This window comes from Lampetra planeri, chromosome 4, assembly GCF_965212315.1.
Source record: "Lampetra planeri chromosome 4, kcLamPlan1.2.h2, whole genome shotgun sequence".
Lineage (NCBI taxonomy): Eukaryota > Metazoa > Chordata > Hyperoartia > Petromyzontiformes > Petromyzontidae > Lampetra > Lampetra planeri.
In genome coordinates, this window is record NC_136110.1 from 8,115,635 (window position 1) to 8,259,813 (window position 144,179).

The 144,179-nt window shown below is 45.6% G+C and overlaps 5 protein-coding genes across 9 annotated transcripts in view; 2 read left to right on the forward strand and 3 right to left on the reverse strand.

Annotated features, from left to right (window-relative positions):
- Positions 1-13,658: 13,658 nt before the first annotated feature.
- On the forward strand, positions 13,659-88,918 carry LOXL4 (lysyl oxidase like 4). 3 transcript variants are annotated; one of them, XM_078593181.1, is made up of 15 exons: positions 13,659-13,813; positions 20,654-21,045; positions 26,692-26,867; positions 44,537-44,754; positions 60,296-60,512; positions 61,477-61,660; positions 64,984-65,138; positions 67,053-67,223; positions 68,615-68,770; positions 74,999-75,164; positions 75,930-76,173; positions 80,138-80,253; positions 82,345-82,481; positions 83,944-84,055; positions 85,066-88,918. In XM_078593181.1, the coding sequence occupies exons 2-15, from the start codon at positions 20,679-20,681 to the stop codon at positions 85,134-85,136; spliced, it is 2,490 nt and encodes an 829-aa protein (XP_078449307.1). In that variant the 5' UTR covers positions 13,659-13,813; positions 20,654-20,678; the 3' UTR covers positions 85,137-88,918. The 3 variants fall into 3 exon arrangements, with proteins under 3 accessions (XP_078449307.1, XP_078449305.1, XP_078449306.1); XM_078593179.1 differs by lacking the exon at positions 68,615-68,770; XM_078593180.1 differs by lacking the exon at positions 67,053-67,223 and having other exon boundaries at positions 13,660-13,813.
- A 7,012-nt stretch (positions 88,919-95,930) lies between these two features.
- Positions 95,931-102,740, reverse strand: TM2D2 (TM2 domain containing 2). Of its 2 annotated transcripts, none has more exons than XM_078593183.1 (5): positions 102,148-102,740; positions 100,761-100,890; positions 98,656-98,743; positions 97,630-97,745; positions 95,931-96,885 (listed from the first exon to the last, which is right to left on the reverse strand). In XM_078593183.1, exons 1-5 carry the CDS (start codon positions 102,368-102,370, stop codon positions 96,672-96,674), a joined length of 771 nt encoding a protein of 256 aa, XP_078449309.1. In that variant the 5' UTR covers positions 102,371-102,740; the 3' UTR covers positions 95,931-96,671. The 2 variants fall into 2 exon arrangements, with proteins under 2 accessions (XP_078449309.1, XP_078449308.1); XM_078593182.1 differs by having other exon boundaries at positions 100,761-100,893; positions 102,148-102,691.
- Positions 102,741-111,156: 8,416 nt separating this feature from the next.
- Positions 111,157-119,831, reverse strand: ZMAT4 (zinc finger matrin-type 4). 2 transcript variants are annotated; one of them, XM_078593187.1, is made up of 7 exons: positions 119,671-119,831; positions 116,829-116,933; positions 116,635-116,721; positions 115,992-116,175; positions 114,022-114,258; positions 113,461-113,557; positions 111,157-112,247 (listed from the first exon to the last, which is right to left on the reverse strand). In XM_078593187.1, exons 1-7 carry the CDS (start codon positions 119,731-119,733, stop codon positions 112,109-112,111), a joined length of 912 nt encoding a protein of 303 aa, XP_078449313.1. In that variant the 5' UTR covers positions 119,734-119,831; the 3' UTR covers positions 111,157-112,108. The 2 variants fall into 2 exon arrangements, with proteins under 2 accessions (XP_078449313.1, XP_078449312.1); XM_078593186.1 differs by having other exon boundaries at positions 116,632-116,721; positions 119,671-119,811.
- An 8,010-nt stretch (positions 119,832-127,841) lies between these two features.
- Positions 127,842-129,439, reverse strand: LOC144717657 (uncharacterized). The gene has a single exon (XM_078593188.1). It carries the CDS (start codon positions 129,318-129,320, stop codon positions 128,892-128,894), a length of 429 nt encoding a protein of 142 aa, XP_078449314.1. The 5' UTR covers positions 129,321-129,439; the 3' UTR covers positions 127,842-128,891.
- Positions 129,440-138,094: 8,655 nt separating this feature from the next.
- Positions 138,095-144,179, forward strand: part of MARVELD1 (MARVEL domain containing 1) — a 7,043-nt gene continuing 958 nt past the window's right edge. The window contains exon 1 of the mRNA XM_078593189.1: positions 138,095-144,179. This exon is cut by the window's right edge and continues 958 nt beyond it. Coding sequence (XP_078449315.1) covers positions 139,468-140,085 — 618 coding nt within the window. The 5' untranslated portion in view covers positions 138,095-139,467 and the 3' untranslated portion in view covers positions 140,086-144,179.

Sequence of the window (144,179 nt, forward strand, 5' to 3'; positions counted from 1 at the left end):
TGAATGCAGATGCCTTCTGCATTTTATTGTTATTTGAAGAAGTACACTAACTTTATTTTAGCCATCGGTGGAAAGCCATTTTCCCGATTGCTAACACGTCCGGTGTACCGTATTTCGTCTGCTCCATTGTGTTCGCCCGACCATAAACATTACATTTGCAGTTGCAGGAATTAACTTAAAGCAGGACGTTTGAGCTTCAGTGTCGTCTAGCAAGCGGAGTTGTGTATTTCTCGAAGGTGACATCCGTATCAGCTTAAGGGAAAAAAATATATATAAAATTTCAATTGGTATTGTATTGTAAATATCCACAGTGTACAGCGTCCCAAATATATTAACGCATTAATTTGTCATGATGCGTGCACATTTTGTATTCGTTGGGCCACCCAACAGTTTTGAAAGCAACCCGGACTCTTGAAACTGTTCATCTCCCTTTTCTTTTTTTTTTACTCGCATACGGTAAGAGGAGGGTGGAAGACACATTTGCACGGCAGGTTTAAGTGAAGCCATGTGCACAAATTCCAGTTTTGAAGTCACATTTTCCATACTGATCGGCCAGGTGCATGCGTTTGTCACGACCGACGCGTTAAGAGTGGTGCGGAGTCGAACGCGTTGTGGGAAATAAAGTGTAACAAAAATTACGATATTTAAGAGCGCAAACAAACAATGCACTTGTGTGTGGCGATGTGCGTGTGTGCTAAAAATTGGAATTACTTGAAACCCAGAGTGCCTTATGTGTGAGTGTAGCACGAGAGACCAAATTTGTAAGGTTGAAACAATCAAGGGATTTGTGTTTGTAAGTAGCATTCGTGAAATGAGCAAGTATATATAATAGGAATGTTGCAATCGTCCTAGCATTAGTTTTGTAACTTTATTTGTTATGTAACTATTTTCTTAGTGTTTCCTCGACTATTTTAAATTATAACAAAGGTATATAAAGCAAGATTTATAATATACTATACGTGTTCGACTAAACATTAACGTATTTCCTTTTGTGCTTAGAAATAAAGGGGGGGGGGACTGCTGCCTTTCTGCTCGAGATGGGTCATTCCTTAGCACACTCACTGGTAGAATAATTCTGTATCGGCATGGCCGCAGCCACATTCCGTGAGCCACCTCTCATCCCTTAAGCATTCCTCGCTTGACGGTCGGTGCAAGAAATAGTACGTCCTACACGTTCAAAACTGGACTGATCGTCGAAAATTTGGGAAGGCCGTTGATAGACCCCATTGGTTTATACCATATGCGCTGTTGTACAGAATGTTTTTTGTCTTAATTTGTTTTCTTCCTTTGTGTAATACGCAATGTATTATTTTGTTATCCACATTTGTGCTTCATAAGGAATGTTGCGTTTCAATCCGAATATCTAGTCCTTGTTTAATAGCAAGTTGTTGATACTGTATGTTGTACTGGCTAGTGCAAGCTATGAGCTGTATTAAAACCAGGTGTTGCGAACGTTTGCTTTGTTTACAAATACGCCGATGTTTTAAATCCTAAACCACTAATTGCATTTGCCGTTGTGAAATGTGCATCGCAGCGCAGTGTCCCACAACCCTGATTTAGAAACGAGTGCAGTTCTCAAACAGTTTATTTGAGTAAAAAAAAAGTTTTGTTTTAGCAAGGTATAAGAATTCGACGTTTTATAGAAAACAAAAACTATTGATTTAGTTCGGTAATACATCTTAATGCAGGTTTTGATACATTGAGAACATTGTAATTAGTATATAAAAATGTATTTTTCAGGGCTGTCAAGTGACATGCATTGCATTTATTACACGCATTTCAGCCCTTTTGCACGCTCGTATGATAACGCACTAACACCATGTGCAGTATGCCCAGCCCCTTAGGCCAGGGGTTAAGGAACCTGCTATCCATGGGCCAGATATGACCCACAACTTAATTTTAATAGGCTCACGGCCCCTTAAGCCCTTTCACTTAAAAATGACCCGAAAATATTATTTATAAATCACTGCAAGCATAGGTACTTTCTGACCCGCCCCTTACTGGACATTGTAAAAAAAAAGCTTCATATCTCATCGGATTTCTCCAGGATAAATAATCATAATCGGGTACGAGAGGGGGTTGTATTTTCGACCTGTGAACATCGGTTTCACATTTTTGCATGGTCATTCACCCCTGTCACTGCAGGACCTATTCCATTGACAACATTTACCTAGGTGTGTTCATGTGTTGTCCATCACAGGTATTTTTAAATTCCTAGTCGGCCCTCCGTAATGAAAATATTCCAAATACGTGCTTTAGGGCGACATGCAAAACGCGCCTCGCATAGAAAACCAGGCCTAAAGCGTACACCAGCAACCTCTAACCAGACCACCAGTTTAGACAAATTACATTTACCACCAACGTCGCCTCAAATAATCACGATCTTTAACTCTGCAAACTTGACAGTCCTGTAGGGTTTTCCCCAAACACTGTACTTTTAGCATTTTTTTCTTCAAAGTATTTAAATCACTAAGGCTCCTGCATGTTGCAGATATAGTTTTATTTGGTATGGTCTGTTGCAAAGATCCGTTTCATGTTGTGTGCTACGGTACAGTTTTGTTGAGAATACGCCATCGACCGTGATTTATGTCTGACAAGTGGTTTGTTTCTCCATCCACTTGAAATAAACAACATCCTATGTTTTCCCTTTCGCAATTGTCTCTTCGTTTTAGTAACGTAAGAAGGCCTCGATTATCGTACGTGCTTCTTTAAAAAAAATACAATTGGAACAATAATAGTACGCATTTTTAAATCCTTTATATTAAGTTCACTTGCTTGCTTGCTTAGGACCGTGCAAATCTTTCGGTCGTTTTTTAACCCACTTCTCGTGATCCAATCGAGCTGATATTTTGCACACAGACTCGTTGTGCGTGACAATTTATTTTCGTGAAAATTTTTTTCCAAAATTTTTCACTTTTCAGGAAACATTTTTTTTCATATTTAATTTAAAATACCAATGTGATAAAAAATGAAACTCTTACTCAAGAAAAACAGAAATTAATAATAAAATAAAACCGATGCCCCGCATATAAAGGATTTATAGTGAAAAACTTTGTTTTTACGGGTTAATTTTTTCAGGGATTGGTAAACTTTTTACACGTGAATTCACTTCGTGCCCAGTTTTATATTTACTGCATGCAGTTCCCAAAATCTGTTCGACCTAATGTCAACCCCAAAAGTGCACATTCATCTCTGCAAAACGAGCTTGGTAACGTGTTGGCAGCTGGACAATGGTGGAGTCGGTAATTATTCTTGTGCCTATTCTATACACATTCTTTAAAAAAGGTGGAGTCACAATTATTAAAGCAATCCTATTGCACAACACCATTGCAATATATCTGAGAATGGCTATTCTTAGTCTAATGCAGGCATGTGAGGAATTGTAATAGGTTAGAAAACCGGGAATGCTCAGGTCAATGAACTAACTGCAGTTTAAGCTCCGGAGGTTGCGTTGCAGAATTAACAGTGCTACCTTGGGGCACATTTGTAGATTTATCACCTGCCTCAATAGAACGGCCAAAGCCACGTCTTCCTATGTACACCGATTGCATATCGTGCACATGTATAAAGGTGAAGGTTCAGGGTAAAGTGTGCTTTTGGAATTGCTGAATACAAAAACACCTTTTGACGTGATCCGAATTGAATCTGTAAGTTCCACTTTTAAATTACAAGGGCATCATAGTCTTAGGATATACATGGTTGTGGCGATGATTTGTAATCTGTACGAATCTGTGTACGTGTAAAAGATCCCACGACGAATGTACTTCACAAGTAGGGTTTTCACGTCTTTAGGTACAAAACAATTGGACATATCAAGAGATGGAAAACAAAAATATCTCACGGTGCCAGAAGAGGGGGGAGCACTACATTTAAATGCGTCGTCTTCAGCGGTGTGTTATTCCGCAACTGACGACAACCAGGACTTTTATTCCGTCTGCAGGAAGACGTCACCGATTTCCCAGGACAACGGCTACCTCAAAAAGAGGGCGATCCTGGCAAAACCCAAGACTGTTGGCTACCCTCTTCTCGCCACGAGAGTAGCCCATTGTCAGCAGATGGCGGCAGGCAAGCGTTGAGAATTTGCTGAAATTGAGGACACCTCCGTGCGATCGCTCGCCAGGGTTTATCCACCGGTGTGCCGAGCTGGAACGGGGCGGGGGGGACCTCCAGACAGAAACATAACATCGTCTTGGTTCTTTCGGTAAAGTCACGTAGAATGGAAATAATAAAATAATAAAAAATAAAACAATAAAATTATTCTCACGACGTTTCGGCCACAACTCAGAGTCTGAGTCGGACGCTGTCTACTCGACAGACCTGCTCTCCACCTGAGGACTGACTCTGTCTACTTGACAGACCTGCTCTCCACCTGAGGACGGCTGCTTGCGTTGTGGCCGAAACGTGAGAATTATTTTATTATGTTTTATTTTTATTATTTCCATTCTACGTGACTACCGAAAGAACCAAGAAGATGAATCCCTGCAGTCACGAAAGCATTAAATCGAAAGAAACATCACTTTTGTGGAGGGCTCGCTCGGTTGTCGAGGGCAGCATGCCAATAAGTAATTCAACTTAATTGCGAAAGGTTGACCCTTGATGATGAATAGGAGCGTCCTCATGTGTCTTGAAGATTAAAATGTTCAATCGGTGCACACTGCCAGTTTCGACATACGATTAACGAACGCGAATACTGACGAAGATGATAATGGAACAACTTGAAAAATGTGCAAAAAACGCGCAGATTAGATGCATGCTTGGAATTGCGCCGAGAGACAGAAAGAGGGGCACATTGATCTGGTAAAAAACACAAAATCAGAGGCATCATATTGATTGTTAAGACAGCAAGTGGGCTTTGGCAGGACACATTGTGGCTACAAGGGATGATGGCTGGTGATTGAGACTAAAGACGGAGTGGCAGGTAAAGTATAGAACATGCCTGAGAGGATGTCCACCGTGGAGAGGGGAGGTCCTCCTAAAGTTTAAAGATTATTAATTGGGGTGTATTATTTCGATTTAAAGCTTTCGTGACTGCAGGGATTCATCTTCTTGGTTCTTTCGGTAAAGTCACGTAGAAGAGAAATAATAAAATAATAAAAATAATGAGAATTATTTTACACCATTGGAACCTCATTTGCCAGTAAAAAATATGATAATTTGTAAAAAAAAAAAGGTGTCAGTTTTGTTGCCAGATAGAAGGGTAAAAAACCAATTATCGAGAATAATTTTATTGTTTTATTTTTATTATTTCCCTTCTACGTGACTTTACCGAAAGAACCAAAAAGATGGGGTGTATTACATAAAAAAAATCATCAAATGTATTTTCAACCGTAAATAAAACACTGGACCAATGTTTGTGCTCGTTAAGGGGGCGTGGGTGGGTCAGAGACGACCACCTCTCTCGCTGGATCCAGCCACGTGGTGGGTTAAACCATCGTGAGACAAAACAGGGACGAGCTCGGATCGGGAGGGATAAGCTAAGTCTGAGGCTGGCATGTTCCTGCCTCTATAGTAGTAGTAGTGCACCTTTTGTATCGTGTATCTGATGCCACATCTACACCTGTGTTCACACGTCCCGGGACACCGCCGCTTATCGGGCAAAGCGATCGGAAGTTCAGTCACGCTGCTGGGTCAGTGCAGCCGAGTTACGAGCTGAAGTTGTGGAAACAACGCATACGTTGGCATGGGAACCAATGGGAACCAATGGGTATTTTTTTCCCCCTTTTTGAAGACAACACACCTCTTGATAATGTTAATGCCTCTGGCGAGGTTGGGATTAGTGGTTGGCCCCCACTAATCTTCAGATTGTGGCGCACGAAAGGCTGCTTAAACACTGCGACCTCACTGGGTAGGTCTTGAAGGATTACCATTATATTTTACGCTGAACCAACAATGTATTAGCTCTCAGACCTGTATCACTAAAGGGCGAATTGTGGTGCACAGAAGCTTCTGAATAGCCGATGGCTCTTCTTGATAGATGGCTGCACACGCGCACAAACACACACCACGCTGCACCCAGCAGACACTGCGTCTCTGACAACTTCTCAAAAGGACTCGGAGGTTAGGGTTGTGCTTTTTTACGTCGACATTTAATTAACCCACACTGTCACCATCAACATTACGAACTTTTCCCAACACAACCAGATGAGACAACACTCCAGACAAATGTGTTTTTGCGAGGCAGATGTTATTGATTGCCAAGGGAAATCCATGCAGACATAATGGTGAATGCTAAAGTTATCAAATAATGCTGTCTAGACGGCAAGAAGACGAAACGGGGATTTCACTTCCGCTATTTAAACACACGGTTCACTCGTCATCATCATGTCATCATCTATCCACTGCTGCTTGAAGACCTCCCCAAGTTCTTGCCATCCCTCACGGTCACGTGATGCGACAATACGTCTCGATCCTGCACATGAACCAACCATTCTGATTCAAGCCGCTCCGTTTCCACGGTGGATGTCCACCCTCGGCCGTGTTCCTTCCTTTGACTGCCACTCCAACATCAAGTCTCGGTCAGAGGGCATAGTCCCTTTTAGCGACGGGTCCTTCCCAAGCACTGACATTTCTGAACGGGTCAATATGTCTCTCTAACTTTTGTACGTTCTCTCACTTTCTTGTCTCTCATCGTCATTCCAAACATGCACCTCCCCATGTTGATTTACACATATTTTTCAGCTTTTGTTTAAACGTATTTGCCAGTGTCCAGGTTGCCAATACATACTTCCATAGCAGGTAATATGCACTGATTGAAAACTTGATTACGGAGGCAGATTGGTACGTGGCTTTTCACGACGTCCTTTGCGGTATGAAGAATGGGAAAGCTGCTGGACTGGATGGAATAAACTACGGATGTCGTCAAAGATGTGGGACGGACTTTCGGAACATTTGCAAAACTGTTTACGAAATGTCAACACAGACGGTCGACATATGGTAAATGTTTGAAACTTTTATCAAGGGGATTTATTTGTATACGCCGTAAATGTCGTTTTAAATAAGCGTGCCCTCACGAAACTTTATCAATAGTTGTGACTCAAAAAAAGTTAGGGATTACAAATTTTAACCCAAAAAAGTATTTGAAATGATAACATTCAGTGGCGTTTATACGCCTGGTGAGGCGGGCATTTTTATATATACAAAAACACATTCTGATTCAAGTTGCCAAATTCTGTTACAAAAAATGTTAACACGTGGAAAATGCTAAGAGCTGTTGGGCTGTAATGTAACTACATAAAAAAAACATGGACTTTGTGTCAGAGTGACTTATTTACTTTTACAACGTATTTGGGGGCTTTTGCTACGATCGTGGCCATTTTCCACATTACGTCAATGTTTGTTGACAGCGGAGAGAATGAAAACGCAGCTGAGCGAGATGTCCCCAACCCCGCCAGCACGGCTCGCTTTCGTTTGCCTCGGCTGTCGATGCGCCGACGAGGATTCATTTCCACGTCTCAAACATCAGCTGCGAGAACCAGCGAGCCTTCTAACCCCACATCCCACCAATGGCGTATTAACAATAACCACTCTTCTGGCTGGGGGGACCAGCTAAATGCCGTGCCAGAAGCAACTGTCCCACTCCAATCATTGCACCGACGCACACTGAAGGCAGAGAGCGAAACCCACCAAGGAGTGGCTGATACAATTACCTTGTGTTATGTCCGTACTTTGCTCAGCTACTGAAGGGATCAAAGTATTGAATTAAAGAGGCAGACGAGAGCAGGTGGAAGTGCTTTGACTGGTATGCAATTGATCGTGAAAAGTAAACAACCCAATGTGCCCTGCAGAAGGCAAGTCTCTTTTTTCCGACATCAGTGTGCACTGCTGCTATGTGACACGTGATTCAGTAGCATGGTATTTAACGAAGAATATGGAACCAACAATGTAAAGTTGCGCAGTGAATCATGGGAAGATGCCCCCTTGCAGTTACACTGATACAGAAAAAGGCACACGTGGCAAAGAGACCATACACAGTAAAGTCACGTAGAAGGGAAACAATAAAATAAAAAACAATACAATTCTCACGACGTTTCGACAGCAGAAAGAACCAAAAATATGAATCCCTGCAGTCACGAAAGCTTTAAATCAAAATTTTGACCATACACAGGTTAATGAGATGGTTGAAACGAAATGAAAGTGGCTCTGGATTAGGACGTGTCATGGCTAGACGATAACTGACGGTTACAAATAATCACACATTGGCAAGCCAAGGAATGGAATGCGTCCGAGGGTCACGTCAAACGTGGAGATGGAGCAACGAAATCAGTTCGTGCGCAGGTGCTGGGCGAGTTACTACATCGCAGGTTCGTGAGTGGGTGGCGCCTGCTTCGGGAGGCCTTCATCCAGCAGTGGATTATTCGTGGCTGATTATGATGATCTAAATGTCTAACACTAAAAGCGCCGCGCCCGGGCGTGTGTCGTCTGTTTGTGCACCTAGCCTGGCACAAGCGCCGTGGTGACGTCAACGCCACTTGGTGTCGGTTGCTGTTGGAACGTACCAAGGAGTTACTGATGAGCGCTGTGCGGGTTGAAGGGTTTGTGACTCTCTCCCATCCTCTGCTGCTTTTTCTATTCCGCGCGTAATCGGGCAATCTCTGTCCAGGAGCTAAATTCCAACGTCGCGAGGTCTTCTTACTCGCCGCGGCGAGAGGGCGCTTCAGGAGAGAGAATGGGAGAGAGAATGTGAGAGAGAGTTGGTGGAGTTTTTGACTGCTGCTCCTCCTCCTCCGTCGAAGGAGCGCAGACGACAGCGGAGTCCGCGACGAGAGGTCTTCTTTGTGGCTGCTCTCGCCCCGCTCGTCGTGTGGGCCGAAATTGAAAGTCGGATCCCAGGTAGGGCGACGATCACCGGTCCCGTGCTTGCAACCTCGCGGCGGGTGGCAGGGAGGGAGATGGGCACCCTCCGTGGGTTGGGTGCGGCACAAATTGCCAATAAATAAAACGCCACTTAAAATTCGCCACTTTTTTATTTCCCCCCCCCCCCACAAAAAGTAATGAATGGCGTGTTGACTTTTTTGTTATTTTTTTTTAAAATAATCAGGTTTAAGAAAAAAATGTATTCGGCAAATTTCGCTGACTTTCCGACAGACCTGGTCTTCACCTGAGGACGGCTGCTTGCGTTGTGGCCGAAACGTCGTGAGAATAATTTTATTATGTTTAATTTTTATTATTTTATTATTTCCCTTCTACGTGACTTTACCGCAAGAACCAAGAAGATATTCGGCAAATGTTGAGGTGTGGCGCCGTCCCAACGCCCCACACAGAGCAGCAGCCGTCACTGGATAATGATGCTGCTGTATAGTGCATCCCCTTGTGTCAATCCACTGCTGGATGAGTGCCTCTCCACACATTTTGCTGTGAGGATTGTTTTGGCCACCACGCTTCACGCTGGTCCGTGCGGGTTATTGAAGGCGGGGGGGAGCGTAGAAGTGGAGGACAACAATGAATGTTGCCTCAATGCCTCCCTCTCTTGCTATACCCCCCTCGTCAGCACGGCGGCCCAATGATGGTGGTGGTGGCGGACATCCATCCAAGCACTATCCAGGCTTATGAGATCTGACCGGATCGGGCGGATTCTTCCTGGTTGCTCATAATAAGCAAGCCGGTTTAATATCGTCGAGTGCATGGGTCGGCAAGCTAAATAACACGAGGAGCCAAGATTTCAAGAGGTCGCAATCAGTGCGGGATTAAGCTAGTGCGGGGCCTGTAATGTATGTTATATAGGGGCCCTAAATAAAAAAAAATATATATATACACAAATATTAAAATAAAAAAATTACTTGCATAGTAAAGTCATTTTATTTGATCAGTTGCTATACAGCCAGATAATACGACAAATCGCTAACCTTGAACACCCAGTCGTTCATAAAAGTTTAAGGCAGTATAGTACTACAGTAATAGAGCAAGTGTAGAATCACTGAAGCGGAATTGATAGCTTGAAAGCATTAGGCGCGGGGCCCTTGAAAATGCGGGGCCCGTAGCATTTGTAGCTACTTTTGCTCCGAGGATAATCCGGCACTGGTCGCAATGATTGTGAACACGAGACGGTGGTGGTCCTTGATCGACGACGTCACGAAGCAGTCATTCAAGAGCCGCATGCGGCTCCTGAGCTGCAGGTTGCTAGACCTTGATCTGATGAGGGCCGGATTAAGGCGTGGGGGGCTTTAGAGGCTGTAGCCCAAGGGCCTCCACCAGCTAGAGGGCCTACAGAGATTGAAGTGAAATGTTATTTCATTTGTGAATTCTGAATTTTATTTGTTGTTAGCCTTGTAAAAAAAAAATATTTAACTTTGTTTTCCTTTTGAAAATATTACTGGGGGCCTCACAGTACCTGTAGCCCAGGAGCCTACGAAATATTCATCCGGCCCTGGTTCTGATGTATAATAATAAGTAGAGCGTATTATATATTGCCCATGCATTTGACTCATGAACCACACAAGGATTGCTTATCCTTGTTCTCCTCTCCCCCGGCATGATCTCATCGTATCGTCAGCCCGACATGCCTCCCTCCCAGTAGTGCTCCCCAAACGCAAGATTTCCAATGCGTTCTCCGTGAGTCAGAGGAGCCAAATTCTCCTACCGCACGGCGCATTCCTGGGCTCCCAGCGACAGCATTCAACGACCAAAGCACATTCGTGTGCCCGGAACTTTCCTGGAGTTTTCTGAAGGACGGAACGATCACTCGCGGAGTCGCGGGCGGTTTTTAACAGATGTGTCCAATGCAAGCAAGATCGTTCCGTTTTGTTCCTGGGAAAGCGCTCGAGGCGTCGTGCCAAATGAGTTTCCACAGGGTCCTTTCCCTCACTCCGACTTCTATATGCAAAACAGCCTTATGTAATAGGAATGCAACTCACTACGGATGTATGCCAACGGCTAGAATGGCTCACTGGCTAGAGCATCTTGGCTTGGCTCATAGTGTAGTGAGGCCGTGGGTTCAAATCCCGGGCAGGGTCGGCCTCGTTAAATGGAATGAGTCCAGTCCTGGTGAATGCGAGCCAGTGAGGCGATGAGCAACAATTAGTCCGTCTGAACAGACAAGTCCCTGTCGTAGGAACGTGTAAATGCAATACATGTTAATAGCCCACAGAGATGAGCACTGCCCAACTCGTGTTACGTTCAATAATGAAGCCCTTGGTCTTATTTGTTGACAATTGCCCTTGATAGAATGGCAGTTAGACTAAGTTGTGTGTCCGCGTAGCAGCTTGGGATAGTTTAGCGTCTAGAGCACTCTGGTCCATGTCAAAAGCTGTGCAAACAAGCGTGAAGAGATGCACGCTTGGGAGTATAACTCGTTTTATTTAGCGAATGCTATTTCACGCGACTTCCCACAGTCAAAACACCAGATACATTTACTATTTTTTTTAAAATGTTCTTTGCGTGAACGTCAGAGATATTCTGCAGTCTCCCCCGCCTGCACTACGCTGAGAGAGACAGAACGCGTGCGATCAGATAACGTACCAACAAATATATTCAGAGACATCGTAGATACCTTCAATGGAAGTTCGCGGGGCTTTTGTGTAGGCAACGTCACTCGATGGCAGTGGTCGAGACGAACAACGGCATGACATCTTCTTGGTTCTTTCGGTAAAGTCACGTAGAAGGGAAATAATAATAAAATAATAAAAATAAAACATAATAAAATACAATTCTCACGACGTTTCGGCCACAACGCAAGCAGCCGTCCTCAGGTGAAGAACAGGTCTGTCGGAAAGACATTCAGACGCTGTCTGAATGTGGCCGAAACGTCGTGAGAATAATATTTTATTATGTTTTATTATTATTTTATTATTTCCCTTCTACGTGACTTTACCGAAAGGACCAAGAAGATGAATCCCTGCAGTCATGAAAGCTTTAAATCGAAATTTAACGGCATGACAGCGACATGCGGGGACGCTCCCGAGAGGACCTTCGCTGCGGAGATGGAGCGAGGGAATCGGCTCGAATACGGTACAGTGTCGCATCGCCGCGAGACTGTGAGATGATGGCGGCTTTAGGGAGGCTTCCATCCAGCAGTAGAGAGAGATCGTGGATGATGTTTGTACGTCGAACTTATTTCGCACCGCACTGAGGCAACCGCGCTAAATTGGACGGCGGTGATGATGATGATGGTAAGTTGCCGAAAAACAAATTGGAGTTAAAATTTTCAATTCCTCACGTTAGAGTTCTTTTTGTGCTGATGTTTATTGGTTTCCCGTCATGTTGATGACCGAGATCACTCGCGAATGAGACTCCATCCTCGTCTCCTGAGAGTCCCCACCTGGTTCAACAAAATAAACTTGAAGCTGCGCCGGCGTTATTTATCGATGTGGTGTAGCAATTTTGTTACGAAACTTTGAATACATATTAAAAAAATGAAAACATCACAGAACGTACAAAAAAAACACTTATTGGTGTCGCTGGCAATGGCGGGATATGAATCTTGGCTGTACACATTTAAGTTGGTCATCCTCTGCAGGAACACTTTGTGTCTCAAAACAGTGCCTTGGCAACGATCCAAAAGTTCTTTTTCTTATTTTCCATGCGTCTGATTTTGCCATCATAGCAAAATCTCAGAACCGCAAAAAAAGTTTAACTCTGCCCTTCCCCCAACCTCCTCCTCCTCCATGCCTCCCTAAGCCGTACCGCTCATCCACCCCCTTCCCCCCAGTTCCCACCCTGCTCTCTGTCATAGGGCTAGGGTCTGGGCATACAGAGAGCAACCAACACGTGTTTAAAGTGTAAAGGTTGAGAATGAGAACTGGCACCTTTATTCCCGCGTCTGCCTCCACCGCCAACACTCAAACACACTCCCCCAGCCAACCACACACCCACCCACCTAGCAATCAATCCAGCCACACACACATCCATCCAACCACACACCCACACACCCAGCAATCAATCCTGCCACCCAACCAACCACACATCCAGGCAAACACACACCCACCCATCTAGCAATCAATCCCGCCATCCACCCAACCAACCACACATCCAGGCAAACACACACCCACCCACCCAGAAATCAATCCCGCCATCCATCCACCCAACCAACCACACATCCAGGCAAACACACACCCACCCACCCAGAAATCAATCCCGCCATCCATCCACCCAACCAACCACACATCCAGGCAAACACACACCCACCCAACCAGCAATCAATCCCGCCATCCATCCATCCACCCAACCAACCACACATCCAGGCAAACACACACCCACCCACCCAGAAATCAATCCCGCCACCCACCCAACCAACCACACATCCAGCCAACCACACACCCACCTACTCAACCACACACCCACACACCCATCAATCAATCCTGCCATCCACCCAACCAACCACACATCCAGCCAACCACACACCCACCCACCCAGCAATCAATCCCACCATCCATCCAACCAACCACACATCCAGGCAAACACACACCCACTCACCCAGAAATCAATCCCGCCACCCACCCAACCAACCACACATCCAGCCAACCACACACACACCCACCCAGCAATCAATCCCGCCATCCACCCAACCAACCACACATCCAGGCAAACACACACACCCACCTACCCAACCACACATCCACCCACCCAGCAATCCGGTCACACACCCAACCATCCACACGTGCACCCAACCACAACCACCCTCACCCCTCCCACCCACGCATTCACCCAGCCAGCCAGACACGTCAGCCAGCAGCTCCCCCCTTCTCACTGACGTCAAGGTTCTGTTGTGGGCCCCGTGGCTCCTATGCCCCGGTGTCCCCCTCATCCCACACTCAGAGCTGCGACAGTTCATGTGCAGCAGCAGCAGCAAGCTCGGCTCCTGCAACTAGCATCACTGCCGGTGAGATCTCATGCCTTGTTTATCACACACACACATATACCTACATATAAGTAGAATCGTGAAGTGTATTTTGTAAGGATGAGATGTTTTTCATTTACAGATAGGGGCGCTTGAGTTTATGCTTATTTGATTTGTTACACGGATGAACCCTTGCTTAAATGCCTTGCCCCAACGATCCCATTGCCCTGCTGCGCGACACGCGTGTATGCGATGGAGCTGTCATTCATTGTCAAGGCTCGGATTGCCCAGGCAATGCGAGACGTGGTGGTGGCTCATGACCACAGATTCATAAGTTCGCATCCGCAGACAGGCTAGACTTGCCGTTTCAATTTTCAATATCTTAGTTCTGCATCAGTCGGTGGAGGAAATGGTTGATGAAAAGGTGGAAGTTGTGTTCATTGAAAACAGCTCGGCAATACTGTACTCGCCATAGCAACGGGGAATTTCTTACACTGGCCGACAAGCTTAGGGCGGGCAACAGCAACGAGCGATCGGCTGAGTTAAGGGACACTTTGACCTGACAATGCACAAGTGTGCACACCAGAGGAGTAGCGCGTATACAATCACATACCTGTGTGTGTCTATATGTGTGTGTGTGTACACGAGGTTTTTGCTTGTCAGTGCACCTATGGAGCACTTACGCAACTGTCTGGCTCCCAAGGGATTGCCGTGCCGGTCTGTAAGGCTGAGCGAGGCGTCGTCTTTGTCCCCTTCGAGCTGTCGTTGCAGTATATATATAGCGTGCCCGTGCGTGCATACGTTGTACCCTAAGACACATATATATAGCAGAACCCTTCAAGGATGGAATTGGAAACAGGCTTGTACAGCTGCCATTTGCGTCCACTCACACTCATAAAAGGGATCGTCCAAGAACATAACGGAATGTCCCAAGGCACAAACCTCATTCACCCCGTGTTTCCTACCCGACAAAGCTGCTGCGCTGTCATGGATAGAACATTGGACTTGCAATCACCAGAGATCAATCAATTTTACGACGCAGAAAGTTCGCACAATTGCCACGTGTTTCTTACATTCACCGCCGCTAGCCGCCTCTGTCCAACCGGCGGCACGGAAGGGGGTCCCCGCGGTCGATAGGCGGACTGCGAGTGGTGGGGTCAAGTGTGGGTGCTGCACCGCTTCCAGCGCGTTTTGCCGGTGCGGAAGAGTAGACCTCGTGAGGGCTGTCCGCCAGCGGTGGCGTAAGCGGGACATTGCAGGGCTGCGCCTTTAACGTGTCATCTTGCCCGTCGGTCTGAACGTACGGAGAGCGAGCAACTGGCCATTAATTCGCCGTTCCGTCTTATTACTCAGATATGTCAGAGAACTGGCAGTATAGAGGCCTTCGGAATTGTGGGTTAAACCTTTAAATTTTCTGATTTCTTACAACATCCAGTTGCAACAACCCATTGCGTTAGTGAACGGGTTATCACAGCAGCGGATATCACAGAGTTCTCTAATATCTGGAGATAGCACACTAATACCGGACTCTCTGGCAGTTTGTGTTTAAATTAATGAATTGGCAAGATAGGTTTTGTTCCGCGACAATACGACCAGCTTTGTGCTTTTTTTAAATTAGTATTCATGTTTATGCAGTAGGTTCAAAAGCTAAGAGCACTAAGCTCGTGCACAGGTACGAGATAGATCTTTCCGTCATGCATGATGAAGGTGATGATGGTGACCCCGTAGAAATTTAAATTTGCAGTCTTTGAAGTTTTAAAGTGGTCCCCTCTATGCTCAGACTGGCAGACCAGGTTGTTGTTGTTGTTGTACAACTACGATTGCAAGCTGAGTCATGACCAAGACAAACTAAGATGCAGACAGACGGTGGCTTAAACCCAGACTGAAAAGTTGTAAATGAAATGCACAAGAGGCCTGTCAATCATTTAACAACGAAACGGCGTCTGCGTAATGCCGCGAGTTCAACACGCCCTGCCGTCAAAGAACAACTACTTTCGAACCCGCATGAAGCACGTCGTGTTGTCCTCGGGATGTACTGATCCCTGCCATAGGAATGTGGAATTTCCAAAATTGGCTCGGGATGGATAATGGAGGCGAGCTAGGTGCAAAAAAACCCCACCTGAGTATGGGTCCATGGGTTGACTTTTTGAACGCGGGTGCATAGTGCTGGAGCACTGTGCACACACAAATCACTCCTTTATTTCTCTCGAGTACACAGAGAGCTCAGGGCCGTTCTCCGCATCGCGTCTGGCTCGCTACTTCGCACGGTAGCTGATGCTATACTCATGGCGCAACCGGTGGCGAAATGTGAACTACCTCGCCTGGTACACAGGTGGTCGTGGGTTTAATCCCGACCCTGACGCCTGCTGCATATTTGGAGTTTGCGTGTCTCTCCTCCCCGTGGTCGCGTGGATTTTTTTTCCGGGTTCTTCGGTATTTCCCTCCACATTTAGAATCAACGTGCGTTTAGAGTATTTGGCTGCTATATCATTTCTAAATGATAAGCTATAATTTGTGGCCAGGTCGCTTCTGAAAAAGATCTGTATAGCTCAGTGGGTCTTACCTGGTAAAATAGACATATTTCAGTTGAGTTTTAGTAACTTCGAAACGGAATCACCAAAGTTTGACGTGGCAGGGTGTATATTCAGGACCCCGCGACCTCATCTTTCACGAGCAGTCGTGCTCAATTTCTCACTACAGTGCATATTGTTTCCGGGTGGCTGATGGTCTGGAGTAGGCCCGTGACTTGTAGTCAAAGTCATGGCGAGGAGTATACTGGATGTGGTGTTCCGGCTGCGGAATTAATTCGGGGTCACTGGCCATGATGGATCGCGGTTGAAGTCGAGCCCTTGTTCACAGGAGTACACAATGATTTGCTGTGCCAATAATGAATCCATAATATAACACCAATTCCCAACTGAGTTATGAATTTATTTATACAACTATGTATCGCTCTCTGGCTTTCCGTGCCTATCTCACAACGGAGAGCATATCGATACTCTGCATTAAAATACAAGTGAGTTGTTGGTATGATGATAAATGGTTGGAGAATATCAAAAGACGAACTGGGTGAGAGGGTGTGAGTAGTAGGTTTGTAATGAAACCAAGAGCCTATATCTGGGTGTAAATTATTTGGTTATGATTGTGTGTGTGTGTGTACAGTAACATTTTCTGAACTTCGCGAAGTGGTTACACCTAATGCACTAAATTCCACGTTTCTCATTGTGAAAATCCAAGTTGAATAAAAGTGCATGCCAAAGCTGTCTCCGTTCCAGCGGGGCTGGCTAACCCGGTCCAGGTTTTACGTTGCGTCGATGCATGCTGGCGCACGTTAGGTGCAAAACCCATTTACGGCTTAAACTAATGTCTAGAATACACGGGATTCCGATGAGTGAGCTGCATTCACGCCACAGCCTTGCGTGAACACGCGGGTGAGTTGTGGCTATTCAGCCCAAACTCTGAGCCAGAGGTGGGACAAAGTCATTGTTATGCAAGTCCAAGTCGAGTCGCAAGTCATCAAATTCATGACTCGAGTCTGACTCGAGTCCAAGTCACATGACTCGAGTCCACATCTCAGAGGTGGGACAAAGTCATTGTTATGCAAGTCCAAGTCGAGTCGCAAGTCATCAAATTCATGACTCGAGTCTGACTCGAGTCCAAGTCACATGACTCGAGTCCACACCTCTGCTCTGAGCCATATCGTAAACCACTGCAGCCTGCGCTCATTCAATGGAGGAGGAATAGAAATACGACACGAAATCTCTCATAAAGCCCTCTCGCGCCTAGCAGACCTCGGCATTGGAAATTATCTCCTGAATATATTGGCATGGTGAGTGGCGGTGTAAATATTCGACCCTTTATCCCAGAGTTACTGGGATAATTCCAGGCTCCTTGGCGGGTGAATTTATATCACTCACCACTGGACATTGACATTAACACAAAGGTCGCCCGCTGAGTATCTACAAATTCTACCGTGTTCAAACGTGGTGGTCACTAAACCTTTGATGTGGGTCCGTGCCAAAAATATAACCACACAATTACGTAGCCAGTTTTCAGCGGCTTTTAGCACGACGCGCACACTCGTACGCCAGCCTTTAATGAAAAATAGCAGCGGTGCCGTTTCAATTTTGCGACTGTGTTCAAGAAACTTCAACGCGGAGGTGCGGTTAAAAAAATAAAATCCTTGTCACGAACGGGCCGCGAAATTCTCATCACAAACAGCAGCGCCGTTATAAACGTTTGCATTCACTATTGTCCAGCACTGTTCAGGGCATTCCACACTAATTTATGCACGAACCGCTGGAATGTCTTTTGCGGGAATGTTTAACTTTGAACAACCTAGCCCATTATTTCAAAGGCCCCCATTCTTAAAAGCCTCATTAATTTGTTGCATTTAAAGACGTTCAAACCTGGCACACGACTCACTTTACGTTGTGCCAAATAGCAACATCGGTGCACCGTGTAGACTTGCTGACGTTAGACCAACCAGCTCGCTCGTGAAGAGATTGTGGGACGCGTGCGTGCCACGTGTGTAGGGATATCGTGCTCGGGCGATAGACGCGCATCCGTGCCAGTTTTCTTTCCCGTCTAACCGCCGCCACTGCCATATGGACGGCAGTCCATGCTTTTTCCACGTGCCAGGTGTAAGTCGCTTCAGAATATATTAACTGCGCCGAATGTAAGTTCACTCATTCTTTTCGATTTAAAGCTTTCGTGACTGCAGGGATTCATCTTCTTGGTTCTTTCGGTAAAGTCACGTAGAAGGGAAGTAATAAAATAATAAAAATAAAACATAATAAAATAATTCTCACGACGTTTCGGCCACAACGCAAGCAGCCGTCCTCAGGTGAAGACCAGGTCTGTCGGGGAGACAGCGTTGTGGTCGAAACGTCGTGAGAATTATTTTATTATGTTTTATTTTTATTATTTTATTACTTCCCTTCTACGTGACTTTACCGAAAGAACCAAGAAGAGGGTTCACTCATTCTGTGTACACGACGCCGCAATATGCTCAGTTTGCAGTGGGCCACTGGCAATTTGCTTGAACTCACGCATTCGTAATAATTCAGAATCGCTTGGAACGAGCCTCTTTCCCGACCACCGTTGATAACCCACACGCACCGACCTGCCGAGGTGAAGTATGGTCAAACAACACCCACATGGCGTTGGCAGGCCTTTCACTCATTGGTGGATTAAGGATGTCTGGGAATTTGTTTCTTTCATTTATTTACAATTTTAATGAGAATAAATGTACAGGCCCTTTGTCGACGCACCGCCACCTGTGATCGGATGGGTTTTTAAATTCAGTCAAATCTCACAAGCAAATCCTTCTGCGCAACTTGTCAGCGTCATGCCATTCGTTATCCCACTGTCCAGAAGACACACGCGTGTGTATTCATATTCTTAGTTTTTTTTCGGTAAAGTCACGTAGGTAAAACATTAAAATTAATGAAAGTTAAATTAAATAAAAATAAAAATCACGACGTTTCGGAGGCAACACAAGCTTCCGTCTTCAGGTGGAACCGTCACAGCACGATAGCTGTATCAAGTGAATGATGCAGTAAATCTGGCTGAAATTCCAAGAAAACAGTCCTTGTATATATATACTGGTTGAGGGTGGGAGGAGCCAAGGTAGGCCCTGGATATTATTGTTGTGAGGTTCGGTGCGGCTGAAGCACGCTGTTAGGAATGAGCCTTTGTTGTGTAAACTAGGTGCAGATGATGTACACACGCCGTGTGTGTTTTGCATGCGTCCTCCACACAGCCACACGCATCGAGTGTCGATGAGAACTGTGCAAAAGTAGGACGACAGTGGTCCTCAACACCAGCTCTCTCTCTCTCGCCAGTGTTCTTGCCGTTCATTATTCCACGTCCGAAAAAAACACACAACAGTCGCATTCACGAAGCGTGGCGTTGTTACGTAACGCATATCGTTGTACCTGGCCAGCGTGTGAACGGGGAACATTTGGCGTGGTTGAAAGCTGGACCGTAGATGAGCTGCGATCAGTGGCGTGGTCGCCACTGAGTACGCCAGGCCGTGCTGCAGCATGGAGACCCGTGGGCCACAAGGAAGACGAGTGGGGGACGGGCATTTGAAAGGCGGCTGCATTGAATTACGTTGCATCTGGACCTGTGCCAATCACAGCACGCTACTGCTTGCGAGCACTGCAGTTGATAACCAGCGGGCGGTGGGAATCGCAGCACAACGTCTGCCCCATTGAAAGCATTTCCCAAACGCCGCGCTGAAGTAGCGGGCGAATATCTATGGAGGAATTGTCCAAACCTTCCACGCGTGACCCTTTTTGAGCAAATAGAACCATCGTAAACAGAACCATGGTCATCAGCCATGACATCTACTCGTAGCTGTCAACCCCTTATCAGTGCCCTACCTTATTACAGACCTTACTGGTCACCCCGTGCCCTTATAAATCTTAATGTTTATCCTACAAGGTCCCATCACAAGGGAGAAACACAAACAAATAAAAAAAATTATGCCACTAAACAATTCTATTTTTGCCCATATTGAAACGGCTGTACGCCGTATGGACCTGAAAACTCAATTTCCCTGTACAAGAATACGGGTAAACCGCATGGGTTGACAGGTATGTCCACTACTGGATGAAGGCCTCCCCAAGCCATCGCCGCCTCTCACGATTGCGCCCTGTGACAAGCCACGTAGCACGTGCACACAAGCCGCTGTCGTCGCCCCATCTCCCTTGGCGAACATCCTCTCCTCCGTCTGCCCCTTCTGTCGTCGTTCGCCTCGGTCAGCATACGATCATCCCGTCTGGCGATGTGTCCTGCCCAAGGCCCGCTCGCTTCCACCTTCAGGGTCAATACGGCGCGCGCCTAACTTGCGTGCGCGTGGCTCTCCGCGTGCAGGGACCGTGCGCCGTCTCCTACGGCGATGAAACCCCACGCGTCCCGAGCGTGCGCGCCCAAAGTCGCGACGCCGTCGCCGCCGCCGCCGCTGCTGCTGCTGTTGCTGCTGCTGCTTGGAGTCACCGGTTGCTGGGGCCAGGGAGAGGTGGACAACAGCGAGGGCGACGGGAGCACGCCGGGGGGTGACGCGGCCGAGCCCGCCGTGAAGGTCCGGCTCGCCGGACCGACCCGGCGCTACTTCGAGGGGCGCGTCGAGGTCTACTTCAACGGCGAGTGGGGCACGGTGTGCGACGACGACTTCAACCTGCAGTCGGCCAACGTGGTGTGCCGCGAGCTGGGCTTCACCGGGGCCAACACGTGGGCCCACAGCGCCAAGTTCGGCCAGGGCTCAGGTGAGGCGAGACCGTCACGTCACGCGCCGTGTCCCGCCGCTCCTCCGCAGTCGTTGATGGGATTCGGGCGGGTTAGGCCGCGTTTGTCGCCGAGGATTGTTGTGCTCTTGCCTTGGGCCTGTGCCAATCACACCACGCGACTGGTTGCGAGCACTGGAGTTGATAACCACCAGCGGTGGCAATCACAGCACAACCTCTGCCCCCTGTAAAAAGAACACACACACACACGCATCTCCAGGGCCATCGTGATGCTCATATTTCTCCCACCCATGGCTTAATTTCAGCCGAGTCTGTCTGGATCAGCAACCCAGAAAATATGTATCGACCCAGCACACCACATCTAGTATGACTGTGGCTATTAGCCACGTGCCGCCTCCGGGTCTTCCTGTGAGAAATTAGGCCTCGCTCCCATCCTTGTGCAGTGGCTCGAAGTGGACTCATATTTAGATACTTTACAAGTCAAAATGTTACTCTTTTGTAAGCAAGCCCAACCATTGAAGCGGATGATGTTATATCGATGAGGGGAGGAGCGGTGGTGTAGAGGTTCACACACTCTGCTCTGATCCTGGAAACCTGCATTTTATTCCGGGTCACGGCTAACATCCGTGGCGAGTGATGTCTGAGCCGGTCCTGGGGTCCCTCCTTCACCAGCCCACACTGACCAGCCCCCCTCTACAGGTTTTCCACTTCTGGGACATCCTCATAGTTTTTTAAATATTATTTTTCATTTGTTTTACGATTGTATCACGATCGTACGTGTACAGCCCTTTAGTCACCGCTGGATGAGGGCCTCCACACGCATCTAGAGCTGTGGGGGGTTGTTCGACCACACCTCGTCATATTGGTCACCGTGGGTTGGTGAAGGTGGGGAACATTGACGTGGGAGCATGGAATGATGGGACAACAATGCAATGCTGCACTACCCTCTCTTGAATTTCGATTTAAAGCTTTCGTGACTGCAGGGATTCAAATTCTTGGTTCTTTCGGTAAAGTCACGTAGAAGAGGTTCTTTCTATGTGACTTTACCGAAAGAACTAAGAATATTATACCCTCTCTTGCTCAACACGTCCCCCCCCCCCCCCCCTCTGAGCTTATAACAACCTCTCATGGATGCAGAGTCACCCATTCAAGCAATGTCCAGTCTCAACCCTGCTTAGTTTCCGGGATCCAATGAGATCGGGCGCATGCCGAGCCAATTAGTTCACAGGCGCAAATATAGTGACAGGGCGAATAACTTAGATGACTAAGAACCGTACGAATTACATTTCCTGTTGGGAGATAGATTACGTGGGGGCTCATACCAAAGCACCGAGATGTTCGGCAGCCCTCCACGACATCCACTGCCTGGGAAGTGTAACACTGGAGAATTTTGCGTAAAAAATGTTCAACATTTTTTTTATATATAAAACATTTCTGAGTATTTACATTTTACAACAACACCACAATAAATCTGCCTCCGGGCACTGGAGACCATCTGGAGAAGATTCCAGGCACGTGTTGACAATGATGACGAACAAGTAGAGACTCTTTCACTTTTTGAAGCTATTAACATACATTTGTTATCGTGTCACATTGTATTATCCGTTATTTTTCCATTAAAAACGATAGTCCCATATAAGTGTTAACATTTTTTGCAGCACCCTGTATAAGCACCGAAACACTCATCCGAGCGATCCCGAAACTGTGCACAATAATAACAAATAAGTTGACAATACATAATAAGCCGAGTCTGTTAACTCAACAACAACAAAAATAAGCGATATAGCAGCATTTGTTAATTCTAGATTTGAAGCTTTCGTGACTGCAAGGATTCATACTCTTAGTTCTTTCGGTAAAGTCATGTAGGTTAAAAAATGAAATTAATAAAAATTAAAACAATAAAAATCACGACGTTTCGGAGGCAACACAAGTCTCCGTCATCAGGTGGGACCGTCACAGCCAGATTTGCTGCATCAAGTGAATGATGCAGTAAATCTGGCTGTGACGGTCCCACCTGATGACGGAGACTTGTGTTGTCTCCGGAACGTCGTGATTTTTATTGTTTCATTTTTATTAATTTCATTTTTTACCTACGTGACTCTACCGAAAGAACTAAGAGTAAGCATTTGTTAAATGTGGCCTGACTGTTTCAATGAGAGACTACAGTGGTCTGGAGTAGTCCTGCTCAAACAAACGCTGCTGAAAAGCATTGTGGTTCGCAAGGCCCATCGACGCACGGAGAACAAATATACGGGGTATATATATATTTCTAGTTTTTGTGTGGAGAGACACTGCTTTAGTCTTTATTTTATTACGCGCAATTCAACACTTTGGCGCACAATGCGTGAGTGTGCGCAGTGATAGATCCGCTCGAGGAGCACACTGTAATCTGATTGGAGCGTTCAAAGAACAGAGCTCGCTCGCAAGCACGGCTCTTCACCATAAACGAATCAAGGTCACCCCCCCCCACCGACCCCCTTTTGATTTGGCTGGGTCATCGCCACCCAGACCGCCGATCGCTGCTCGGTTACTCGTGTTATGGCTTTTTTTTTAAAGAAACCTCAACTCCTTTCGTATTGGTCGGGAGTTGATCAGCACCATATACATGGACAGTTTTTCACTTTCAGTTTCATTTATTTGGTATAGCCCTGTGAGACATTCGGCTCTTGAATCGGGTGCAACCGCAACAAACAAAAAACAAAAACATGAACAAAAAAGCATATTAAAGTGACTATGTGCAAACAGAAAGTCCAAGAAAAGACAGCAAACTATTGCGGTCATGCCGAGGTTGGTGAGTGAGCCAGTGGATGGCTGCAGGAGTCACCTGATGAACATCTGACAATACGCTGCCAGCGAATGATGGCCAGCAGGCCGTGGTGTAGAACACTGATCTGGGGTCTCAGTGCACGCGAGTGTTACGCAAGCAATATTCCTGTGGCGTCCACTTGCTATTTTAGTCCTTGCTGTCAACTCTCAGAACGCATTCCAAACATCGAAAGTAATTTAGGATGTAACGCATCAATTTCTGTAATGATGATTGATTATGATGAAGCCTCTTGCTGACTCGCTCTCATTGATACACCAGCTAACGCTAATGATACACCAGCTAACGCTAACGCTGGTGTATCACTGTCCTATTAAACGCAATGCGATCATGAGGTCAGTTATGCGTACACTTCACCCCACTCGTAACGACGACCCTTGCCTGTGACATCTCGCGATTGAGAGGGCATTTCTTGCACGGGCCTGAGACCCGGCGAGTCAAAAGCGATCCAGTCTGTCCGCTTAAACAAATGTTGATGGAAAGCATGAGTTCAGATGGCCCAGAGGCTGATGGAGATCGTATTAAGGTGGGCAGGTGTTATTCGGTAACCGGGTGGTGGAGTTAGTGGAGTTATTATCGAGGTGACAGCTAGCTGCATGGCAGCAAAGTGCTTGTATTCAGGCAGTACAGCAAATAGGTTTCTGAGTTTGAGTGTGTGTGTGGGTTTTTATTTTCTTCTGGGAAATCGAGTTGACTCCCACACACAAAACGGCCTACGTTACCTGAACGTCCCAAGTTCTGTAGCAACTCCCTGAGCATGAGTCAGCCGCAGGATTACACGAGGCCTTACTGGGTTAGACGACAAATTACTGCTGTTGCTGCTGTTGTTGTTTTTTGCCATTCATAAACGAGTATGAAAACATGCGTTGAGTAAAAGAGCCCAAGAGGAAGATGGGGGGAGGGGGGAAGTCCACTGTGACTCGGAGTGAAAGTACAAACACGGCCTTGCTTCCTGACCTGGATCAGGGCAGAAGAGAGTTGGTGAACACCGCACCCCGTGCACTGCAAATATAGAACAACAGGGTGTGCATTTCACGGTCCGCGTATCCAGTGGAGGGCCCTCCCAGTCTCCCGAAGGTCCCTCCTCTCTGGGTGGATTCGTTTCAAAGCCAGAATCTGAAATAGAACTCACGAGCCGCTACTTGAAAGGCCCAATCTTGATTTGAAGCTTTCGTGACTGCAGGAATCCATACTCTTGGGTTCTTTCGGTAAAGTCACGTGGGTAGAAAATAAAATAAATCACGACGTTTAGGGCGCAACACAAGCGTCCGTCGTCAGGTGGGAAAGCGTGGTCTGCTGCTGAGGCAGACTGTTTTTAAAGGTTTGAAATGGGTGTAGCTCCAGGGTTATAAGGAAGTGGCCGGGGCTAGTGATGTTAATGAGAGAAAATAGCATGGAAGTGGCTCTGTTAATGTGAGGGATTAGCATTGAAAAAACAAAATTTAAAAACCTACTCGGGGCTGTTGTATCATTTGCAAGGGTTATGCTGTCATCGTCGAAATCCCACATGTTTAAAATCACTTTTTCATGATGTCGGTTGTAACAACCAGCGAAACGTCGTACTCGAATTGTAAATGTTGTGGGTTTACTCTCCAACACACCGGTGTGCTGAACTAGCAACTAATTGGCACGTTTTGTTTACTTGAAAAACCTTACTAATTGTCTGTGCCAGGTGGTGGCGGGTTGAATGGAACATTTATATTCACGCTTCGTGCAGATGTATTAAGTTGAACGACTGTACTGCTCTATTGTAGCTACTGATTTCAAGTCGCGTAATGAATCGCATGGATGAGTAAGTAATTATCGTGTTCATTAAATAATGCACATTTATGTAAAACCTTTTTTTATTATCAAACTACATTTATAGCTTTTGATTTAAAGCGTTCGTGACTGCAGGGATTCATATTCTTGGTTCTTTCGGTAAATTCACCTAGAAGGGAAATAATAAAATGTTTTATATTTTTATTCTTTTATCATTTCCCTTCTACGTGACTTTACCGAAAGAACCAAGAATATACATTTATACCATTTATAAAGTAATAAGATTAGTACTATAACAGCAAAATGCGAGAAATTCACGAAACTAAAGTTCAAGTATAAATGAACAGATCGGAGAAGTCTTAAAAAAACACACCAACCCCCAACCCCCACTACTCCCAGGGTAAGACTAGAAATGTAAACACAGCACGAATAAAAGCAAGTCCCGCTTGCGGGCCGAATCACCACGCATGGACTCAACGCGAGACTTTCTCGGCAAACCAAAATATCACGTGTATATTTACAACAATTTGTTTTGTGACTTGTCCGTGTAATTGCCACGAGAAGAGCAGTAATAACGCATGCCAGCGGCCACAGCAGCGTCGCCTGAGGTCCATTTCTGTGAAGAATACAGATCAACACTGAAGGTCACTCGCGCCCTGCATTTAAACGGTCTGATGCTTCAGGGCTGATCGAGCCCCTCAGATAAAGTAATGCGCTACTTCGAAGGAAGTTCCTTTATCTGATCTGGATACGGCTGCAGTCAGTTTGGCAAGCGTTCTTGTACTTGTCCCATTGTGCAATGGCAGTTGGCGGTAGCGTGCGCACGCAATGCGCCGTGTACCCTAATACCCGCCGCCACGGCTGAAGTGTTACGAGAAGATATATCGACTCACGCTCTCTGCTTCTGCTTTGGCAACAGCGTCTGAGATATGCCGCACGATCGCGGCAAAGGGAGAGAAATCCCAGGCATCGCAATCGTCACCCTGTCGGTCGGCTGTCGGTTGGTTCTCCGACACATTTTGAGCTGGATCATTTGCTACAAGGATTGCCCCCCCCCCCCCTCTGCCCCCGCCTGTTTCCAGGACCAATTCTGTTGGACAACATTTACTGCAATGGAGAAGAGAGATCACTCATCCAGTGTCAGTCCAACGGCTGGGGAGTCCACGACTGCAAGCACTCGGAGGACGTGAGCGTCATTTGTCTGGAGAAGAGGCTGCCGGGATTCGAGGGACACGAGGACATCAGCAACATCGTCGAGGTGCCGGTCGCCGCGTCGGGTGCAGAGCAGTGCCCCCCCCCCCCCAAACCTCCTCGCGGCTACTTGTGCCTTAGCCCCTTAAATTTCGATTTAAAGCTTTCGTGACTGCAGGGATTCATCTTCTTGGTTCTTTCGGTAAAGTCACGTAGAATGGAAATAATGAAATAATAAAAATAAAACATCGTAAAATAATTATCACGACGTTTCGGCCACAACGCAAGCAGCCGTCCTCAGGTGAAGAACAGGTCCTCAGGTGAAGAACAGGTCTGTCGGCTGCTTGCGTTGTGGCCGAAACGTCGTGAGAATTATTTTATTATGTTTTATTAGTATTATTTTATTACTTCCAACCTTACCCCCTTGTTGAAGTTTGTTTCAATCGAGTACCGCTCCCCCCGCCCGCCCGCCCCTGCTTACCTGACCCAATATGGTTCTAAGAATTACATCTGTGAATTAATGAACATCAATATTTTAACTCAATTGTTCGTTTTGTGAGGTATCCCTAACTAAGCTAGTAACTGCAAGCGAATAAAAATTAATACTAAAAGGACGCTCTGCGTGCATCACGTAATTTATAATAATAGGCCTTACCCTCTCTGCCAATAAAACAGTTGTGTTCAGATGTTAAATACCACACTGAAACCTTTTGCAAGGAATCATGTCTGCATTGACCACACACAGTACCTGTGGTGAACATGCAAACAAAAACAAAAACACGCTCCCGACGTGATTTATTCCTCAAGTATGAAATAATTTCACACGTTTAAAAATCACCTCGCGTACCCCCGGTTCAGAACCGCTGGACTATAGAGGAACGGTGGCACATTCAGTTGCAGACAAACCTGGCCAAAGAGGTGGCTGGGTGAGTGAGATGAGCCCGGACCGGGTTCACAAATCGAGGTTTCAGCGCCACCCTTGATAATGATATACCGGTGTTCTCAAGTACAGCCAGTTGGTGGTCCCTGCTTGGTCACAATGACTACAGGAAAGCCATAATATTAGTTTTTTTTTTACTTGATTTAACAAAAATTAGGACTCACGGATAATAATGCTGACTCCGGTTTGACTGCCACACGATAAACATTTTTATACCAGGGCAAAGGAGAATGAACATTGTTCCTGAGAAGGTACTTAAATCGAGCTCAGAAGCAGTTCTATGATCTCAACTTCCGTAAGCTCTTCTCTGGTGCAGGGTGATGCACTGCTCACTGCATTGGTCCAAAATTGGCAACCTCTTTATCTCACGATATGGCACCGACAGCCCCGTTGCAATAACAATCGAAATAGACGCAAAAAAAGAGAGAAAACCCGTCCATTACGAGGCTCGTACTATGATGACATTTCCCGCGCGCCCGCCCAGTGCGATGAGAGTGCCCGTCCCACCGTATGCCATGATAGTGATTGCCTGTGCAGTCCTTCATTGGATAGAACACGAGCAGTGATCTGTTACTCTTTGTTTCCGTACACTGTGCTTACAGATGTGACCTCGCCTGTGCATTTACATCGACAGACACGATCACGTGGATGGCCTTGCTGATTTTAAACGAATGCCCTTTCTTACATCTCGGGAAACTATAAACTATTAAACTAAATTATTTTTTATTTTACCAGGTAAGGCCCACTGAGCTATTTCGCTCTTTGTCATAAACGACCAGGCTACAAATGATAGCTCAACGAAGTGGCTTATCACGTGTAACTGTGTTTGTAAGATGAAAAGTACCTGCACGCGTGCTAGCGCGGCAGCGAGTAGGCAGCCATCTGCGGTGGACCCAGCAAAACGCAACAGGCACAACGGAGATGCCCTGTGCCGAGTGTGGCAGCTGCTAATGATGTCATGTGCTCAACTGCCACAATGGGGAGGTGGCATGCGAAGGGGTGAAAGGATGTTCCCCAAAGACCGTTTGCTTTCTCAGAAGCCGAGGTAACGCAGAGCCCCTCTGCTTTTCAATGACAAGCTTGGGCCCCGTAGCCTTTTTCCCTTTCCATCGCATTGACATGATGGGAGCTTTTTCTTTATTTGGATGACCTGCCTTAACCCCTCCGTGTCTTTTGTCCTTTGTTGTGCAAAGGCACCTGGGGTAGCCCTGAGAGCAAAGCAGCAGCATTCTTCAAACATCCTCACCAAACGTGCGCGTAGACGCGAAAACACTGCAGGCTTCGGCTCAGAAATCTGGTGTTGGCCTCGAATTGTGACCTGTGCCTAAAAATCCAATTATTGGACTCTAATTGGAATGACCTCATGGAAAAAAACGTAGGCTGCTGGCGTCTTTTGAGAGAGAGAAAAAAAAAGTTGTCCCCAGCTGGTTTTAAATCACATCCCTCCAATTTTTGTAAGAGTATAGAAGACCAGACACCGAGCCTGAATTCGTTCCCTGTTTTTGCTGACCATTACAAAGTTGGCGATTAACTAATTATTTTGTATAAAAAACTAAATGTAAAGACGTAGGTGCAGCCCTGAAATTGCTTGTTCACGACTGCTGATGGACGGGCCTCCACTCGAGGGAGCTCTTGAGAGCCCCTATGGAGGGTATTTTACCCCCTTGCCCATGCTGGTAAGGACATCTGTGAAAATGGGCTTCATAGCTATGAAAAAATAAGAATAGGTTTTACCCTTTCTGGCAATAAATCAGGTGTTAAGATGTTCAAACAGCAAATAGATATACTCTTTGGTTCTTTCGGTAAAGTCACGTAGGTAGAAATAAAATAAAATAAAACAAATCACGACGTTTCGATCGCAACACAAGCAATCTTCATCAGGTGGAACAACCACAGCAAGAAAATGCTGAAGTTGGCGAGAGCAAAAGATATACCTTTCGCAAGGAATCAAGTCTGCATTAACTACACGTACTTGTGGTGAACATGCAAACAAAAACATGCTCTGACAATATACGCATTGTATTTGAAACTGATTGTCCTACACCAGAGAGAGCAATGGTAAAACCTATTCCTTTATTCTTTGGTTTTTTCCGTAAAGTCACGTAGTATTTTTCTCTCTATGTGACTTTACCCAAAGAACCAAAGAATATGAATTCCTGCAGTCACGAAAGTTTAAAGTCAAAATTTAAGGGTAAACCCTATTCTTATTATTTCATACTTTGATACTGGCAAAAAAGCGTCCCATGATATAGCTTCATAGCTTATCGGATTCCTCATCCGGTCTAAATAAAGATGTTTGAAGAGGTGGGAGTACCCACAATTTACCCGACACCACAGCCACAACAGAGGCACAGCAGCAATTATTTTGGCCTCGCCCGAAGCCGTCGCGTGGCTTTCAAACTTGGGCGTGGATCTTCACGTCGCTATTCACGAAGCCATAACGCGAGCAAAATTCCAGACCTGCCGATCGACAACCTGTGCTGTACCAATGTACCCTGCTGGGTGGACATTGCATAGCTCCAGCAACCGGAGGCTATTGCACTTTTAAAGCCAAATTGAAAACTAATTTCTTTAGAACTACTTTTTTGTGTTTGGTTACTTGTCCTTTCCACAGCACCTCCAATACGCACGGTTGGTTGCGTATGGTTTGAATTAAGTTCAACATGCCTTGCATACATACATACATACAGAAGAAACTTTAACCGTGGTTTCCACTGATACGCTGGGAGTTGGGATCGAACCGGTGACCTCTGTGACTGCACATCGAGTGCTCACTGACCATCGCACCGCAGCGGCAGCATCCCCAATTATTGTGTAAAGTATTACATTTTAAGACCGGCTTTTTGTTGTTGTCGTCGATACTTGCCGAGTCGCAGTGGTAATAGTGGCAAGACTTAGGGTTCATCTTCTTGGTTCTTTCGGTAAAGTCACGTAGAATGAAAATAATACAATAATAAAAATAAAACATAATAAAATAATAGAAATAATATCATATATTTATTATTTTATTATAATCATTCTACGTGACTTTACCGAAAGAACCAAGAAGATGAATCCCTGCAGTCACGAAAGCTTTAAATCGAAATTTAAGACTTAGGGTTGTTCTTTTGTCTGTACTCTTCACGGGAACATTTCGTATAAACGCTGCTCTCTCGTGCACCCTGCCCCTTAGTCGTACTGTACACTGCGTCTTTGTGCCAAGCAGGGCTGGTGGTGGTGCTGTATCGACCGCCCAGGATCCCGGGTTGATTCATTTGGTTTTGTCGTCCGTTCTAAAGTTCACACGGTGCGTCAATTACGGTTCACCGTAGTCTTTGCAAAACAGAGCAATGCCGTTGCAATTTCGGGACATTCTGCTCCAATTAGCAAACAGGAGTCGAGTGAGGAATTTTAAATGCGGCGCAGACCCAGACGTGTACACCTACGTTTGTTCATACTTGCATGGATCATACGTCTGTAAAATCCGTATATTGGTACACATAGTGTACTTTAGTGTCCGTCACATAGTGCACCTACAGAGTATTGGGAAATACGGTGCGACTGTCCTTGTGTGGCGATACAACACAATTTGGATTCATACAACATTTCAATGAGACCGCATAGCAAACTGTGCGGATATTTTTTTCATACAGCGGGGGCGGTCAGTCCAAGGCAGCGGGAAAATATCTTGAGTCTGGCAGGGAGTTGATATCACCAGCGGCTGGGAGAAGCGAGATCCAGACTATGGGGGCCAGCAAAGGAGAATGAGCGACATCCCACTGACCAAAGGCTGACTGGGGGCTTCAACAGAAAAGCCTTGGTTGCTGTAGCGGAGAAAGTGCGTGGAGGCGAGTGGAGTGAGACCAGAGGGGGGAGGGTTTATGTGAGCGTTCAGAAATTCAGAACCTATTGGGGAAGCAGCATTCCGCAGTTTTGGTTCATTGCAGTGTGCAGCTGTGGCCAGGCCACTGAATTCAACAAGGCCAACCCTCTACGCATTTAGCACCAGAGACCACAATAACAAAAATAATAATTTACAGCCGTTTGCCCAGTCCGCTGATGGATGATGCCTCCCCCATACCGTATCGGCCGTGGGCGCTGTTTAACCATACTTCACCACGTTGGTCAATGCGGGTTGGTGAAGGGAGGTGCCCACGACTGCTTCAGTTATCACACGCCACTGATGTTAGCGGTGGCCGGGAATCGAGCTCAGGTTCGTGGGTCCATAGCGTGGTGCACTAACCCTCTGCATCTACCACTGCACTACCACGGAGCCATTGCTGTTAAAACAAAATCTGCCAATTTGTCTCCAATTAACAAACGAGGATGTGATTCCGCGGAGGACACAGAAGTGCGAACCTGGAGCGCGAAACCATTCAAATCTAAAGGCACCCGCCTCTACAGCCACCCTCCTAAATCTCCCACTCTGCCCATTCTCTCCATTTTTCTCGTTGAGTGGCCCTGACGCTGGCACCGAGAGCTCTGGCAATTCGCCTGGTGTCATGTGGGTGTCGGAGTTTCCCCGTCGGATTTAGACTCTGGGCTTTGATGATGTCACTTAACTCGATCCTAAATAAACAGCCTCCATGTGTTTGAGATTCCGTGCGCGCACTGCTGTGAGGCCTCCGCTACAGCCCGTGTGCGTTTTTTTTTCACCAAGAATATTCTGCAAAGGTCAAAGGTGCCACGCGCAAATTCCACGGCAGCCATCAATCGCTAATGCCCGGTGGAACGCTGACACTGTCTCCAGCCTGGGGGACGGCGGTGCGGAGGTCTTCAGCGAAGGGTAGCAGACTGTGTTTGTACAAACGCAACTTTCCCCATTGGGATTGGCAGTGAGTTCCAGAGATCTAATCTGTAATCTGAAGGGCGGGAAGGTGGGTTGCGGGGGGGGGTAGGGGGTGGAAGGTTGGGGGGAGGAAGGGAATATTTGTTTAGATTTGGGGAAGCAGCGTTCAGTCCGACGTGCACTGAGAAAGTCCACGGTGGGGGTGTTCCTGCAGCGGCAGAAGCGGAAAGGGAGAGAAGCTGAAATGTGAATGCGCGAATTGTAGGCCCGTCTGTGCCGGGGGAGTATCCGCCAGGAGATGCACTGTTCTGTCATCTGAAGTCTGCTGGAAATACCGCAAATAATCAATTCCAGTGGGATTATTGCGCTCATGCGCAATGTGTAACCCGTAGACGTTTTTCTGGTGTTGCTCTTGGGCTTTTTTAAGATGACAGTGCCTTGTTACAATTGTTTTTTGTAACGAGTCCGATGACCACACTGTACAATGTGGAGTCGGGGTAGCATGCCAGTGCAGTGGTTTGCGCTCCACTGCACCACAAACCCCCAGTGACCTGAGGTCGATTTCCGCCCTCGGCTACCGTCACTGGCCCTGGGCCGCTACCCCGTTCAGCAACCTGCACTAACCAGCGTGGAGAAGTATGGCCAAACGAATCCCACACCTGACACGGCACGGAAAAGTCTTCATCTATTCGTGGATTGGCAAATGGGCTGTACATTCTAAAAGAAAGATGGGCATGCTGTGTGGATGCATAATGCTATTTGCTGGATGCAAAAGTTCATAATTGATTTCTGCTTGTAGGCGCTTGGGTAGGTGCTCACCGCCTGTCCAGTGGTTAGAATTCCACATTCCAATGGCTGCAAATTATATATTAAAAAACGCTGGATGTACCAGTGCTCGCGTGCGTTCGATGCTGCTCAGGGACACGGAGTGGTGGGTGTCTCACCTTATAAGAGGACACTGCTATAGGCACGCCAGTATACTGGTATCCCTATCAGATCGCTCGGCAGCCCCTCATGAATGAATGGAGACCTGGCTGGGAAGTGATAAGGCAGCTGTGTGACCCATCGTGAACGGTGAAACTGAATCCCTGTGGAAGAAAAAAAAACATATTTGAAAAATATGAATAATGTAGCTGCACGGAGTGAATGTTGTGCCGGCTGAGTGACGCTATGGCGCAGTGAGCCAATCGCAGTTGGATGGCTGGGAGTTCAAATCCCAGTCAGAGGTCAACTGAAGCCCATCATACTTCTGGAGTTGACAAATTGGGTGCCCCTATGTGGAAAGAAAGATGCTAGACGCCTGCAAGGTTTAGAGATGCGGGTGCATGCGGCGTCGAATGGAGAAAGTCAGTTGCACCGAAAGACAGAGCATTGAGGAAGTTCTAAAGTGGAGTAAGGGAAAGAGAAGTCTGCCTGAAGCAACTCAGAGAAGGCAACATCTTGCAATTGGGAGCACTGTGCTCGGGGAAGGTTTGCTGAAGGAAGCTCAGGACGGAAGCATGTGGGAGAAGAGAGAAGCAGTATAAGAAGCAAGATACATGCTCGATGAGTTTAAGAAAGAGCCGCTGAGTTATAACACGACGTGAAGGATGAAGGAAACTTGAACTAAAAACGTTGCCATTAGGCACAGACCTCAAGAGGAAGATGTGGAAAAGTCAACAGTGATTGTCCAACGTACTGGCCTCTGCCAGAGGAATATGACATTGCCATTAGTTGCTCAAGCCCATCATCAGAGATGAGCTCTGCCAAACTGTTATTGGAGTTCAGGGCCATGCTGGATTTTCTCAATGAGTATGGTGCACGTTGCCAGGGCCATTAATGGATTTGTGGAGTCCCAGAGATAAAATGTCAGACGGACTCCTCAGAGGCCCTTGCAACCTTTGTTGAGGCCCCCTCCTGATCTGAGCCCCAGAGAAAACTTCCCCACCTTGTGCCCCCGTCTTTACAAACTGCCCCACCTTGTACCCCCGTCTTACAAACTGCCCCACCTTGCGCCCCCGTCTTTACAAACTGCCCCACTTTGTGCCCCCGTCTTTACAAACTGCCCCACCTTGTACCCCCGTCTCTACGGCCCTGCGTATTGTCGCATAGATGCGCAATTGGGAATGGCAACAGATGTCGGCTGTTTATAGTCGGTGTCCTTTTCGCAAATAATACGTCAGGCCTCCGGAAGTCAGGCTTCCATTGCTTTGGCTCAGCCAAACGCGCCATGGAACAGCTTTAAATGTTACCATTTAGTTACTTGTTTTCAATTGCGCTACTGGCATCCTATTACGGGCCACAGAATCAATTCAGAGATCTCATGGAACTCTGTTATCTGTGTATCCGTGAACGGCTGTGGAAGAGGCTTTTTTTCTCGCAGACTTATCCCGAAAATCCCTTCCAGTTCCCCTTTTTGTCCTGAACACAGCCGGCACTGACTACGAGTTTGTTTGTCACGTGACAGTCAAATCAATATTTGAAAATGACACATCTTGTAATTTTGCTAAATTAAGTGCAAGACTGCATTTGATATGATGGAGCGGGTAATCTTGTTCAGACTTTGGTGACTGGGGATAAGACCGTCAATTCACTATGCCGGAGAACCAGATCTAACCACGGATGCCTGACACCTGTATTCCCATTCAGGATCTCAACGCAGCCAGTTCAAGGCTCTGAACCTAGAGCCACGTGGCCACCTGTAATGTGTAACTTTAAAGCCCAGTGACCTTTTGTGTTCCCATTCGCCATTCATCGTACAGGCACCGTACATTTATTGTATAAGCACCGAGATAGTTATCTCCCCCCCCCTGCCTCATTGGCTCCTCCCTGCCTAGCACCCTATATAAAAAAACACGTGTCTCTGAATAGCTCTCTTCACACGCTACAGCAATTTTACTGGAGCGGTTACACCTGATGACGGAGGCTTGTGTTGCTTCCGAAACGTCGTGATTTAATTTATTTGAATTTTCTACCTACGTGACTTTACCGAAAAAAACAAAGAGTATGAATCCTTGCAGTCACGAAAACTTCTAATCTAGAATTAACTGTGACCTTTTCTACGTGCTCAGATTATTTGCATATCTTGATGCATTGTGCCTCTACCCTATTATGTATTATCCTGACTGCCGCAGTGGTGGAAGATCAGTGCAAAACAACTCTAACAGTGCCACATGACAGGAAACAGCTTCACCCATCGTGACCAATATTGGCAAGATTTATATTACGCAGATGCCATGCGGTGCCGTCTAAAATAACTTTTTTAAAGACACAAACAACTCTGCCTCTTATTATTCATTCCCACAAATGAAGGATAATGGGAGAATAATTGTCAAGACATTTGTAGCATAGTGTTGTGGGTCCAATATACTATGTGTGGTATTTCCGGCTGGAAACAATAAACGGTTTGGTTTATTATTTGCTAAAAACCCCAAAACTCTTGATTTTTTGAAATATCCATAATTTATAGTATCCACGATTGTTAAAACCTGCAGCAGAAAGAAAAAAGATAAAAAGCACAGATCATATTTGATGCATTCTGTGGTGCAACGCTTTGCAATGGCAAAGCACATGTTGCTAAAGAAACATGGCAGGGAAAGCAGAGGCCCAGGTTTGCCAAAAGTTAGCCACGTGGAAGCAAACTGGGCCAAGTGGACTTCAAAACCATCGGAGTCTGTCCTGCATTAACGACAACCAGTGGCATCCATTCAGCCACGTTCAGAGCACATGATGTGAGATTTATTTTTTGTATACAACATGTGGCGCAGTATTTATCGTAGCTATGAAGCAGAGCAAATAAAAAAAAATATTGTTAGGCCGTTGTATACAAAATGTCCAAAACGTATCATTAGACATGTATATATATTTTTTAAAGACTGATAACATTGAAGAATAATAGTTTCATAAGGTGACCAGGTGGCTAATTAGTCAGAGCGATGAGCTGACAGCACTACGATCATCAGGTTGAATATGGGTTTCGACCGCCTGCGATTAAATCGGATTCTTAAGTGTAGGAAGTAGATTGTGTCAGCTTGGTCATCAATGACTGCACACACACATATGCCCGTCGTATTAAATGTTACACAGAAGGTGGCTCTAAGTTTCAGCTCTGAGAGTAAAAAATATCAGTTTCACTGTCGTGCGACAAATATCACTTTGTAGAAGGATAGGCGAGAAAGCTGGCCCCGAGTGTGGCTATGATGTCACTTGAAGATATTTCAGAAGGAGTTCTGTAACATCTGCTTCCGTAGAATATTCTGCTCTGTGAGAATTCACAATAGTTTTTTTCATATCATTAGATAATTCCACTCTAACAATGGAGATAGATCATGGGACCTCCTTTGCCTGTACTAAAATTTGAGAATAGGTTTTCTCCTTTTTTTTGGCAACAAAACAGGTGTTAAGATGTTAAAATACCAAACTGAAACCTTTTACAAGGAATCATGTTCGCATTAACCACAATACTTGTGGTCAGAATGCAAACAAAAAACATACTCTGATAATATATGTCTTTGAAACTGATTGGTCCACACCAGAGACAGCTTTCTTTCGAGCCTAGTCTCAAACGGTGTTAGATCAGAGGACCAGAGGACGCCAAAAGGCAAAAAGGCCTTTTGTCGGTTTTGCTGCCTTGCCCAATCTCGATCAATCAGACATATAATGAATGAAGCAGTTACTTATTTGTATTTCAATCTTGATTGGAAGCTTTCGTGACTGCAGGAATCCATACTCCTTGGTTCGTTCGGTAAAGTCACGTAGGTAGAAATAAAATAAAATAAAACAAATCACGACGTTTCGATCGCAACACAAGCGGTGACTTTACCGAAAGAACCAAAGAGTATTTATAGTTCGTGACTTGCTTAGCATTTTCTCTATTTTGCACTCCGATAATTTTTTGTTTGGTGTTGTAACTCGCTGACCCGCCCATATTGGACATCTGTGAAAAAGATCTTCATAGCTCATCGGATTCATGTAGCTTAGATAAAGATTGTGATTGCTTCCCGATGTTCCTTTTGCAAAGCGCTCTTGAGCCTGTTTGTTGCGTCAAGCCAGGTAGGAAGACCGTGCCAGTGACCAACACCGATCTAAACAAGCCACGTTTCTAACACAAATTCAAACCAATTAATTAAAAATTTAATTCTTAAATAAGGCGCTTTCCTGTGAAACACAAAGCATGGTACATTAGCTTACTTTTGTCTAAGTCATAAAATAAATTGCTTATTTGCTCAAGTAAAATGGTTTTGGACTTTATTCCAAAGACAGGGATTTTTTTAATAATTAGGAGGTAATGTAGGCTTAAACGACACACAGCTGCGCACTTAATTTGTTCAAATATTTACGATTATGAAAACCCTTTTGTTTTCATAATGAAAACCCTTCTATTTCAAAATCGGGGCTGGCACTGTCTCTTAAAACGTTTTTTTCTGAAAAAATGTTTCTTGACATTAAGAGTCCTGCTGAAATCTGCTTGTGGATAAGAACAAAAGCCCATCAATAACGTCTCACGATTCCACGCGACTATTCGCAAGACCAGACCATGGTGGAGCCCAATATATATTTTATTTTCCCCACTGCAAATTCCAAGCGCCTTCCACGCAGTAGCCTCTCCACGCCAGCTTTAAACTCCAAAGGCGCAGAGGAATTAAATAAATAGTGCAACATTCCCCGACTGGCTGACGGCGAGCTGCCTAGCGTCACGGGCCGTCGTTTCTCCTTCCCGAGCTTGCTGTTTTGGCTTCCGTCTGCAGCGCTATGCAGGTCGTCACAAGGCAGGTGCAGGACACCATGCAGGTGCCCTTTTCACCTCGTCACGTGCCATTGTAGGACACTTTACACGACTTGTACGTCCGCTCAGGTTTAGCATTTTACCGTAAGCTATATATTTTTGAATGGCCATTTAACAATGCGTAGATTCATCTTCTTGGTTCTTTCGGTAAAGTCACGTAGAAGGGAAATAAAAAAATAATAAAAATAAAACGTAATAAAATAATTGTTTTATTTTCATTTTATAATAATAAAAATAAAACATAATTTAATAATTATGTTTTATTTTTATTATTTTATTACTTCCCTTCTACGTGACTTTACCGAAAGAACCAAGAAGATGAATCCCTGCAGACACGAAAGCTTTAAATCGAAAATAATGCATAGATTAATCAATTAAAATAAATTCTTATATGCAAGATACATGCATTGAGTTGCGTGTCTGTGTGAGATACCATTTCTGTTTTTTTTACTTATCCAAGCAATATAGGATGATATGCAAAAGTTATATAGCAGGATATGGAGTGAACAAAATAATACAAATGAAACAAAAATGATGCAAATAAGAATAGATCCTTGAATCGTATTGTGATCCCAAATTGTTCCATTTGCATGTTCGTGGCTTATTTACTTATGCAAGGTTGCTTTGAGATGTCGTGGCATTTAAGCACTCAAACATACTAAACCTTATTCATCTTTTCATCCGGATATAGAATAATACATAATGTGCTGCCCTTTATAAATCCACCGCTGGATAAAGGATTCCCCATGCTGTGTTGGTCACCGGGGTTGTTTGACCATACTTCACCACGCTGGTCAGTGCTGGTTAGTGAAGGGGGCATCAAGGGACCCGTTGAGATGTCACGTGAGCCATGGCTGGGACTCAAACTCAGGTTGCCAGGTCCATGGTGCAATGCACCACTGTGCCACCATTGAGAGTGTTCAACTGCTGCTACTGTATGCCGTTACACATACTACACTTTGTTGAGTCAATTCACATTTTTGAAACTGAGACCTTAAAAGTATGCACACGCTCACAAACAACACTTTCTTTTTCATTATAGCCTCCCCCATTAATGCAGTTACTACAGCGGTGATCCGAATGAGTAACTCACACCCACCATGGGAATGTGGAATTTCCGACAATGCCTTTTAACAGCAGATGAACGCTGCCGTGTACTCATTTGAGATATGAAGCACTTTACTTTTTTTTACTGTATTTTTATTACTATCCTAATCTTGGGCAGTTGCATCGTGTGGCTTGCATCGTGTGGCCCTGGTGTCAATAATTAAATAGGGGCCCCTGTCCAATTTTCCCCGCTCTTCATAGTTCAGGGTTTGAGCCCCTTTGGCTAGTGTGCCCTGGTGCAGTTGCACTGCCTGCACACTTGCTAGCTACCCCACTGACCATGGCGAAGGAGCAGAGGTGTCGTGGTTTGCGTCCTGCGCTATAAACCCAACGGAATAAGTCTGATTCCCGGTCATGGCCAACATCGGTGGCGAGTGATATTTGAGCTTCCCCTTTCACTAACTACTGGACATCTACGAAAATGAGCTTCATAGCTCATCGGATTCCTCCAGTATAAATATTCTGGTTGTGAACCCGCACTGACCGGCATGATGAAGTATGGTCAAACAACCGCCGTGACCAACACGGCATGTGGAAACCTTCACCCAGGAGTGAATTGACAACGGACTGTTAATTATTGTGGCTATTTTGACCCATGTTTCTTTCGATTAACACGTTCCTTCTGAGTGGGCAGGTAGGAACTTGGTTGGACAGCGCATTCGTGCACGACAGACAAATATGCACGACAGACAGACAAATAATCCCTGGTGGGCAGTGTGGAACCTGTTGTTCCTACCTGTAAAAAGAAGCCTTAAATGTTTAGTTGGAAAAAAAATTATTCAGTGGCTTGGTCTGAAATCTTTGTTGAACTTATGAACACATATTTAACATTAGAAAGTCATATGAATATAAATAGTGCAATATATATTGTGACATCCGGTAATGAAACCCAGAGGCTCCCAGTTACCGGATGAATGTGTTCCATAAATAGGAATAAAATCAGGGCTTGCATTTCACTCTCTTGGTGGTCTATACAACTACTCTGTCTTATTCCTAGAAATGTTAATCACGTGATTTTTGTAAAATATATACAGTCTATTTATATGTGTGTGTGTGTATAGGGCTGGTCTGTGACGATACTTTGACATGTGGATTGAAGTTTGCTTATCTTGACACGCGGCCAGTTTGCCAGTCTTGGCCTTTGAGCGAATGCAATTACCACTTAAGCCAGCTGCGTGAGAGTTATGCAAGCAGAATTATGAAATAAAATAAATTCCGACCCCGTTTCCACAAAGGCGACCCGCTGGTGCGCGTCAAATAAATTTTCAAACGCCGCCCCGGACTGTGGTTTGCTTGATTCAGAAGTAAACGCCACTGGTTGTGTGGAGTCGGCGTTCGGCATAACCACACAGCCGCGGGAAATGAGACGCCTCGCCCGATTCGCGTTTCAGACCCCTTAACAGCAGACGCTCTGCCGTGCGAGACTTTTCCATCTTAAATTGGGGCCCCCCTTTATTTTCCGAATTGTACAAAAATATATAAACACGCGGAAACGAGGTCACACGTCCCTTCACTGTCGTTGCTCGTTTCTATCAAAGCAGTGTCGGTCAATCAAATCTCGCGAGCCTATGTGATTTTTTTATTATTTTATTTGTATTAATTTTAATTTTCTACCTACGTGACTTTACCGAAAAAACTAAGAGTATGAATCCTTGCAGTCACGAAAACTTCAAATCTTGAATTAGTCCCCGTGTCTGTACGCGTCGCGATTGACAGTCGGGAGAAAGCAGCCGTGCAGTTCCCTCTGCAGCCTGAAACAAGTGGAAAAGTGTTTTTACTGCGCAGTTGCTCTGTTTCAGGATACCGTGTTCAAATTCAACGACAATTTTGACTCAGCTCATGGCGTTTTATGTTATGTCTTTGGAAGGCTACAATGTATGTATTTATCACTACAATTTTTGCATTGTTTTGCATGGCTATTTGCTCCATTCGTTCTATGTACATCATTCGCCCCGTAATTTTTCTGTCCTAAAATGTTCCCCTTCAGCTCACCTAAACCTTTGTCAAAATCACCCAGAACACAACCCGATATTGTCAGATCTCAGAAGCTAAGCAGGTGGGAGCCTGGAAATTGCTTGGAACAGGCGACTAGCAATCAGAACATAGGTGTTATAGGCTGTTGCGGTGCTATCTTTTCAGAGGAGACCAGTCCAGCAAAAGCCATGAGTGTACAATACTATTGTCCAAATATTCCACGCTGCCCACCTTCACCAACCCGCGCTGACCAGCGTGGTGAAGTATGGTTAAATAACCCCCACGAGCCGCATAGTGTGGGGGAGCCTCTCATCCAGCAGTGGATTGACAAAGGGGCTGTTCATGTACATGCCACCTATTATACCCTCGCGGTAAATTACACCGGTTAGAGTTCATGAATGCTGGAGTTTCATTGCACTCCTGAGTCGTAAAACAAAATTGTGAACATTTATGGGAAGGCCAGAGATACAATCTTCCAATGTCTCACTCATGCAGTGACTGCAGAGAACATTCCCTGGCGGCTGGCGGGGGTTTGGAGGATGGATATATCAGCTGTGAACCACGCAGACAACCAAAGAAAAAGCCCGCTTACCCCTGGGATATGTCTGGCAAAGTCTCCCATTAATCACTCCGGGACTGTCACGGGGCTTTGCTGCTGACACTGATGCTGAGCGGCGACACGTTGTCAGTTGAAATTGTGCACGGCATGTTCCATATATCCTTGAGGTTATTGTCGTGGCGGTGAAGAGTTGGCGTACTGGTTAGCAGAGGTGTGGACTCGAGTGATGTGACTTGGACTCGAGTCAGACTCGAGTCATGAATTTGATGACTTGCGACTCGACTTGGACTTGCATAACAATGACTTTGTCCCACCTATGAGATGTGGACTCGAGTCATGTGACTTGGACTCGAGTCAGACTCGAGTCATGAATTTGATGACTTGCGACTCGACTTGGACTTGCATAACAATGACTTTGTCCCACCTCTGCTGGTTAGCGCACTCGGCCATCAAAGCGGTGACCTCAATGTGATTCCCGGCCAGAGCGAGTGATATCCGAATCATTCTAGATTTTAAGTTTTCGTGACTGCAAGGATCCACACTCTTTGGTTCTTTCGGTAAAGTCACGTAGGTAGAAAAAGAAAAATAAGAATAAATAAATAAGTCATATATATTTTTTTCTTATTATTTTTTTTTATCTACGTGACTTTACCGAAAGAACCAAAGAGTAAGATATCCGAATCAGTTCTCGACAACACCATCACTAACCCACGCTGACCAGCATGGCGAAGTGTGGTCAAACAACCCCAATGACTGACACGGTTGGCTACGTACAGTGCGAAAGAAGTTCAACATACATACATAGGGCATGACAAGTTCTTCATCCAGCAGTGGATTGATGAGCTGTGCGCGACGTTGCATTCGGTAAAGGAGCAGCAGGCCTGCAAATCCTTGCTCACTCCTCTCATGGCAGAAGGGCCTCCGCTCGAGGGAGCTCCCGAGACAGCTCTCTCTGGAGGGTATTTTTGGCCTACTCATCCACACTGACCAGATATCTTGGGAGCGATGGGAGTACCCACACTTTACCCCACCACCCCAACCTGCCAACCGACTCCCAGCAGCGTGCACATGTAGATTAACTTCCCCATTGCTTCAACCGCCACGCAGGGGGATCGAACGAGCGACCTCTGGAGTTCAAGTCCAGTTGGTAACCATCACACCAGAGGTCGCAACCGGGTACCCGATACCCGTACCCTACCCGATACCCGGCTACCCGTACCCAGTCGGGTACGGGTACCCGTTTGCGACCCTGGTGCGGCCGGGTACGGGTACGGGTAGGCCGTGAGTCATTGGTGAGTAACTGTTTGTCACTCATTTCCCAACGTCTTGTCTCTTCTCACAATTCAAGTTCTTAGAATCAACCCACCCGCGCCTGCAACATGGCTTCATCCCAGAGGTCGCAATCGGGTACCCGTACCCGTACCCTACTCGATACCCGGCCGGGTACGGGTAGCTGGGTATCGGGCCGGGTACGGGTAAGGAATCAAAACCCGTTTGCGACCTCTGCATCACACCGAGGTGCAACCCGCATGCCATTCCGTGTTCCTATCCACGAAGTTATCGTCACCCGGGAGGTGTGCACACGATCGGTTTTTATTCTTCGCCCGTTTGCGGTTCTGTGGCGTCTTGGGCAGGAAGCTTCTGTGGGTCCACGGGGTTTCCTCCCGGGACATCTGAGTTGTGGTGAAATCGAAGGCTGTGAAATCTTATCGTGAAATTGGAGACGGACTTTTTTTGCTCCTTGATTTATACTTCATGGCCAAAATGTGTTCATATTTACCAGACCGTCAAACAGTGACCTCTTCACAGTCGCTTGCTTTTGTATCTGTTTACAAATGTAGGTTGCTTGTTAAAATAGCTGCTTAAAACAAACACATAGAGAACCTCAAATTATCTAGCAATTTTTTTGCAATTTAAAAAGTGTCCATTCGTTTGTCCAAAGTGGCTACAGTTTTATTCCATCCAGCCTACAGCTATGCGCAGAGAGAAGTAGTTTTCAAACTTTCCATTTGTCAAGCGCGTTCGGGCGTGGAACGATCAAATTACTCATTCGATTAAACGTATCTCCCCCGGCTCGCGATGCACGCATCGAGCCAAACGCACACATCGTGAACAGGAGCCGCAACGTGCCGGGAGCTTCTTCATGAACAACAGAGTCGACAACGACGCCGGGCACCACGTGGCACAACTGAAAAAAAACCGCATCAGGGAGTCGCGCAGCACGACTGCCAAACCCAACGCAAATTGAATTGCCCATGTGGCGAGATGTTAACTACCTCATCTAGTATATAGGAGGTCGTGGGTTCGATCACGACCCTGACGCCTGCTGCATGTTTGGAGCTTACATGTTCTCCCCGTGGTCGTGTGGATTTTGTTCCAGGTCCTCCGGTTTTTCCCTCCACATTTAGAGTAACCGGATGCTCAAATGTCCACAAGATAAGCCACTTTGGTGAGCCATCATTTGTGATAGCCGGGCTGCTTCTAGAAGAGAGCTACATAGCTCAGTGGGCCTTACCTGGGAAAAAACAAAAAAATAGTTTAATCGCTCATCGCCGTGTGACCTGCCCCTCTTTCCCAAACCCTCTTTCCTCCTCCTCCTCGCCGTCGCCGTCGTCCCGTGGCAGATGCTGCCGGGCGAGCGGCTCTTCACGGAGGTGCGCCTCAAGCCCGTGCTGAGGAACGGAGCGAAGCGCGTGCCGGTCACCGAGGGCGTGGTGGAGGTGAAGCACGGCGGGCGCTGGAGCCGCGTGTGCGACGCCGGCTGGGCCGAGGAGGAGGCGCGCGTCGTGTGCGGCATGCTGGGCTTCCCGAGCCACCGCGGATTCGACGCGCAACCCTACCGGTGAGGCAATGCTGGCGACGCGGGCGGTGCGGCAGGTGTGGGTGGCGCGGGTGCCGTGGGTATCGCGGGTGGGGTGGGTGGGGTGGGTGGCGTGGGTGGTACGGGTGGCATGGATGGCGTGAGTGGCATGGGTGGGGTGGGTGGGATGGGTGGTGTGGGTGGTGTGGGTGGTGTGGGTGGTGTGAGCGGTGTGGGTGATACGGGTGGCATAGATGGCGTGAATGGCATGGGTGGGGTGGGTGGGGTGGGTGGGGTGGGTGGGGTGGGTGGTGTGGGTGGTACGGGTGGGGTGGGTGGCGTGATTGGCATGGGTGGGGTGGGTGGGATGGGTGGGGTGGGTGGTGTGAGCGGTGTGGGTGATACGGGTGGCATAGATGGCGTGAATGGCATGGGTTGGGTGGGTGGGATGGGTGGGGTGGGCGGTGCGGGCTACGACAGCGCAGGGGGAGAGCGGTGATGCAACCGATCGGTGTCCACCCGTGCCAGCGGCCGCCCTGGTTAATCCCGCGAGTGGAATGACCATAGATTTACGCGGTCAGCTTCACAGTGGACGCCGCAACGTTATTCGCGGATGCTATGTGTGTTGCGGCGTCACGGTCCAAATGTACAAAATTTTATAAACTGTTGTTTACTGCTTTGAGGAAAAACCAAAGAGCAACATCACCTTCTGCTCGCAGACTAACGCTCAGTTGCAGTCCGGTACTGCATACACCTTGTGTTGCACAGGGACAGCTGCCACTGGCGGTCCCCTTGGCTAAACCGTAGCAGGGCACTGAAATGGTGAAGATGTGAGACACGTAAACGCTCGAGTCGATACCGGCATCCAGATCGTATGTACGGAATTAGCGCAAAGCACGCGTCAGTGTTGCATTGTAGGCCACGTCAAAAAAAAAAATGCGAAAATTGAAGATATGCAATTCCTCACGCGGACGGCCCTTTGTCGACCCAATCGGCAAACTCGGCGAGGCGTACGGTTCGCGCTGTGGAGTCACGTGCCGCTCGGTCGTTAGGCGTTTACGACGCCGTTGACCCGAGCCCACGCCGGCCACCGCTCCTGGGACAAAGAGCGGTCCTCACGAGGGCCGTGTGGGTGGTCGAGGTCACGGTCAATTGAACGTCGAGGTCGCGTAGCTCCGCAGTGGTACGGGACGCTGCAGCTTTGCCTTGCGTTTTGCGCAAGTGCAGGCATGGCCCGTGTTTGTTCAACAACTGAAATGGTCGACACTTATCCCAGAGTTTGGCTGCTTGATCACACGCTGTTATGATTTGAGGGACTAAAAAATGTTTATTCAAATTCTAACGGACTTCCGTCTGCTTATTTTATGCTGGAGATTCATGAGTAGAGTGCTGCTGTTAGGGCGCTTGACTCAGACTCGAAAGGGCACGAGGAAGACATGAGTCAGTGGGTCAGGAGTAAACTCAGCCTGTCGTCTTTCCCGGAGTCGATAAACAGCAGCTTTCATGCGGAAGGACTGAATACCTGCATAGGAATGTAGAGTTTCTATCACTGGCCGAGGGATGTCACTCGAGGTGAGCACGAAGCCCGGTGCTCGTTCGAGCACAGAAGTAGTCTGACGCGACAGCACAGCTGGGATCGTTCTGGTAATACAACTGAAAAACTAAATAAGTCTGACATATTTGCGTCACAATCCCTATCCACCATTCTCAAAACTTACGCCCACCCCTTATAACACATACACCCACACACAGAACATAAAGGTCCCCCGAATAAACATTAACGAGCACCTACTAAGGCCGGAACAGTAGCGGTGTGGCCACAACCAAGCCTGCCTTTACCTGATGTTCACACTCTGCACCAGTTAATCACTTAGGGCTGAGTCTAACTAAGGGAGTAATTCACCACTGATGATCAACCTGACTGGGAATTAAACCCAGCTCACCAGAGGTTTGTAGCGTGGTGACCATGCTCATGTGTAAATCTTAGCGGGTTACCAACTGTCCTGGTTTTTCTGGGATTGGCCTCTTTTTGAGGCAGCTGTCCTGGGAAATCTATAAGTCTTCCCTGGTACAGTTTTTGTCAGTTGTATAATTATCCACCAAACATCTTAACGGATTGTCCTGCGACAAAAACAACCCTCACATCAGTGGTTCTCCCCTCTTCTGGCATAGTGAGGTATCCTTCACCTTGATACGTACGAGGTGGCAACCCCAGAGAAATCTCAACTCAACGAAACTTTACGCCGCCGGGAATCCCATCGCGTCTCGTCAGAACGTGGACGGAGAACGCCCGTGAAGGACGCCACGTGCGTGACCTTGCAGCGAGACAAAGCGGCCTTGTGCACGATCCCACGTGTGCCGTGTCTGGTGAAGCGTGCGCTCAGGACGTGGCGCCCGTCTGTGTCACATCTGCGTCTGACCAGGGTTATCATTATCATTATTATTGGTACAGTCTGTTCTCCTATAACGGGGTAGTTGGGTTCCTGATGAACACCGGGTGATGTAGAAATCGCGTTATAATGATGCAGGGTAAAGGACAGTCCGCGATAACACGTGAGATGCGTATGCAGGCTGAACAAAGACTGATGCGCATGGGTAGCATCTAAAAGCATCCAGCAGCATCCCGCTTTTGGTGATGATACTACGCCAAGGCAGCGGTACGACCGCTTATTCCGACTCGTGTGACATAGTCCTGTTCATTTAATCGCATTATATCCAATTCAAATCCACGTTATAAAAAATGTGTTCCCCAATACATTCATTGCTTTATATCCATTCTAGATTTGAAGCTTTCGTGACTGCAATGATTCATACTCTTAGTTTTTTCGGTAAAGTCACGTAGGTACTTGATGCAGCAAATCTGGCTGTGACGGTCCCACCTGATGACGGAGACTTGTGTTGCCTCCGAAACATCGTGATTTTATTGTTTTAGCTTTTTATCCAATTCGTGTTATAACAACACGCGTTATGTGAGAACAGACCATATTGCTCTCCGCTTCGCTCCTAGGCGCCGCTCAGCGCGGGGGGTTCCACGTACAGACCTCGGTCGTCATCTTCAATGCCCCCTGCCGTTGTTGGCCAGACCCAGTTTGGATTTATTTTGGCATTGGCTGTGCTGGGATTATGATTTTGGGGTGGGGTCCTCATGAAGGCGTGCAGTGGCTAGGGCACTTCGCCTGTGAACGGCGTCCGTTCTAAAATAATGCGATAGCGTTTCAAGTGACGCAGTCATGGAAAGACACGTGTTGGCAATTACGGAAAGATCTCAGAGGCGCCGTTAAGTAATGATAGGAGTCATCGCTTCAAAAAATTCCGATGGTGATTTTAAATTATTTTGAAACCGATGTAATAAAAACATATTAATTAGTTTTATGCGCAGATGTCTGCAGACTACGGCCAGAAGATTATAGTTAGTGTTCATTCATTACCCACCAAAAACGCATCACCTTAGTGATGACTTTATTTAGTTGTAGATTAAAAATCGATGATGATCATAATAATGATGATGGTGGAATACAACCTCAATGTGGCGTCCTACAGCCTCCAGCTTTTGGAATGCAGTGGCAAAGCCAGTAGCCCGGTCATATAACCCGAGATGAAAATCAGACGTTTGAAGAATGTGCTCTTACAAGCATCCAAACAACTCACACAGGGCAGAATTCAATGGGGGCCCTATTCGTGTGTAGCTTTTGAATGAGCTCCCAACACGCATATTTTTGCGCGTGCGCACGTGTTGCCCAGAGCGCCTTAAACAGCGAGGAATCGCGGGGCGAGACGGGGGACAGGGCGACGAGGCCGTTGTTTGCGGCGTGCCGGCTGTCGTAGCCCGACCGCTTACCGAGCCACTCGGGAACGCGCGACAACGGAGCGTAGCGGCAGCAGCGGCAGCAGCAGCGGCGGCCAGCTACGTAAACAGGGCCACGGCATGATCCTGGAAGGGTTGGCTGGCGGTCGGCCTGTCTGTTTGGGTCTTGGCAGGTTGTGGTGTGAGAGGCACTGACATATAGAATGTATTTGCCCCTGTTTTACATGACATAATGAGGGCACGGCATCATTACATACGATGAATGGACACTCATCAATGTTTTCATTCCATCGTGGGTTTGTGGTTAGTGTACTCCGCTGCTTGTATGTCATTAAGGAGATCGTTTCCGAGGTCGTTTTGAAAATAAATGGGTGGAGTGGCGGCGCTCTGGTTAGTGCATTGCACGATGAACCCAGCGATCGGAGCTTAATTACCAGCCTTGGGTAACATCAGTGGCGAGTGATATCTGAACAAACCCTGGGTCACCCCCCCCCCTTCACCAATGTGCATTGACTAACATGGTGAAGTATGATCAAAACAACCCCCGTGACTTAGACGGCATGGGGAGACCTTCATCCAGCAGTGGATTGACCAAGGTTTATAAAACTATTGATAATGATTCTATACCACATAGCATGTACAGCATTCGCTATTGCATATACGTACATGTTCTTAGCATATAACATAAATGAAGACCTCAAGCAAAAGTCAAACATTTGTTTTTGGTGAGGGAGAAACGCGTGAGTCAAAAGCGCTGTTTGCAGATTTTCCCATTCTGTTTGTGCCAGTGACTCGTCCGTGCGGGAATGACTGCCACTCTCCAGGGTGACCCGTGACGCCCTTCCTCGCCGCAGCCATCCATTCACTGTGCCCTGCATGAGCCTCCCACACAATGCAGGGCTTTCCCAGCAAACAGCCACATGGGAACAACCTAAAAAACAATTATCTCCCAGCTCGGTCAGAGTGGTCTCCTAAAGGTCATTTTTCTCCATCTCAAGTGAGACATTTGTGGACCCACGCAGCTCCCCGTTGTGAGCAATGGCTTCCCATTTTTTCGGCTCATGGCACTGGAACTCGTAAAAGCCACACACCCCAGACAGGAATGTGACTCCAGACTTTTACAAAAGGGAAAAAAAAAACTTGCTAGGATTTAAAAAAACGGCGTGAAACGGGATTTGAAATTCCAATGGTATGAAATATTGTCTCCAACAGGCCTTTAGTCAAACGACTGCTGAATGAAGGCCTCCCCACGTCGTGGGGTATCGTTTGACCATACTTCTCCACGCTAGTCAATGCGAGTTTGTGAAAGGGAGCTCAGTACTCGTTTCGATATCACTCGACCGTGTGGTTATTCATGGCCGGGAATCGATTTCGGGTCATCATGTTCATAGCACGTTGTGCTAACCAAAGCGACACCGCTCCCCGAAATGTTGTCTTATTTGTACATTAATCATCAGTTGTCGTAAAGGGTGGTTCGAAGTAGGCCTCGGCAAGGTAAGGTAAAAGTGTAAAAACAACGAGCCTACCTTTACCCTACTTTTTACCTTTCCACAATACAATCACTCTACCCTACCTTTTACCCTTTATCAGGTAAGGTAAAAGGTAAAAAGCAACGAGCCTACCTTTTACCCTACCCTTTACTCTTACCCCTTGGCATGTCGACACCTTTACGCTTTACCTTTACCCTTTTACCCGGTAAAAGGGTACAATTACCTTACCTTGCCGGGGCCTAGTTCGAAGTCAGTTGCTTCAGGGACTGTTTTTAAAACAACGCCTGAGCAGTTATTATTTATAACGTTTTTGATAGTTTTAATACCCACTGGCACCGGTGCATCAATATAACCCGAAGCCTTTAAAAATATATAATATTTAAAGTTTGAGTTTTTTTTATCCTACGTTGAAAGTAGATTAATGTTAAGTGGATTTCAGAAAATGATTAAGTGTTGTCCGGAAATCAATGTGACAGTGAATGGTTGGTTTGTGTTTGGTTTGACGGAACAAATCTGGTTGTCATTACTTGAGCTTCTTTATTTAGTGTCTCTTACGGTGGCTTGGTGGCCCAGAGGTCAAATCGCTGAGTCGGCACTGCTAAGATTCTCGATTCTGGGTTTGAATCTGTGTCCTAGTCGCTTTTGATTAAACCGAGCTCTCGATTGTATTGAGGTCATGGTCTCAGCCGATCCCATGGGTGATTGCACAAACAAACCCACCCATTTTCAATTGCGTTTAGCACTTCATTTGGTGAAATTTCAGCTCTGGGAGTCCAAAAAATTGGTTTGATTGTCATGCAACAAACAAAGGCATTGCAAAGTGCATGGCAAAGTGCATGGGAAAGTGCATGGGAAAGTGCCGCTCCCTATTGTGCAAAAGTATAAGGATTTTCAGGGGAAAGGCCTGTGAATAATGAATTATACAGCCATTCTCTGACACCCTGGACGCGTGCTCTCTTGCGAGATTTCAGTATTCTTCTTCTGATGACATGACACCGAGAGCACATTTGGAATAAACCGTGGCGGGAAGAGGACAAAATAAATAATCTTAGACATCCCACCGTGTAGTAATGGTGGGGACACTAGCCCAGCAGTCCAAAGGTCGCCGGTTTATTTTGCCGGCGGCCCCGCAGTGGAGACAATGGGAACGTTTCTTAAATCCTCCCGCCCCTGTCCAGCCAGCAGTATAAATGGGTACACCCAGTTAGCCAGCAATTCGGCAGGGTCACGTGTTTGGTGGGGTGAAGTGTGGGTACTCCCAGCTCTTCCAATACATCTGGCCAGCGTGGAAGAGTAGGCCAAATACCCTTTAGATAAGCAATCTAAAACTCCCCCGCGGTGGCAAGATGTTACTACCTCGCCTGGTATACAGGAAGTTGTGGGTTCGATTTAGAACCTGGAGTTTGCGTGACTGTGGTCACGTGGATTTTTCTCCGGGTCCTCCGGGTTTTCCCTCCACATTCAGAATCACGCGTTTAGAGTGTTTGCTACAATACATTTCCACGCGATAAGTTACTTCGTTGAGCTATCATTTGTGGCCAGGTCACTTCTTAAAAATAGCTATATATTTCGATTTAAAGCTTTCGTGACTGCAGGGATTCATCTTCTTGGTTCTTTCGGTAAAGTCACGTAGAAGGAAAATAATAAAATAAGAAAACATAATAAAATAATTCTCACGACGTTGTGGCCGAAACGTCGTGAGAATTATTTTATTATGTTTTATTTTTATCATTTTATTATTTTCCTTCTACGTGACTTTACCGAAAGAACCAAGAAGATGAAAAGCTATATAGCTCAGTGGGCCTTACCTGGTAAAAAATAAATATATATATAGTTTTTATATTCTTAGGTTTTTTCGGTAAAGTCACGTAGGTAAAACATTAAAATTAATAAAAGTAAAATAAAAAATTTTTACCTACGTGACTTTACCGAAAAAACCTAAGAATATGAATCCTTGCAGTCACGAAAGCTTCAAATCTAGAATATAGTTTTTAGTTTTACAGAGGGCCCTTCAGCCAGTAGTAGCATGAGCGAGCAATTGCAGGGCTGCACGTTAACCTCTTCAGACACTCTGCTATAGCTGCAGGCTACCTGAGTAAATCATCGTGGCCTCTGCACTCCGTGGTCAACACCGGTAGCTCCGTGCGGAGAGCTGGGTGGCTGCATCTCACATCGAGTTCCCTTCCCAGGTTCCTGCCAAGCACATCGCGATCCTGTCTCCAACCTCCACCCTGCGAGTGTTTTATCAAAAAAATATGGTGTGTGCACACGTGCACATGTGATTCATCGCTAGCAGCTCAGCGCAAGCGCACGGATCCTGTCGTAGTACTGGCACAGCCGACTGTGGATCTCGGATCGTAGAGTACCGAGGGTCATTAGCGTCATGGATACACGTGGCGTGTTTATGTTCTCAAAGTTAATCCAAACTTCGCGAGAGAAGGGCCCCTTTATCGATTGAGTTTTTCTTCCTCAAACTCCCTTGAATGATCTTTGTTTCCGGATATATTATTTATTTACTTGATTTCAAATTGTTCTCACGATTTATTAACGGTTAGACAGCGTTGAGTTTATGTCTTTGATATTTAGCAGTATTTGGACAATGTTGAGGGCAACCCGTGAACACACCCAACTGCATTGGCAACGTTCCCACTGAATGTTACGTGCATTGCAGACACAAACATTGGGGTCATTTCCCTTTATGTGATTTCGCAATGAGAAAAAAATATAAACTTGTTCTCAACACGCCCTTAAGTAAACACACTTGGCGTTCCAATGGCCAGTACAACAGCGGCACCATTTACACGCCCAAGATCGCGTTGAACGTCAGGCTTTTTTAAAAAAAATATTACGTAAAAAAAAAGTCATTAGCAGAATTTCTATGAGCGAGGCAGGTTTTTTCGCAACGTTTCGGAGCAAAGCAACCGTGAAGTTCCGTTGTTGGGGGAAGGGAAAAAAAGCCAAAGTTGGGTTGTTAGCTGGGCGTATGGGTGGCACACGCGCTGGTGACCCTGCAGAGAACACCGAGTGTGCTCCCCTCGTTTGGGTGGGGGGGTTTCTCCGGGCACTCCGCCCACGCGAAGCCAAAAGCTCATTGATGCAATTGCCCAATCGTTCCGTACATAGCAAGGAGCCTCCCAATATATGAATTAGAATGATCAAATTGAGACCTTGTGAGGCTTTCCTGAATAAATAAATTACGTCGAACGTAGAGTTGTATGAAAGGTAGTTGCCACTGAGATTTTGGCCAGGACTGCATAATTGGACTATGTGTCAAGATATTCTTGTATGGCCTATGTCACATCCACTTGTAGAAAAGTCATAATTAATCAATACAAAATAGCATAAGTGGAGGCTATAAATAAATGCAATTTAATGGTAAGATATTCTTTTCTTTCTAGGAAAAACTACAGTGTCCCTACGGTGGCTTATGGCATAATGTATTTGTCTTATGAGAGAATACCGACTCTTACTCGAGACCAGACAGCAGTGAAACCCTAGGAAGGACACGACTTAAATGTGGAAGCCTGACTGCCGAGTGCACGTGTTAGTGATTAGTCTGAAGCACTGCCGCCCCCTCTCCATGCAGTAATGTCTGGGTAGAGGACTTGCACCCGCACGTTTCCCTTTGTGGATTTTTGTGACCAATGTCAGATCCATTTAAAACCTAAATGTCGTGGAATGGTAGCGCGTACTGATGTGAATGCTTTCCGTATGGATGTTTTCCACATTATATTGGCTGAAATGTGAATGTCTCAGTGACAAATAAATATTATAGATATAAAACGGTTTCCTTTTCAGATTTTGGAAAAGAGATGTCATGATGACACTATAATTAATTGGCATCAACGTTCAGTTTACTCCGAAACTTGCACTGGAATTTGTTTGTTCATTCGCAGTAGCGAAATTACAATTTGCATAAATGATAGAACTTATGACTGCATTTGATATGATATAAATATATACGCCCACTTATTATGTATTTACAAAGACAAATGGTTGTTAAATGCATCATTGTTGTCAATGTTCTATTTCATACCTACATGTAAGAAACACTGAATGTAGAATTTGCCTTTAAAGGATAATTTAATTAAACAACTTTAAAATGCCACCCTTCATCATCACTGACTGCAACCATTTACTGATCTGTTTCGTATTTGTAGATTGCTTTAATTATCCTTAAATTATCAATAAAATACCTTGCTCTGTAATCATTGTGGTTTAATGGTCCATTTAGCTGAGGTCCATACTTTCGTAAATTCAAGACAGGTGGGAATTTTTTTGGAGCCAGCTATTGTGTGGCAGGGTGCATTTTCAGAACTCGACAAAATCCTTCCTGTCTGCAGCATTACCCGATTCACTCCGCTGATGCCCGCGGTGATATCGGAATATCAACGTCAATGATGTACCCAGAAAAGTGTTACAAAAATCTCACTACGCGGTTAAAAGGGGGATCCGGCTGCACTGGGACGTTTGGCCAATTCCACGAATGAGCGTTTGGTTCTGCTCGGGAAGAAAACCGGTGCACTCGGAGAAACCCCACCTCATTGGAACCTCATTTGCCAGTAAAAAAATATGATAATAATTTTTTTTACCCTTCTATCTGGCAACAAAACTGACAACTTTTTTTTACAAGGAGTCATATTTGCATAGACCACAATACCTGCAGTCATAATGCAAACAAAAAACATAACTCTGATAATGTGCACTGTCCTTATGTTTTCTGCTTGTATTATGACTGCAGGTATTGTGGTCTATGCAAACATGACCCCTTGTAAAAAAAGGTGTCAGTTTTGTTGCCAGGTAGAAGGGTAAAAAAAAACAATTATCATATTTTTTACTGGCAAATGAGGTTCCAATGGTGTAAATTCTTACCCCGAGCTCTCATACTCTGATGGTGCATTGTCTCTGAGTTGTGCGCCTTTTGGCGTCATCTGGTCCAACCCATGTGAGACTAGGCTCTACGGAAAGCTGTCTCGGGTGTGGACCAATCAACTTCAAGGACAGTGCATACATTATCAGAGTTATGTTTTTTGTTTGCATTATGACTGCAGGTATTGTGGTCTATGCAAACATGACTCCTTGTAAAAAAGGTGTCAGTTTTGTTGCCCGATAGAAGGGTAAACAACCAATTATCAAACCCCACCTCGTCTATGAGAGGGCAACGCTCGGCTATACCATCCCCTGGCCACACTGCACAGCTCCTGGCATGCGAGGCGCCGCAAGCCTCCTCCGGTCACGGCACTCCCTAGCGCCGACCAGGCTCGCACCTGCTTAGCTCTCCGAGATGCAACGAGGTCGGGAGCATTCAGGGTGGCTGCGTAGAAGGTCCCAGAAAGAATCCCGAGACCCCACTGGCGCTTTTTCCTGTATAAATAAATCTGGACGAGACAAAAGACTTTCTGTGTCTTCCATATCATCATATCATTGCCCAGTAGGACGTACTTTTTATGCTCAAATTAGTTAAAGAAGAATTGTAATTAACTCGAACGAACATTTAAACATTTGTATTGATATATCATCTCTGAACCATCTTAACGAGACACAAGTAGAACACGTTTAAAAACGAATTGCAGTGCCTCTCATGTCTTACTGCCCATAACAAATTGAAAAAATATTCAGGCCCCACGCGCTGTCAGCTGTTTTCATCTCTTTTTACATAAAGTTCTGGTCGAAGGCCATCCCACACTGTTTTGGTGGCTTAGGTTGTTGGACCATACTTCACCACGTTCAGGCACCCTATGGGGTGGGCGGTGGGGGTGGCCCAGGTCCAGTTCAGATATAGATTGCTCGCCACTGGTGTTAGCCACGACAGGGAATCGCATTCAGCTCGGGGGGAGGGGCTCATAGCCCATGGCACAAACCACTGTGTCACCGCTGCTAAAATAATCGTGTACTGACCATTCTTGGCATTGCCAAACACGAAGATATGACTCCAGTGGCGCGACTCTACTTTACAAAAGGGAAATCCTTTGTAAAATTCCTTCTGGTTTCCGTTTTGGGGCACGCTAAAAAGCAACCTCGCTCGCAATGAATGAATGAATGAATATGTCGAAATCCGCGTCGCAAGCTTTTAGCAACAGCAGACAATGAGACAGTGACGAGGGATATGGAAAGAATTGTGGGCAGTCGTGAATGCTGTGTTCAACTATTTTCCATTCTCCAATGTTCCTTTTGAATGAATCATGCAAAACATGTCCAATTCTGTGGGCGAAATGCCATAAAATCTGTGGCTGTTACTACCAACAAACCCAACAACCGAAATTGAAAAAAACCATGTCAATGTCCACACGCCACAACTCAAAATGTGACACATTTATTGTGTCCTTTTAATTTTCGGTGTCCATAACCTGAGACTATTTCCAATCTCTTCACAATTTTCCGGTTTAACATTTCCCTCCAATATAAATAGTGCAACTGTGTCGGCATGAATACCCTACAGAGGGGGCAGGAAACATTCCTGAGGCTGATTTCGTGACCTTGTCTGCACCGGATCGCCTACGATCATGGCGGGGTTTTGTTGAAATTTTACGAGCGAATTCTGCCCTCTACCGTACCAGAGGTCACTTAAAGGGATGTTGAAGAAGTTACTCTGCGACATCCGCTTCTGTGGATCGTTCTCCAACACAAAGGGCCACACGGGCTCTGCGAGAGACCTGAATGGATGCTGTGTCTTGTGGTGTGATGCTGACAGCACAATCGGGATAAAAAAAATTTAGGGGTTTTTTTTTGTTTCAAGTGTTCTTGAATCCGCAGCGTTACAAACGTTCCCTCAGTCTGGTGCCATCGTGGCGCCTGTCGCAAGGTTTACTCTTCACACACACATGCCAGAGTATTTACATTTTAGTCGAATGTTTATCAACTTTATATAGCCACACAGTAAAAATTGTATTCAATCAGAGCGTCGTTTAGTTAGTCTGGTATTCAACATATTTGGTTAACGGAAGATTGCGGTTATAAGAATTGGGTCTGATAATATAAATACAATCGACACTGGGCATCAACACAACCCTTGGGAACGAGAGACCATCTGGTGATTATATGGAGAAGTGTGCTTGAATCAGAATGTGCTCTTTGTCCTCCTCCCACCATTGTAGCATAAGCATGTGTTGCTTATATCAGAACTAGACTTATATTAGGTGTGCTTATATCCAGCTTCTGCTATAATTAGCAAAACATTTTACCCAGTGAATATTTTTCAGGAGGATCTTGCATTGGGATATTTGGTTATTTCTACGAATGAGTCTTTGGCTTGTGGGAGTACCCAGAGAAAACGTACACTTACAAGGGGACACCATTCAAAGCTCAGCACAGAGAGATTTAATACTGCACTGCTAACTTCGGGACACCTTGCAGCCCAAGCCGACAACACCCCGGGATTCCCAGACAGTCTCCCATCCAAGAACAAACCAGGCCCAACTTTGCTTAGCTTCCAATATCCGGTGAGATCAGGTTGCATTTGGGGCAGGGGTCAGGAACCAAAATAACAAAAAGGGCCATTTTGGTCCAAATTTGGTAAAAAAATAAAACTCAATATTTCAAGAGCCGCAATGCACGTGAATACGAGGCGGCAGTCCTGAATAAATAATGTCACAAAGCAGTCCTTAAATAGCCGCAGGTTGCCTACCCCTGATTTAAAGTAATTCGTCCAACTATGTGGGGTGAGAGCTGCCAACAGAAACTTTGTCAGACAGGGTTAAACGGGCTTTTCCCAATGGAAGCCCTCCAACATCCAACGTTACACATCGGCCGCCTTCAGTCACTGCACTGCAACCTTAGCTGTTAACCAAATGACCCTATTGTACACGAGGCATGGCTCCAGTTATCAAGGCGGTACAAATTAGGAGGGTGAAAAAAGTCGGCGCACGAATTACGACGCCCTCGTGCGTAACCGGCTCGCACGTTTCCACGGACGCAAACAAAGCCCCACATTGCAGGCGAGCAGAGCTCGCGAGACATTTGGGATGTGGCACATGACGGTGAGTGCGCCGACTGTGCACTGCCCTTCGAGTTCGGTTTTTTCCACGAGTTTGAATGAACCGTGTGAGCAAGCACTCCACGGCCGGTGTACTTTACACACTAGAGACTCGTGTCGTTTAGGTCGCATTCATACCAGCGCCAACGTTTCGAGGCCCACCTTAAAAATTAAAGAGAGCCCCCTTTTTTAAACTCAGCCTAGGTGTGACCGGTACGTACTGAAGGATCAATTCAAACTCGTGAGCGTGATTTTCATGAGTGGCATTCGCCGCACCCACCGCTTAAAATTATTGCGCCATAAATGAAAAGTTTCCTTTCATTTTTTCTTAATTGCGTATTCAAAAGTAACATTGCGTACCCCTGCAAATGGACGGAGAATACCACGTGGTTAGTGGGTGTCCTGGTGCACAGAGGGTTTAGTAATCAAACTATTAAACAGTACGTAGCATCTCCGAGCGTCACATATCCTCCCTCATCAATTAACTGCTCACACCCTGTGCAGTATTTGTGCAATGTGTAACTGTCATTTTCTAGATATCTGACCTTTGATCTGACCTTTGATCTGACCTTTTCACATATGGTTTATCGAGCATATTTCTGTTGCGCGTCGTCACTTTAAGATGTTCTCTGTTCATATTTAGTTTGTTGCGGTTGCACCCGACTCAAGAGCCGCATGGCTCACAGGGCGATACCTAATACATGAAACTTGAAACTTGAAACCCCAGATCCCAGACAGTTGGATATGCAATGCTGTACTGCACTATAAATAATACAATAACATTATACATCTCGCCAATTAATCTATGCAGGCCTCCCTAACATCAGATTAGCCATCGGAGTTATTTGACCATACTTCACCAGACTGGTCAGCGTGGGTTGCTGTAGGGGACTTCCAGAAGCGGTTGAGATGTCACTCGTCACTGACGTTATCCTTGGCCTGGAATCAAACTAATTTAAGCAGGTTTATAATGCAGTGCATAACCACCACTCAACCCCATAGGGCCACATTACGTATTACTTTAATAATTCACAGCATTGGCGGCGTATGACCGTGATCCGATACCGTGGAGGCGAGGGTCGGTGGATCACACGAATGTTGTGAAACTTCCTTTCCGTGGGCATCGGGCTGCCATACCCCTGGCTTTCCACGAGAACACGGGTTGACAAAGTGCGGAATAATATCATCTGTCCCATCTTAATGGGATAGAGTGTTGCTCCCTCACACACGTGGGTTTTCTCTGGGCGCTGCGGTTTCCTCCCATACGTATAAACACTCATTAATTGGTTGAAAACATTTCTAAATATAAAGGACTGCAGAGCTTGGGCAATTGTTGGCGGCGGCGGCGGCTCATTGCTTGGCTGTTGCCTTCCTGCCTGTTTGCAGTTCCTCGGCGATTTGCGAGATTTAATTTGCAACTAACGATGCAACATAACACGAAAGCATTATTGATATCATTATTTACTTATTATACCGAACCACTGCAAATGTAAAACCAAAAAAAGATACTCAGGCTGCAGAATGAGGATACAAGTTCCTGTTTTTCAAGCCAAGTGCCCCCTGGGTCAACGGCACATCGTGTCTTAAGTGGAAACGGGTTCGCTCACTCTGCATTCACTGTCAACTTTTATTCATTCAGGAAAGCAGTTGTGGGTCCCTTGTGGATCTCGTACCATTCGCCAACGGGGTTTTTTTTCAGCACGAGAAATAAAACAGATGGCACGTGAGCGATGGCTGTAATAATCCAAGCGAGGCAGACAGGTGTGGAACCTCTATAAGGGGCTTCCCAACCTCCCCGTGTCAAAAATCACTTTTGGTCCATTGGTGAAGGAGCAAACCCAGTTGCTTGTCTCACCGTATCTGTCCAGCCGTAGAGGCCGTTACTCAATACTGTAGATATGTTGAAGGTAGCACTTCTTAGAATTTAACCTTAATTAAGATTCTATGAATTTCTAGAAAAATGTATGTGTGGAGCGGTGACGCAGAGGTTGGTGCATTGTGCTATCAACCAGGCTGAGTGTTTAACATCAGTGGCCAACAACATGTCCTGTGTTGAACTTATTTCGCACCATACATAGCCAACGGTGCTAACTGGACATCTGAACCGACTCTGTGCTCCGAAATTCACCACAATCATTCGAGCATAGAGACACTTCGTCTCGACTTGAACGAAAGAAAAATACCTAAAAAAAAAACAATCTCCTAGAACGCTCCACTCTCATCATCTTTTGACGCACCGTACGGGTACGTAACCGTGTCCCAGCCGTTTGCGTACATGTCAATGAACCTCCTCGTGCTGGGAATCGATGCTGGCAGATCGCACCTGAAGAAGAGGACGCACGGCTACTGGATGCGGGACGTGAACTGCACGGGGAACGAGGTGCACCTGGCCACGTGCCGCTTCCGCACGGTGCCGGTGCGGAACAACGTGACGGGCTGCCGGGACGGAGGCCCCGCCGTCGTCAGCTGCGTCCCGGGGCCCGGATACGCGCACAGCCACAACTCGGGCTTCAGGAAGGCCTACCGCAGCGAGGTGGGGCCCTCACTGCCACCGCCGCCACCCAGGTCACTCTCTCGCTCTCTCTCTCGCGAACGAGACTCATCCCTTTTGTCTCTCAAGTTCCCACCTCTGGTTGAAACTAAATTAACATGACTTCACCTGACCACCAAACTGCTCGGAGCACAGGTGTCAGAGTTATTCAATATTAATGCTTCTCAGCTAAGGTTGAAAGTGCTTATGCTTTAGCTCTCTCCGTCTGTCTACTATTGCTCTTGTAAAGATGGTCTAATATGAGCACAACTCTACTATTGTGTTGTTCTTGGGAAATTAGCCTCGCCCAAACTTGAAGCCGCAATCCAGAACAAACAGGATTATTTTTAACTATGCAGAAGCGTTTTGCCGTGACAGCTACCCGTCAGCTTCCATACTGATCATTCTTCGGTAGATACACACATGCGGAAAAGCTTTTTGTCATCCATCCGTGTGTACTGGATTGCGAAGAGATACTCTGATTTGGCCTTTCGGCATAGCCCCATCTGCCTCAACACATCCTCAATACAATCAGTTGCACAGCTATGAAAAGGGGGGGGGGGAGGGGGGGGAACTAGACAGGGGCCCATTTAATTATTTGCACCAGGGCCTATACCAAGCACGTTTTGGCCACCGTATGCAAAAACCTGCTGTTCCATCGCGCAAACTCCGGTCATCCTCGCAGTGGATTTTGGCTGGCCATCGAACAAAGACGGCTACCACATCGCGCGCTTTCAGATGCGCTTCTGCGGCCGTCTGGAACGCTCTTCCTTCCGATGTTAGGAAGCCACTGGAGCTATGCACTTTTAAATATAGATTGAAAACTCATTCCTTGAGAACTGCGTTTTGTGCTTAGTTTGTTGTCCTTCCCGCTGCACCTCCGACGAGCACGATTGGCTACGTACGGTGCGAAAGAGGCTCCACATACACACACACGAACGTCCCAAGCAACCGCGCTCTCCCGCAGCAACCGCTCGTGAGGCTGAAGGGCGGCGCGCAGATGGGCGAGGGCCGCGTGGAGGTGCTCAAGAACGGCGAGTGGGGCACGGTGTGCGACGAGCGCTGGAACCTGGTGGCGTCGAGCGTCGTGTGCCGCGAGCTGGGATTCGGAGCCGCACAGGAGGCAGTGCCCGGCGCGCGCTTCGGACAAGGTGATGATGCCGGGGCTGGGGGGAGTGGGGGGCGCGGAAGGAGGTGGTGGGGGGTGTTGGCGGCGGGGTATTTAGAATCGTGCGTGCAGAGCATTCGGCCGCTATACATTTCCACGCGATAAGCCACTTCGTTGAGCTCTCATTTAGGGCCAGGTCGCTTCTGAAAAAGAGCTGTATAGCTCAGTGGGTCGTACCTTTTAAAATATAATCTAAGTTTTTATTTAGGGACAGGGCAGACTCACATCGCGGATGGCAGGTTGTGATTATTCCCGCGTGATCATCGGCATCGTCAGGATATTGTCGAGGTTGAGCGATGAAAACGTTAACGTCGTATAAAAAACTCATGACGCCATGTTGTGATTGACAGGCTTGTAATTCAGTGCGAGATCTAGGACGCCACCGATACCTCCGGCATTATTGAATAAGTCAAGTAAAATTACGTACAGACCTTTGTCAATCTACTGCTGGATGAAGGCCTCCGCAGGCCGTGTTGATCACGGTGGTTGTTTAACCAACCGTACTTCACCACGCTGGTCAATGCGGGTTGGTAAAGCGGGCCTAAGATCAGTTCAGAGAGCACTCGCCATTAACGTGAATCTGGGAATCGAACTCAGGCATCATGTTCAGTGCCCCTACCACTGTGCCACTTCTGCACTCCAATCAATCCCAATCCTCTGGTAGTCGGTCATCGCACGCACCGTAAACTCCGAGTTTCAATCAAATATGAGCAAAGTATAAAAACCGAGTATGCACCGTCGTGAAATATTATGCCCAATAAAATGTGTTAATTGAGTTATATTGATCTCTATCGGTCCGTGGACCTTCCAGACCAACATTATCCAGGAGCATACAGTATGCTTAAACAAGAAAACTCTGGAGCGGATTTGACGTCTGATCTCATCAGTAGCGTGGAAGATTTTCCCAATAGCATCTGATAACCCAACGCAATAAATAAACACAAGGTTTCTCTGACTTAAATGTGAAACTCAATGCATTATTCTGCTGCTACTGAAGCAGTCACTCTCGTATAGAGGGAACAAAACCGGCCTTTAAATGGAATTGTGCACATTGTGGAATGCCTGGACTGATTTTTGCAGAGAACCAATTTCAAACGCTCTCCCATCGAGGGTCAACATTCTTAACATTTATCAAATTCACTTTTCATTAAGGATGAAGGCAGGGATGAGAAAGTACCTTTGCGAGTTAAGTGTAAATTTAAGAGTACATTCACATATTCATGAACCATCTGTGTCTCATTCCTGGACCACCTGCTACATCAGAAGCTGCAATTCTTCACACTGGACAGGGAGAGTGCCTTTGTCAGCTGCCATACTGGTGGTGAGGCAACTGCCTGAAGCATGCAACACGTAGGTGGCAAAAAGGCACAATTTTACAATTCGGTCATTTATCTTAAGCGCAGCTCACCCGGTAGAATGCTCGGCTCGTGATCACGAGGTCGTCAGTTCAAATCCCGGCCACAGTTAACTTTTAACCTCACGTCCCTCCGGTGTTGTAAAAATGATCAATGCCTGCTGAGCATCCACCCGCTGGGAAGTCATTCGAGGTTATGGTACAACACACAACGTGCAGCTCTTCTGGCAATCCACTGCTAAATGCGGGGATTCCTTCCCATTCCATGTGGATTGTGGCGGTTATTTTACCATAATTTACCAGGCTGGTGAGGGTGAAAAGCGTACATGTGGTAGCACAGGCTCAACCCCGCTCGGCTTCCGAGATCAGCTGAATTTCGGGCGATTTGGTCAACCGAGGTTACCTTACGGATAAACTGACCTTTAACCGTAGGAATGTCGAATTTCCACCGGCTCAAAAAAAACCGAGAGAGCCCGTTAGTGCACGCGCGCCATTGGTCGGTCTGCATTCGTTTGCCGATCGCGCTCCACGCTGCAGCCACCTCCGCACTTCCGCCGACCGTCACTCAGGCCCGGCCGGACGGGGGTCTGCGGCGTCCCTTAGGGGGGCGAGGGAGCGGGCGAGCGGTGCGTGAGAGCAGCTGCTTATCACGCCCCAGCGACAGCCTTGAAAGAACCCAGGAATTTGGCAGTGGCAGACTCTGAGCCCCCGGGGGGGCAATAACGGCATCGGCAGGGGGCGCAGACGAACTCAATTAACCTGAACTGCTACAACAACTACTTAAATATCGCGGTGCCCTACCGAGAAAAGTCCTTTCTTGGCGAAGGCATCCACCACTGTTTCAATGACAGAAGCCTGTTTTATTGGCCTCTATCTTCACATTGCACCTATGCAGTGATGATTGTGGGGAAGGGCAGAGGTGGCGCAGTAGAAAGCACACTGTGCTATACACCTGGCAACCAGAGTTAGATTCCCGGCCATGGCTAATATTAGTGGTGAGTGTTATCATCTGAACCAGTACTGGGCACCTGGTTCACCAACCCGCACTGACCAAGATAGTGAAGTATGGTTAAATTTCCCCCATGACCGCACAGCATGGGAAGGCCTTCATCCATCATCTGATTGACAAAAGGGCTGTTCATGTACACATAATTTCAAAAGCATGGGTTATTGGCCAATGTAAAATCACATGGCGCGTACACGCAGTGCTGGTTGTTATGACACGGATTCCTGTGAGGTTTGTAATGCAATACGGATGGAGCATTGCGAATGAACTCGGAGTTAAGGACTAGAAACTCAGTGACCTCCAAAAATGCATGAGAAAGTCCACGTTCGCCCAGAATGCACGGCGTCTTAAAAGGCCGCGGTGTCTCCTACAACGCAGGTCGATAGGTACCCGGAGAGGTCGCGGGCTGAACGAGATGGCATTCGCTTTGCTGCAAATGTGGCGCAAGAAACTTCAACGAAGGAATGCGCTGCCAAAAAAATTACAAACACAGGAGAACCCAACACAACTTTCGGTAACCTCCGAGTTAAGAGGACATTGCAGACAATTAGTGTAAAGGCATTGTGGAGAGGACACGCTCATGAAGTTAACTTTCTTTTCGCACGACATGCTGCCTTATTCTCAGTTGATTCGTTACAAGATTCGGCTTTCCAGCAGCACTACAACAGAGAGCGATTTTGTGAAACCTTCCTACCCTGCTACTGGAAGCAGGCACGGGCTTTCTAGTCAGTATCCTCTTGCCAAGCATAAGTCACATCGGGGGCTGCAAAGAGGTCAGACTCTTTTGCTTGTAATCTTCCGTCACATTACCTGTGACTAACAAAATACGAGCGAACCAAGCACACGCGCTGGAACACCACGCGGCGATTCCGTGTGCCCTCCATCGCCCGCTCACCACCGCACCCCGTCTCCCTGCCGCACCCCACCGCCACCTGCTGCCCACCAGGCACGGGCCCTGTGCACATGACGCAGGTGGTGTGCAAGGGCGCGGAGAAGTCCCTCACCGACTGCAAGTTCAGCGAGGTCGGGGGCAACTCGTGCAGCCACCGAGAGGACGCGGCCGTGCGCTGCCACGTGCCGGCCATGGGCTTCGAGACACGGGTGGGTGGCAAATGCAGACGAGGGTGGCAGCTCGGGGCGAGGGTGGGTGGCAGCTAGATGCGAGGGTGAGTGGCAGCTAGATGAGAGGGTGGGTGGCAGATAGAAGCTAAACAGAAAGGATGGGTGACGGCTGTTATGGACAGGACCGGACAGAGAGTCGAAAAGGATTTTCAAATGCCTTTGGCGAGGTACATCCGTCAGTCACTTCTGTCCCTGAAGAGGGCCTTGCTAGGTTGCACTCTGCATGACACTCGTGTGTGCATATAAATAAATAAATAGACCACAAATATGAACGATAAACGAAAGTCATTAAGGTTGAATATGAAAATGTATTACAGTGTAAGGGACAAGAAACCTCCAAATGTTTTATTCCCAACAAAGGCAAAAAAACAACCATGTGATCAAGATTCCTACAAAAAACACATACTGCATTACATTGCACCCTTTGAATGTCCCAAAATGGAGCTCCACATTCATGCACCGGGCATGCGAAGAAACTGATATTCATTGTTTTTTAACTGGAAAGTTGTAAAAAAAAAAAATGTGGCTCAGCACATTTAAATTGTGTCCGCTAAGTAGCGCCAACCCGGTCCAAGCACAGTCTAACTTTATACCCCCCCCCCCATATATATTTCCCTTTAATCTCAGGGGCGCAGAGTTCAAGATAAAAGTTTAAAGGCTTACGACGCATGACTTTTATCGCCGCCCCGAACCCGTTGCCCGACAATCTGAATGCTGCCACACTGGGGCACGACCAGAGACATTCACATGCCTCTCTTGGTGACACCGCGGGGGGAGGGTTTGCAAGCAACATTTACACTGCAGAGCAGTGGCAAGCCAGTCCAGAGTGTAGAGAGCGTCAGCGGCTAATATTGCAAGTATTAACGTGTGCACCGACCGACTGCTGGGATGATTGTTTCTTGCCGACTGTTGTCAAAATGCTCACGCTCAATTGATCAATTGCAAATGTGTCGTTTCTCTCCTGCCTCGCGCTGAAATTGAAAGTGAGAAGGTAAGGTTTTGCGTTTTACCGTTGAACGCTTTAATAATTTTAAACGTTTAGAAATAACGATTGCTTCTATGTTTTTTATGCGTTTGCTTTTCCGAGTGAGTTACCTATGCGCCGAGTTTAGCCCTGTTCAAATTTGAATGCTTTATTATTTTGCTGGATTTTTTGTAAAAAAAATAACATTTTTTTTATTGTTTAAATAACACTGCTTCCTTTACAGTTCAATATGTGTTTGACGCAAGAATGTTGTAAATGCATTAACGGTGATTTTTTTTGCCATTTGCATCTGTTCCTGAAATTGATGAATGCACGTGTGTTTTGTGTTGTATGTGCACCATGTATCAAAACGTTATGCACATTTGTACACATGTAATTTGTTACGTGTGTTTTTGTGTGTGTTTGTATACATTTAAGGACTATATTTGCATATTTTTGGACACCCTATATTCGTAATTTATGTGTCGAGGCTTGCGTGCCTGTGTGGATAAATTTAAGTACTGCGCTCTTCGTATGATCTTCGTATTCCCGCACTTTGTGTGTATCAGTATCCGTATTGTTAATCTGCACCATGTGTGTGTGTTCATATAAAGTAGCGCACCGTGTGCGTGTTTGTGCATTCACAGAAGCATTCGTAAACACGCAGGTGTCAAGCTGCCACGCCGCGTGACCCCGTGGGTGACCGGACACGACCCCATCCCTGCGATATTCACTCACTCGCCCATCCGTCCATTTGTTCCGTTCGAGAGAGTGAGCGAGCGAGCGGGCGGGCGGGCGAGCAAGCGGACGAACGTTCACCCCTGTGGCTGTTGTTCCATTCGAGAGAGCGAGCAAGCGGGCGAGCAAGCGGGCGAACGCTCACCCCTGTGCCTGTCCCCCTGTTCCCGTATTCACTGCTAATGGCACAGATCCGCCTGACGGGTGGGCGCAACGAGCGCGAGGGCAGGGTGGAGGTGCTAGTGGATAAGGGCAATGGGAAGCACAAGTGGGGATACATCTGCAGCGAGGACTGGAGGACCCTGGAGGCCACGGTGGTGTGTCGGCAACTCGGCCTGGGTTTCGCAGCCCAGGCTATGGAAGTATGTACCCGCGGGGGTTCCTCCGATCGTTGAAAAAAAAAACAAAAAGAGTGGATGTGCAAGGGAAGTTGTCGCGATGGTCGTGCCGATGGGATCGACGGCGACCGCGAGATCAAAGCGCCGCCCGTAACACCGCCGGTCTGCCGCCGCCGCCTTTTTGCCTTCACTCCGCAGGTTCCACGGCTGCGCTTTGAGATGGGGGCCTTCTTTTGCAGGAGCGAGCTCGGCTTTGTGGCTTCGTCGCGTTAAGCGAGGGGACGGCATCAGCCCGTCGCTTTGGCTGAAGCGGCCGCAGCATCTCCATGAAAGTGGAATTCGTGCCATCCATTGTTTCAGCTCTCACTCCGCTCTCTTGTCCAGGGTTCGGCTTGGGATTTCAAATCATTCAGGCGGGTGCCGGGCGCTTGAGCTCGGTGGTTTCTGTCTTTTGCCTGCAGCATAATGCAGAGATTTCAGCAGCATGGAGCTATCTCAGTCATTCCCTTTTTTGCTTCTCCGCATAGTCCAGAGGGCTCTGCCTGAAAGGTAAATGGACACCGCCACTTTGGGTGTGAAAGACTTTTTTTCCCATTGACTTGTTAATTTCGGCCAACAACGGCATTCGCTTTTGTCATCTTTGCAACGACGATCACAGTGACACGCGCTGAGAGGTAGTCGGATAATAACTATAAAATAATAACGGCTGTCATATACTCATGGCATTATTAAAATATATACCCTTGTCTAAATAAAATAAATTATACTTCATTGCATATACAAGCATAACAAAATAATGTGTATAGAGTACATACTAAAAATACTCAAGAAGGAATTGGCCAAACATCCCAAGCTTGTGTTATGGATTCGGTTACGAAAAATATACTTTTTATTTCTCATATATGTGTACCCATACACATCTAAATTTGTCTCAAGAGAGCGTAAGAAAATAAAACAGCAGTGTGAATAGCGATAATTGGCAATTTCCAATGTTTTTTCGGCTTGAACTGCGTATTGTTCGGCATGATGTCCGACGTTTTGCTCCACGTGCTGGGAGCTTCAGGAACCGAATTCAGTTCCCTAGAATTCCTGAGGAAGCTCCCAGCACGCGGAGCGAAACGTCGGACAGCGCCGCCATCCAACCCAAAAACACTTTGTGAGAGCTCTACAGCCCAACCGCAAAAAAAAAACCCAACGAGTAAATGGAAAAGTCTTTCAAGATGTCTATGTACCTTTCTGGCGGAGACGACTACGCCTCTCTGGTGAGCGGGAGGCCACTTCTCAAGTGCTGCCCTGTCGCATGAACGCCGTTGGATGAACGCACGTGGCTGCCCCCCCCCATTCCTCCGCTGCCCCCCGCTGCCCCCCCTTCCACGCTCCCTCTCTCTGCCGCCGCTGTCGCTCGCTCCTCGCAGATCCGCTTAACGGGCGGACGCAACGAGTGGGAGGGCCGGCTCGAGGTGAGGCGATCCAAAAGGTGGGGCACGGTTTGCGGCGACGGGTGGACGACGCTGGAGGCCATGGTGGCCTGTCGTCAGCTGGGCCTGGGCTTTGCTGTGCATGCGCTCACGGTATGTGGCCGGTGCTGACCCCCACCGAGAACTCTCTGTGCTGCCGTTGTACACGCCCTGGTCTCCGCGGTGTTGACCTGGCCACAAGGATGTGCTGTCGTCGTCGTCGTACTTGCCCACTGGGCTAGCAGTCGACCTCCCCCTCCCCCGTGTTACGCACTGCTGCCCTGGCAGCGATGAGCCACCGCAGAGCTAAACGTGTCTTGGTGCGTGCCCAGTGGCCAATGTTGACCCACCTAAGTGCTGCGGTGACCTCAGGATGGGTGCGTACACATTGTCGACGGGCGCTGTGATGATCCATCAGAACGTTGTGCTGAAAGCAGAGGTCGCAAACGGGTTTTGATTCCTTACCCGTACCCGTACCCGGCCGCACCAGGGTCGCAAATGGGTACCCGTACCCGTACCCGGCCGGTACCCGTACCCGTACCCGGCCGGGTACGGGTACCCGTTCCCTACCCGTACCCGTACCCTACCCGAAAGGAGTGACAAACGGCTACTCACCAGTGACTCACGGACTACCCGTACCCGGCCGGGTACGGGTAGCCGGGTATCGGGTAGGGTACGGGTATCGGGTACCCGGTTGCGACCTCTGGCTGAAAGTAACACACGGCCGAAGATCATTGCTGACCCACCACAACACAGTATTCCCAGTGGCTATTGTTAACTCACGACAACACAATAATCCCACGGTAAATGTGCAGTGCTAATTGTTGACCCGCCACAACACTGAACTTCACATTTATATTTCACGATTGTGTAGCGTGTGTTTCGCGATACGGTCACGCCTTGGCTCAATTCAGAAGAAGTGTGGTCACTAAGGGGAACGGAATGTACTCTGTGGCCGGGTAGGTCGAATCTGTGATTAATTTTGTGATTCTTGTTTTACTTGAGTTACTTAAGGTAACGTTAGGTTACGCAGCTGCTGCCCTCTCTCACTAAACCCGCTATTGTTCTGTTCAGAGTTTCTACCAATCATGCTGATTGCGCGTGGGTGTGGGTGTGCGCGCGCTTATGTGTGAGCGCGTGTGCGTGTGTGTGAGCGCGTGTGCGTGTGTGTGCGCGCGCTTATGTGTGAGCGCGTGAGCGCGCGTGTGCGTGCGTGTGGGTGCACTACTGCTTTTCACGCACTGCGCCATGAACCCAGTGACCTGTGCTCGATTCTCAGCCAAGGATAATATTTGTATGAACTTGTTATGTGCCTCCTCGAGATGGACGAAGCATAAAATGGGTACATGGTACCATGTGTACCACTGGAGAGACAAAGGCAGCAGGTCTGGTGGTGGTGGCCACACCATGCCTTTGTGTGCCATGCCAGCCCTTCATAGATGCTCACAAAGAGCACTTGCCCCAACAACAGTATGTTAAAGGCTGCATGGAGGACCTGTGTATTTTTGCACGTGGAGGACAGTTGCTCACACGATGCGCTATCTTTGTCTGTCGCTCGATTCTCAGCCACGGATAAAGATAACATCGTTGGCTGGTGGTGTCTCAATCTATCCTGGGCCTCCCTTAGGTCACCTCGGCCTTAAATGAGTATACAGAGGAGTGCATAAACATCAGCACTGGGGAGACAGATGCAGCCAGGCGATTCGCTGAACGCAGCATCCCTTTGTGCACCATGCTGGCAACAATTGATTCTCGCTAAGACCATTTGCCCCTGCAGTCTGTAAGGTTAAAAGGGAGAATGTCCGTATGTGTGTGTGTGGGTGTAGTCGTCTGATCAGCAACCTGCAGCACAGCGATCTGGGTAAAATTCGTTGTCAAAACGCACGCACACTACCAGTGGAACATTATATTTGGACCTCGTCGAGGTTGGCTCAGCCTAAAATTTATAAATATCTGATTCATTGTGTCCATGTCAGGAATTAGGGACAAAGGTGGCAGAGCAAAGGTGTTTACCATGGCCCGCCTTGCATTGCCTTTTGAAATGCGCAACGAAAACATTTCAATTGGCAGTTTCACAAGGCTAAAATGGGGCATCTTTGTCTATGCGTGTCATCTGGTGTTTGTGTAAATGCCTGTGGAGATTTATTGTTCGGAAAACTGAGTCAGTGTTCTGTAAAAAAAATGTAATCGGGAGCTGCCCCCAAGTCACGTCTAAATAGACGGAAGATTTAGTGAGTAGCACGGAACTCAGAGTAGATCCAGAAAATTGAGACCCATCCTCGCCCCGGCCAACGGAATGAGAGGTATCAGCGAAACTGTGATATTACTGATATTGAGGTCACGTGCAGTAGGGAAAGGTGCGGGTCCCCCCCCCCCCCCCCACTTCTTCTAAGATGTTTTACCAGTGTAGAGGAGAGTATGCCAAAATATTTTCTAGAGGCCCTTCCGCCAGCAGTGGCTCAGCAGGACATTGCGGGGCTGCGCCTTCACCACTTTTCCGTTGAAATTGCTGTCGTGACTTTAGAATTCTTTCAGGTAACTGCGTTTCCTAAAGTTGCCATTTTGGGTCCGGTCCTGGTTATTGTAATGCCGGTAGCCCATTGTGTTTGTTTGGTCAGCAAAACCTCGACCACTTAACTGCAATTTTCTTAAAAGCTGTATTTTCTTTCGAATCGAGTTTCTTTCATTCTTCACATTATGAGTGGCACAGGGCAGCGGAAAGTAATTCATCTCCGCACATTTTTCTGCATCATGTGACCCATAACTGGAGGAATTTTTCAGTTACATTTATGCAGCTGCCATGAGATTTCATGATCAGTCTAAAAGATTTTGATATGACAATACAAAGATTTCCCGTATAGCCTCAACAGGCTGTTGGGGCACGTGCTGTTAGCGAGCACCTATAAACAATGGCGGAGCCAAGATTTTTAGGTAGGGGGGGGCAACCCCTCCAGCAATGAAAAATTATAGAGGACTTGTTAGTAAGTAAGGACTTGTCCCTTGCTTTTTATTCGACACGTGTGCGGCGATGGCGCAGCCATCGATCGAGGGTCAAATTCGAACCGCGTTGTGTGATCGGCATCGTGCTCGCTGAATGTGAATGCCTTCAGGGAAGTCGTGTGCTGTATACGCAACTGCGCACAATTCTGAGTCACTTATAACTGCTTTGCCGTTATTTATTGCCAATTATGGACTCAGACTGTTGTCCTATCATCTCATAGAGTCCCTGGCACGTAATAATATGCTACACAGTGTCAGTGGGGGTCGCAAAATGCCGATTTATTACTAATAAACCCAAATGATCCGATCGAAATTAGGGATTTCGATCGGATGGGGGGGCAAGTGCCACCCCACCCCCACTGGCTCCGCCAGTGCCTATAAAGGGCGGTATGGCACGCAATGAGGTGGGTGGCCAGCACCACGCCTAGCCGCCTTTGTCTCCCTAGTAGCGATGTTTATACATCGCTCTGGGTACTCGTTAGAGGCTGAGTTAACCTAGGGGAGGCCCAGGACCGGTTCACACACATGCGCACGCACACTGTGAGCTCATGCAACTCTTGGATAGCTTCTTTGTGCACACTCAGGGTATTTTATCTGCTCCTTTCAGCAAGTAACATTCGCTTTATTTAAAACGCAGTGTAACACTGCAGATGTAGCATGTATTGCAATCTCATTTCTTTTTGAATTGTGCAATTGCACAAGTATGCAAGCTCATAGAATTGCTTTCCAGATTCAAAAACTAAAAATGTACAAATGATTAGGCTTTCTTTCCATTGATATGAAGTATAACTCGAACATTTTTTTTTCTTACTTAGTTCATTTTCAACATATGTAGATTATGCTTTTTCTTTGGCACTGATTAGTCCATAAAATTCACATTCTGACATTTGAACGTATAATTTTATTAAGCACTGCCGTTAAATAATTTGACATTTTTTGCACAGTATTTGTTTTATACCTCATTGGGAATTTTGATCTTACATCCATTACACTGTATATATGTATATGTCATCTTAAGGTCATTGCAGTTAACACATAAAATGTCACCGCCAAATGGCTACAATGTTGTATTGGTAACGTTATGGGAATTAACCTTTTAGGCACCTCATTTATATTTCAGTTTGGCCAGCGATTCCGGGTCTGACAAAATAAAAAATACTTTTTTCGTCTTCAACTTCACCTTTAAAAAAAAAAATCCCCACTCTAATCTATTTCACATCTGGGTTACGTGTTACTGTATGGCCAGCAGACCATCTTTTTTTCTTTTTACACCGGTAGCCTTGACTGCTGCAAGACAGACTCCCAGTCCAAATGGGTGCAGAGTCAGCGGAAATTCGGAGCTGGTCAGGGGACAGACATATTTCTCCCGTCACCAACAGCAGAAATAAACAGCCATGCGGAGCGCGGCAAGGAGGGGGCCTCACTGCAATCATAACTCACTGAGGTTTTGTACGCACTGCCAATTTGGTGATGTTATTTGAATGAGGATCCCATTGGCCCGGTCGTGTTAACAGTGCACCTTTAGGAAATGTACGGTCCACGTGTCAAACCAATGCCGGATGAGGGCCTTCCCATGCCGTGCTGGTCGTGGGGGTTATTGGACCACACTTAACCTCCTTGCTCAGTAGGGGGTTGGTAAAGTTGGGGAGCACAGAGGTGGGTGCATATAAGTACAGTACAACAATGGATTCTGCTGCACTGCCCTCTGCTGTCCACCAGCCGATAAAACATCTCATGCATGGTGGTCGCCCATCCACACTCTCAGGCCTCCTCTCTGCAATAAATTAAAATAGCGACAGTAACTATTTACGCGTAACAGCTCAAGTCTCTTTTCCAAGAGAATCCTGCATGGCACTTTTGGCTAATCGAGTCCAGTTGTACCTAGAGAACACCCACACACGAGGGAAGAACACTCAAATCATCCACACAGATAGGTCAGCAACTTATTTTATATGCAGTACTGCCTTGTAGAGACTACCGCCACAAGCCCTGAGATCTGTGCACAATCCACCAACCCTGCCTCCAAAGCGTTGAATTGCATCCACGTGTATGGCCACCAAATTTCTGGGAAGCTCAACACGAGGGGATGGGTGGCCAGCACCAAGCCCGGCAGCCTTTTGTCTTCCTAGTGGCGATATTTACACAGGTACTAATTTTAAGCTGAGATGACCTAGGGGAGGCCCAGGCCTAGCTCAGATAATCGTCGCTGGTGTTGGCTGCGAGCCGGAATCGAAGCTCGGATCCCGCCGGGTTTGTCGCGCAGCGTGCTAACTGCTGCGCCACCGCTCCCCTAGCCATGCACCAACTACCTTGGCGACCTCAAAGTCAGCAGCGCAGGGCAGCGCGTGAGGCTGCCCTCCCCTCAGGGGCGAGCCCCGCTCTCTTGCAGTCCGGTTGATTCATTTCATCTTTCTGTCCTTAACGCAATTACGCACTGCGCCGTTTGGCCATCCTCTTTTAATGGCAGTTTCCGTACTTTCCGAGACATAACTCATTCACCATCTCCTGCCCAGCTGGCAATCCCGCAAATAGGAAACCCAACAATAATATGGCATCACATGCCTTCTGCAGACGGCAGCGGCCTGTTCTTCGCGACTTTGCCAAGGCATGATCTCAAGTCCCCATTTTAAAATACCCTGCTTTTGTTTATACAGTACACAAATTGCAAATACTTTTCGCTGCCATGAGCAACATATGACACATTTTTTTAATGGAACAGTGTGTAATAGGCTTCCCTCATGGGGCTTTCTTCTGTATCTTCTGAAGTTGTTTTAATTGTCCTTACTCGTGCTTCTACTCCACTGCCAATGCAATCCCTGACATCTCACAAAGGATAGATATTACAACAGTCTTACACACACATTGTATAATACAATAGTTGCTATTTCAGCAAGTAATCGACCATGACAAAAATCTGAGAAGAGGATGGGCCCAGGCAGTGGAGTTTGTTTTGTGTGAAGAAATTAGCACTTGGCTCCCAGGCATGGGTGCCACGGTGATGAGATGTTAACTACCTCGCCTGGTATACAGGAGGTCGTGGGTTCGATCCCGACTCTAACGCCTGTATTTTGCAGTTCCCACGTTATCCCCATGGTCGCGTGTTTGATCCCTTCACGTTTAGAAACATGCGTTTCTAAACGTGCTCTTAAGTGTCCACATCATAAGCCACTTCTTTGAGCTATAATTTGCGCCCAGGTCGCTTTTGAAAAAAAAAAGCTATATACCTCAGTGGGCTTTACCTGGAAAAAAAAAGTTGTTTCGTTTAGTTCAGTCTTGAGGTCTCGCACTGCTCCGCTCAACTTAACCATCTTGCCCTGAACCCCCGGCCGCCCTCCACCCCAGGAGACGTGGTACTTCCAGGGCGACAGCGGCGTGGAGGAGGTGCTCATGAGCGGCGTGCAGTGCTCGGGAACCGAGATGTCGTTGGCTCACTGCCGCCACCACGGCAGCCGCGTCAAATGCAAGAGAGGGGGCGGCCGCTACGCCGCCGGCGTCGTCTGCACCGAGAGTACGCCGCACAACCGCTACCGCCCCGTACCGTCGACTCTTTAAATCGCGAGCACCGTTCGTTCAGTCGGCAACTCTAACCGAGGTGGAAAGCGTTCATGCACAAGGCAGGGCCCGATGAGCAGGCCACTCACCCCTAGCGGGTGTGGTGTGGATAGTGGCTGAGTTGGGCATGGCTATGTCAAAAGCTACAAATAAATTCCTTAAAACATATATTTTTTAAACGAAGGTTTTATTTTAAAGTGCACTCAAAAATGCAAAATAAAACACCAGCTGATCAGAATATTTTTGGACATTTGTAACAAAAACATAAAACCGTGGGGGCCACTGCCCAAAACGTTGCCTATGCAGTGTTATTGACGATTGTGTTGAGTTTTGATGTTGTGTTTTTGCTTGTGCACCGCTGCCAACGCAGCATCACCATATTTGTTAAATATGTAAAGGTAGGGAGGATTGAGGGAGGGAGGAGTTGCAACATCACCTTGCATCCCGGGCGGTTGAGCCTCCCAGTATTAACATTTCGTTTTACTGTTCACCCAGAAACACCTCGCTGAGTCTTACGACTCCATTCATTCGGTAGCTTTACGCAAACAGAAAGAGGACTCGAAAAAAAAGACACAACTGAACGTCTGCCGCTCACTCCAGCCACCCCCAATTGGACACACACACACACAGACACGCCGGGGTCGAGGGGGACGTGGTCCAACTTTTGGCCAACAGCGCAGAGCTCCCCGTGACCACGAGCGCCGCGCGGCTTTCCCGGCAGGTGCCCCGGACCTGGTGCTGAACGCGCGCATCGTGCAGGAGTCGGCCTACCTGGAGGACCGCCCGCTGCACCTGCTGTACTGCGCCGCCGAGGAGAACTGCCTGTCGGCGAGTGCCTCTGCCATGAACTGGCCGTACGGCTCGCGGCGCCTCCTGCGCTTCTCCTCGCAGATCCACAACGTCGGACGCACCGACTTCAGGCCCAAGGCCGGCAGCCACGCGTGGGTCTGGCATCAGTGTCACAGGTACGAGATGGGACGGCCCCGGTCGAGAGGGGGGGCAGGGGCATTTCAAGATGCGGTCTTCTCCCACTCGTTTTACGTCATTTCGCTAATACGTCGCACCTCCGATTCGCACAGTTGGCTACGTAGAGGGCAAGAGAAGTTCGGCATTGCTACGTGTATACTTTATTTAATACCACGACCTGATTTGCGTCACCTCAAGCCCACACTTACGTCACTGACAGCATCATCTGTCCTTTCTCGTATCCATCGCCTCTCAGCCTTCACCTCCACCTAGCCTGGAAATTGCTTTGATTGATGTCGTTTCGATATTCGTCGTCACACCGTTTTGGAACGCATCCCCGACGTAAACTGAGGTATTACTGTAAAAAAGCTCTCACACGAGATCCGAGCTCTTGCAATACAACCTAGCAGCTTGTTGGGCCTTTTCTGCTGAAATAAATCAAATAGAATCTAGCTATCTTGATGATGCTGGATGTAATCCCAAGTGAAACGGCATGTATAAAAGTGTAAAAATGATGCTTGCCTTTCAACATTCCGGTTTTGATAATAAACCAAAATCTATTTGCATATCTGCCCACGTTACAAATTGATTTCATAGGTTGTGTCGGGGTGGTGGAGAGTTATCGTTAAAAAATGGCATTATACCTCTACGATTTAACCCAAGAGAAAACAATTACACTGTGTAACATTTTTTTATTTTTTTGTTCCTGGGTAGTAAGTGTTATTTCCTAATTGCTTATGCCTCAAAAGTATAGAAAATGGCTATTATTCCCCACAAACTTTGCTTTTGTGACCAGGACAGTGATATTTTGAAATTCACTTATTTTCCAGAACATTCCAGATAGATTCAGTGCTGAGTAAACTTGGAGTAACTTCTAGAACATTCTAGAACTTTCCAAGTATCCGGCAGATGCATTTTGCTATGTCTGCGGCCAATGTATCAAGACAAGAGCGAAAAAGTACTCCGTGGAAGCATCTACTAAGATGTGTGATCATTATCAATCATATAAGTCACGAAAGCCTTACGTATAAAATTCACAGTCTCATTTACCTATGAGCTGATTGCCTATTTCAATAATGCTAAATACATAATATAGTTTTGATTTAAAGCTTTCGTGACTGCAGGGATTCATATTCTTGGTTCTTTCGGTAAAGTCACGTAGAAGGGAAATAATAAAATAATAAAAATATAAAACAAAAGATCCAAGAATACATAATATAGGTTTGTTTTTGATTGACATGTTCTGTTTACGTGACAAACCTTACTAATTGGCTGTGTCGGATGGTGGCAGGTTTAACCTCCGTGTTATATAATGCTAAAGTCAAATAGTTCAAATGTTTTAAAACTTTGTTGGCAGTGGTGCAGAAAATAATCACGCCTCACTACATTTCACAACTGATGACAAAAGGCCGCCTCTCTGTATTGTTATAGCTAATGCCGATATATGCAGTACAGTAAATTAAGAATATACATTGCAGCGATATATGATGGGAAGCGATGAGGCAAATGCAGTCCTGAAAAATAACCCCCCTGAAATGTAATGGAGATTCTGCAGCTGGTTTTGTGCGTGACTTCTTTTTAGTCTCCTAAATGGAAGTCGCATCGTGATTTGTGTCCCACAGAATGTGCGTGGCTAGTCCGTTTTAAAAAAGCAGCACCTTCGACAGGCACGCAACACGGCAGATTGATGACGGGAATTGCCCAGAGTGCGCGTATGAGCAAACCGATGAGTCACAATTCCCCGAAGCAACTCCGTCTACTAACTCACAGAGGCACATGTCTGAGGTTCTCAAACAGAGACCGTGGAAAGGTCACCGTTGGACATTTTCATGGCACCATCGTGGGGTGGCTAGTTGCTTCGGACCCTCGTGATCAACCCGTGACTTCTCTCTCCACAGTTTATTGATGCTACAAGCAAGCCCCGATGCGGGAATCCTCATTAATTTGCATGACCTAGCAAGCAGTGGAAGTCTACCGATCTGTTTCGATGTGCGTATGGTATTGGTTAATGTTTCAAACATAAAAAATATGCTTTATAGTGTGCCTCCATATACACGATACACAGTTGTATAGCCCGTAACTACCGCGCTCATGAGCAGTTGTTTTGCATATTAAGTTGAAATACGTACATGTCTACATCCGATTAGCACGGTTGGCTACGTACGGTGCGAAAGAAGTTCAACACGCAGTAAGTACATTAATAGTAAAGGTATTCACATGAGTACAACTCATTGTAATGATGGTGATGTCACCACAGTGCCTTCGCCAGGACGAGTTTGCTCCGAAGGCTCTTGGCAGTTGCAAAAGCTCTCCGCTAAGGCCACCGGTCAAATCCACACATTGTTGATTTTCACAGACTTGCTTTACCGTCACACCAATCCACTGGATACTTTCCCTGCCACCACGTGTAAAGGATTTTAATATGACTGAATATCATTCCTGTGTTCCATTTTCACCTTGTAGGACGTATCAGCAGAGTCAGGCTTATTAAAGAAAGTCCTGTTTGGTGCCAGATGTTATTGGCATGAGCACTCCACGTAAGAGATATGTAGAGGGCCCCTTTTCAGCACAAAACAGCTGTACTGTATAAGATCGGACTATGCAATTCAGTAAATGATCATGGGGAAATTAATATTTAAGCAAGTCAATGTTAGTCTGGAAGGCCTATCAGCTGATGGACTAAAGAGTATTTTATTTTCATGTACAAAGTTGGATATCTATTTTAGTACCCATAATCCTCCACTGCAGCACACGATGAGTGTTTATACATTACGTTGTTGTTTATCAATTTAGTGATAACAGCTTTACAATTTAGCAAGCAATGAAAATGCTACTCCCAGATTTGATAAACACTGCATTCTGTTGTCTTGAAAAACTCAAAGGCCTAGCCAAAGTCAACTTGAAAATCATTAATACACTGTTAGAACCAGTATTAAGTTATCATCATTTTTTTGTCACTCTCTTAGTCTGGTCCACTATCGCAGTAAAACATTTGTTAACGATTAGTTATTAAATGTTTGTGTGAGAGGTGCCAATTTTTCTTCAGAAAATATCTGGTCAGCCAATCAGCGAACACTGTAAAAATAATTTATTTACATATACATACATATCCAATTACCATTTTTGGCCTTCCTCAGTGCACTGCATTGTCTGATAACATTACTCAATTAAATTTCGATTTAAAGCTTCCGTGACTGCAGGGATTCATCTTCTTGGTTCTTGAAGTAAAGTCACGTAGAAGAGAAATAATAAAATAATGAAAATTAAACATTATTAAATACTCAATTACCTTAGTCTGCATCTTCATTTAGGATAGTTAATTTGATTTCATCATAGTCATGCTCAGGTACGTGTTGGGTAGTTGCAGTCATTGTCACGCTTGAAGATTTTAGTCCACTCATTTTTATTGTTGACTAATATTTTTAAAAATCTTACTTGATGAATATGACAAACCACTGGAAGGGGAGTAGAGTCAAGGATATAATGTACGTAGAAAGAAAAATGAATGGGAAAGGGAACATATGACGGGATAGAAGTTCCCAAGCCAGACAAAGAGGAGAGCACATCTCAAGATGAGCAGCAGGAATAAATAAATACATCGTAATTTTAAAAATAGAAGGAACGCCGGACAGGAAAGGGGGGAAGAGGAGAAGGAATGACCGGGAGGTGTTGGGGATGAGGGAAATTGAGAGGGAAGGAAAGATCAGGAGCAACAAGAGTGAGCTGCACGGAGGAGTGGCAGCGTGTGTTTTCATAGGGGGCTGGGAAAGGGGAGGGATTCAGAGTGACCACACAGAAGTCACGTGGTGGTTTACGGGAAGTTTGAGCTGATTTCGACGTGTCGATGTTTGTCACTGCAGTCATCTCGTGAGCACATTGAACGGCGGTTACAACTGGCGAGAGCCCATTTTGTTCACCGATGCAGGAGATGGGACTTTGCTCTGCTCACTTGTACCACCGCAGGCATTACCACAGCATGGAGGTGTTCACCCACTACGACTTGCTCACGCTCAACGGCACGAAGGTGGCGGAGGGACACAAAGCCAGCTTCTGCCTGGAGGACACGTCGTGCGAGCCAGGTTCGTGACGGCAACTCGCTGCGCCGACGCAAACTCATCGCCAACATTTGCGTTGCTGTGAATTAATTCAAGAGCGCACACTAAGAAGCAACGTGGGAGAGAAGCTTGAGTCATTAATGTTAGAACACATTCCTGCGGAGGGAGCTGGTAGGAACGTTGGGTTGCTCGGTCCATGGCCAGGGTCAACGGCGGCGTGGTGTATTCCGCAAATATACCCGACTGTGAGGGCGGGCACAAGCCGACGTGAGTAGGTTAAATAGTTTTATAAGGGCACCACGGGGTGACCAGCCCCTCTCCACCCAGCCACACCTGTCCCACCCCCCACCCAGCCCCTCCCCACCCTCCCCACCCAGCCCCTCCCCACCCTCCCCACCCAGCCCCTCCCTCCCCACCCAGCCCCTCCCCACCCTCCCCTCTCCACCCAGCCCCACCCCTCCCATTTTTGGATGCACGACGGACGGACACAATAATCCCCTGTGGGCTGGTGGAACCACTGGGTTCCTACCAGTATAATGTTTTTTTAAACTTTCTATGAACGTGGGTTCATATGCTAACCATCATAATATATTTTAAAAAATACGACAAACGGTTTCGAGTTTAATTCGTGTCAGTTTCCATTGGCATCTATTAGTTTGTACTCATCAATGCTACAGTCTGAAGTTTTGTTTTCATTTGATAAAAATTCATGTCATTCTGATTTTCACCCTCAAGTATATATAAATATATTCAACTCTTTTATTTTCATGGGGAAGCTGAATAAGGATGTTTGGCCTTATTTTTTTTTCTTTAGAACTTGTCTGTGTCAAAGAATGTTAATATTTGCATATTTATAAAAAAAAAACTACAAAACTTGTGTACGTTCATATATAACTTTTTATATTTTGCCTGAAAAAATAAGGGCAACAGTTTTAAATTTTCCTTCACTGTTTAATATTTTTGACACGCATACATTATTTTTTTGTGTGCTGAAACTAATGAAATAATCGTTGTATATTTGCCCAAAATTTGTAGATAAATAATTCCCAGTCCAAACTCAACTCGCTAATCTGTTTATCTGCTGTGCCCTCTGCTGGCTAAACTCTGTACGTGAGGCAGGGCCTGCGGAATGTTGGATACCCAGTGCGGCTTATACATTCCAAAACAAAATCCCACTTAAAATGTGTATTCCGCAAACTAGCATAACAAAAATAAATCTGGACACAATCTGTTAGTTTTAGTGAACTAATTAAACACAAAACCCGAGGTTAGTGTCGGTGCAGTGGTTATCACCCTGCGTAGGGGGGGGGGGTGTCAGACATTTGTGACGATGTGTGACGAGGGAGGGGGGTTGAGAAATGTGACGTCACATAAAAATGCGCAACTTTAAATAAATATAGACAACACGTTCTACTGAATTAAATATACTTTTTAATAAATGTTTTCTCCTACAACATTAGAGTGCAGCGCCACATTAAATACGCACTACAATGACAATAGTTTAAAGCGATTTGAAGCATGTTTTATTTTCGAAATAGAAATATGGTTTTGGGGGGGGGGGGGCAGAGCTTTGTGACGTCATATTTGAGGGGGGGGTCTGACTTTTTGTGACGCCGTGTGACGAGGGGGGGGGGGGTCAAAAATCGTCCAACATTCAACAAACAAATGGGATGATGCTTGTTCTCTGGTTAAGTGGCCCCAAGAGGACTTTCTTGTAAGAGAGTGTAATCTACGTTTCATGGAGGTAAGAAAGTGTTAAGGGCTTTACTCGAACGGTTAACTACCAGTGGCCTTGGAGGCGAGATGTTAACTGTCTCGCCTGGTATGCAGGAGGTCCTGGGTTCGATCCTGACCGTGACGGCTGTATCTTTGGAGTTTGCATGTTCTCCTCGTTGCCGTGTGGATTTTTCTCTGGGTCCTCTGGTGTTCACATTTTAAAACATGCGTTTAGAATATCATTTTTCCGCTATAAATTTCCACGTGATAAGCCACTTATGTAAGCTCTAATTTGTGGCCAAGTCGCTTCTGAAAAAAAGCTATATAGCTCAGTGGGCCTTAGCTGCTAAAATAAAAAAAAAAGTTTCGTTTATAATTTTTAATTGTGGCTCCGTGCAGGTGTGCAGAAGCGCTACGAGTGTGCGAACTTTGGAGACCAGGGAATTGCAGTCGGCTGCCAAGACATCTACCGCCATGACATCGACTGCCAGTGGGTCGACGTGACGGATGTGGCACCGGGAGACTACATCTTCCAGGTCAGTGTCGTTGCCACGTGATGACCCAACAACACAAACTGAACATTTATCACAATAATAATAATAATAATATGTACAGTAAAACCTTGGATTGCGAGTAACTTGGTCTGCGAGTGTTTTGCAAGACGAGCAAATTTTTAAAATAAATATTAATTTAATAAACTAGCGAGGTCTTGCAATACGAGTAGTACGTGCATACGCTTTGTCTGCCGAGCGTCACGTGATCACAACTGATATACGAGTGCTTTGGATTACAAACACGTTTCCGGAACGAATTATGCTCGCAATCCAAGGTTTTACCGTATTTGTATGAGACTCACCCAGAATACTGCCCCACCAAACTTTTGAGCCACCGGCAGACGTCTCTCGCTTTGTTTTCAACAATTCACGAACCTGCAGTTTGGAGTCCCACGTAATAAAATAAACATGATGCACTAATTCCATCTCCAAAGCACCTGAATCTTTGTTAATATTATTGTTAGTCTCATTCAAAGAACTGGCCATATTTGTCCAGATTTAATTTTATGACAATACCAAGCAAAGTATCAGCTGTATAATGTATTAAATACAGTCTAGCATGCGTCTCATAAAATAATGAATTGTTTTGTTAGATTCTGGGAGAAAAAAACATATTGTGTGATAATGATATTGAATTGGTAAATTATAACCAAATTATATTTGACATGAAATATATCTTCTTGGTTCTTTCGGTAAAGTCACGTAGAAGGGAAGTAATAAAATAATAAAAATAAAACATAATAAAACAATTCTCACGACGTTTCGGCCACAACGCAAGCAGCCGAAAGAACCAAGAAGATGAATCCCTGCAGTCACGAAAGCTTTAAATCGAAATTTAATGAAATATATATTAATTTATTCCATTACATTAATTGTGGGGAAGTACTGTACGGTCAATTATCCACATGATTCATACTGCATGGGGAGCGCTCATCCAGTAGTGGATTGGCAAAAGAGCTGTACGTGTAGATTCCACTATAATACAAATCACAGTAACTATGTAGCAAGGTTGATATTTCACACTCCATGCGCTATGTAAGTGTTTTATTATAAACGTATGAAATTGTCCAAAAAGCTTTTTAACGGAAACATGGAGGCAAAGATGCTCATGAAATAATGTAAACATTGCATTTCAATAAGCATCTGGTTCCTTTGTCGGTGTACCTGTGCATGACTCAAACCTGAACTATGTTGAATAGAAATTTAAGGAGTATGAGTCAATGGAATTAACATTCAAACTGAGCTCACACAACATCCTGTTCCCCTTTCTTATGATCAAAATATAGCCCTTCGATAATTATAATTGGTTAAAAGTAGCATTAATAATTGAGTGCGATCAAAAATGTGTTTTGTTCACAAACGAAAAATATAGCTCCTTTGGGGATGACAAGTGGCATTAATAATTCGGTGAAGTAAAGGCGCTCTGCTTTGTACACAATTCCAGGTTGTCATAAACCCAAACTACGAGGTCTCGGAAACTGACTTCACCAACAACGCCATGAAGTGCAACTGCAAATACGACGGACACCGCGTGTGGATGTACAACTGTCACAACGGTACGACTTAAATTTCGATTTAAAGCTTTCGTGACTGCAGGGATTCATCTTCTTGGTTCTTTCGGTAAAGTCACGTAGAAGGGAAATAATAAAATAATAAAAATAAAACATAATAAATAATTCTCACGACGTTTCGGCCACAACGCAAGCAGCCGTCCTCAGGTGAAGAACAAGTCCTCAGGTGAAGAACAAGTCTGTTGTTCTTCACCTGAGGACGGCTGCTTGCGTTGTGGCCGAAACGTCGTGAGAATTATTTGATCATGTTTCATTTGAATTATTTTATTATTTCCCTTCTACGTGACTTTACCGAAAGAACCAAGAAAATGATACGACTTCTTCCAGAGTGAAACTGGAAAGCGTTGCTGTTCATCACCTCTCTCGTTCTTCGTCTTCTTGCGTGTAGCGACTCATAAGTCCAGGTCTGACAGCTAAGTGACAGCCTCAGGGGAAGCTGAATGGAAGTCTTCAATGCCTCTGCTGAATTTTCTAGGTTCCCATGTCATTGAAAGAAACTGACTGACCTCTCACTCAGTTAAAGGTTGGCCAAAAACAGGCTTTAGTTGACCCTGCGTACACTTCACGAGTATTGTCATCAGACTTGGTGAGAATTGTGTATGGAAATCTATCAATCATGCAATTAGCCGTTGGCCAATGTGTGCAAAAACATATCAGTGTAGGTAAAAAAAACGTCAGATAATGTGCATAAACATGCGTTTAGAGTATTTTGCTGCTATACATGTGCACGTGATAAGCCACTTCGTTGAGCTATCATTTATGGCCAAGTCGCTTCTGGAAAAAAAGCTGTATAGCTCAGTGGGCCTAACTTACTAACATAAAAATAGTTACAATTAATTTGAAAAAATTCCTAGAGACACTATTAAGAATCGGTCAAAGTTTATAATCTAGTTATAATTTTCAGGAAATATACTGTACCCATAAACGATTCCACAAGAACAACATTTTTGCGGAATCTTACCATTTTTTTCCGGACTGCTTTTGTGTGCCTCCAGGCGATGCCTTCAGTGCGGAAGTGGAGAAGCTGTTTGACCTGTATCCCGGAGAAAACAACCTCATCTCATAACGCCACTCCACCACCGTCAACAGATCCGTGGTCTTTAAGCCACGTAACAATCCCCCCCCCCCTCCTAACTCAGAGCCTTCACATCATTGTCCCATGTACGGACGTACTTTTCAAATGAAGGCTCTTCTTTACCCTCTGGTGACATGTCTTAACACTACGGTGCCCGCACTTCAGTTCAAGTTTATCCAGAGTTTATGCCACCAGCTTCGAGCTGGCACTTTCCATTAGGACTGCATATGGAGGTGGCAGGAAGGTGAGAGAGGAGACAAATTTGAATGTTGTTTCCTTACAACATGGTGTCACCAAGGTTACTGCAATAACGGCAGAGCTTTTTTTTTATTTCATTACGTTATTATAAAACGTACTTTGGCATATGCTGCTCGAAAATAAAGTAAATTAAATATAATGCTGCATTCCATTGAATCAAAGACATGCAGCTGGGATACCTCTGCTGATAGACTCGGAGAGCACGGGGAAGGACAAAGGGGCCTTGGTTTACTTTCGATCACCAGTTTGGATTGTTGTTTCCTATTTAGACATCATATGACGACCGCTCTATTTTAAATCGGGACAGCGATCATGGTAACTGCTGTGTATAGTTTAATGTATGCAGGTAGTACTTGAGCAAATCTCGCCACGGTGGTGAGATGTCAACGACCTCGCCTGGTATACAGCAGGTCGCGGGTTCGATCCCGACCCTGACGCCTGTCGTATATTTGGAGTTTGCATGTTCTCTCCCCGTGTTTGCGTGGATTTTTCTCCGTCTCCGCTGGTTTTCCCCTCCACATTTAGAAACGTGTTTATAGTATTTGGCTGCTATACATTTCCACGTGATAAGCCACTTGGTTGAGCTACGATTTGTAGCCAGGTCGCTTTTGAAAAAAATAACTATATAGCTAAGTGAGCCTTACCTGGTAAAATAAAAATAGTGTTTAATTAATATATACAGTATTCAAAGTTATCTTCGCTGTGCAACATCTAAAAAAGGTGAATACAATCAAATCACAGCATCAGAACCAATAAAAATACACAGAAGCACTTAATAAAAAAGCTCCATAAACTCTCACTTTTCATAACTTAGAGATTAGATTTAAAAGCAATCTCTACAGACAAATCATCTCGGATAGTATTTTTCATCTGGGGTATTCAACACCCACTGACCAGCGTGGTGAAGTATGGTCAAACAATACCCAACAGTATGGGGAGGCCTTCATCCAGCAGGCAAAAGGCTGTCAATTATTCTGGGAAGAAAGGAAACCAAATTTGACATTCGTCTTGGCTGCACAAAGATTCACAGGGCACTTTATAATATTGATTTTGATTGGTTGCACTCCAGTCTCATTGAAGGTGCTCTTCGGGGCTGCTTTTGTGCTTCTCTGCATTTGTATTGGCCCTGATCGTCCTGCCTCCACATGCCCGAACTACATACTGTACTTAGCGTGCCTCCATACAGTAGGCTGCGGTTATTCCATCACTTCCTTAGCCTTCTCTTTTGACTCTTAGATGCATACAGCAAACAAACAAAAAACCTTCCAAACCTCTTATTCTCGCACATTGTACGCATTTATATCTGTCTTTTCTTACAAGTTTAGCAATCTGGTGCTATGAGCTCCTCAGTTTTACGAGGAATGCTTTGCCATAAGTAACGTTACTGTATTGATATTATTTACAGTTTACTTGAAGATAAGGTTAACAATGGTATGATTGTGGGCACGTTATTTTGGTGCGTTTAAATAAAAAATAAATCTTTATTTTGCTGTGGTGATTGAATATGCCACTTAAATGCCTCACAACTTCATGAAAACAAATGTCATGAATTAAAATGTCATTGTTTTCATAATTGTTTCCTGGATTTTATGCAATCTGTCGTTTCATTTATAAATCAGGAAATATATTAAACCTTTGCTCATAAGGAAGTCATGAAATACTTAAACCATTATCATTGTTGTTGAGGAACTTCAGTGTCCAATATAAGTATTTAATACATGTGTAACTAAATTAAGAATAAAATGTATACACTATATGCGTATACAAGTCTTGAGAGCAGTAAAGCTTTACCCAACTCTGTTCTATTTACAGGTTACAGCTACGAAGTAAAACAAAATTACAAGTTGGGGTATACCAGCATTTCATTAATAAAAACTAGATATTTCAGCTATAATTGGGAGATTGTAAAAGATAAAGGCACAGTCCTGCAATATCTCGCTCACGCCACTGCTGGCGGAAGGGCCTCCACTAGAGGGAGCTCAAGAGATCCTCTCCCGAGGGAATTTGGCCTACTCTTCCACACGAGCCAGATGTCTTGCAAGAGGTGGGAGGACCCACTCTTTCCCTCGTCATCCGCAACATTCCAATCGACGCACTGTGGCTTGCCCTAGTATAGACTGCTGGGTTGACAGAGGCGTGGGATTTTAAGAAACGTGCCAATTGTTGCAACTGCCGCACCGGGAGATAGCATCGAACAGGCGATGTCTTAATTTCAAGTCGAGAACGTAGCATCCTGGAATGTGCGGAATTTGCCTATGACCAAATCACGCAGAATACCGCCAATCCCATCAGATCTCAGCAGGGCCCAGTCTGCATAGTGCTTTGTTGGGTGATCACAACGCACAAACAGGTTGGCATTGGGCTGTGGGCCTACATTGTGGATCACAGAAACCAATGCAACAAAAGCCAGTTGTACTACAGTACATCTACACTCCCACCTCTCTGTTCCCCACATTGACCGACTCGCACCGACTGACCAGCTCGGTGAAGCGTGGGAGGCCCTCATCCAGCAGTGGATTGACACGTACAAGGATATTGTCATCATCAGCATTATATTTCTCCATGGTCGCTACAGCTTGGCACAGGACCAAGACACAATAAGGGACGAGAAGGACAGTTACGTATAGAGCTCCATTTCCTATTGGGCCCAAAGGATAGCTCTCTGATGTGTTTTTGGCTTGTACCTAGGGTTGCCGTTGTCACTATTTCCACAGAGCAAACCTGGACATATTTCTCCATCAAAATTGTGCAGTAAACCGTAATAACGTTGAACACAATACCACCAGATCTCAGCACAAATCAATTCTTGCCACCCAAGCACAGATGCCAATTCTTGAACTGTCCGGGTCAAACCCGTTCAAACCCAGACAGGTGGCCACCCTAGTTGTACCACGTGTTGCTTGGCATGATGTCCGACGTTATGCTCCACCTTGCTTCATTCGGAACTCAATGGCTCCCAGCACATGGAGCGAAACTTCAGACATAATGCCTCAGTCGCGGTCCAACCCTAAAACACATCGGAGTGCAATGTCGCATAAACGCGAAAACCTACGCACGTCATAGGACCCAAAGGATCAACCACATTCTGGAGAAATAGACGCGCATGAAAATTTGCATTTTCGAAGCTTGGGTGCGGGAGGATGACACTGAGGTTCGGATTGAGCCATGTGAATCAGAGTTGTAGATCAATGATCGTGGAGCTGTGCGCGATATGAAATACAGTGCTGTATATTGAACATGTGAAATGTACACAATGTATGTGTCTTTGTGTATCGAGACCAAAAGTGGGCAAGTATACAATGTGGGAGTTGTCTGCATGTGTTCGTTTGTATATTGTGTGCGTATGTATATTATGTACTTGTTTATATATCTGACGCCCCCATAGTGAGAGACTCTCTTCCCCCAGCCATGCGTACCGTCGACTCGCTATCCCTGAAGTCCAGGCTCAAGACCTTGATCATTTCCTCTGCTTATGACGGACTTGCTTTACTATACATAATAAATGACTCCTTTCCCTTGGTTGTCCATGTCCGATTGTTCTGTGCATCATCATGAAATGCAATGGCATTTTGACGCTATGCAAGTCAAAATTGTATTGTAAGTACGTTAATTTATTGGCTGAACGTTGACACCTAACTACCCTCCATGTGGGAGTGAGCCTGTCGGCAGTAGGACACCGGCACTACCATCAGCAGGCTAAAGGGAGGGATTATGGTGGCTATACAAAGTGAGTGGAGCTTTCGCATCGACAAAGTCTTTAAATGAGAGTAAATCCTGCATATTCCAAGCCCCGCCACAACTGACAAAAGTGGACAGCGCCTCATTTGTCAGTGCAAAGCCGGCGACTGTCAATCATCCATCCTGCCCCGACAGAAAACTGGCAGAGTAAACTTCAGAGCAGACTGGACCGGAGCAAACATCAAACGCACGATCCCGCAGTACAGCTACAATACCACAAGCTGCCGCTACGCTTCTCACACGATTTTGTGGTTGTCCAGGACCATTCCAGCACTACCCCATAGTATGGGGTTGGTGAATCTCGCTGAGAACACATTCCTGCGGAGGGAGCTGGTAGGAACGTTGGGTTGCTCGGTCAATGGCCAGGGTCAACGGCGGCGTGGTGTATTCCGCAAATATGCCCGACTGTGAGGGCAGGCACAAGCCGGCGTGAGTAGGTTAAACGTTGAGTTTTATAAGGGCACCACGGGATGACCAGCCCCTCCCCACCCAGCCCCTCCTCACCCAGCCCTTCTCCACCCAGCCCCCCCCACCCAGCCCCACCCTCCCCACCCAGCCCCTCCCTCCCCACCCAGCCCCTCCCTGCACGACGGACACAGTAATCCCCTGTGGGCTGGTGTAACCAGGAGGTTCCTACCAGTAAAATGTGCTGTACTGCCTGTGTAGGTACATAACAGCCTCACATTTGCAGTGTTGTGAGCAGGGGCGGTTTCTTCACTAGGGCGATTGGGCGACGCACCACCAATGTCATTCAACCACAGAGTCACGCTAGCCGTCACTGTGCCTCTGGATATAGTCCAATCAGCGTCATGCTACGTTCTGTGGAGTACCGCCTCTTTTTGGGCGATTTCCCTCCAGCTGAGAATCGCCCCGAGTGGTCCCATAGACTTACATTCAAAGATGTTTTTTTTCGAACGGGGGCGCTGCAATGCATTCTCTATGGCTTCCGGGAGGGCTCGCCCTAACGTGCTTACGTCATCATACGTGCTTACGTCATCATACGTAAGCACGTTTCATCCAACAATATAATTTGTCGCCACCTAGTGGAATCTTTAATAAAAGAAACTTGAGTGGTTTGCTTTAATAGTGAGTATAGAAACAAACAAGATGTATTGTAAGTCACTTTATTTTTCATTAATATTAAAGAAGTGAAGTTGCCTTTACATGCTTAAGCTGTTAATGTATCCATTGCATGGGTGGACCTTATCCTTATCAATCATCCAGACATTTGCCCCCCCTGAGAGATTTTGCAGGAGCCGCCACTGGTTGTGAGTGATATGTGCAGGCCTCCCTACGCTCGGGGTTTGACCATACTTCACCACACCGACTTTTAGAAATTGGCCAATATGAAAACGTAGTTGGCATCATTTTCCATTTCACTGGGGGCGGGTGCACATATGATGGTCTCAGAGCTTTTATCTATTAAAAAAACAACAGATAATAGGAAGATTAGCATTTACATTTTCATACTCACAAATTCACAATTGATGATGAAAATGCATGCTGCCAATGCAGTGACGACTCCTCCCCCCCCCCCCCCCCCCTAGGGTGATCATATTTGATTTTAAAAATGTTTTTAAAAGGATGATCGTGATAATGATGCAAAGTATGAGGGCTGCAAGACAAAACGCGGGGATGGGGGAGGGGTCATTAGACATTCTGTAGTGCATTCAGGGGCTACATTTGTGCCGCACATGCTCTGCGGAATGCAGGTGGCAGGTTTACGTTTTCACTGGCACAACTGCCAGCTTGCAGTCGCCCATGCCGTGCGGGTGCCCATTGTGCGCATTGGCCTGCTGTGCGAGGTTTCCCCTGACTGGACGTGGTCACCTGCCGTGCGCGGTCGTTTGCTCTGCTCGTGGATGAGACTGGTCGTTGAAGCACAGCCAAAGAAGGGAACGCGCCGATAAATGAATAAACAGCGATGACTAAGAGGGAAAATGTTCATCTTCTTGGTTCGTTCGGTAAAGTCACGTAGAAGGGAAGTAATAAAATAATAAATAATAAAACAATTCTCACGACGTTTCGGCCACAACGCAAGCAGCCGTCCTCAGGTGAAGACCAGGTCTGTCAGGGAGACAGCGTCTGAATGAAACACCACCACGCTTGGAGCGTATATTTAAGCTGGGTTTGAAGGGGGGAAGGGCGCCTTGACAAAATAATTTGCATATCAAGAGGAATTTAGCATATTTATGGGAAATGCAGGTATGTGATTAGTACTACTTGTGAAATGCGTAGGTGGGCGGGGGATTTTCAAAGTCATATTATGCCTGTGCATTATGCAGGATTACTACAAGGGAAAATGTTCCTTAATGTTTCATGAATGAGGATTGTGGCACCGCAGACCTTTGAGATGTCAATGGCGAAGGGAAAGTATCCAGCAGTGTATAGGCAATGGCTGCTGGTAAGGATGTTTTTTTCTTCTGCCACCATTAACATTCTGCCAATACTGACACAAGATTAGCACATTACACTACACCACTTCACTCTTCCACATCATCCCAAACGTACTCACTGCAGGAGCTAAATTCTGCCTGTTAGCCATGTATCCATCGTGAAGTAGTGACATAATGGTTATATCACCGTTTTATAAACCAGGCACCCGAGTCGGATTCCACCCCATGGCTAGCATCAATGTCGGCTGATATCTTAACCAGTTAATTACCACCCCTTCACCAGCCCACACTGATCATCCTGGTGAAACAGTGTCCAAATAACCCACAAGACTGAAATGGTGTCAGAAGGTCTTCAAGCAAAAGTACAATAATAAATGGCCTACAAGTTTTACATGTGAAGTATTGGAAAATGACGGCAGGAAACTCCTTGACGGGAACACACTTCTTTTATTAAATCTTGACTTGTAACAATACAACGCGTGGCCTCTCTTCTTCACAATGCGCTTCTCTTGACTCTGGATTCTGTGCTGCCGGCTCTCTGTGCCTCGTGTAGACTCCGCGCCTCGGCTACACTCCTCTCTCGCCTCGTGTAGACTCTGCGCCTCTGCTACACTCTCCACTCGCCTCGTGTAGACTTTGCATCTCTCTCTCTGGCTACACCGTATGCATACTCGGCTCGTGTAGACCTTCCTCTCTCGCTGGCTACACCGTATGCATACTCGGCTCGTGTAGACCGTTCTCTCTCGCTGGCTACACACTATACATTACTCAGCTCGTGTAGACCGTTCTCTCTCGCTGGCTACACACTATACATTACTCAGCTCGTGTAGACCGTTCTCTCTCGCTGGCTACACACTATACATTACTCAGCTCGTGTAGACCGTTCTCTCTCGCTGGCTACACACTATACATTACTCAGCTCGTGTAGACCGTTCTCTCTCGCTGGCTACACACTTATACCTTACTCTCCTCTACTCTCCATTACTCTCCATTACTCTCCTCTCCGGGCTCTATCTCTGCACCTTCGTCTTCCTTTCTTAGATGGTTCCACTTCTGCCCCCTGCTCCTCTGTGCATCACCTTATATACCCCTTCTTCCCGGGAGACGGAGCGGATGCGGACCTCAACGTCGGCACCGCTCCTCAGTTACCCAATCCCCACGCGCTATCCCTACGATCCGGTTCCGCTCAGCGCGTGTTTCCACTCCCCGACCAATCACACCGCGCTGCTACCCGATCACTCCCTCTGGGCGCGTCACCGGCACACAGCCAATCAGCAGCACTACCCCCCACCCGCGCACTGACGCCTGCTCCTCCCCGTCAGCGCGCGTCACCACACACACACCCGTACATACGCGCTGGCACACGACATATACACCCAGCGCGTATCACCACTACATCACCCCCTCCCACATAGCTCGCAGCCGGCCCGGCTGCTAACAACAACCAACCGCGATGATAAAACGACAACCAACAAAAAAAAACCCCGTAACCCCCCGAGTGTGCCCCGTAACATAACACAACAACAACAACAACAAGAATAACTATGTACAGATTGACAATGAACACGAAAAGTCAACAATAACACGATACGAGCAAATTCGAAACGAACGCGCCCCACGTCCCTGCGACTACACGCAGTGACGAGGCGCTCCAACTGCCCCGACTCCTCACGAGGCAGGTCATGCAAAGTAGCACGACCTGGCGCGAGTCCGTCTGGCTGGTCCATCATATGGGGCGGGACACTGACGACCGTCCGGCGGTTCCGGTTGCTCCAGACGGCGCGGAACGGGCCTGAAGGGGCCGGCCCCGCCGCGGAGATCCGGCCGCCGGTGATCGGCAGCTGTCAGTTCCGAGACACCGGGGATTGTAGAGATGACTTGGGATCTCGGTCGTCGTCCAGCCGAGCACCCATGGCGCGCTGACGCGGAGCGCGGCACCCGGACGCCACGTGGCCCCGGAGGCCGCAGTTATAGCACGTGACGAGGGTCGGAGTAGATCTTGGATGCTCCGACTTTCGGCCCGATCGCAGAGGCGACCGAGCCCCCGGCCTCCAGTCCCCTGGTCGTCCCGTGGCGAACGCCTCCTCTCGTGGGCTGACGACTTGGGGTTCGGTGACCACCGAACCCGGAGCTGCGACGACAGCAGCGTTGCAACCAACTCCTTGTTTCCGTTGTAGGGCCTCGTGCGCTTGAATACTCGTGGCGACTCTCAAAGAAGAAATATCAATCTCGTCAGCTGTGTTGATAGGGACCCCCAGGTCCTGCGCCAACTTAAGCAGCTGCTCCAAAACCATCGCGTCTTGGCCCTCCTCGTCCATCCGAGGGAACGCAGCATCAGCAAGAGCCAGCAACGCCGTGCGATAGGCCAGCGCGGTCTCCGTGGCCGCTTTCCGTCTTGCGTAGAAATGATGGCGGCACGCCGAGGGAGGTCCGTAGACCCTGGCCAACAAACCCAGCGCATCCTTCAGCGTGGAGCGGTCCGACTTCCGTGCAGACCTGAAGGCCGCGAGCGCGTCGTCGTCCAGCAGGGCAGGCAACGCCCGCAGCGCCGTAGCATCGGACCACGCTGACATCTCTTGATGCGCCAAAAACCTTCGCTGAAATTTGCCCCAGTCTCCGCCTTCCGCCTTGAAGGCTGACAACGTGGGCAGACGCTGCTGAAAAATGAAGTCATCCGCCTCATGGTTCCTCTCCGCCTCTCCGTCGGTGTGTAAGATGGCGGCTCCAGCGGCAGACGTAAAATGGCGGACCCCCTCGCGCGCTGATGACGTCGATGCGCGCGCTTGGGAACCCACCACCACGTGGCGCTCGCCGTTCCCGCCAAAAGTAGGCCCAGGCGCAATGGCGGGAATCCCCCATTCGTTTTGGCGGGAATCTGCGGGGCGACCTTGTAAAATGTCCCCCACCGTCCCCGCTCCTCCCGACGAGCTGATCTCCGCCAAGATGGACGCGGCGGCGAGCAGCAGCTCCGCCAGTCGGGAGTGCGCCTCCCGAAGCACGGCCTCGGTCCCCGGTCGCTCGGCCGGCGCCGTCGACGGATCCTGTAGCGTGGGCAAGTCTTCCTCCTCGCCCCCCGCCACCAGCGGCCCCGAGTCGTCCAGGTTTTCCTCGCGGTCAATCCCGTGGGTCCTACGGGTCTTCCTTGTCTCCATGCTTGGAAGCCCGTTTCACTTCTGACGCCAGATGAAGTATTGGAAAATGACGGCAGGAAACTCCTTGACGGGAACACACTTCTTTTATTAAATCTTGACTTGTAACAATACAACGCGTGGCCTCTCTTCTTCACAATGCGCTTCTCTTGACTCTGGATTCTGTGCTGCCGGCTCTCTGTGCCTCGTGTAGACTCCGCGCCTCGGCTACACTCCTCTCTCGCCTCGTGTAGACTCTGCGCCTCTGCTACACTCTCCACTCGCCTCGTGTAGACTTTGCATCTCTCTCTCTGGCTACACCGTATGCATACTCGGCTCGTGTAGACCTTCCTCTCTCGCTGGCTACACCGTATGCATACTCGGCTCGTGTAGACCGTTCTCTCTCGCTGGCTACACACTATACATTACTCAGCTCGTGTAGACCGTTCTCTCTCGCTGGCTACACACTATACATTACTCAGCTCGTGTAGACCGTTCTCTCTCGCTGGCTACACACTATACATTACTCAGCTCGTGTAGACCGTTCTCTCTCGCTGGCTACACACTATACATTACTCAGCTCGTGTAGACCGTTCTCTCTCGCTGGCTACACACTTATACCTTACTCTCCTCTACTCTCCATTACTCTCCATTACTCTCCTCTCCGGGCTCTATCTCTGCACCTTCGTCTTCCTTTCTTAGATGGTTCCACTTCTGCCCCCTGCTCCTCTGTGCATCACCTTATATACCCCTTCTTCCCGGGAGACGGAGCGGATGCGGACCTCAACGTCGGCACCGCTCCTCAGTTACCCAATCCCCACGCGCTATCCCTACGATCCGGTTCCGCTCAGCGCGTGTTTCCACTCCCCGACCAATCACACCGCGCTGCTACCCGATCACTCCCTCTGGGCGCGTCACCGGCACACAGCCAATCAGCAGCACTACCCCCCACCCGCGCACTGACGCCTGCTCCTCCCCGTCAGCGCGCGTCACCACACACACACCCGTACATACGCGCTGGCACACGACATATACACCCAGCGCGTATCACCACTACACATGTATCAAATAAAAAGTGTTATATTTACAAATAGAATGAAAGCTCTTATCCACACATTTTCTTAAAAGCCACAGGTATAAAAGTTACACTGTGGAAATTGTTCTGTATACATAACTGTGCATCCCATAGCCTTATCCTCCCCTCGATTGCCTAAGCGCTTACTTAAGAAAAGATTGGAAAGCCATAAAAATTGCTGTAATTCGTATTTCCAGAAACTTAAACATTTATTCACTCAACTTAAAAAAGAACACAACCTGTAACATGACACAAACAAAAATGTTAAATTACTTAACCGTCACAAATTTGAGCGTGTAAAAATTAGAACCATGTGTGCACTTCTTCGGAAATTATCATATACATTAACCCATTGGACCAAAGGCCCAATAATTGTTTTATTTAAACAGTTCCCACTTTGGGACTGCATTGTGTGAAAAGCAAAAGGCATGCAAAAGTAAAAAAAAAACTTTTAACGAACATGATGCCATGCATTTAAAAGAGCATGTTTACTGTATATATCAAGATTTGAAAACTATGACTTGGCCACACGGCAGCAAGGCATTTATAATGGTCATTTCCTTTTGACAATTCAATGACTTCTTTTCCTAGAAAATAAGAAATTTTTACAAAAAAAAATAACAGCATTGCTTAAGCAGGCTAATTTACAGTTTACTATACAAACCTGTGCATGTGCAAACCCGGTGCCAAATAAATGCAAACAAAAGAACAAACATCTCTGCTGATTGCACAAAGTTAAGTCATTTTGTTGAAGTCAGGCCAGCTACAAGTGTTCGTCTTTCTAGAAGTTTATATGTATGCATGTAGAACTTCTTTCGCACCACACGTAGCCAACGGAGGTGCGGGAAAGTTTGTCGTTCCAGATGCAGCAGAATTTGCAAGTTAGCAGAATCTGGGTCTGCTGCCACAAGTTGCTTTCAGCCTACACGGCTCAATAGAAGGTGCACCAGTTGCTGCCATCGCTAGGCATGAGACCTCCTGTGATGAGCAGGATCAGGTCCACAAACCACCAAATGCCAAGCCCGCCAAGCGTCAGCAGCTTGCCAACCGCCGTGCCCGTGTGGCCCAGGCAGAAGCGGTCCACCCCAAAGCAGCCCAGGAAAAACGAGTAAAGCAGCGTGGTGACAAAGTAGTGTCCATTGTACCTGCAGCAGACAAAGCAAAAACATGTTTACACACGCCAAAACGAGCAGAAATTTAAATGTTAGATTTGAACAACAATCCACATCTACTGCTCGTTTATTTTTTGTTTGTGTATCTTCAACATCAGTGTTGATGACCGCAAGGGAATGTTGCAGCTGCTCCAACATTCCCTGTCAAAGTTTGTTATATTCACAAATAGAATGAAAGCTCTTATCCACACATTTTCCCAATGGGCATTGAATGTACACTGAATTCTATTTTTTTTAGATTCAAAACCATTGTGAAACTGTTCTACATCACCATGTTGCAAATTATATATCACAATTGTATTCTTTGCCTATATCTTAAAACTTACATATTTTCCTTAATAGTAAGATAAATATTCTCGCTCTTGCCTCTGATATTATCGGTCAACCCAGCAGCAGTTTAACGTAACTGACTCTGCTGCCAAGACTAGTTTTCCTGCTTAACAAAAATGCTGCTGAAAAATATTATCCTGGAAGGCCCATAAACTGATGATCAAAAACTAGTTTAAAAAACTGTACAATAGATGTATAGAATTTTCTCTGAAACTCATTGATACTGTCAATTGCTATCAATGGGACTTATTGGCAGTTCAAAAATATCGGAATTTGTTTATGATACAAGTAAAAAACACTTTAGCACACTTCCTGCATGCGGATGACATAAAAGCAATACACTGCACATTTGAAGTTGATATTATTGATGTGATACTTATCACTTACTTGATGCAGGGCACGTGTCCCCGAAGAAAAGTCCTTTTGCCAACGCACTCAATCTTAGGGAGAGCCGTGCAGACTACTTTAGTGTGATTCACATCCTTGTAAGCATGGCCCCCAAACTAGGATGGGAGTGAAGAGGGATGTGAGAAGTGGCACAAAGACGCATTATTCAACCCATCAAAACTGCCAATGGCTATCTTTACAACCAATAACTTTATAATAAAACCATGTGCAAGAAAAGGTGACATATGTAAGTTGAGGTTAATGTCCATGCATTGTACAACACAATGCACATAGAACAGCATACCTGTCAACCCCTAATCAGTGCCTACCTTATTACAGACCAATTAAGACTTTATTGGTCACCCCGTTCCCTTATAAATCTCAACATTCATCCTACAAAGTCCCATCACAAGGGATGAACACAAAGACAATATATATATATTTTCCCGTATTGAAACGGCTGTATGCCATATGGACCAAAATACTAAATTTATCTGTACAAGAATACGGGTAAAACTTAAGGGTTGACAGGTATGGGACAGTCACCAATACAAAAACAATAATTTACAATACTTTGTCAATCTACTGCTGGACAAAGGCCTTTCCATAGTCAATAGTTTTTATCATATATTTGAAAGCCACAAGAGTTTGGCAATATGCATGCAGAAAATTAATTTCAGATTTTTTGAAATTCCTGTTAATAGCTGTAGAAAGTTCCTTAACGAAATAAAACTACGAAAATATGTTCTCAGTTCAAAGTAAGAAGCAACATGAATGGTTCAGAAATTCACAAAAGCAAATTTTTTGCAGCATTTTCCACTTTCAATATATTGCTGCTTTTGTTCATGTCCTAGGTTTGTTTATAACAGTGCCAACTGCTTTCAACAAGGTCTGAACCAATATTCATGGGAATGTAACTCAGGATGTTCAAGAATCGTGCACGTTTGAGGTTTATGCTTGTGAGATTTCCATTACAGCAGCGAAATCAAGTATCAGGAATTGCATTTCAATAGGCTTCATGAGCACCTTTAAACATCCGTATCCAAGTTCGTGCAAGGCTGTTTCATTGCTGTTATGGTCCACTGGCTCTTCGCATTCCACAAACTCATCAGGCCTGCAATAATAGGGACAAAGTTTGCACAAATAAAGTTACACAATATATAATAACAGATCTAAAGTTCAGTAACTTACAGAAGAATGGTTCATGCCATGCTGTCATTGAATAAAAAAAACATGTCTGGGTATACAACAATGCCAGCGCTGGCCTGAAAGCCTTAGTATTCCTGAATGTTACAGGAGCAATATCAAACGATATTATTTTAAAAACTTTTGCTAGCTGGCTTCCTGACTGGGGTGGCTAGCATGCAGGCAAGTATGATGAAGACACGTCCCCCCCACCCATCTTGGCTATCATACAATCATACAATAGCATTTAAAACGTTTTGCTGGCTAGCTGGCATAAGGGGGAGAGAGAAAACATGAAGAACCTGAGAAATGGGTGATGCATAACATGGATAGCTGGGCACAATAGTGCAAAACAAGTTCCATATACATGCATGATGTACAATCCTTTTGTCATTCTCCTGCTGGACGAGGGCCCCCTACAGGCCGCCCTAAGGGGGGTTATTTAATAAAACGTTGCCACGCTGGTCGGTGCAGTTTGGTGAAGGCTCCAAGAGAATGTCTAATCAAGTATTCTTAGGTTTTTTCGGTAAAGTCACGTAGGTAAAAACATTAAAAAGTAAAATAAAAAAATAAAAATCACGACGTTTCGGAGGCAACACAAGCTTCCGTCTTCAGGTGGTACCGTCACAGCCACGACAGCTGTATCAAGTAAATGAGAGATTGCAGGAGTTACCACTGCGTTTATATAATGGTTGGAGAAGGTGGTGGGGCAAGGGCCGCATACTTATTATTAATATGGTAAGGTGAGGCTTGAGACTAAGAATAGACTGCATAACAAAGGCTGAGCCTTTGTTATGGAGAGGTGCGGTTTTTGACTCAACCTGTAACAAGAAGACCACCACTAAACATGGTAAAACAGTAATGGTTGTCTGTCAAATAAGATTGGCAAATAAGTGTAGTTAAATCTTTTTTGCATGGTTAATCACATCTTTCCAATGATTACTCAGTTTGTAACCGTCATCACGGTTTAAATTATGTCTGTGTTTGTATATTTGTATGGCTTCGTGTACAAACCTTTGATGGTAGCCAGGAGGTTTGCAGATAACCTTGGTCTCGGAAAATACAATTTCATGACAGCCCACCGAGTTGTAGCAATGATCGGCAACGGCCGAAGAATCAGTTCTGCTTGTGTTGCCTCCGAAACGTCGTGATTTAATTTTTTATTTTAATGTTTTTACCTACGTGACTTTACCGAAAAAACCTAAGAATATGAATCATTGCAGTCACGAAAGCTTCAAATCTAGATCTAATCAAGTATGTAACGATTCATCAGTTACCGATGCGTATGTTTTCATGGTTATGCTGTGTAGCTTTCTGATGTGTTTTAGGGTTGTACCCAGTGTTGTTCCGTATAACGTCCGACGTTATTCTCAATGTGCTGGGAGCTTCTTCAAAATCTGAGCTTCTTCAAGAACTGAATCATGAAGCTCCAAATACATTTAGCAAAATGGAGGACATTATGCTGAATAACACATTGTACAAACGGAAAATAAATCAGGGAGAGATATATCAATTAAGCAACTAAAATGTATTCTTCCGCTCAAATACTTAAAACTACATTACATAGTTTAATGTGACCCTGCAGCAGCCACTAGATGAGCTACATTCATAACAGAGAATGTATCTACTGCAGTTGTGAGGAGGGAATATATTATACGCCAAATGTTTGTGTTGACTGGTGAACGTTAGAGGCCATGGGTGGGTGGCTGTGGAGAGAAGCTATGTTCCACTGTATGGAGAGCACTGATTCTCACACTTGTGAAATGCCTGAGAATCTGTACTGCTACCCCGTGAGAGAGCCCAAAACACATCAAACATGCAGCATTTTCCCTCCTCACGGATAGCTGAATTCTCATTGTCTGGGGGTACCAAAGACGCGTCAACAAGAGGCCATACTTGAGAACAACAATAAACCACAGCCAGGAGGAACCGAGGGAGTTGCTCACAAGAAGCTGCACAGAACATTTGGCGAAGTGGGGTCGTATTGGACGCCGCTCGTCTCTCCACCCTCGTAGATGTCGTAGTCTTTGACTTCGGCTCCCATCGTGTCCTCCAGGACTTCAGCCGACTCCTCCGCTACTGAGCAGGATGATAAAGATCAGGCATCTGAGAAGTGTTCATCAATTAAGGTCAATCCTCATGCTTATGATACACGATTAGAATTTGGGGGGGGCAAGCAAATTGAGCATTTGCATCCATGCAATTTTTCACTTTAAACAAACGGCTGAAACAAACAAGAGACGAGTACAAACCAAATGGGCAGTATATGCGAGACACAGTAGAAACGAGATAGAGAAGTACAAATGACATAGAGCAAGACTGTGCAGAACGAGGCAGGCAAGGCGGTATGAAGACAGACAGTACTTACAGTACACACAAGTACTAAGAAATAGGCGTACAAATGATACAGAATTCGACTGACTACACACGAGATAGAACAGGAGAGAATACAGGCAAGACAAACAGTAAAATCGAGGACAGTAGAAGACACTAAAGATAACACGATAGAGACAAAGGAGATCAACAGTACGGACAGTTCAAATCAAACTATAATAGTTTATACAAATGAGACACCAACAGGATGTGTCGGAGCAAAACAAAGTGTCAAATCACCGGGTGGAGCGGAAGGATGTGTGTGGTCAGTCTTTCCAGACCTTCCCTTCTTCCCAATTGCGCCATCCGCGTCATGTTATGATGTAAAAAAATTAACCCGTAAAAACAAAGTTTTTCACTATAAATCCTTTATATGCGTGGCGGCTAGAGTCCTCTCGTCCTCTGGCTTGAGATGGCTGCCACCTATGGGTCAGATGATTGCCTGCCACCATTAAGCAATTGGTAATTAAATATAAAAAAAAATCCTAAAAAGTGTAAAGTTATGGGAAAAAAATTTCACGAAAAAAAATTGTCACGCACAACGAGTCTGTGTGCAAAATGTCAGCTCGATTGGATCAAGGGAAGTGGGTTAAGCGCGCAAGCAAGCAAGTGAACTTAATATAAAGGATTTAAAAAGTATCCATCCGGATATCAAGCACAGCAGCAAAACCCTTCCTGCTAGAGAACAGCCCACGGAAGCGGATACCACAGAGCTACCCCCGAGAAAGCTTCAATTGACGTGGAACCACGTCGAGATATTCAATCCCCACACTTGCGATTTGGCTACATTTTGTGCGGAACCGCATTTAATTATGTGCCTGGTCAATGGTGACCAAGGCTAAGACCATCAACTCACTACACAACCCGGTTTAATCAAGGGCGGCTGAAAGCCTGCATTCGACCACGGGGTTCTCAGCGAGTGCTAGCTCAGCACTCTGACCTCTTGAAATCGCTTCACACCTAACAACGACGATGGTGATGATGATGAAGCCGACGACGGCGGTGGTGGGTCGGTGCTGTTCTCGGCCGCGTCCTCAGTCCCGATCTCGGCTCCTGCGTCCGCCCCGGGCTCCAGGCTCGGTGGCTTCACTGTCTCCACAGCAAAGCCCTGCGTGAGCAGCATCGTCGCCAACAGCAGTAGCTGGACGCCCACGAGAACGTAGCTCAAGGCCGCCGCTTTCATCGTTGCCAGCGCCACAAACAGCAGCAAACCCCGTAACCCACCCAACCGGGCTCGCTTGGTCGCCTCGGCCGGGCCTCGAGCGCTTAAGACCCCGCGGAAATCCAGGCGAGGACGGAGGTCTCGAGGTCTGACGAGGGGGACCTCGAGAACGAGATGTGAATGTGGCTCCGACTTGTAAACTGTGCTGCTTAAAGACGAACTCGCTCACTGTTATGCATTCTGTGTGCTAATTACCGCTGTCGCGCGTCTTGTGTGCGCATTCGTTAATTAATTTTTATTGAGCACGCCTCGAGAATACGCGGAAAGTGGCGAAGATGTTTTGAGCAGGACTTCCAGGTCTGGGTTGGAGAGGAAACCTGAACTGGAGTTCATGGAACGGAGTGATCTTTAACAGTGGAATCCACTGGAATGGATTCACTCACTCCAGTCCCGTATTAAAAATAACCCTTACCGGAATTTTACGTTTACCACACTGCAACGCAATATGCTGTTCCACCACGTTCGAGGAAAATGCCAATGAATTAATGTGAAAAAATAAGAGGTTTGACCCTTTCTGGCAATAAAACAGGTGCCAAGACGTTCAACAAACACCAAACACAAACCCTCTTGCAAGGAATCATGTCTACATTAACCACACGTAATTGTGGCGAACATGCAAACAAAAAACATGCTCTGATAATATACGCCACTGATCTTAACCGTGGCCGCTTTTCGAAGTCTGCCGGGTTCAAGGCGCAGTGTGTTACACCACTGTGTCACCGCTCAATAATAATCAATAATAATGCACGTACAAATTAGTGTTCGAGGTAATTAAGACTTCTATTCATTCTTACTTGAGTTGTGTATTCGCATAACCGGTAACCACATTGAAAACGGATTTTTTTTTTAAACGATTACCGGTTTTTGCCTGCATATCCACCACAAACTTTACATTTCAAGTGAAAAACGTATGGAGTTTCCGTGGTGTATTGGTTATATTCAAGGCGTCAACATTGGGGGGGGGGACCAAATCTTCCAGGGGGTCTGGGGTCCCCCCCCAGAAAAAAAAGCTAAATTTGAAAACTAATTTCCTGCCTAAAATATAAAAAAATTCATTAACACATGGGATGGACTTTTCATTTATTTTGTACAATAATGTATAATCGTTCTTAATTTTAGAACTTTCGTGACTGCAGGAATTATTATTTGGTTCTTTCGGTTAAGTCACGTCTAAAGATAAAATAATAAATTAAATTAAATAATAGAATACGACGTTGTGTTGCAATCGAAACTTCGTATTCTATTATTTAATTTAATTTATTATTTTATCTTTAGACGTGACTTAACCGAAAGAACCAAATAATAATGTATAATCGTGTATTGTATTACATTGCTGTTTTTTTACCTTTTCTTGTCTCCTTGTGTGTAATGCCAGAGATATAAAGTACAGCCATAACCACAATCATATCAACAGAAATCTATAGCTTCGCAATTATTTTTTATAGCAATATATTGGGGGGGACATTTTGAGCATATTTGATGATTGGGGGGGATGTGTGTGTCCCCCAATATATATTATAATTACGGCCTTGGTTATATTATCACAGTGGACCTTGCAGTCCAGAGGGTCTCCGATTCGACTCCATCACCCGGCGCGGTATTTAAAACATTGGTGTGAGTTTCTTCCATCCCCAGCCACCTGGCCTGTCCACCCAGCAGTCTGCAGCCACAGGCGATTTGGCAACTCGCATGCGATGGGGTAAAGTGTGGTGGGCACACTGACCTCTTCCAAGACGTCTGTTGAGCGTGGAAGATTAGACCAAAACACCCTCTAGGTTCCTTCTAATCGAGGCCCTTTCACCATCAGTGGGGTCAGCAATACATTGCAGGGGCTGCATTTTTAAATCATTTATATTAAGTTCACTTGCTTGCTTGCTTGCGCGCTTACGACCGTGCAAATCTTTCGGTCGTTTTTTAACCCACTTCCCGTGATCCAATCGAGCTGACATTTTGCACACAGACTCGTTGTGCGTGACAATTTATTTTCCAAAATTTTACACTTTTTAGGAAAATATATATATATTTAATTACCAATTGCTTAATGGTGGCAGGTAATCATCTGACCCATAGGTGGCAGCCATCTCAAGCCAGAGGACGAGAGGACTCTAGCCGCCACGCATATAAAGGATTTATACTGGTAGGAACGAAGTGGACCAGACCACCAATAGATTAATGTGTCCGTCCGTCCGTCCGACTGTCCGTCTGTCCGACAAGATGGCCGCCCGTTCCCCCTGCGATCTGTGAACTAAACAAGATGGCTGTCGCTTCCGGAGCCTCACGGCGAAACTTTAAACTTTGCTTCAAATTAACTTTACTGAAACGCAGCACGTTTTTTTAACACAGAGACAAGATACATTTATATTAACACAGACACGAGATACATTTAATCGCCTTATTTGCGAGGCCTACTGCAGAAAAGGCATCGCAAGGCCTACTGCAGAGAAGGCTTCGCGAGGCCTACTGCAGGGAAGGCTTCGCGAGGCCTACTGCAGAGAAGGCTTCGCGAGGCCTACTGCAGGGAAGGCTTCGCGAGGCCTACTGCAGAGAAGGCTTCGCGAGGCCTAGTGCAGAAGGCTTCGCTAGGTCTACTGCAGAGAAAGCTTCGCGAGGCCTACTGCAGAGAAGGCTTCGCGAGGCCTACTGCAGGGAAGGCTTCGCGAGGCCTACTGCAGAGAAGGCTTCGCGAGGCCTACTGCAGGGAAGGCTTCGCGAGGCCTACTGCAGAGAAGGCTTCGCGAGGCCTAGTGCAGAGAAGGCTTCGCGAGGCCTACTGCAGAGAAGGCTTTGCGAGGCCTACTGCAGAAAAGGCATCGCGAGGCCTACTGCAGAGAAGGCTTCGCGAGGCCTACTGCAGGGAAGGCTTCGCGAGGCCTACTGCAGAGGCTTCGCGAGGACTAGTGCAGAAGGCTCGCTAAGTCTACTGCAGAGAAGGCTTCGCAAGGCCTAGTGCAGCAGGCTTCGCTAAGTCTACTGCAGAGAAGGCTTCGCGAGGCCTAGTGCAGCAGGCTTCGCCAGGCCTAGTGCGGCAGGCTTCGCGAGGCCTAGTGCGGGAGGCTTCGCGAGGCCTCGTGCAGAAGGTGGTGGTGGGGGGTGGTGGGGTGGTGGTGGTGGGGTTGGGTGGTGGTGGGGGGTGGTGAGGGCTGGTGGGAGGGGTGGTGTTGAGGGTGGTGTTGGGGTTGTCTTTAAATCTCACAGCGTTTCTTGTCAAAACAAACACTTTTAATTAACGTTACACTAGAATACAGTAATTTTTTCTTTAACTCCTCTATACCCGGTCGATATCCCTGTACCGGTACTAAGTATTATTCCTACCAGGCGACCCCGCAGGGTCCTGTTAGTGAAAAACTTTGTTTTTACGGGTTAATTCTTTTTTTTACCACGCTATCATTGCTAAAAATTACTAATACGAGTAGTTGATTATAAAACGGTTACCGGTTTACCAGTTGTTTCAGAACCCTAAATCTTCCTCGTATTTGCAATAATGCTGGGAATGTTTTAAAATAACTCGGTAAATAAATGTATGGCAACGTAGGTGTGACATGTAACCTGCCTGACGTGTTGATTGGAAAACTTGAATATATTAATGGAAAAATATAAAATTGGCGTGTTTTTGGCCTAAATGATACGTGCCACACAAATGATATCTGTTCAGACACGTTAGCTGTGGCTGTGAATAGAACTAAGGTTCACCAAGATTGCCTTTCTAGCAATTTCATGAATATTTAGAGACTAGTGTAATTGCCCCTCGTATGATAGGTTCATAAAAAAATATGAAAAGGTTAAAATGTAAATATTGTATTGAATTAATGTAATCAAAAATGTCTCTGTAAATCACCTTTATCGTTACAGGAATAAGTATAGACTTGCTAGATTTTATATTGATGTAAATACAAAATAAATAACTATAAACCGAAAGGACAGGTCGGTGTTCACTAATTTTTACTATAAGTGCGAGCAAAAGTCAAAGTGAAATTGCATCGAGTTCAAAATAAGTGATGCTGCTTTTTTATTTCAATTTCTATTCTATGTATAAGAATTTAAAAAAAACTATTGTCACACAAATATTAACCGGATATTATTTATTATTATTCTGTAAAGGTGTGCAAAACGCAAAGATAAAATACAAAAAACAGGGGATCATTTGGTTTTTATTATTCTTGTAACAAACTAACAATTAGTTACCATTTTAATAAGCCTTTCATGATTTTTTTGCATAATCCACGGAGCATATCAAGCGTTACACACAGCATACAGTGAGGCATTACAGATCACCAAAATTATATGCATAATGGGACAATGTACATGAATGGATTACGTGTAAAGAGGCAGGCCAACACAAAACTAGCCTGTGGTAAAATGAGTATTCTTACGTTTCTATTCACCACGGTTGAAATTCTAAATAAACACAAGCTGTACACATTAAGTTTGTTGCCCTTAAATTATTTAATGTTGACTTTAAGCAGTTTGTACATTACTACAGTACTCCACTTGCAAGGTGTTTATACGGCCACGGCTCAAGACTGCACCATATGTTGAGTTGACCGAAGTTCTGTAAGAAAACATCTGCACTTAACTGACGTAAAGCTGACAATGTTTGCAACAACCTCCATTACGGAACAGCGAGAGGAGGCCTTCATCCAGCAGTGGTATGACAAAGGGCTATTAACAAATTAGTCAGGTGACAGGATGGTAACTGATCCAGACACTTTTCCTAAGTGTAATTCCAAACTTGCATAAGCTCTACCTGGTACGTGACATATTTTTTCCATACTTGTGATAGATAAAATACGAACACAAAATATTTTTCAACATTTTATTTGTCTTGAAGTTTAAGCACAACTTTGCATTACTTTCAAGAGTGTTGCTATTCACTCTTCTCCCCCAAATCCTCACGGCAGAAAAAAGGCCAAGGATTATTTTTTTCAGGTTGTCTTTAGCTGCACACTCAACTTTACAAGATGAGCTAAAATAAAGGCCTTTATCAGGCCCCATAGAGTTATAAACAGACTTGCGACCAATGTTCAAATTGTAAAAAAGGGGTTATTTGTTGTGAAATTGCTCGTTTGTTTCTCAATCTGCTTGTCCCGGTGAGGGTCGCGGCGGTAGCATGTTGAGTAGGGCGGTCCAGACCTCTTTCCCTGGTGACAAACCCTAGCTTTTCCTGGGGAATTCCCAGGTGTTCCCAGGCCAGCCGAGTGACATCGTCCCGCCAGCATGTCCTGAGCCAGCCCCAGGTTCTTCGCCCAGTGGGACGTGCCCAGTAGAGTTCTAGCGGGAGTCTACCGGGGGAGCAGCGGCTCGACTCCAAGGCTCTCCGGGATTACAGCGCTCCTTACCCGATGATGGAAATTGAGCCCGGCAACCTTGTGGCAAAACCTCATTTCAGCCTCTTGTAATCACGATCTCATTCTTTCGGTAAACCGAGAGCTGTTCGAGAACTCAGCTCCTGCTTCACTACCACAGAACAGTAAAGCTCCCACAACATGATCTAAGATTAGGAAGTGCTGATCCTCATCCCAGCAGCTTCACACTCGGCATCAAACCGTTCAAGTGCACGCTGGAGATCACAGACCGACGAGGGAAAGAGAATGTCATCTGCAAAATGCAACGACGCCACCTCCATGCTCCCGTACTGGATACTCTCCATACCTGGGCTGCGCCTTGATATCCTGTCCATGAAAATCACAAAAATGAGGAGAGACAAGTTGCACTTTTGGCAGAGTCCAACACCCACAGTGAACGACTTCGATTTAACACCAAGAATACACACACAGCTCTCACTGCGGGAAGAGGGACCGGATAGCATGCAAAAGCAGCACCGGTACATCATTCTCCCGCAGCACCTCCCACAAGACATTGCGGGGAACATGGTCATATGCCTTCTCTAATTCTAATAAGCAGAGGTAGACTGGAGAAGCATACTCCCATGACCCCTCAAACATCTGAGAGGCAAAGAGCTGGTCCATTGTTCCACGACCCTGACGGAATCCGCATTGTTCCTGCTGAATCTGAGGCTAGACCACCGGACGGGTAGCCTTCTCTCCAGCACTCTGACATAGGCTTTACCTGGGACGCTGAGCAGTGGCGTAGCTAGGATATTTTGCGCCCGGGGACGAACTATAAAATTGGCGCCCCTCCCCCCCGTTTAATCACATACCAAAATGTAATTACATGACATGTAGGCTGTGTGTGGCGGGACATATAAACTTTTAGGTTGAGGTGTAGATTTGTGCAGTAGTTTCAGGCTGCCGCGCCCGCCGCAATAAGTTATAATGTAACGTTGTAAGCCTCATTTTGGCGCCCCTTTACCTTGGCGCCCGGGGACATATGTACCCCCTTGCCCCCCCCTAGCTACGCCTCTGACGCTGAGCCCTCTGTAGTTGGACCACACCCTCTAGTCCCCTTTCTTAAAAATGTGGACCACAACCCGTTTGCCAATCCAGAGGTACTGTACCCACCTCCCATGCAACATTGAAGAGGCGTGTTAACCATGACACTCCTACACTTTCCAGCACTTTTAACAACCCTGGGGGAATCTCGTCCAGCCCAGCAGCTTTGCCGCTACGAAGGCCCTCGACCGCTGCAGCGACTTCAGCAGGTGGATGGATCCCCCCGCCCCCCCGCAGCGGTTTCCAGGGCTGCCTCCTGAGACAAGGGCATTTCCACGGCGTTGAGGCGCCCCTGAAAGTGTTTGTTCCACTTCTCGACCATCTCCTTGAGTTCAATGTTACGCCACCCTTACTGAGAACAGCCTTGGCCACGTCCCGTCGACCCCTCCTAAGGCATCGAATGGTTTGCCAGAACATCTTTCAGGCTGCCCGATAGTCCCTCTCCAAACTCCTCCCACATCCGGGCTTTTGCGACTGCTACCGCTTCCGCCCTCTTGGCAAGCCGGTACCTCTCAATCGAGTGGAGACCTTTTTCCTGAGCATAGCTCAGAAAGCCTCATTCTTCAACTTGACAGCTTTCCTCACCACTGGTGTCCACTAGCAGGTCCTAGGGTTGCCACCATGACAGGCACCAACTGCCTTCAGGCCACAGCTTTTTGTAGCTGCATCGACAACCATGGTCCTGAACATCATCCACTCGGACTCAATATCCATGACCTCGAGTGTAGAATAAGTTTTCTCGGAGGTGGCAGTTGACATCTTTCTGCACTGGGTCTTCCGGCAACCGTTCCCAGAAAACCCGCACTATTCATTTGGGCCTTCCATGTCTATCTGGTCAGTGCCCCAAGCGTTGGATCCAACTTCCCACCAGGTGGTGATCAGTTAACAGCTCTGCCCCACTCTTCACCCAAGTGTCCAGAACATACAGCCTTAGGTCCGATGATCCAACTATCAAGTCAATCATTGACCTTCGGCCCAAGGTACTCTCGTACCAAGTACACTTATGAGCATCCTTGTGTTCGAACAAGGTGTTTATTGACATTCCATGACAATTGCAGAATTCCAATAACATCTCACCATTTGGGTTCAGATCAGGGGGGCCCCCATTCCTCCCAATAACACCTATCCAGGTATCTCCATCATTTCCCACGTGAGCATTGAAGTCGCCCAGTACGAATATGGAGTCGGTAGGCAGCACTATCGAGCACTACACCCACCGTCTCCAAGAAGGCTGAATACTCTGAATGGCTGTTTGGTGTATAAGCACAGAATTTTCCTTTCCGAGACGCAAAGTCTCATTGAGGTAGCCCTCTCATCCACTGGGACACTCTCCAACTGAACAGCACCCAGCCGGGGTCCTTGTGAGTATCCCCACAACCATCCAGAGCCTCTCATCAGGGGATACTCTGGAATAGGAGAGAAACCACCCCCAATCGAGAAATTTGGTTCTCGTGCCAATTCTGTGTGTGGAGGTGAGACTGACCTCCTCCAACAGCTCTGGCTCATTCCCCCCAGCGGCCTGACATTGGACGTCCCAATAACTAGTATACATTGCCAAAGTCCAGTCCATCCGAGACCATCCCTCTCCCTGCTATACTGGCATCCCAACCGCCCTCACCCTTCGTCCTGCAGATGGTGGGCCCACAGGACGGCACCAAATAGCCATTTTGGGCTGGGTCCAACTGGGTTATGTGGGTCACCCAGTCACCAGGCGCTTGCCAGCGAACACCACCCCCAGGCCTGGCTCCGGGGGGGGGGGGGGGTCCCCAGTAAACCTTGTCTGGGCAAGGTTCTCAGGATTTTAATATTTCAGAACCATTCATAAGGGGCTTGTTTTGGACCGTTATTTGTCTGGAACCTCCCCCCCAGACCTGTTCACAAAGGGAGACCCAACTCGGAGTACAAGACTCCAGGCGACATAGCTCTGAAGGTTATTGGAACACACAAACCCCACCACCACAATAAGTTTACGATCTTTCGATTTAAAGCTTTCGTGACTGCAGGGATTCATCTTCTTGGTTCTTTCGGTAAAGTCACGTAGAAGAGAAAAAATAAAATAAAACATAATTTTATTATAATAAAATAATAAAAATAAAACATGATAAAAGTATGTTTTATTTTTTATTATTAAAATAAAATAATAGAAAACATAATACAATTTTGTTTTATTTTTATTATTTTAATAAAAAGAATTAAAAAAAAATTCTTTTTTATTATTTTATGATATCCCTTCTACGTGAATTCACCGAAAGAACCAAGAAGAAGGTTACAATCCTTCGGTGTATGTAATGCAATAAAAACCCTCAAGTTGACATCACCATTCCCACGTGCTGAAACTCATGCTCTGGCAAATCAAACTAGACCCTTCATACCAATTTTAATATTTAGTGGACTACAGTACAGTATTCATAATCAACGTTTTTGGGTTTAGATCGCGTTATTTATAAATGTGTCGTAAACCCCCACCACCCGACACGGCCAATCAGGAAAAACGTGTCACATTGACAAAAGACAAATAGTTCACTGCTTTAGCCCACCGGTGTGTTGAAGCGTGAAACCACAACATTTACAATTTGAGTACGACGTTTCACTGGTAATTGCATCCAACATCATCGGGCAATTCGAAAGAATGGTGAGGCTCTGCTCTGTCCCCCGTTGTTTTATATAGAGCAGCAGCAGGGTGACGTCATCATTAACTCATTAACTCGTCAGGTGCAACGATTTGAGGGGGGGGGGTTATTGTAATTTTAACTGCATTTGGTATTACCTTCGAATCTCTGCACCTTTTGAGGAACGCCAATGAAGATATCAATTTCATCCACTTAATGCGGAGCTTCTCCAATTTTCTGGTTTTAAGAAAAGTATCCTCCCCATAGAGGTTAGTCAGTTTAATATTTAGTGGACTATAGTACAGTATAGCGATTCTTACACCCCAACTTTATTGTTTGTTGAATTAACTACCTAATGTAATGAAAAAAACACTCATTTGAATATCTGAAACGCATTATGTAAAAAAAAGCTAAACCAAACATTTTATCCTTACATACTGTAACTATGGACGTTTAACTTTTTCCACACCGTACTATAATAGGTGCCTTTTGAAAAGCTTTATGCAAGTTTAAAACAAATCGAGCATGACTTATTTTACTACATTAAAACACAATATATGGTAAATACACTAAAGACTAGTCAATCTATTTCAGCAGTGAAGCTTTTAGATTTGTATATCGTAAGCAAAGACAGACTTGTACTGTAGCAGAAACCACATCAAAAGTGGGAGGGTGGCAAGAGATGGTGTGACTGGAGGTGTTCAGAGCCACTTTGGGTCCATGCCAGGAGTGGGTTCTTCGGCGAATGCCTCTTCTGATGTCTCAGGCTTCCATTCCTCATCTTTCCCCTCAGCGGTGGTGTCACTGCTCACTGGTCGTATTGCCGATGTTTGCTTCAGCCTGCAAAACAACCACAAAATAATAATCAAAAGTCTCGACTCGGTTTTGTACAGGCTTCTCTATAACTAAAACTGTAAACAATCTTTTTCCCTAGAGTGTCCAGTGGGAGGCGTGTTTGGTCGCTTGGGATTAGATGAGCTCAGAGGGACGTAAAGGGCAGAATAAAAGGGTAGGGGACAATTATGTTGAGCTGCAAGCCATGATCACTGGTGGAGGATGCAAAGGAAGCGAGGAAGTGGTAATCGTGCTATATATGCATACATTTGTGTGGGAGCCATGAGAACATATGCATGTTGTGGGAGGGGCATTAATATAATTAATTAATTCGCACGTCAATATAATAAAGTACTAACTTCCGGCTCCCGTACAGTCGGTCTATATTTATTTTATTCTTTGTGACCAGCAGATGGCAGCAAATAACCATTAAATGAACGAACGATTCTTCAATTATAACTTATGGTAACGCTCACACAAGACGACATAATGAATCATGCATATCTGAATGAGGTATTTATTAATTCATACAAATTATACACAACGAATAATCAAGACAAAGGCAACAGATGGTCAAAAAATTATTAAATATAATCCGCTCAAATCTAATCATTTCACGATGTGTCAAAGGGAGAGGAATTATTTCATGCACATACTAGCAAGTTTCTCACATATGCCGAGATGTTTTACTATATCCCCAGGTATATAGAGGAGTTTTCTCCAGATAATCAGATTGTCAAATACACAAAATAAGAAATTGTCCAAACATCTCAAGACTTGTAAATGAAAGCCACGTAGAACTGAAGTATTTTAGTGGAAAAACTACATTATATGAAGTTGATCAACCTTTCCAACGTGTCAGGATGAACATGCTTGGCCTGTTTAAATGTGACTATTACGACAGTATATTGGAGTCGAGGAATATTTATAATGCTAAAAGGTAGTATTTTATATTTAGCTTTTTATAGATTAAAACATGTAATTAAAAATGCTAAATAATTTATTTATGCACAAACAATATATGGACAGAGTTTTCATGTTGAAATGCATCAAGGACAAATTATAAATTGTGCCTCGTACAAAAGCCTTAAAATCAAAATAATTATGGTCGATTGCATTTCAATACCACTGTTAATTACATGAAACTAATGGTAAGAAATTAATCTTACATATATAAAAACATTATTTGTATCAAGTGCTGCTAAAGACCGCTACTTACTTGTTTTGATGTTTGTTGCCTTTGAGATGATTCTGGTATTGATCCATTGAGTTTAGGTTCACATTACACAAATCACAGACATAGGTGGTCTTGGCGGCTAAAAGAAAACAAATTACACTGTTAATCACCACAAGATGAAGATATGGCCATTCCTTAAAATACATGTGCTTTCAACACTATACATACAAATATTTTATTTAAGAAAGTACTGCATTGAAGAAAAACTAGTATTATAAAGCAATGTTGACATGAAATATCTTATCCAGTACAGTGTTAGCTTCACATTATGCTGTATATTAATTTTCGATTTAAAGCTTTCGAGACTGCAGGGATTCATCTTCTTGGTTCTTTCGGTAAAGTCACATAGAAGGGAAGTAATAAAATAATACAAATAAAACATAAAATAATTCTCACGACGGCTGCTTGCGTTGTGGCCGAAACGTCGTGAGAATTATTTTATTATGTTTTATTTTTATTATTTTATTACTTCCCTTGTACGTGACTTTACCGAAAGAACCAAGAAGCTGTATATTAATGTAAAACTACAAAATGATTTCTTACGTGCAGGGGTAGGAGTTGTGACCGCACTTGCAGGCTCCCTTAATGTTTGAGCGCGTGCAGCATTCTTTCGGTGCTTCTTTCCTTCATAATGTTGAGCTGCCATTCCAGGATTATTAAAAAATGCATTACAAAGCCTGCACAGCTTTTGTGGGTCAGATCCTGCCAGAGGAGAAGCATTGACCAATGCAGCGTCTTCGACTGGGCCCGGGTTTGCAGCACCACTTGGAGGGATCACCACTGTAGATATAAACAGGCAACACATGTGAATTACTCTATACTTTAACACCAGTCTCCTCACTAGGCCTCGGCAAGGTAAGGTAAAAGTGTAAAAACAACGAGCCTACCTTTACCCTACCTTTTACCTCACCACAATACAATCACTCTACCCTATCTTTTACCTTTTAGCAGGTAAGGTAAAAGGTAAAAAGCAACGAGTCTACCTTTTACCCTACCCTTTACCCTTAACCCTTGGCATGTCGACACCTTTACCCTTTTACACAGTAAAAAGGGTACAATAACCTTGCCGAGGCCTACTCCTCACTCAACAAAATATACTGTATTAAATATATTACCATATTCTGCAGATTATAAGACACTCTGGAGGGTTAAGACACCCCCCCCCCCAACTTTTGCTTTAAAATACAGAGAGAAAAGTGTCTTATATGAGAATAGGTTTTCCCATTTTTTCTGGCAAAAAAAACAGGTGTTAAGATGTTAAAACACTAAATTGAATCCTTCATGTCTGCATTAACCACAATACTTGTGGTCAGAATTCAAACAAAAAACACTGATAATATATGCATTGTCTTTGAAACTGGCGTCCTCTGGTCTAACACCGTTTTGAGACTAGGCTCAAAAGAAAGCTGTCTCTGGTGTGGATCAGTTTCAAAGACAATGCATATATTATCAAAGTATGTTTTTGGTTTGCATTCTGACTGCAAGTATTGTGGTTAATGCAGACATGATTCCTTGTAAAAGGTTTCAGTTTGGCGTTTTAACATCTTAACACCTGTTTTGTTGCTAGAAAAAAGGGGAAAACCTATTCTCATATTTTGGTACTGGCAAAGAAGGTCCCATGATGTAGTGTCTTACAACTCAGAGAATACAATAGCAATGTTACAAATTACATACACCCGATCTCATCAGATCTCATAAGCTATGCTCGCTTGATCCTGGATATCACTTGGATGGGTGACTACCGTGCATAAACATAGGTATGATGGGCGGTTGTGAAACTACGTTGACAGCAGAGGGCAGTGAAGCACGATACATTGTTGTATTGTACTGTGTTCCAATGCCTAAGGTCCCTGGCTTCACAAACCCTGACCAGCGTGAAGGATGGTCAAATAGCCCTCGTATCACGTGTGGCATGGAAAGGCCATCATCCAGCAATAGATTGACATTTACAAATTCCAATTAAGACAATCAAGTACATACCGATTAAGTTATTTTTCCCAATTTAAGTTCGATTCCGTTTTGGGCATTCTGGTGAAGAAACTTGAGTGTTTGCAGGGTTTTCATGATTCAATCATGTACATACATATTAACAAATTATTATACACAATACATTTAATGTATTTTGCAAGAAAATGTATCAATTTTACTCTACAGTTCGATACACAGTTACATCATATTTTAGATAACAGCTGATGCATAATGATTACACAGCCTCAAAAATACTTTGAATAGATATTGAATAAGCCACATAGTATATCATTTTCAAGCTAGTTTGTTGGTAAATTATTGCCTATTCATGTGTATCTATTGGTGAACACAACCTTACAGTAACTTTCAAAATATGATTGCTCAATCAATGTCTTTTGCAATTATCCTCCAAATATTGAGAGAAACATTCAATGTGCCTTCAAATGGCTATAGCATGTTAATACAAGTTGTTGTGCATAAAATGTCCCAATTGTTTGCGAATGCCATTGTGTTAAAATCCTTCTATTCACTGCAAATGCACTTACCCCTTTTGGACGCAGGGCTCACAGTAGCAGTGGCATCTTCAGTGCCTAACATCAGCTTCAGCTTCTTGGCATGGGTCTTGCCTTGGTAATGTGCCTGAGCCACTACAGCTGAATTGAAGACCATGCTACAAAGGGTGCATGCCTTCATACGTTCCACTTCTGTGGAATCCTCAGTGCCGCCAGGCTGCCAGTGACACAGTAAATGCAAAAAGTAACATCTCTGTACGTGACAAATCCCAATTACAGAATAATGGAAATCTTTATTAAAGAACTAGATAAAAGTGATATTTTGTGTATATAATAAGAGTTGTTATTTAGTGGCAAGGCCTCATTTCCATTTGTTAAAATATGCATGACTTGTGGGACAATAAAAACATTTCACAAAGCAGTCACCAAATTATTTAAACCATACAGCAGTTAGATACAGTATTTGACATGTTTTTAATGCACGTGAATAAAAAACACTTATCATTGATTCCTTAATACATTCGTGTAATTTTACTTAGTATTTCAAAATTTGTAGATAAGATTGCAAAAAAATGAAGCAGACAGTGCATGTATTGTCATCTGTTTGGCCAAAACAGCAACAGAACTTCTTGCAAAAAAATTAAGTCCAAATAATTTTATGAATCAGACTTACCACCTCTGTTCGGAGCATCTTTGGCACAGGACCTCCATCTTCTGAGTTCAGCATTGAATGCATGCGCACTTTATTGGCATGCTTACGGCTCTGGATAAAAAAATATAGGACGGGGACATGAATATATATTAGCGTCCATTTTGCGCATATGAATGTTGAAACATACCACAAATTAAATTAGATGAAGAAAACTGCACCTGATAATGAGCCAGGCGCTGTGACTCGGAGATGAGCTTTGCAGAGCAAACTTTACAGAAGGTTTCAGTGAACAGGACGCCATCCAACTCGAGCTCTGGTTTCATCTGTAAACAAAAAGTGTCATTTGAATGTATTCAAACAAAATAACTACGTATTAGCTTTTAACATCTGACAATTTTTATGACAATATTTACACATTTTCTTCATTTGTGGTTTAAAATGTTGGTGTTTTTGTACTTTCGACCACAATGCTTGGAGGGCATGTGATATATAGCAATACCCTTAACTTTTATTTCTGTGATTGGTTTCTTACAGTACTGCATTTCCGTCAGCTTTCGTTGGAACAAAATATCCTTCTAACCATTATACAGCCCCAACTGCTTTAGTTACATTGCAAGCCACTGTCCCTCAATTTGCATTCATCCATGAGATGAAGTGGCTATATCAGATGTCATCTTAAGTCCCTGGCAAGTCAGCTGGAAGTCTCGTGGGCCTGCTGCTTTTCATTTCAAGATATTTTTTTTTTAACTCAACTTTCAAAATTAACCACGAACTACAGCTTGTAGTTAATAATGTTGAATTAAATTGAGCAATTGGACATGGCTAATCGTGCTTGTCTGAAATCTTTTGCTTTAAAATGTTTAAAATTATGGTAGGAAGTGCTCACTCCAGTAGCTCAGCTCCATGCTGGCCCCAGATTTTACCTGCCTTCGACTCCACGGTTATAAAAAACAAAATCAATCTGTGTTCTTGATAGTAACATCATCATCCTCTTCAGGTCTTAAAATTTGCATTAATATGAATAGTCCAATGTGAATGTGTGTTATATTAAAGAGGATAAGAATGTGACATTTGGTTTTAAGATTAAAATACAAAATCGTTTCAGCCAGGTGATATGCAGCCAACGAAGGTTCTTGGAGTGGGCCTGCTGCGATTTAACCCAGACAGATTGAGATTTAGCGTACAAACTAAGGTTACAATTATGCAATTATTTATTACTCGCAAAAAAAATACGATTCGTGCATCAAATCTCAAATTAGGCGTGTAACAGTAAATACTGTATATGCATTATCAATCAGTAGTACTCACAACACATGTACTCAATCGCATGTTTAAAAAATAATGGTCTTACACATGCAAATGGTATGTAACTGTAGCTAATGATAAAATACACAAAACGGATAATATAGAAAGTAAAAACAAGACACAAAATTGTTGATACTTGAATCAAGCTATTTAGTTTCTGTACAGTCATAACCCTAAAAAAAGTTGTTTTTTCAAATCATATTTAATGTGTTAGCCAAGCATCTCCTGCAGCTGCGAAAGACCATCACGACTGTGTTGAATGAGAACATCTCTGCATTGATTCTGGAAGGCGTTTCTGACATTGGTTTGCTCACAAGTGTTCAATTAGCGATAATAACAAGCCACATAGCGAGACATCACACGGCAGATGACCTACGAAGTAGCTCAAGCAAACTTGTTTATCCGTATTCTTGTACAGGAAAATTTAGTTTTTAGGTCCATACTGCGTACAGCCGTTTCAATACGGTAAAAAAAATTCTATTTGTTTGTGTTTCTCCCTTGTGATGGGACTTTGTAGGATGAACGTTGAGATTTATAAGGGCACGGGGTGACCAGTAAGGTTTGAATTGGTCTGTAGTAAGTTAGGGCACTCATAAGGCATGCTCACGTGTTGGGGAGGAGAGGCTTAAGTACATAGCATTTTACATCATTTCCTTGTCGAATAATATACTTATTTAGCACTGGTTTTCATGATTGAAACGTTTTTAGGCAACTCTTTGATGAACTGATCCAGTTTGCTCTAAGTAATAATTAATGTACAGCATAGCTATAGTCGGCTGTCCCCTTGCAAATTAAATCACACATTGAAACCTTCTCGCGTGATCGGAAACACGTGGAGCTTAAAATACCAGAACTTCATCAAAAGCTGGTGTCAAGCCAACATTACATGAGAAAGCATAACTTACTATTAAAAACCATATCGCACCCCACTCTATATTTAAATGTGCCAATATCAGTAACATTACTAAACGTATTAATCCATCCACTTTGGAACTCAATAAGGGTGACTGACCATCAATAACAGTTTAACAAAAGCCCTTGCTTTCTCTGCACTGTGCCTGTGATAATTACAAGATAGCTTACTGTCCACTATTGATACATAATTTCGTCATTCCAGTGGTTTGCACTCTGCAACTTAAGATGTATAACGTAACTGGGCAGCAACGCACATTTATGTGATAACCTTGCAAAATCGTGACTATCGCAAACACAGTTTAAGCGCAATCTCCCCTCCTCCGACTTAAAATACCAGATACCCGAAATAATAACCTATCAATCACAGATAAATGTCCCCTCTAAGGGTGCACACAAAGGTAGTTAAATAGTAAAGTCGTCTTCTCTACGGTGCCACTTGGGACACCTTCAATGCCCGCTGTGTTGCATCTCCCCATCATCAGGACAATGAACAGCAGCAGCAGCAGTGATACACAACACAAACACCGCACCGCACATCAACATTCACATACACGCCGGCAAACATCACTAATCAGCAAATTAAACATCGGTATTTCAACGCGCGTTGCGACACCAATAACAGAGTTTATTTTATTTTATTTCTACATTTAGAAAATACCGAAGCCGTGAGCCAAGGCCTTAGGCCCGAGGCTTCGGCGTCAATCGCCATTACAAAACCCGCCGCGCTCCAAGCCGCAGCAGCAGCAGCGTCCAGACGACGCTCAGAGGAGCGGCTTCGTCTCTCGCTCGGCGTAGAAACATGAAGACAAAGCCTCCCCCTCCCGTGGCTCGCAAACAAACCTTGTTGTTGTTGTTGTCGCCTCCGCCGCCGTCGCCAGACGTGTTGGCAGGCGAGAGAGGCATCGTGATGTGCGCCGCTCTGAGGTCGCCCGCGGCTGCTGAGACCTTCGCCTGAATCGTTTCGGAGCCGCGGTGGAGAGACCCCCACCCCTCATCCCCCCTCCCCCCATCCCCCCTCCCCCCATCCCCCCTCCCCCCATCCCCCCTCCCCCCATCCCCCCTCCCCCCATCCCCCCATCCCCCCTCCCCCCATCCCCCATCCCGCCCCCCCATCCCCCATCCCGCCCCCCCATCCCCCATCCCGCCCCCCCATCCCCCATCCCGCCCCCCCACCCCCCATCACCCACCCCCATCACCCACCCCCATCTCCCACCCCCATCTCCCACCCCCATCTCCCATCCCCACCCCCCATCCCCCACCCCACATCCCCCATCCCCCTCCCCCCACCCCCCCTCCCCCCACCCCTCCCCCCACCCCCCACCCCCCCATCACCCACCCATCACCCACCCATCACCCACCCCACCCCCCATCTCCCACCCCCACCCCCCATCCCCACCCCCCATCCCCCACCCCCCATCACCCCCCCCATCACCCCCCATCCCCCCCTCCGTCCTTGTCAGGTTTTCGAGGATTTCCCTCCAGATTTTTTTAAGTTTAAAAACATTTATCGAGATTTTTTTTATTTAAAATCTCGATAAATATATACAGGGTGTCATATTCTTGATTCTTTCGGTAAAATTTTCAAATTTTCTTGCTGTGGATTTCACACCTGATGATGATTGCTTGTGTTGCAGTCGAAACGTCGTGATAATTTTTGTTTTATATTTATATTATTTTTTTAATTTCCCTTCTACGTGACTTTACCGAAAGAACCAAGAATATAAGTTATCCAGGGTTTCCCTCCAGATTTCTTTTTATTTAAAAACATTTATCGAGATTTTTTTTTAATTTAAATCTCGATAAATATATACAGGGTGTCATAATATTATTGGTTCTTTCGGTAAAGTCACGTAGATAGATCAAATAAAGAAATAACAATAACAATTTTATTATTTTTAAAAAAAAAATAACAATAACAATTTTATATTCTTGGTTCTTTCGGTAGTCACGTAGAAGCGAAATAATAAAATAATAAAAATAAAACAATACAATTCTCACGACGTTTCAATTGCAACACAAGCAATCATCATAAGGTGTGAAAATCACAGCACTCCCATAACCAAAAAAAAATTATTGCCGTGGTTTTCACACCTGATGATGATTGCTTGTGTTGCAATCGAAACGTCGTAATAATTTAATTGTTTAATTTTTATTATTTTATTATTTCCCTTCTACGTAACTTTACCGAAAGAACCAAGAATATTGTGGTATTGTTGCAAATTCTCAGATGTGTTTCACATTTTTTTAAAGCCCCCTGTGAATATTTAAACGACTAAAATAGATACGCCGGCGACCTGTCTCCGTCGCGTTATACGTCGTGTCCGCGTTCAAATAAATGAACGATATTCTTGGGTCTTTCGGTAAAGTCACGTAGATAGGTTCAAAGAAAATAACAAGAAAACTACGACGTTTCGATAGCAACACAAGCAATTGTCATCAGGAGAGAAAAAATAGCGTGAAAGCTGCCGAGGCAGGATGTTTTAAAGGTTTGAAATGGGTGTAGCCCAAGGGTCATAAGCGAAGTGGGCGGGGCTAGTGATGTTAATGTAATACATTTGCATGTCAATGTAAGATCGGAGAGCCACCGCCACATCGAGGAAAACGAGCAACGGTGGCTGTGTTAGTGAGACATTGAACCTGTTAATGTAAAGACATTTAACCTGTTAATGTAAAAATAGAGAGTCGAAAATAACTACTAACATCGGAAGGAAGGATGGAAACATCACAGCCAGTTATGACTTAAACTGGTTAATAACGTCTTTCCAATGATTGAGTGGGAGGTGCTAGTGATGTTAAAGTGAGAAATTTGCATGTCAATGTAAGATCGGAGAGCAAGATAAATTAACGAATTATAAGTTTTATTTCGTAAGCGACCCATCGGCCACTCTCACATCATTTCAGCACCATTCGCATACCCTGTTAACCCATACGGTTTACCCCGTATTATTGTACAGGGAAATTTAGTTTTTAGGTCCATACGGCGGACATCCGTTACAATACGGGCAACATTTTTTTTGTCTATTTATTTGTGTTTCTCCCTTGTGATGAGACTTTATAGAATGAACGTTGAAATTTATAAAGGGCAGGGGATGACCAATAAGGTCTGAATTGGTCTGTAATAAGCTAGGCACTGATAAGGGGTTCACAGGTATGCAAATTGGTTCTAACGAAGTATAATATCTTTGATAATATTCATAGGTGGCGTTTGACTTCTATATTTGGGGGAGCAGGGGTTCGCTTTATTCCTCACATTAGGAATCGAGGGTGCATATTACGTATTTATTTTTAAGCAATTGGAGGTTAAACATAACTCACATCAAAGTTTATATTTCTGAGCTTCAGAACTCCGGCGTATAAAAGTTACATTGTCGTTGCGGTCAATGTTACTTGGAAGAGACAGAGACATCGCTAACTGGATTAAACAACATCCCAGTGATGCATGCTAAAAAAGACCACTGCTCCAGGAGCAGATCACTGCCTGAACTATATACGTAGACGTAGAAAGTATTATTATCAGCGACACATATATAGACATCAGAATCGAAACTTCAAGAGATGATGGCTAAAAGTGTCGTTAGACATTTTGATGAGTTACCAAGTAAATTATAATTGTAACTGTAATACCTTATTTGTTAGGATGCATGACTACCCAATATACAGGAACACGCGTTTTCTTTTAATATATTTAATTGATTAAGTATAGGTAGCTGTGACGATACAAATATTGCATAGGTTATTTCAGGTTGTCATTGTTCCTCCCCTTGTTCAGGAATTTAATATAAATCTGCGATAATATAGTTTATGTACGCAGATTCAGTCATGTTTAATTGGTTAATACATTGTCAATGGTGCCATCTGATGGTTTACACTTTAGTGGACATACACACCAACAAGGCAATTAGGATACTTCTATGCACATGCTCAAATCAATAGCATGTCTATATTAATGTATTGATAGATGCGTCGTTTGAAGGATTACACGTAACCTGATTAAATGGCACACACCTGAGCAGATACATACACACTCCTACACATTAACAAGGCAATTAGGACATCCCATATCAACATTAAATAATCTATTTGGAGACGTCCATTGTAAAATGGTGAAGTCTGTATTCCTTAAATAATTATGTAGCTACAGCCTACAGCTCCGCGAACAGTCAGTCCCGCGATGTCTTCCACGTTGTAGTTTCTGGTCCCATGCCCTGGGCTGCTCCTTTATATTGTACCTTCTCTGCCCGTCTTTAATTGGACAGCGCCCTCCGCCCCTGACTGCCACGTGCCTTCAATTATCTCCATATGTACATTTCGCTGTCCCCATACAGTCCCCTACGGGCACCTGTTCCCAATCATCTCAAAGTGTGCACTTTATAATTTCTCCAAACAGTCCCATACACATGCACACGTAGATCGCTTAAACACATCAATTGATTGTTGCATCCTTTATCGTGGAATCACAGCACTCGAGAGGATGTGAAGTCATCCTTCCAACAACCCTTTGAATTCAGACCACAGCAGAACAAGCCGCAAGGTTGTTTGCGGGCATAGACAGTGCTAGGCTTGTCCATTTTACCACGTCCGAGTATGAGAGCGGGATTGATTCTCGAAACGTAACAGAATTGAGGTTAATTTAAAGATTGATCGACAAAGCCCTCCATTCCTGTTGATCTGTAGCGTCAGCGCATAACGTGGCAACTTATAGTGGGGATTCATTATGTATATTCAAATTGTCATTTGCAGGTTATTCCGTATGTATTTGTACAAATGCCATACTTTTGAACCCCTTATCAGTGCCTACCTTATTACAGACCAATTCAGACCGTATTGGTTACCACGTGCCCATATAAATTTCAACGTTCATCCTACAAAGTCCCATCACAAGGGAGAAAAACAAAAATAAAAAAAATGTTGCCCGTTTTGAAACGGCTGTATGTCGTATAGACCTGAAAACTAAATTTCCCTGCACAAGAATACGGGAAAACCGTATGGGTTGACAGGTATGAAATGTGTATGCATTACTTTTAAGCCCGGAGTAAAATATATGACTAATGAGATATGAGACATTAATCGGTGTGGTTATAAGTCAAATTATGCATGTTTTGATCATTCATGTTTATGTGTTGGTCTTTTTCAACAATTGAATTGGTCGTGGATAGCACAGAGCTACCTCTGAGATCCTTTCAAGCTTCCACACAGTAGGGGACATTAACTGCTCACCCACCTAGACATATATAGTGAGTGACTTCCTTATCTTTTTCTCTATTTTGCACGACTATCGTCTTTTTTTTGTTTCTTGTAACTTGACCCGCCCATAGCTCGTTGCATTCCTCCCGTCCAAATAAAGATTTGTATGCTGATAAGCCAGCAGATGGCGCTACAACCACAGGCACACGGCATGAATATTACAGTGCTTAGTAACGCAGCCCAACTTGGCTTGCAAGAATAAAGGGATGTTGCCAGTGACGACGGGGTTAGGGACGATAGGCACTCCCCACAATCTCCTTGAGGCCCCAAACATTTGCGATTGTATTTCCATTTACCAAAGAAAATATATTGAATGTATATTTTTATGTAGGCCCCTGTTTAAAAAAATACATTTGGGACCAACACCGTTGTTAGACTTGGGACAATGTAATTTGATTCTAATCGTTAATTATTGTCCACATGCATAGCTACGAGATTTGTGTTTTCCGAATTAATTCGCTCAATGAATGCACTCGATTTTTCAAATCACATTTTCCACTAAAGCCACTAAGAAATCTGGATTAACAACGCCAATGTACAATTTCAGATTGAGCAGTCCTCGGCGGCATAATGTGGTTGGCATGGGTCATCGTGGTTAGAAATGGAACGGGCCCCTGCTGAACAATTCCACCCTCTTCGTAGCTCGGAGCCTGAGCCCTTCCGGCGAATGGGCGTCTGTGCAGTTGCACGGCCTGCACACTCGATAACCTTTACAAATTACAATTATAGTTCGATATGCGGAATGTGTCGTTTATACTTAAAAATGTGGTTCAAAGTTATTACCTGAACAATACTGAAAATACAGTACTGCACAGTATACTAATTTTACATTTAATCACTTCCATTCAATGAATTACTACAATGGATATCGTCAACCAAGCTGCAACCCATTTCCAATTGCACCATCATCTTCAAGTACTCAGGACCAGCACTCGACTTGTGAAATTGGGTCAATGTATTTGATATTTTTGGTGCAATTTAAAAAATATTTCTGGATTTCTGAATGCAGGCACTGTTGCTGGGTCAATCACATGAAACGTGGCTCTTGAACAACACCACAAACAGGGCTCTGTATAGGCGGTGCTTACGCAGTGCGGCAAAACATTTAACTTTAATGATAATTAGTAAGCCTGTGACCAAATCACACAAATGTGTGCACGTCCAGCTTCTTTCTTTCGGACCGTACGTAGTCAATCATCGAATCATGTACCAAATATCAGATCTCCGAAGCTAAGCAGCGTTGAGCCTCGATAGTGGTTGGACGTGTGAACACCGTTTGAACCGGGTTGTCATGGGCAGTTTAGGGGCTGTGCTTTGTGGTGGGAAATAGTAGGCAGTGCAGGAAAATCAAATGTCGTAGTGAATGTTATTGCTCTCATGTATATACTCCCCACCTTGACCAATGGAGTGAAGTATGATCAACCAACATGTATATACGTGTACAGTTAATGTGCATGACAATCACCGATTAAAAGTGGTAGAAGGATGATTGCATCGCCAGGATTGCGAGAAATGGTGACAACTTGAGGTGGCCTTCATCCAGCAGTGGATTGACCACGGCTCATGATGGTGATATAACACAATAGTTCAAATGGCAAGGTTGTTTCACCAAAGCCAATCGATCACAATTTTATCATTTTATTTATCTATGTCCAATTAATGTAATTCCTGCATTTATAAATCTTACTTAATAAACGGTCCTGTTTAATCAATAAAGAAGAAACAATTGCATTTTATCTAAATGTGCAGGAGAAAAGGTGCACGGGATTGATACAATTTGAAATTTCTGTTTAGAGCCAATTGGTCCGTGATATAAAGGGCATATTGGCAATGCTTTTCGTACGAGGGCTTCATTTAAATTCCCTGGTGCCACCATGGCATGAAAGTGTGGTCTGATTTGTTCATAGTGCGAGTACTGTTTCATCATATTTGCTCATGCTGGCGTGTCAACCTAAGCTTCCCTTCCAGCCATAACCACATGCGCCTCTTCCGTTATGAGTATACTGTATTTTCGATGCCGAATGTTATAACTGAGTGGAGTAAAGATGAATTTCGAAAGAAATGTTCAATTCTAACGAAACACTCATGACGACCTACATTTCTCAAGTCGTTGGTTACTTCACACGACCCAACATGAACCTCTATTTTTATGGAGCTGTTTCCAAAGAGCTCCCTTTTCAGCCAGACAGTTGTGGGTCCAAGTGCTGATAGGCTCGTGCGTCGAAGAGCTGTAAGGTACCTATTAAGTGTGGGACCAGTGGTTTAGTGTCATTGCCATGGACCCTGGTGCAAGTAATGACGTAGGGCCCCCTGTCCAATCAAATTCCCTCTATTTTCGTAGACTGGTGCCTGGGTCACTCTAGCCCGTGGGTCCTGGTGCAGTTGCACGACATGTACTCCCAAGAGCTATGCCACTGCATTTGGGCATGGTTCTGTCAGTGCGCACTTGGGACTGCAAAATAAGGTGGCGTTACCAATACAACAACCAACTTGCCTTTATCTCCTCGGTAGTAATTGCACACCACACCAGGTGTTCATTTGTCAACCTAGGGGTGGCAGAGGACCGGTTGAGAGCCCACTTGCCACTGATGTTAACCATGGGTGGGATTTAACCTTAAGTCTGCAGGTTATCAGGTCAGTGCGTTAATGGGCCACTATACACACATGCACTTTTCTAAAATGATAAGGCTAAAGTAATTCTCATAGGAATTTTAAATTATTCAGTTGTCTTTATATGCCGACTCTTATTAACCTTCGTGGACTCTCCACGTTCGCTCTCGCATATCGGGTTTCATGGCAGAGAAGCTGTGTAGTTAGCTTACATACACTATTTTACATTTAAAACGAGCCCTCTGAAATTAAAGCCTGCAGTCATTTTTTAAACGATCCATATCATGACGCTCCATTTACTAGTCTTCCATATGTGGTGCTTCATAAGTACTGCCTAGTCTTCAACACTGAAAATTAGTTGCACACTTCAAGTGCATATATACAATACTCAGTGCTAAATATGGCATTTCAAGTATAACTAAGGTGTAATATCCTCACTGGCTAAAATATACCTGATCTTGTTTTGGGAGAGCGGTATTGTACTTGTTTATACACAACTGACATTACATATTACTAAAAATAAGAAAATCTTATAGTCTGCGTAACTGTACCATACGGGAGACAAAAGTACTGCAAATTCTGTTTCACAATGTGTTGTGGAACATTTGCCTACGACCAAATCGCCCCGACTATAACGATGTCATCTCGTTGTGCCTTGCAAGCTAAGCAGGTACGAGCCTGGTTAGTATTGGGATGGGTGCCTGCCAATACATACGAAGCGTTGTCGTCGTGGGGGCTGTATGGGGCAGCGAAATGGCAGTGCGGCAATGTGTGGGGTTTTACGGAGTGATTTAGTCCAGTCACTGGATTGAGGCGATAGATTGAAGCTGCCTGTGTGAACACTAAAGCTGTATATCCCCCGATATGGATGTTCTGCTGGTATTGCAGTTGCCTTCCACACTCCAAATAACGGAGTAATGTAATTGGCTAGAAATCAAATTCTCACTCCTAAAAAAAAAACTGAGACCCGTGGATTTGCTTTGTAAATAATTAAATCAATTATCATAATTAAGCAATATTTGGGGTGTTTTGCTGAACGCCTCATTAACTGTCAAGCGGTAATTGTATAATAAAGTGTATACAGTACTTTCCCTTTTTAATGGGTGTATGAGTGAGGCGTTTGTGAGTTTAACATATCACACGGAGTCTTGGTGAGGTATAGTTTGTAAAAATGTATTTTTTTTTAGAAAAATCACAGACCTGCTGTTTTCACACATCACAAGTCTGACTTTGGCACGTGTGGACAACTGCACAACGGAACACAAAAGGAACTCGACATTACAGTAACATTACTCGCTTACAAAATCGACAAGGTTTCGCATTGTCAAATCGTTACACCATCATTTTGAACTATATAATAGTTCAGAGATAATCGCGTAAAAAAAAATCTGCGAACATGGTCTCGTCAAATAAATATTTATGGGTAACGGTTTTAACATGTCATTTTTTTTGCACATGCGCTTACATTGCATAACAATGAGGTGCAGCACATACTATCGATAGTAAAATGGCATCATCATGTTATGCCTCAATAGCAACAGTTGCGATACATTGTGTTAATTAATCCAAGCGGACACCAATACGCGCGCCGTTGCAAAGAGCGCAATGTTTTCTTGTGCAACGTGGTCCATTGATTTTCCACCACTTTCGGCCGGATATCTTTTTTTTTCGGCGCTCCGTAATCTTGTATAGGGTAAGGTTCACAGTCTGAAATGAACGCTCTTTCTTTCCTCCATTTTCCTCTTCCATCTTCACATTTGCGCACCGATGCGTCAAATTACGCCGCCATGGGACCTCTTCTTCTTCCACCCGGCCACGATTTCGTCTCAGCTTGCGGACCACCTCGGGCGTGGAAAACGCCGGCCATCGATTCACGAGTCAGTTGCGTTTTCATTTCACCTTCATCTCCTCCATATATGTCCTCCCCAACAGAGGAGAGAGAGAGCCTCCTTCGCGCTCCAGATTTCTCGTGCAAACTCCGTGCTCTTCCACCCGAGCGAACGAAGGATGGCGACACCGGGGAAGCAACGATGAAGACGACGACGCAAAATAATTCGAGACCGGCACCTAGGGGGCTTGGTGCAATGCGTCGCGCGTCTCTCGTTTGTTCGCACGTTTCACCCCCATCACCAGCCACCACCCCCCAGCGCGTCAACGTGGCATCGACCCAAGGAGGGATCCCACAGCCACTCGAAGCGGGCTTTTCTTCAGATGATTCTCAGCGAGCGTTTGGTGAAGCGCAGCAGCTTCCTGAACCCCGAGCTCTTCTTCTGCTCCAGTGCGGCCAGCGCCTTCACGGTGACCGCCAGCTGCTCCTCCGTCTCCTCCGCGGCGGCGCCACCGTACGCGGAGGCGGCGATGCACGCCAGCCGTGCCCTCTCCACCGCTTGCTGGTCCCCGGCGCGCGACAGCAGACCCCGCACGGCGCGCTCGTTCACGCCCGAGAAGATGTGGCCGCTCGCGCCGCGCCTGCCGGCCACGGTGCTGGCGCGTCCCGCCGGGGTCACGGCCGGGCTCACGGGGCTCACGGGGCGGCTGCTGCTGCACCCGCCGGTGAAGGTGGCGGCGGCGGTGCCGAGGGTGGCCGGGTGGCAGGGAGCCAGCGCGTGGAGGACGACGCACGTTTCGCCCTGCATTGTTCAGCCAGCCGAAAGTCGCTCAGCGATGCCGGTGCTGTGAGCGGTTGACACGCTGTCGTTGTTGGCAGGATCTCTCTCATCGCTCGGACGGAGTGGTTATGGGCTGGACAAAGCGCCGGGCTCGTTGATTTTATAGCCGCGAGAGCGCGAGTTAGTACCGCCCACCTCGGCGAACTTGAGCCTCCCAGGCGGAGGAGGGGAGGTCACAGCCACCCACCCACCCACATTGGCCGTCACCCCACAATCCTCCTCCCACCACCCACAAAATCCCCCAATCCCCGGGCGCGTCATCCCTTCTCTGCTCGTGGCCGCACCCTTGCGCCATTGGTTCCATGCGACAGGATGTGTGGAGCCAGCAGCAGCAGCAGACATGAAAGAGACGACGAGGGTGGTGGGGGGAGGGAGGAGAGCAAGGACGTGGGGTGGGTGGCAAGACGGGGCTGACCAAATCGGCGGAAACGTCAACTCCGAGGGGAGGGGGGTCCTAGCCCAGCCAATGGATAAGCCCGCAGAGAGGGGTCCTGAGTTCGCGAAAAATAGCCCTGGCTATAAAGGCGAGCGAGACGACCACATTCAGCTCTTTGGTTGGTGTGGTAGCGTTATGGGGCTGTGTGGGTCAACGTGCTCTGGGTTGGTGCATGCCGACAATCTGCCACCTTTACCATCGGCTGGATGGATGTGTTTGTACCGTACGTGTGAGTGTGGAGTTAATACATACAGTATACCGTACTGTGTTTAAGTGGCCAAGGGAAAGAACCCAGTTATTTAAAGTTGTTGTAGTGGTGGTAGTGTGCGTACATCCCTTGGCGTTGTCATATTTAAATACATCACTCACCCTGTGACCCGTGTCAGAATTCTCGTGTGTCTGTACACCAAAAATATGCCTTTAATCCATCGGCCTATTTTCCTTTCAAAATGTTTGTTCATCATCAGCGTTTGTTTAAACGCGTATATTTTGGGGGCAGTTTCACCCTTCTGGAGCTCATCAGCAGTCATCAGGTGTGCTGAGCAAATATTGCCGGTTTACCAAAGCAAATCCTCTCGTGGTTGAGTGTCCTCTATCCCATGGAGCGCCGGTGCCAAAAAAAATCTAAACAATAAGACGGATGTTTTTTTGTTTTCACCGGTGTCTCTGTTCTTTGGAGGCACACCATGTCCTGCGTGTGTTCTATGCACGCGTCCTCTTGTAAGTGCGCACGCGGTAATTCTAGAAGGATATCTCAGGATAATTATTCACGGTAAAATTGGCATCTTGAACAATACGCTGTTCTCTGCTGCGAAAATATCACATGTCTGGGTACACTCAAAATGTGTTTTATTCATTAATCAGGTCCTGTATTCGTATTTATATTCCCTCCTTATGTACGATTATTATACGGATACGTTCATGTTAAAGAATTACGACTGCGTAATGAAACTATAATCAGTCGACAAATAAGCGTTTTACTAAAGTAATAATTCTAATCCACAGCTCCTTTGTCAATCCACTGCTAGATAAAGGGCTCCCCACGTATCGATCATAGGGGTTGTTTCACCGAACTTAACCACGCTCGCTCGTCAGTTGCGGGTTTGTGCCGAGGGGTGATTCAGGTAATCCTTACCGCGAATTTTAGCCATGGCCTTTATTTGAACTCAGGTGCTCGGTATCATAATGCGTTAACCTCTGTGCCGCATCTCTCCTGCAAACTAAAAGGCCCATGGTTGGACTGGAACCCAGACGTACATCAGTGTGGGGTGATCAACATTCTACTGCATCACACAACTCTTTGGTTCACAATTTTAAAACGGATCCCTCTCCGTCTGTCTCCGTATGTAACTACAATACGATACATATCAAACATAGACATTGTACTATATTGACATGAACCATTTCTTTATTTAACCGGATGATCGTCATTTGAGACAACATATCTGTTACAAAAGGGAGACGTGAGTTAAGATAAATGAGAAGTTATTGTAGGTCGCGCTTTCCACAGACACACCAACCCCAAACACTGGCTTCCTCCCATCGAATGCATATATACAATAGTGGCCGATTGAAATTAATGACTTACAGCCCTTTTGCCAATCCACTGCTGGATAAACGCCTCCACTATCGGTCGCAGGAATTGACCCAGGACCGGTTCTGATATCATTCGCCATTGATGGTAGTCGTGGTCGAGTATCACCCTGAGGTAGGTAGCCTGGTTCGTCGGCCAGTGTGTTCATCGCTCCCATCCACTCGCACGACCGCAGTACAGACATAGATAGAACGCAGTTGCTCATGCGATGTTTGGGAGAGGCACATCTCTTTCTGGGCCAGTCGTGGACGTTCCATCGCTACACCGTGAGATAGCGACGGCGTGGTGGGTGGCCGAAAATCTAGCTGTAAATTATCCAGAGATGATGATGATGATGTGACAAATAGTAGGGGGGATGGGGGCGATCATAATTTGTTTAACTTACAGAGCAAGCCATGTGCCAGGGAGTGCCTTTGCAAACAGTGACCAAGTGTGAGAATTTACAGGACACTAAATCATTCGGTCTTATCTCACGTCAAAGCGCGCTATCGTGACATGGCAGGGCTTTTCCAAATAGCCGTGCTGAGAATTTTGCTTACGTTTTACGAGCACGCGGTGAGTCGCGCCTCTCTGCCGGCAAATGACGCAGGCTGTGGTTGAACTCTGTCCATCCGTGTGTCAAAAAGACAAAGATCCCCCCCCCCCGTATAGCCGTATACGTTGACTCAAGTGCCGTTATTGAGCGCCTATTAAGACCAGCGCCACGCAGGAGTGCGTGGTGTGGGCAACGCCAAGCCCTTGATAGTGTGGAGCCGGTGGTGCAGTGGTTAACGGATGAACCCGGTGACCTGAATTAAATTATACTTCGATGTAAAGCTTTCGTGACTGCAGGGATTCATCTTCTTGGTTCTTTCGGTAAAGTCACGTAGAAGGGAAATAATAAAATAATAAAAATAAAACATAATAAAATAATTCTCACGACGTTTCGGCCGCAACACAAGCAGCCGTCCTCAGGTGAAGAACAGGTCTGTCGGAAAGACAGTGTCTGAATGAACACCACCAGGCTTGGCAGCGTATATTTAAGCTGGGTTGGAGGGGGAAGAGCGCCTTTTTTCGGTAAAGTCACGTAGGTAAAAAAATAAATAAAAAAATAGAAATAATAATAGAAATAAAATAATATATCACGACGTTTTGTTGCCTCCGAAACGTCGTGATTTATTATTTTATTTCTATTATTATTTCTATAATTTTTATTGTTATTTTTTTTTACCTACGTGACTTTACCGGAAAAAAAACCTAAGAGTATGAATCCTTGCAGTCACGAAAGCGTCAAATCTAGAACTGAATTAAATTCCCAACCACACTTAATATCATTGACAAGTGATATTCCTACCGATCCTGGACTCACCCCTCGCCATTTACCGATCCACGTTGACCAGCGTGGTAAAGTATGGTCGAACATTTCGATGTAAAGCTTCTTTCGTGACTGCAGGGATTCATCTTCTTGGTTCTTTCGGTAAAGCCACGTAAAAGGGAAATCATAAAATAATAAAAATAAAACATGATAAAATAATTCTCATCTTCTTGGTTCTTTCGGTAAAGTCGCGTAGAAGGGAAATAATAAAATAATAAAATAAAACATAATAAAATAATTCTCATCTTCTTGGTTCTTTCGGTAAAGTCGTGTAGAAGGGAAATAATAAAATAATAAAATAAAACATTATAAAATAATTCTCATCTTCTTGGTTCTTTCTGTAAAAGTCGCGTAGAAGAGAAATAATAAAATAATAAAAATAAAACAATCAAATTATATAATAGAATAAAATAAAATAATATTTTAAAAATACTGATATAATAAAATAAAATAATATTAAAAAAATACTGATATAATAAAATAATGTCATAATATTATACAATTAAATAATATAATATTATATTATTATATTTCGAGTTAAAGCTTTCGGGACTGCAGGGATTCATCTTCTTGGTTCTTTCGGTAAAGCCACGTAAAAGGGAAATCATAAAATAATAAAATTTCACGTAATAAAATATTAAACATCAAACATTACATTATGTTTAATATTTATTATTTTATTACTTCCCTTCTACGTGACTTTACCGAAAGAACCAAGAAGATATGGTCGAACAATTTCCATGACCGAAAAAGTTTAGAGGCCTCCGTCTAGCAGTAGATTGACACATGGTTGTACTGTATATAGATGTGTCCTGTATATATATATACACAAACTACCAGGCTGAGTCGACCTAAGGGGAGGCCCGGAACAGGGTGATTTTATCACACTACTGATGTGACTCGTCGTCCACTGACGTAAAGTGGGGTCAGGGATCGAACTGTGGTCGGTGTTGTCGTATAGCGGCAGTGGGTTAAAACGTTATGCCGACGCTCTCCAGTGACGCACACGGGCATTGCTCAGCTGGGGAGATACTTGCTGGCACTGCGAATTCACGAAGACTTAGATGGGTTTTTTTTAAATCCCACGACCGCAGTTGCCGACCCACCACCACCTTCTACGGCAGGCAGGCCGTTACTCACCCTGGAATCCGTCTCTAGGAGCGGCGGTCAACACCGCGCGCCAAACAAACACTTCATGTTGTCGCTAGGGTCAAGTGTCACTTCCTATCGGTGGGTGTGAGCGGAGAATATAATTGTTTCACTACGCAAGTCCTGATTGTTAAGGAAATGACAAAATCACCCGGTTAGGTGCCAGATTTCGCGGCATCTCGAAAGTTTGGCGTGTTCAGGCATGGGCAAGTGAGTGCTTAGATGCGCGACCACAATTGTATTTTCCCGAAGGGAACTTTCAGTTTGAAGACACCTACAATCTAGATAGGCGCTGCGTGACCACTGTGCACCGTATGTTGTTATTTAGAGGTCGCAGGGCTGCGTGGTGAGTCGTGCAGCAACGCTAATTATTGTACTGCACTTCTAAACTCCCACACCAAGCCGCATTAACTAACCAGTGCAGTGAAGTCCGGTCAAATAACCATCCACGACCCGCACGGTTTGAAGTCCCTCTTTCGATGAGCACGATTGACACCTCCGATTAGCACGATTGGCAACGTACGGTGCGAAAGAAGTTCAACATACTGTACATACATTCAGCAGTGGATGGATAAAGGCCTGTGAGATAAAACGTATTCAGGAAGCTGACAGGCTCTTTATGCTGTGTGACATTCTGGGAACATCTGTGTTATCCGCAAACAAGCCACACGGTTTCACAGGAAACTACAACACCCCAAAACCAATTCTGCGAAATTCTCACCACACAGTTTAACACGTAGGCTTTCACGACCAATATCTTTAATACAGGTTTTTGGGTAAGATCGCGTAAATATATCGTTCAACCCACCACCGCCCGACAAAGTCAATTAATAAGGTTTGTCACGTAAACAGAACATGCCAATTCGTTACTGGGAGAGAAAAGCCACAACATTTACAATCTGAGTACGGCGTTTAGTCCGTAAATTTGAGTACGTAACATCGTCCTCATTGTAAATGGTGTGGCTTTGCTCTCCAACACACCAGTGTGCTGTACTAGTAACGAATTGTCATGCTTTGTTAACGTGACAGACCTTACTAATTGGTGGTGGCGAGTTTAACTAGACATTTATATATTTACGTGATCTAACCCAAAACACATGTATTTTGGATCACACCACACAGCTCACCCACGCCAATGACGAGGTCTATGTCATTTTTGCATAACATTGGAAGTGAAAAACTATTGTCATTTTCGAGTTTCGCCACGTTTCTGTGCATCTCTCAGTTACTCTCGAAGCGTGTCTCTGCTGCTCAGTGTCTCATGTCTCGTTTCTGTGTTTCGTTGTGTCCCCGTGTCTATCTCTCTTCATGTTTTTTCGTCTCATTGTCTCTCTGTGCCACTCAGTGTCACTGTCTTTTATATCTCTTCACGTCTGTCTTCAGGTCTATCTCATTATCTCCTTCCCTGTCCCTCTCTCTCCATATCTCTTCCTGGGTTTAAAAATAATTATTTGGCTGATTCGTAAACATTCAAATAATTTGAGTGGCTTAGGTATCCTATGCGGAATAGTATCTCTTTAACGGCTGCTATTGGTGTCATATGATGGTGTATGCATAGTTTTTTTTTAAGAGTACTGTATTTCCCAATTATAGCTACTGTCTGTCATTCGCCAAAATGTCACGTGGCTTATTTTTAAATAAAGCATATTCACTGAGTGCAAAAATAATTTTTCGACAATATGTAAAGGCGGTACACAATTATATGCTGTTGGTGAACAGGATACGTTCTTTGGAAGGATGTAGACATTTTCTTCTATCCTATTAATTTGCCAATAAAGGATATGCATTAATTTGTAAAAGCGGTGTCTGGACTGATATTGTTCAGGCTCCGGCTCTGAATCGCTGGTGACGTCGCTAAGCACAGAGCACGTTGTGACGTAAAAGTGTGTCGAGCACAGAGCAAGCTGGTGTGACGTCAGAGCACATACAGCAAAACGTGGCGTCACACAGGACACGGCATGGGTTCAATTCCTAGCCACGGTTAGCATCAGCAGCGAGTCATATCTGAACCACCCATTTACCAACCAGCACTGACCAGCAGAGGTGGGACAAAGTCATTGTTATGCAAGTCCAAGTCGAGTCGCAAGTCATCAAATTCATGACTCGAGTCTGACTCGAGTCCAAGTCACATGACTCGAGTCCACATCTCATAGGTGGGACAAAGTCATTGTTATGCAAGTCCAAGTCGAGTCGCAAGTCATCAAATTAATGACTCGAGTCTGACTCGAGTCCAAGTCACATGACTCGAGTCCACACCTCTGCTGACCAGCATGGTGAAGTATAGTCAAACCTCACGACTGATACGGTGTGGCAAGGCCTTCATACAGCAGTAGATTGACAAATTTCAATACATTGTTATTCATCTATTTTTTGTAACAGGAACGTTATAATACTGCGGGGGTTGGTTTACACTTTACATGGTTGTGCAGTGGAGCTCTCCAATGTGTTTTCGGGTTGTACCGCGTGATGTTCGGCACAATGTCCGACGTTTTGCTCTATATGCTGAGAACCCACTAACTTCAGGAACTGAAGAAGCTCCCATCCCAGCACGTGGAGCAAAACGTCGGACGTTATTCCGAACAACACACGGCATAACAGGAAACCACATTGGAGAGCTAATAACGTTAATTTGCAATCCGGGAAGTGTGATGCAACATTTGGCGTTCTGCCTTTAACCCAGCAGCCAGGTCGGTAGCGGTTGCAGTGTGGACCTAAATCAGCTGATTGCTTTCAACCACGTTTCCTGCATATCCATGTTTAGAGCAGAGCGCCTATGACTCAGGGAGGCTTGTGAAACTGGAAACAATTTCTCCAGCAGGCTTTAACATTCTGTTACAAGAAGTCAGTTTCGCGTAAGCGATCACTTTCATTCTAAAACGTAATGTGTCACATCTTGGCTATTTGTTTTCCATCATCGCACTCATTACTGCGTTAGTCACTGGATTTCCACTGCTGGATGAAGGCCTCCCCCAAGCCATCGCCATCTCTCACGGTCTTGTCATGTAAAGATCGAGAGCACCTGCGCACGATATGATTTAGTCGTTCCATCTCCACGGTGGAGGTCCCTTTGGGTGTTTTCTCTCCACTGGCTGTCGCTCCATTTTCAGCCTCGACCTTCATCCCATCTAGCGATGTGGCCTAATTAATATAAAAGTACGAGTCATAATATATAAATAGTATCCCTTCTTGCGACGTGGCCTGCTCAAGAACACTTTTCTTAACAATCAATGTTATGATTAGATTTTAATAATGCAATTTGTAACGCGCGCAAGTTTGCGGACGGAACGGCCGCAACTCAGAGGTGCGGAGCCAAGCTGAGTCACTCGAAAGTCAGGTTGTAGAGGTGAGTTTTTAAGTGTCTCTTGAAGGAGATGATGGAGGTGATGCTGCGAATGTGCAGAGGGGATGACGTTCCAGACTGTGGGGGCAGCCACCGAGAAGTGGCGCATAGCCGTGACCTTCCTGGATCTTGGTATCGAGAGGAGGTCGTGAGCCGCACTGCGCAGGCATCTGTCAGATGTAAAGGCACGGTGATCTTGTGTGTGACCCTGCTGGCAATGGGGAGCCAGTGGAGGGTGCGGAGAGATGCAAGTGAGTCGAGCCGAGGATGAGTGTGGCCAATGATGACGCGTACTAGGTTGTTTTGAAGTCTTTCAAGTTTTTTGAGGTTGCCAGAGGAGGACCGGACTAAGACAGAGTTGCAATAAATTTCGAATTAAAGCTTTCGTGACTGCAGGGATTCATCTTCTTGGTTCTTTCCGTAAAGTCACGTAGAAGGGAAGTAATAAAATAATAAAAGTAAAACATAATAAAATAATTCACACGACGTTTCGGCCACACGCTGTCTCCCCGACAGACCTGGTCTTCACCTGAGGACGGCTGCTTGCGTTGTGGCCGAAACGTCGTGTGAATTATTTTATTATGTTTTATTTGTATTATGTTATTACTTCCCTTCTACGTGACTTTACCGAAAGAACCAAGAAGAAGAGTTGCAATAGTCGAGGCGAGACCCAACTATGCAACATGCTATAGCCTTAACAGACTGTAGGGGCAAGTGCTGTTAGCGAGCACTTATGAAGGCCCGGAACGGTACACGAGGGAATGGGTGGCCAGCACCACAACCGACCGCCTTTGTCTTCCCAGTGGCGATGTTTACACACCGCACCAGGTACTCATTTGAGGCTGAGTCGACCTAGGGGAGACCTAGGACCGGTTCAAATAATCGTCACTGGTGTTAGCCGTGAACAGGAATCGAACCCGTGTTGCTGGGTTCGTAGCGCAGCGCGTTAAACGCTGCACTACCCACAACATAGACCCATAGTCTATAACACCTGCTTATGCGAGATAATTGCCCATCCATGCACTATCCGGGCTCCAGCATGATTAACATTCCGAGTACGAACTTACATTTTTTTCCCAGGTAAGGCTCACTGACCCATAAAGCTCTTTATCAGAAGCGACCACAATTGGTAGCTCAACTAAAGTGACTTATCACGTGTAAATGTAGAGCAGCCAAATACCCTAAATGCACGATTCTAAATGTTGTGGAGGGAAACAAACTCCAAATATAGAGGCATCAGGGTCGGGGTCGAACCCACAACCTCCTGCATACCAGGCGAGGTAGTTAACATTTGACGAGATGTGGCGCATTTCGGGAGATTTGGTCATATGCCGTGATGTGTTATGGGAACTGAAATAGGTCAAATGTTTAACTAACCACACTACCAGACATAACTTTGGCTCATCAGCCTACGAACTTTCTGTCGCCAATATTTTCCAGCCGCATGTATTCACGCTGGCAAAGTCCGAACCGGTTTCAGCTTTCAAAATTCTGAGCCTCATCGCAATTGACTCGGCAAAAACGCTGCTTAAATCCCTCCTAAAAGGAGCACCGAAATGTATAATTTTAATTTCACGTGATGAAACAGAACCCCCCCCCCACCCCTTACATTAATAGCGAGAATATAAATAATAAAAATACGGCGTGGCAGCAACAGCAGCAGCAGCCAGGAAACGGAACCCGAAGCCTGCACACGCACCAACAACAAAAAAAAACCGCAGCCTCACGGAAACCCTCGGAGACAGCCAAGCGCCGTGATTCTGCAACACGGAACCTGGGCAATCCGTTCGTCCACATGATCGACGCGACAGGAGTCGTGGTATCGGTCAGTCCACAGTATACTTGGCTGGTTCCACGCGTGGTAGTGGCCGAATAAAGCAAACCCAAGACGCTTCGGGGACTGCGGCAGTGCGTGAAGGAGAGTAGCGGGGAGGGACGCGCAGAGAGACATTCCAGCGAGCCGCGCCCGGCTGCAACCCGCAGCGCAACGGACAAAGGTGGGAACCAACAAAACCATCACCACCACCACCACAAATCTACCAGCACAAGTACTGTGAAACAACTAACAACCACCACCATATATCTACCAGCACGAGTGCTGTGCACTAAATAACAACCACTATCCACCACCACAAGTACTGTACGAGAAGACTAACCACCGCCACCAACAACAACCATCCACTCAATCTGAAATCGACCATCCACACAACAACAACAGCCGACAACGACGCATCGCCGGCAATGGCTCAGTCACCGAGCGGCCCCACGAGCGGCCAACAACAACAACAGCAACAACAGCAGCAAGCGGCCACTACCAGCAGCACCAGCAAGGCGAGCCGCCTCTCCGTGGACCGAGCCTACGCCCGAAGCGTCCCGGGCGCGCTGCGCGCCGCTCAGCTCGTGGCCAGCACCGCGGCGTGGCTCTGCGTGGCGTGCACGCGCTACCGCGGCGCGCTGCATTTCGTCGTGTTCGCCGCCGTCACCTCGTGGCTGCTCACGCTCGCCGCCTACGCGACAGCCCTGCTGGGGCTGGGATTAGCGCGCAAGCGACAGGACCGAGGAGGTGGAGGTGGCCACCGGCTCGGTTGGCTGGCGTGCAACGCGTGCGGGGACTGCGGGTGCGCTCTGCTCTGCGTCGCCGCGTGCGCCGTCGCTGCGCACGCGGCGCGCGCGCACTCCTTTTGTGACGTCACGGGCTACCGATCCAGCTGCCCGCATCGCGCGTACGTGGCAGCCTCGGTCCTCTGCGGTGTCTGCGCGCTCCTCTACGCCACCTCGGCGCTCCTGCACGGACTCAAGTGGCGGCGGCTGCGGCAGGAGGAGCGGCAGGGCAGCGAGCGGCCGGCTGCCCTCGCTTGAATCACGTGGCAGATGTTTGATGTCGTCTTTCAGTCTGCCACACCCTATTCTCTGTTTATGCCCACCGTCCTAGTGTTCGTCCCACTATCGTTGTTGACCCTTGTTTGGTTTTCTCACCCTGCCCACGTCCGCCCAACCGTCTCTGTGTTTCTTTTGTTCTTCCCGACATTCCTCTGTCCATCATGCAAACTCTGTCCGTCCCACAATCCTCTACGTTCCTCTGGACTCTCTTTCGTCTTCCCACAATCCCTTTGTCGGTTCATCTCTCGCCGCGTCAATCCCTCCTGCTGATGCCAGCTACCCTGTACTGTTACAAACTGATTGGCTGGCTGGCATGGAATGGGTCTTGATTGGCGGCCTCTGATGTTACATTTCAAAGTTCATAGTGCCTGTATCAGTATTATTTGTTTAACTGCTCAATCCTTTATTCAAAATGTCAACTGCCTCTTTCTGGCAACTTGATGTATTTGTTTAGGTGGAGCCATATGTGGCTTTTCCAGAAATGTACATATATACCACCTATGTGATGTCCATGGCGGGGTCATGTAGCATGGATGCCTAACCACAGGATGCCCAAGCAGGTTCTGTTTTTTCCGGATAGAGTAGGATAAACGGGCATGACACGGGCTGGAGAAGAGATGTACTGATGCGGTACGGGAGGATGTGGAGCTGAGTGGACTTGCCGAAGACTGGTACCAGCGGTGTCAAGATCGGCCTCTATGCAGGAGGCTCGTGAAGGACGCTACTGGTCAGTTGGAGACAGTCACCCTCCAGCAACAACGGAGGGCAGAGGAGTGACGCTCACAACAACGAGCGGAGCGCCGGGCGGATAAAATTAAGCAAGTTGGCAAAGTAGGGGGCACAGTTGGTGCATCTGCCAATCGTCTCAGTCAGCCCATGTCACCTGGGTCTGACTCGTGACCTGTCAGCGAGCCTTCGACACTTCACGTGGCCTCAAAGTGCACCTGACCTGGCACAGGTGCCGTGGTGGCGGGTATTGGTATATATTGGTATTGGTTCATAAGAGCAGGGAGTGACTACAGATTTGGTGGCGACTGCCTTTTAATCATGTATTACATATTGGGCTATAGGAAGTCACAAGAGATTAAGAATTCCATGTCCTAGAGAAGGGAAAGATGGCACCCTCATCAACAGTCTCATAGCAAGAAAGGAAAGTGAGTGACCACAGACGTAGTGGCAATGACTATTTCAACCATACGTGGAACTTGTAAAAGAGCCATATGAGGATTACAGCCATATGAGGCCTACCACTTCCAAATAGCCCGTAATGACACCTATCACTACAAGCATCTTAGCTGCACTAATCGGGTGCAAGAGGGAAGTTTCTTTCAACCATTTCTGATTTCAGCATGCTCAGTCACTTCTGTTATCTCAAGGGCCTTTTTCAATAACAACATTTGGGTGTGGATTAATGTTTGGCCTACCAGATGTGTCTGGAAGTCTGAGATTTGACCCTCAGTATTTATAAATAACTATAATAGTCTGAAAACAATATAGGCAACTGGCAGAATATTTTGTTCTGACTGGAGCAGTAAATAACTGTTACATTAACAATGATGCCAAATAAAATACCACAATAAAATTCTAGCAATTCACTTAGCAACACACCAAGTGAACCAAATCAGAATAGACCACGGTCAGGTTAGGGTATTTCCAAACGACTCACGTAATGACAGTGATTGCCTCTGCATTTTGGTTAAAGACTACCTTTTTACGTGTAACAAACTTTGTTACAAATGTTATCCATAAACTGGCATGCTTTGACCCCACACCTATTTGGCAGTTGTCTGGCCAAACCGAAAGTTATGCAGTAATCTGAACCACAAGTCCTGTACGCGATGTGCAGACAGAATACTACGAATCTGCAGATCAGATAGTGATTTCTGACATTTGCTCACGAGACAACTTTATTTGATTGGCTATGTCGGGTAGTGGAGGCTTATAGTGAAAAAATGGTATTATACATTCACGATCTAACCATAAAAATGTTTTATTAATCATTGGTCGAGAAAGGCTACGTATAAAAATAAGCTGTTTTGTTGAACGTATTTATATCATTTCGTAGTGAGAAATATAGCATGCTAAGGTTGCTCATGTAGTGTAAAGTATTCAAATAGCCACGCTTGCGTCGTCATAGCTTGTGAAATGAACACGGTATCGCAGAATACAGGAGCCTTCCATGAGGAGTGAATGTACCATTCCAATCGGTATGTTTACTGAGTATACTGCTGTGAACTCTTGTCAAATGCAATGCACTGTTTATACGTATAACGATGGTACAGCATAATTTACATTTGAGTTATGCATCATTATTCCATGTGCATAAGCCAACTCTAGTCAAAGTGTTGGATACATTTACAGTTTTTTTATTACATTGATTACATTGATAATTATTACATTGATGCCTTCTAAAGCACTACCATCAATAACTGGCTTATGATATTGCGCTGCCTCCCAACAACATGAATGTTAGTGGTATATATATAAATAGCCATTGTTAATCCACTGCTGGATGACGGCTTGCCCACACTTTGTCAATCATAGGGATTGTTGACTATACTTCTTCACCACGCTGGTCGGTGAAGTGTTAGAGGAGGACAGGAGTAACTTGGATATCGCTCGCCACTGATGTTAACCGTGGCAGGGAAATAAACTGTGGTTGCTGGGTTCATAGCACATTGCACTAACCACCGAACCCCTAGTGGTGTACACATTTTAGGAATGTGCTCATGAGCATATTCAATTAATAATGAACCAAGTACATGTTTTTATATTTGTTAATTTTTTTTTTCATTTATCTCCCTCATCGGAATTCCAGCCTTATCTGAAACTGACCAAAAGTGACCAATTCCTAAGCAGCCTCAGAATGAACAGTACTGTTTTGTATATTTATTACGTTTTCTACCAGCATAGCTTTTTTTAAATATTAACATGAGGTTTTATAAATGTGTTAGCGGTGTGTGCATGTAAAATTACGCGGGAACAAAATGTACCAAATGTATCCGTGGGCAAAGAACACAAGCTGAGACTCGTAACATTGAGGATATGTGGCTCCATGGTTTTTAGCCAAACCAATGCAATGAAAAAAAATTTCACCAGGTAAGGCCCAATGAGCTGAATAGCTCTTTCTCAGAAGCGACTTGACTATCACAAATGATACCTAAAAGAAGTGGCTTATCATGTGGACACTTAGAGCAGCCAAATCCTCTAAACGCGTGTTTATAAACGTGAAGGGAAAAACCGGAGGGCCCGGATAAAAAAAATCCACGCGACCACAGGGAGAACATGCAAACTCCAAATATATAGGCGTCAGGGTCGGGATCGAACCCACGACCTCCTGCATACCGGGCGAGGTAGTTAACATCTCGCCACCGTCTAACAAAGAACGTGGCGGTGGATATTCCGTTGGAAGAGGTGCACAAGCACAATTAACAAAGACACGCAACACACTTGTCAACAACACTCCCTTAAAAACATTAAATCTATAGGGTGGCCCAAAAGGCAGGACACAGGGTTATTTCATTTATTTTAACACTGGCAATCAAACATTGCAATTGTTTCTTCTTTCAGTTATTGTATTTTGTCTATTATTATCAACATCATCATCTATTTTTCTTCTGCCTGTGGGGTCACTTCAAATCCGTCGCTTACAAAATTTACCCAAAAACCCCAGAATTAATTGAAACAAAAAATAATTGATCAATGTTCGAAGATAATCTTTTTTTTAAAGTCCGAAATACATTTCAAATGATAATTCATTCACGCAGTAATGTTAACGGAAGTCAGTTTGAACATTCGTTTAAAAAAATAAGCCGATAAGATTTATATTCTTGGTTCTTTCGGTAAAGTCACGTAGAACGAAAATAATAAAATAATAAAAATAAAGAAACAATAAAAATTATCACGACGTTTCGACTGCAACACAAGCATTTATCATCAGGTGTGAAATCCACAGCCAGAAAATTAATGGAAGTCAGTTTGAAAATGTTTTTCTTGCTGTGGATTTCACACCTGATGATGATTGCTTGTGTTGCAATCGAAACGTCGTGATAATTTTTATTGTTTTTCTATTT

What these genes read in the sequence shown, in the direction of transcription:
- LOXL4 (XM_078593181.1), top strand. Translation starts at nt 20,679, where the DNA reads ATGAAACCCCACGCGTCCCGAGCGTGCGCGCCCAAAGTCGCGACGCCG. An exon ending in TTGCTGTGCATGCGCTCACG is followed by an intron (nt 68,771 to 74,998) that starts GTATGTGGCCGG and finishes CCTCCACCCCAG; the next exon opens with GAGACGTGGTACTTCCAGGG. An exon ending in GGACACGTCGTGCGAGCCAG is followed by an intron (nt 80,254 to 82,344) that starts GTTCGTGACGGC and finishes GGCTCCGTGCAG; the next exon opens with GTGTGCAGAAGCGCTACGAG.
- TM2D2 (XM_078593182.1), bottom strand. Translation starts at nt 102,370, where the DNA reads ATGAAAGCGGCGGCCTTGAGCTACGTTCTCGTGGGCGTCCAGCTACTG. An exon ending in TTGGATACGGATGTTTAAAG is followed by an intron (nt 97,746 to 98,655) that starts GTGCTCATGAAG and finishes CTCCCATCCTAG; the next exon opens with TTTGGGGGCCATGCTTACAA. An exon ending in GGACACGTGCCCTGCATCAA is followed by an intron (nt 96,886 to 97,629) that starts GTAAGTGATAAG and finishes TGTCTGCTGCAG; the next exon opens with GTACAATGGACACTACTTTG.
- ZMAT4 (XM_078593186.1), bottom strand. Translation starts at nt 119,733, where the DNA reads ATGCCTCTCTCGCCTGCCAACACGTCTGGCGACGGCGGCGGAGGCGAC. An exon ending in AGCGCCTGGCTCATTATCAG is followed by an intron (nt 116,722 to 116,828) that starts GTGCAGTTTTCT and finishes TTTTTTATCCAG; the next exon opens with AGCCGTAAGCATGCCAATAA. An exon ending in GAGCCCTGCGTCCAAAAGGG is followed by an intron (nt 114,259 to 115,991) that starts GTAAGTGCATTT and finishes TTATATCTACAG; the next exon opens with TGGTGATCCCTCCAAGTGGT.
- LOC144717657 (XM_078593188.1), bottom strand. Translation starts at nt 129,320, where the DNA reads ATGCAGGGCGAAACGTGCGTCGTCCTCCACGCGCTGGCTCCCTGCCAC.